The sequence below is a fragment of the Amia ocellicauda genome, chromosome 4 (assembly GCF_036373705.1).
Source record: "Amia ocellicauda isolate fAmiCal2 chromosome 4, fAmiCal2.hap1, whole genome shotgun sequence".
Lineage (NCBI taxonomy): Eukaryota > Metazoa > Chordata > Actinopteri > Amiiformes > Amiidae > Amia > Amia ocellicauda.
Window position 1 is genome coordinate 1,633,971 of NC_089853.1, and position 103,335 is coordinate 1,737,305.

The following is a 103,335-nucleotide window of genomic DNA, read 5'->3' on the forward strand; positions in this document are numbered from 1 at the left end:
AAGGGGACAGGACAACTGCACCGCATCAAAGGGACGATGGACGGGGCCATGTACCGTCAAATCTTGGGTGAGAACCTCCTTCCCTCAGCCAGGGCATTGAAAATGGGTCATGGATGGGTATTCCAGCGTGACAATGACCCAAAACACACAGCCAAGGCAACAAAGGAGTGGCTCAAGAAGAAGCACATTAAGGTCCTGGAGTGGCCTAGCCAGTCTCCAGACCTTAATCCCATAGAAAATCTGTGGAGGGAGCTGAAGGTTCGAGTTGCCAAACGTCAGCCTCAAAACCTTAATGACTTGGAGAGGATCTGCAAAGAGGAGTGGGACAAAATCCCTCCTGAGATGTGTGCAAACCTGGTGGCCAACTACAAGAAACGTCTGACCTCTGTGATTGCCAACAAGGGTTTTGCCAACAAGTACTAAGTCGAAGGGGTCAAATACTTATTTCCCTCATTTACATGCAAATCAGTTTATAACTTTTTTTGAAATGTGTTTTTCTGGATTTTTTTGTTGTTATTCTGTCTCTCACTGTTAAAATACACCTACCATTAAAATTATAGACTGATCATTTCTTTGTCAGTGGGCAAACGTACAAAATCAGCAGGGGATCAAATACTTTTTTCCCTCACTGTATATATATATAATATTGTTGCTTTATTTGTAGCAGCTTTGCTCTTTTCTTAAAAAAATCGATATCTTCACACTGTGGAGGTGACCTTGGACCGGTGATTGTTCAATCTCGGGCAAAGAAAAACTGCAAATGAAATTAGTCGGATTGTTATAAATCAGGCACAAGTGTCTGGACTGCGTGAGCCTCTGTGTGTGGATTATCAGACTCTTGGATTTGAGTTGAAAGGTTGTGATGCTGAACCTGACGCCCCGCAGATCCCTATTATCAATAGGTTAACCTTGTGCTTTCATACTATGTTGATAAATCAGTTTGATTTTTGCTGTCTGGCAGCCAACAGCCTGTGAATGAGGCTTCTGTGGGATTTATAAGAGTATAATGTATATCTATTTTTTTTTCGCTCTCTCTTCTTTAATCTATTAGGGTAGTGACCTATTAAGCAGAGGAATGTTGTATATGTACGTGGCTGGCCCTGCAATGACTGGAGCCCTGCAGTTCAAGATCAAAGTGAGGCTGGACGAGCGAAGCACCTTGATAATGTCCTGATAGGAAATGGGTCCCTCTGACCTGTGCACAGGAGGGGCGGTTCAGGCCATTGGGGTAGATTCACTGTGCTCAATCCAGTCATTTCCCAGAACAAAAGCCAACTCCTCGAAGTTAGTGCTCTTCTCTCTCTAAACCATTAACTGAGCCTATTCTGTACACAGATTGTACATTTTGGCAGTCCAGACTGTTGGGGGGAATGGGTTCTGATTCTTAGGACTTGATCTATCTTGTAATGGTGCAGTAAGCTGTGCTCTTTTGATTCGCCTCCTGTAAATTAAAAATTGAGTTGCTTATTAAAATGTATGACTTCTTTCCAAGTCAGAAATGTAAGACTTGTACATCCATACAATGCACATCTGAAAATGTATTTCACTAACAAACTCTGGAAGGAAATGCTTTTATTTATTAATTTTAAATTAATTCTAAAAGTCTTCCTTCGGTCTGTATAATGATATAGAAAACTAACTGTTGAAGGGTATAGTCTAATATAATTACTGAAATTAAACTAGGTATTAAAGCAAACATTTTCGTGTTTCTACAAATTTATATTAATTAATTCTAATTTCTTTAATCACACCTTTTTATGGAAAAGTCTAAATGTAGGTTATTCTGGGTTGTAGCTGCATTAAAAGCTTAATTTGTATAATTAAAACCAAAGGTGCAAATTAGATGGTCTAATAAATAACCAGTTGTCAGCTGAATTCTGTCGTAAGTTTCCAAATTATGTTTTTTGTTTATTTTGGGGAGCTGCTTTCTCTATCTGCTCCTGTGAGGGTAATACAAATATATTTTCGTTATAAAAAGGGAGATAAAAACCACTAGATTAGTACTGCTGCACAACCTAAACATATATTCTATAAAAATGAATGACCTGAACACAATGTTAGTCAAGCCCGTCACTTTGCTTTTATTCTTTTTCTTTATATATATATTTGAGTGTGTATAATATAATTTCATAACCTTAACCCTAAGATCTGTACCGTTACTTTACCTTTTATTTTATTTTTATTGTTTTTGATTTCATCACATTAGAAAGCTGGCATTGAGAGAATCTTCCTTTGCATCTGCAATGTAGATTTCTTACAATAAAGGACATCCTTTAAGACAGACGTGAATGGGCACCTGAAAATTAGTTTTGTAATCTTTCCTGCCATAAACAAAGAAAACTATCTGTAGATGAAATGTGGGCAGGATTTTTTTTATATCTACATCACCGAATTTGACTGTGCGAAGCTGACTTTTCCCAGGCAGTAATCGTTACAGAGTCAAGCTGCTGTTGATGTTGTCTCTCATTAGGCCCTGCTGTCTCTCACACTCAGAGTCCTGAGAAAGGATAAAACGCTTCACCAAAGACAGATAAACAATAATTCTCCCACAGCAGCGTTGCAGAGTCTCATGACATTAAGTTTGTGTTATTGCAGGACTGAGGGAAAACTTCACAAATCCCTTTTTCTTACAGGTCCTAGGCCTTTGGGGAAAGAATTACAAAGAGGGGGGGAATGTAAGTTGAAAATACATATTTCTAATCTTTCGATTACATGTTCAGAAACATCAGTCTTGATTGGAAATGGATAAGTCACATCTTAAGCATTAGAGAAACAAGTGTCTGTAACTGTTCTTTTAAGAAAATGAAATCGTGTTGAACAGTTGCCCTGCAACTAAACTCCCAACCACACATTTTCACAATAGTCCCATTTTTCCTACCCGAGCTGGTTTTATTAACAGACACACATGCAGGACACACAATCACGCAGTCCTGATCAATTCCGAGTTGACAGATTTAGGTCGTCTTTGGTGGGTCCAAATCCCATAATGTCTCAAAAGATTTGACTGCCTGAATGGTGTTTGTGGGGCGCAGCCAAAGACTTACGCTTTATGTATAGTTCAGATTAGAGACCTGTTAAAATAAGTGTCAGAGAGACACTCAGCTAAGCCCTTCTCACATTTACAGCTATTAGGAAATGATGGACAACTGTATTAGTCAATTTCACTTTCATGTGCAGACTGAGGAATAAAGCATGAACATGAATCTATTGACCTGTTCCTGCAGGAAGGACACCTTAGTGCAGAGGCACGCCTCAAATATTACCACATCTGATACCCTCTATGAAGTGAGCTTGAACAGCTGATATTAAGGGCTTGAAGACTTTACCTCTGCAGGAGAGTGGTAAGCTTTTCATTTCTAATTTATATTAATGATCTGCACTCTGGGATAGTTAGCAAACTTCTCAAATTTGCAGATGATACTAAAATAGGTGGCTCAGCAGATACAATCTCGGCAGCACAGGCTATTCAGAGGGACTTAGATAATATTCAGTTGTGGGCGACACCTGGCAGATTAAATTCAATGTGGACAAGTGCAAGGTATTACATGCAGGTAACAAAAATGTCCACTATAATTACACTATGGGAGGAATAGAACTAGATGAAGTATCGCATGAGAAAGACCTAGGAGTCTATGTGGACTCCTCACTTTATCCATCCAAGCAATGTGGGGAAGCAATTAAAAAGGCAAACACAATGCAAGGGTATATTGTCAAAAGTGTAGAATTGAGAACAAGGGCAGTGCTGTTCAGACTGTACAATGCACTAGTTAGAGCTCATCTGGATAGTGTGGACAGTTCTGGGCTCCACACTTCAAGAAAGATATCGCTGCTCTAGAGGCAGTTCAGAGGAGATCAACCAGACTTATTCCAGGTCTGAAGGGAATGTCCTACTGAGAGACTGAGGACCTGAACCTTTTCACCCTAGAACAGAGGAGACTACGTGGGGACTTGATCCAAGTCTTCAAAATCATGAAGGGCATCGACCACATCAAACCAGAGGAGGCACTTCTTCACTTCTTCACAATCTGGAACAAACTCCCCAGCGATGAAGTTGAAAATTTGGGAACATTCACAAATAGATTGGATAGGATCCTTGGATCACTTCCTTATTAATGGACACCAAACGAGCACGATGGGCTGAATGGCCTCCTCTCGATTGGACACTTTCTTATGTTCTTCTTATGTTGTTATAAACAGCAGTGTCTGCTCGTCGCAATTTTCCTCTAACTGGTAATTCACAGTTCACACAGTGTGTGCTGCTGTCTTTTCTCAGAGGGATTTGGAGAGCAGTGGAAGATGGTGATGCACATGGCACACAGTCCGTTTGTAATCCCCCCGCTTCTGGCCGCGAGGGTGCCAGTTCAGAGCAATAAAAGTCCTGTGCATCTGTTAATCTTTTTTGACAGACAGGCACAGGAACGGAGAGATAGCCCTGAGGTTGCAGTACTTTGTTGGTGAAGTAATCATCTTTCATTAATTCGTGGGAATGGTTGTCAGGAAACGGATGGAGAACATCTGCTTCCTGAGATTCAGAGAGTACAACTGAGTTGGATGTTTGTGAAGATGAGTATCCCGCAGCACTGATGAAAAACCAAACAACAAAATCATCACCCCTTTATTTCCAGAGTAATTTTAATCCACTTCTGCTTCAGATCTGAATGCGTGTCTTCCTGCCTTTCCCTCAAGTGGAGGAGGCAAACAATTTGCCAAAGTGGTTCGGTTTAGAATCTATTGAAAATGAATAAGGACCTAAACTTTCCTCAGTTAATATCTCCCATGTGAGATAATCCACATCTGACAGCCCAGGTAGTGAGATTAGATGGGTTAATGCAGCACCTAGCAAATATCTGAAATTCGCTCTTCCAGACCCACAGATTTGAATATTGGTCAGGGCCATGAGAGCTGTTCCTCTGGGCGGGTATTAATTGTGGTCAGCTGTATGCTTGGTTTTCACTGTTAGGATTCGGTCAGTTGTGCATGCAAGTTAAGTACACTTTGCATAATGTTACCAGCTCACAGCCCTCAGTAATCCTTAAATTCATGTGTATGCCTTGAGAGGGGGAAGCAAAGCTCAAGAGAGCAGCTATACACTAGTACTAGCTAGTGACATCTTTCAGTCATCATCTTTTGTAAATCTGCTCTGTGCCATGCAGGGCCTGCGCTTGAGCCAGTACATGACGTGGGGTTTGGCTCGGACTTGGATCAACACAGTTGTCCAGGCGAGGCAGGCCTATTGTTCTGCCCAGACTGGATCATTGTTTCGAGGTTTATCGGCTTTGTCTTGGAAGAGAATGATGCTTCAGAGGGCTTGTTCACATCAGCAGGACATTTTGTTTGGCCTCTAATTTGATCTGGACATGATCTGTGTATTCCTCATTCGCTTCCTCACTGATAACTGGTCCACTTTCACTTGTTTCATTGGAATAATTCCATTCTCAGACCATAATAATAATAAATGAATTAAGATTACACCTCTTCTTCTTGGTATAATATTGCAGATGTCACTAAAGACTTCCCCTTACTGTGTGCAGTAGATGCAGTATGTTGTCTTCAGTTTGTCTCTCCTTGTCACCTTTGTTTTTGGCAAAGTCAAGTAGTTTTGTTTTTGTTTGGTTTTGCCATATCCCAATTGCAACCCTTGAAGTGGAACTTAATCCAAAATTATAACCATTGGAGCATTCAATCCAATTCAAAGTGTAGTCTTGTGGATTTCATAAAAGTAAAAACCCTTTCTGTTCAGTGTGACTTTCATTACCACTAACACCTCCGTTGGAAATGAAACCATGCCTACATAAGATGTCCTGTTAGCTTTACGTCCTCGGTGGCTGCTGATGTACAGGGCTATTTGAGAAGGATACATACAAAAAGCTGTATAAATGTTTTTCTAATGGCTAAACAAATACGGCCTAATCTGCAGAGACCAGCGAGTTAGATTTTTTTCTCAAGGTAAACATGCCAAACCACCTAACAGTTCAGGGACAGTCAGTGTGGAGATGTATTTTACCTCCAATCTGTCATTTCATGTCAAGACTGACAGTAAGCTTTTAATCTTATAAAGATAAAAATCAGATCTCAGATCCCATGGTGCCTGTACGCTGCTGATATATGGGAGGAGCAGATGCCACCATTGGTAGATGGTTTCAGAAATCTATCAAAACTTCATAATCAAGAATATTTTATACTCTTTTCCCTGCTTTGCTTAATAGCAGTTTCCACATTAAAGACCTGCTCTGTATCACATTGTTACATAGCAGGAAAGTTGCCTTCACTAAATCCTATTGCATACTATAGTCATTATTGGGAACTCTAGTATTTAATGCTGTTATATGTGGTACTGCAGTTACTGAAAAAGTGTCGGATACTCTTTTTAATAGTTGCCAGGGATCACAAACTAATGAAACTTGCATAAATGTTAGTTTAAGAAATAATGAAATACACTTCCATTTAAGTGCACTAGATTTGCTTGATATATTAAATTATAGACATTTTAATTTTAGCACAGCGGTGCTAATGGATGCATTTTAGATCCAAATGAAGCTTTTGTATAAGTCTTATGAGTATGCTATTGTAACATATACCATCAAAATATTTCAAATTTTAATGTTCATGCCAGTATTTATTTTTTTCAGTGTTTCTAAGCCAAGGCCTAGAAAACCTATGATTCACAATCGAAGTGAACTACATCCTGAGATGACAGAAATACTGTGACCGGAATGTAAAATGCACTTTCACAGACCCTGTCTTTCATCATGAAAATATCTACAAACACTAAAGATAGTGTCTTTTATGTCCGGTGTATTAGAAATAATCGAGCCTCTGAATTTCTGTCTTCTTTTGCTTCAGCTTCCTGTCTTCATAGGTACATGTATGGAATCCAAAACCCCTATCATTCATTTTGCTGGCTGTTTCCCTTAAATCCAAACTTAAATTCTTGTTTCTGCTGGGAAAATGTCTTTTCATTTCAGTTTTACTTTGCATTCATTCTATTCATTCCTGGTTACAGGAGAAGGACTGTCTCTCTATAAAGGTGTCTAAAGAACTCCGTGATAACGACTAGCAGCTGCCACCAGAATAACAACCTAACCTAGTGCATTTAAAATATAGCACTGCAAATACACTCACCTAAAGGATTATTAGGAACACCTGTTCAATTTCTCATTAATGCAATTATCTAACCAACCAATCACATGGCAGTTGCTTCAATGCATTTAGGGGTGTGGTCCTGGTCAAGACAATCTCCTGAACTCCAAACTGAATGTCTGAATGGGAAAGAAAGGTGATTTAAACAATTTTGAGCGTGGCATGGTTGTTGGTGCCAGACATGCCGGTCTGAGTACTTCACAATCTGCTCAGTTACTGGGATTTTCATGCACAACCATTTCTAGGGTTTACAAAGAATGGTGTGAAAAGGGAAAAACATCCAGTATGCGGCAGTCCTGTGGGCGAAAATGCCTTGTTGATGCTAGAGGTCAGAGGAGAATGGGCCGACTGATTCAAGCTGATAGAAGAGCAACTTTGACTGAAATAACCACTCGTTACAACCGAGGTATGCAGCAAAACATTTGTGAAGCCACAACACGTACAACCTTGAGGCGGATGGGCTACAACAGCAGAAGACCCCACCGGGTACCACTCATCTCCACTACAAATAGGAAAAAGAGGCTACAATTTGCACAAGCTCACCAAAATTGGACAGTTGAAGACTGGAAAAATGTTGCCTGGTCTGATGAGTCTCGATTTCTGTTGAGACATTCAGATGGTAGAGTCAGAATTTGGCGTAAACAGAATGAGAACATGGATCCATCATGCCTTGTTACCACTGTGCAGGCTGGTGGTGGTGGTGTAATGGTGTGGGGGATGTTTTCTTGGCACACTTTAGGCCCCTTAGTGCCAATTGGGCATCGTTTAAATGCCACAGCCTACCTGAGCATTGTTTCTGACCATGTCCATCCCTTTATGACCACCATGTACCCATCCTCTGATGGCTACTTCCAGCAGGATAATGCACCATATCACAAAGGTCGAATCATTTCAAATTGGTTTCTTGAACATGACAATGAGTTCACTGTACTAAACTGGCCCCCACAGTCACCAGATCTCAACCCAATAGAGCATCTTTGGGATGTGGTGGAACGGGAGCTTCGTGCCCTGGATGTGCATCCCACAAATCTCCATCAACTGCAAGATGCTATCCTATCAATATGGGCCAACATTTCTAAAGAATGCTTTCAGCACCTTGTTGAATCAATGCCACGTAGAATTAAAGCAGTTCTGAAGGCGAAAGGGGGTCAAACACAGTATTAGTATGGTGTTCCTAATAATCCTTTAGGTGAGTGTATAATCATATATCTTTTTATTCATATTATTTGATATAATCATTATTTTGTAAGTCACCCTGGACAAGGGCGTCTGCTAATAAATAAATGATGATAATAATAATATCAACAGTAAGCATTGCTGATTTTATATATATCCTATAGGTATGTATTAGTCATCCCCTATTATTTTTGTAAACCCATTTATTGTGATGCTAGTGGACTCCATTCTGGTATTGGTTTGACTTTCTTCAACTAATGTAGCCACACACAGACTTGTTTGAATGTGCAGAAAAAAGCAAAAGGCAAGTAGTGCGACATGGCTGGAGATCGGAATGTACGGCTACACGATTGTATTTGCCTTTGATGAAATCGCAGGTCATGCGTCTCTCACAGATACATTTACCCAGGTAAATATTTAATCAGCAAGTTATTTTGAAACCCGATGGATCTCTCTCTCCTTACAGAATTAAATTATTTTAAATTCCTATCCACAATTACTCATCAGTGCAGAACATACTTTTTTATTTATTTATTAAACAATAAATCTGAAATGTGTCTGAAAGTGTTGGCAATTCGAAAGCCATGGTTTTACAAACATTCAAACTTTTGTTATTCATGTCAATGACAGTTATTTGGGTAACACTGGAAAGTTTTCACAGGCAGTATGTTGGCAGTTTGCCATCATCATCCTGAACAGATACATGAATAGTGCACAGACAAGCCAGCAGCAGTTTGAAAGCAGAAAAACAGTGTGCAAACTGATGAGCAAGAGCAGAATAGTTTGGGTGGTTCTTCTGTGCACTTCAGGAATTATGAATACCTTCATATTTGAACAGATAACTGACTTTGACTACATACTATAGACACTGCTGATCAAGTTGACCCAGAATTGTGTGAGTTTTCTCCTCTCACTAGGAAAGCTGAACAACAGGGGAAGTTGTGAGTCTTGCCTAACAAACCAGCTCAGGGTGCTTAGGTTTAAATGTCTTGGTTTTCTTAGGTGAGATGAGGAAAGTGTAAAATAACAAACACAGGAGGGGAATCGGCCATAAAGATTGCTCAATAAAATAATTAAAAAAAAGTTTATTCTTATTTACTCTTTTCTTTAATATTTCAGTAAGATTTCCCAGGTGATACATTTCTGCAGTGTGTCTTGTGGTACATCCTTTTTAATTGTCCATCATATATTGTGTCTATTTTTACCATAAATTCCCAGACCGAGAGACATTCCTGACAGCGATGCCACCTCGCTCTCATTTCGGGGGTCACTGACTCGTTAGTTACTCATTTAGTTCACAAACATTTAACTTATGATAGGAGTTCAACAGCGTGTTCTTTCGAGCTAGAGTTCAGTTGGGGGGGGAGAAAAATGATTCGGTGGAGCAAATCAGTACTAGGTTCTAGGTTCTTGGTTTGATCTTACTCCAGACGAAAAGCCTCTTATTAGATCTTTGATGATACATATTTATTTTTCTTGGAAATTACTACAGTGTGACTAATGTTCCAAAGGAATTCGAGTGGATGGGGTATATTATGTCATGAGTAAATGCTTGTATGATAATGAGTCCGATAATGGGTGCCAGATATTAATTTCAGTTAATAGGCACGGCTATCTCACACCTTTATTATTACCGTTATTATTTTATGTTTCAGTTAGCCACAAGAACAGCACCTTTTGTGATTTGCTTCATTAAAGCTTTGTAAAGAAATTAGATCTAAAATTATTATTCTTAGCACTATTGGAGCTCATCTATGTGTACCATTCTGATTTTAATGCAGCAGATCCTGCCAAGTCAACACCCACATTTGAGAAATTGCCAACCCTGCTTTGATCTGTAATTGTTTAATCAACTTTATCTCCCTGTAATTTAACAACCAAGTACAAATAATGAAGGGAATTATGGCTTATTTTATATAGTTAATCACTGCAGAAACCTTAGATTTCAGATATCACATTATTATTTTTGAACCTTGGTAAACAGAAGCGAGGATTACTAATTTCCTTAAACAAACATTGCCTTTGTAAACATTACGCAGAAAGCCAAGACGGGCCCAGCCAAATGTGACTACAAATGAATTGGTGCTATTCCAGGCAAACAATTACTCAATTATATTATTTAATACCATTTTATTTATCATAAGACTTTCGTAAGACATGACGTGTCTGTTCAGCACGCTCTATGTTCATTCTCTATTGACAGACTCGGGCAGCAATGGTGACACAATGATGGCTGATCCTTGGATAAAATGCGGCTAATGGAGTCTTTATGAAATTCCCTTTTCTGAGTGATATGTATTGATACCTTTTATTAACGATGTTAAGGTGATTGTGCATGAGGAAATCAGAAGGGCAGGGACTCATTAGAGGCCATTGATGTCGCATTTGTATGTGCATGGAAGTGGAAGAGACTCTGTGAAGGATCAAAGGAAGCACAAGTAATTACTGTTCATACCAAGGAGTCCCATTAATTGTTAGAAAAATAAACGATTCTTTGACAAAAATGGACTAGCACCTTTCTCACCCATAAAGCAATGCATGGCCAATTTAGAATAAAGTCTGATAATGTTTCCATGGTTTATATAGATTATAATGAGTGATCTAGAAAATCTCTGTGAATGTCAATATCAACATGTAGTGTTAGCGCTTCATTGTTATACATGCGTTCAGTGGCAGGCAACATTTCTGCATCACCATCAGGAAGAACTGATTAATGTAATGTTTACATTGGACAGTGGGGATACGCATGGCCTACATGAGTCGAGAGCACCAAAACACCGAACAGAGTCGCAATCCCTTTTAATGAAAAACAGAATGGAGGTAGATTAGGGCAAACTTTCATCTTGGGAAACTGGAATGTAGTTTGGAATTAGGTGCATTAGAAAAAAATGTTGAGGCCTTTTTCAAACAACTTCAGGAAGCAGATCACCTGACCCTGCAATCAATTATGAACTAAATCCATTTCATGGGGATTTGCTTTACATTGAGTTGATTTCCGAACTTCACTTTCAAAGGCCGTTCGATTAGTTTTCCTTTCTGCTGTTGACATCCTGATGCTGCTCACAAGGAATTTAATCTCAAAGAGCGTAGGCAACTTGAAGTAATTAAACTAAAACCTAATTTCATGCCACACCATAATGCAAGACCCAGCACCACCACCTCCTCACACTTTTGGAATTACCTATTTGAAATGTTTACTCGTGTGATGCATGCGAAGGGGCCAATTATTTTGTTTACATGCATTTTAGATACAATTATGAAGGAGACAGTTAAATCTCCTGTGTATTCCCAGAGACTCTGCAGCAGCTTGAATCGTGACTAGCCAGCAACAGGCAGAGCCGTCTCCTTAGGATAAACCTGAGAGAAAAATAAATACAAAATATCGACATGCCAGCACATGCTGCCAGACACGGAGAAATGCTCTTAATCACACATGCGTGCAGCACTAAAATAATAATAATAAATGTAGTTGATATATAGAAATGTTTGGGCCCTCGTCATTCACATTTATTATAATAGTATTTAGCTGAGATGAATTAGTTGGTTTTGAATGCATTTGTTTTTTCAGCTAATCTGTGCAAGAATGCAGTGTTAACAACAGAATGAAGGTAAAAGGACATATTTAGGAAGATTTTCTTTGTTCCTGTTGACAAGCAGATACTTCCAGATGCTTTGGTGCAAAGTATGTTCTTCTAAAGCCCTCAAGCAGTCTAATTCCCAAAGGTTTTGTGGACAATTGGTAGCCTTGTGTCATTCAAGTTTAATAAAAGCAACACCTGACCTACGGTGCCTGTTGGTGTAAGTCTTTATTCTGCCTGATTGTTCTTTTGTGTCATAACCCTGGACTGACCCAGGCTCTGAAAAACATTCAATTATGACTTGTGCTGTCAGCCATGCACCCTGTTTGTGTTTGTTTGTTAATTAGGAAAGTAAAACTCAGTGCATGACTTCCCTGGTTTGGTTTCTAATTCCTAATTTTGGCCCCCAAACAATAACTTATGCTGGCTTTCTATTCCTGGCCAATAAAATGGTAGTTTTATAATTTATGCCTTGGCAATCTTCAATCAGGGGCCACACCAAAATTAAGAAGTGCTGAATAACTTTGGCTTCGACACGCACTGTAAATATTATATTTTATTTTCAGTTACTCCCCGTTCTCCTGTCTGGATGAGATTTGTTTATTTTACTCACAAATGTATAATATCACCTGTTGCTTTAGGATGTATTATTACTCCATTTGACTGCTAGTGAAACACTTCACAGTGCTTTTAGATATGTAATATCATATTAATTGACTGATGCTCTTAGACTACTCTTGGTTTCCTTTAGAAAAAATATGTTCCCAAGTTCTTGCCATGTGACTTTCAGACTGTCTTTGTCAAATGCATTGTAAAGCCTAGTAAATAGCATAACTTTAAGCAAAGCTGTCAAGGGCTTGTTTTTGTCATTGGTAATTATCTGTGTTAAATGAACCGTTCAATTTCAATACAAGTCTGTGGGGCTTTAAGCAATTTTCAGGGGACGTTTTAGGTTGTTTCTTTTTTTTTTTTTTTTTTTTGCAGTTTTATCAGTTAATATATGAAAGTGTTTTTCTGTCTTTATAGGAAAAAGTTAATTGGCTTGACGATTGTTATAATTAATATAATGGGAGGAAATTATATATATATATATATATATATATATATATATATATATATATATAATTTCCTCCCATTATATTAATTATAACAATAATAACTCAGAAGTACACATCTTTCATGGGTTTCCTGTTGTTTGGTACATACACAATATTATTCTTGCCCTTGAAATTTCATAGAAGTCAGTGTTAAACTTATAATGTTTTTGAAGATATTTAATGACAATGCACACTAACAGGTACTGCAGTATCTTTCTAACAGATGGCATCACCCTGTTGATAAGTAGGTGCTGTTCTGTGTGGGTCTGGAGGGATTTCTTATACCGAGATCACAGAACAATCAGCGCCAGGCGACGCTTGTTTTCTGACACGGCCAGATGTTCCTGTTTTCATCCACAAAATGTGAATTTGCACCTCGGTGAATAAGGGACTATTATCAAAGCAATTTTGTTCAATCCCACTAATATAAATCTCTCTCTCTCTCTCCTCTTATTACATGCTTTCTCTTGTTTTATTGTGTCATTATTATTATCCTTTTTTATGAATTTGCATTTTATTATTCTAAATTACATTCCTAAATCAATGGATCACCGCACTATGTGATCTGAATTTCCTAAGTCTCAGACTCCATGTACAACAGTTAATTGATGTCTTAATGGATTAAGACCTTTATAACTTGAGATTTTAAGATGGTAATAATGTATATTTTGGAGAGGGGAATAACACAAAACACAGAAATCGACAATTTACACATCCCTTGACAAACCTGACAAGTGTTAACCCTCAAAATTAAACAATGCCATCTTGACTTCTGGTTTATATATTGGTTTGTATTTTCTAAAGTATAAGTGACAAAACATGACATATCGTACTACATTCAGCACATACACAGTGTAATGGGATGTACAATCAGGGATTAAGTCAAATAAAAAGGTTGAACTTAAAAAGGCTCAAATCCACAAAGTGTATCATGTTCAGCTAAAACATATGGATGTTTACAGACAGTTACAATACATAGCATTAGGATTACGCATCCGAACTGAAAACATGTAAACAGGATAATATGTTGTGCAAGCTAGTATTTTAAACAGGTTTGCTGGCATTTTGAAATAATAGCTCGAGAGGATTCTGACTGTCTCGAACTATGGTTGAGCAATGCCACTCTGTCCTATTGAAATTAACCGCTCACACACAATAGTTTGCAGGATATTTTCGTGTCCATTCCTATTGTGACTCGATAGAGGGCCACTCTTATACAGTCCTCAATAAGCAGCTGGGGAAGTGGCCGTCTGCCAAATAAACAAATCCAAGCAGATGTGAAGTAATTGTATGTGAGTCTGTGCAGGGACTCTGGTAACTCACAGGACTGGTTGGTAACATGTACGAAACTGTCAGAATAACAGAATGGAGGTCCTCTGAGGTATATGGCAAGCCAAATTGACCTCCTGTCCTATTTCAGATATCTTAAAATACACAGGAAGTTCATACAAAACATACAACATTTTCACAGGAAGTCATTTTGAGATATCTTGAAATGGAGCTAGTCTGAGATATCTGCAATTCAGTTTAAGATATCTTGAATTGTATTTGAAATATCTCTAAATGACAATTTGGCTTGCCATAGAGGTATCTCTCAGTGCCCCCTAGAACAGATATGGAGGGGAGGGAGGTTTCTGGCTATTAATCTCACATCTGTGATGATAATGAATGCAAACATCCCGAACACATGTGTGACAGGGAACACGATCAGTGGGGCATGTCTTACAACATTTAGAACTTGTTTTAAATTACAGTTTCCATAGGAATAACGTACTGAAAATATGTGTTGCCCTGGCAGGCTATACTTAAGCAGGGGACATTTTTTTGTTTGTTACCTGGAGTATTACATTCACATCTTAGCATTCATCAATCATTCCAGGTGTCATTTTCAGTTGTTTTCAATCATTCTTTGCCACCAATTCCAGTGGGTTGAATGGCTTTGTGCTTTCTTAAATCATCCTGCTATTTATGCAACTTTACACACAGTACACCCATTTATTTATTCTGCCCTATGTCAATCAACTTCTTATATGGTGGTGTAGCAATATGGACCATTACTCATTTTATCAGGTGGTCTATTTTAGTTTCTGTTTGTTTTGTAGAATCCCATTTAAATGTTTTGTCTTCCGGAAGGGTTCTGACATTTCACCTGTTATACATGGCCACCTGCAATTATTGTCCTGTTATTACTACAGATGTTATCCATTTCTGTTGGTCAAATCATTCATTTAACATGACTGCCATTCCTATGCAATTGTCTGTGCTTTCAATGGCTTTTCTGACTGTTTTACTAGAGTGAGTCTTTGACTTGTTTTCAGGGCAGATCCATGGCTAAATATTCAGTAAAGAATGTGCTATGTACAATCTGATAGTCTTAGCTGGCTATTTGCCACAGACTGTGGCTCTTTGCTTAAATCTGTGCTGAAGCCTTCATTTCTTACCTCATAATCCCTTTCTTAATCTGAGCATATTACAGTGTTTATGATCTCATTACTGACTGAGACAGACTATCAGAGAATTCTGTAAAATGTTTTAGCTTTCACAATCCCTTAAAAATAATCTACTAGTTCACCCCAAGGGTTACATTCAATATGGGCTACACGTGCCAAACGCAGGCCTATTTATCTGTGTGCTTATTTGAAAACTGCAAATACTGTATGCACAGTCTATCAAATTTTTCAGTATATTTTACCAATATAACCTCTTCAAATCTTTATTTGATATTCTTACTTTTTTTTTGTAAATCTATTTTCATATACTGTACCTTTTACCCCCCATCAATCCATTGCTTTATTCTGTTTATTTTCCTCCTTAACAGCAAATACCCAAATAAAGTCAACATTTTCCTTTCAATGTTCTGAGGTAAGAGGAGGTAATTGGAGCCTATATCAGCTGTGTTTGCCCATGCTCTTTTGTAGCGTCTTGTTTGCTGCATAAACTGTATAGCGATAAACGTTTGAGAACAACTTTAAATTCAGACTTTCCCCATGTTTATCTTTTGCATAACTTTTTAAAGTCTGACTTCCTTCCCTGTTGTATACCTATATAAGGTGAGACATCTACTCAGTCTAAAATGTACATGTTGTCCATACCTACAGGAAGTTTAATACTTTTTTTCACAAAAACCTCAGTTACCATACAAATGTAGTATTGGCATAGTATTTTAATGATGTCAGGTATGATAGGACAACAGGTATTCCTGCTAACAAAAGTTATCCACAGTTGTTCTGTTCTTAGGCTGCAAATGTGGCTGGTCAGGGAACCTGGATACAAATTATTGCTGTATTGAATCCCATAATCATAAATAATACAACAGTCTTAACGCATCAGTAATTTGAAGTCATGACTGTAATTAGACTAACACAAGGAGGCATGATGTCCTGGGTTCATAGAAAATCAGTACAAAAGCAAACTGGATCTCTAGGCAAGGAATGCAAAACAAACCAAAAAAGTTAAAAAAAAAAATTATATATATATATATATATATATATATATATATATATATATATATATATATATAATAAACGTAACAAGTTACATCCAGTAACTAAACGGTGACACATCTTAGACTAGTTTGGTTTCCATTAACTGATGTATTCCATAGCTATATACAGAGTTTGCAGGACATCCACATTAATTCAGATTTTGCAGTATCACATGTTAAATCCATGCACGTTGTTGTAACATTCTTGTTGTACATGCTTTTGTGCGTAGGTTATTTTACCAGCAACCACTAACTCGGGGTTATGGTTTTATTTTACAATATGAGTATTTTTTTAACACAACTAAAGGTATGCCACTACCATAGTATTTTTGTTTTCTGCAGTTACAATGCAGTCGTTTAATAGTTTCCTGTATTCTACACATTTGCAATGAATAACACCTGTCTGCAACATACAATGAAATGCATATGGAACAAATGAGCACGTTTTTAAATGTATAACTCGACTCTAACCTCTTTGTCAGCACTTTATACCTCATAGATTGCAGGTGGTTGGAACGGGATCAAATTAGCCTTTCATAACTACGTGATAATATGGGCGCATATTTCAATGACAGCATATTCTGAGACATTCAGTTTTAACAATACTATCGGCAACATCATCTAGTTAATAAATTACACAGTAGCAACATGTTTATAGTGTTTTAGAGCAGTGGTTCTCAACCCTGGTCTTGAGCTCTCGATTACTTAATTGAACCCTTAATTGAAATAATAATTTGCATACATTTGACTTTTTAAACTGTGCAGCTGATAAGTTGGTTCCTTAATTAAAAAAAAGCTATATATACAATTTTATTCCTAGCTTACTGTTAAAATAAAAAAGGCTCTGATTTAGAAAATGATTGGTTCAATTTAGGGTTCAGTTAAGTATTTGAGAGCTCTGTGGAACAGAAACCAGCAGTGTAGGGGTCCTCCAGGGCCAGGCTTAGATCCACTGTTTTAGTCCACTATTCCCTGAGCAATTGGGTAACAGTTTCAGAGTTTGTTTGTTTCAAATCTTTATACCAAAGACTCGCAGACAGGTGTGGTGTCTGAATCCTGACTGTGCATTGAACTTAACCCTGTGTCTGAGTCCTCGTCGTTGGTGTTGCAAGTCTTTGAAAGTCCCCTAGCCTGTTCCACCCACCCACAAGTAGGCAAGATTTCAGTCTCTGTCATTATTGGGCTGCTTTCATAACTGTCTCTCACTTTGTCCGATGCTTTGGCCACCTCTTCTATGTCCAAACAGTCCACTTTCTCCAGCAAAACCCTCAACTCTTCCTCCTTAGCGTCCCATAACTCCTGGCTCAGGTCCAGATCACTTTTAATAGCTTCCAGATCTGTGTTCAACCGAAGCCCGATATACAAACTGGTGTCCAGCTGCGTTTTGACTCTCTCCTGCTCCAAAAGACACTCGTGTGCAGACTCACTCTGTTCCCCGGGCGCAGGCGAGTCTGTCCCGGTGTCCGGGCTCAGGGCTGCGGCTGGCTCTGTTCCCGGCGCGTCGGTGTCAGTCCTGTTTTCCGTCTCCTTGTTGGAGATCTCCTCTTGTCGCCTCTTCATCCACCTCTGATTCAGCTCCTCCTGGATCTCCGCGGTGATCGTGTCCATCAGAGCCTCCTGCTCTGTCAGCTGCTCCTGCAGCCGGATCACTTCCTCGCATTGCCTCGCATACTCCTCAAACTGCTCAAAAGCCACAGCAGAGTCAATCTGGTCGCCTTCTGCCTTAGAGTCGCCCTCCTGGATGGCATCGACCAAATACGTGTCCTGCACGTAATTGATGCCATGCCGTTTCATTCTGTCAAAGTGCACTTTAGCCTCGTACCTGTCGATCTCCCGGTCCAGCTCTTTAATCCTCTGGATCTGCTGGCGGATGGTGTGATCTTGCGACAAAACCAGGTGCACTAAAGTCTCCATCTTTTCCACAGAAGAGGTGTCCTTGGAATGAGCCTCTTGCCGCTTCTTGTTGATTTTATCCAGTTTCCTAAACGCTTTCCTGACAATGCGGCGCTGCTTCTCCTGGGAGAAAGCCATGGTGGCCCTGGTCGGTCCCTTAAAGACGCAGGGGCTCTCCTTGCTGGGCACCACCCGGGCTTCTGCGCTCCTCGGGCCGCTGTTGGGCAAAGACGCCTCGTTCTTCACCAGCACAAAGCGCACGTTTTCCTGCTCCTCTCCCCAGGCGCTCCAGAGGCGCAGGATCTTGGTCTTATTGGGCAAAATCCTCTCAAACCCTCTCCATTTCTCCACGACGCAGTACGACTGTGGAGTACCGGACAGCATGGACGCAGATGCGCCTTGCTGCAAGTTCTGGTCCTCCAGAAGCACTTTGACCACATCGGCACAGGTAGTGCGCCTGGACAGTCCCGAAACCAGCTTCTCCTCTCGGCAAACCCACACTGATATTTTGCATTCCTCCAGATCCATTTTAAAAAGACACAAAAGTTAATCCAGATATCGCTGAACCCTTTTCCTCCGCTCGCAGAATACTGTAGTACAAAAAGAGCACTTGTTAATGTCCGATTGAATATACAAAAAACAATCTCTAAATCGAGATGTTTTCAAGTAGTTTACTTATTGTTGCGGATTTTGCGTCATATTGTGTTCCAGTTAAACATGCAGTCTGCGCTGGTATATTTCCATTCAGTGCGTAAAGGCGCAGTTGCTCCAGTCAGGGTATGTGCGCTACTGGAGCGCATCGCAGAGCTCTTCGGAGATCCTTTTCAAATCCTGAGCGTCTCTGTGCGTCCGCCCTCGCTGTCAAGGCCTCTGGAGGATTCAAATCCAGCTCCCTGCCCACCCGAGCTGAGGGCTGAGGGGGTTTTCGATCACATGACCCTCTTCAACAATAAGTTCCCAAACTCCTGACACCGCCCATCTCGCTCACAGGAATCGTCATTTCCCAGCACATTCTGCTATTCTGAAGTATAGATCAGTCTGTCAGACAGACAAGGATTTGTGTATACTGGGTTAGGTGTGCAATAGATTTTATGAGGATTGGCTGTATTATAAATATATGAAATATATAAATGTATTACGCTATTATTATTATTATTATTATTATTATTATTATACATTTCTTATCAGGCACTGTATTCAAATATATATCCATAGAAGAAATTCTTTATCTCTGGTCCTAAAAATGGAAACATTGGGAAGACTCCTAAAGACTGTTTTCAAAATCTAAATGGAGAGGGCTCTCAAGCAAAACAGCTTGTTGTGCCCCAGTCTGCACTCCTTTTCAAACTCTCTATGCCCCATGTCCTAAAGTGGAGATCCCATGGCAGTCATAGAGGCTCCCTGGCTTTGTTGGGAAGAGGGCTGTGCTGATTCATTTGCCTGGAGAAGGAGAAAGGTGTTTGCTGGAGGAGAGTGTGGTTTGAGTTTGCATTTCCTTTCAAACTGATGTCAATCCCCAACAGCAATGCAGAACTCTGCCACCAGATTATACTTTTTTCTCCCCAAACAAATCTGTAAATGCTGTATTAACAAATCTGTAATCAGTTGATACTTTCATCATGCCAGACACACACTTTGTAGCTTTGAAACTTAGTTGTCGGCTGACCTTAAAATAAGTTTAAAGAGCCCTGAGGGAAATGCAAGAAAATGTACAAAGCAATAAATGGAGCAAACAGAGGAATGTTGAATTGTCATATACAAAAATATTTTTTAAGTGAATTCCAATAATGCATGAAACATGCATTTAAGGACATGAGACAAGAGAGTGTCTTGCATATTTCCCAGGATTCAATCTCCCTTTGTGGAGAACATAAAGACAAGGTCCTTCCTTTCACAAAAGCAGCGCTCTGGTCTCAGTAAACGATTTCTGTCGGACAAGTGGACCTCAGGCAGGTGCTGGCCCATCGAAAAAAAGCCATTCTTCTAATTTTATTATTCAGTTCACTGGAAGTCAGGTAGCACACAGTAGCTTGGCATGTTTCCCTGACCAAAAATAGATTCATTTATCATACAGTGTTGCAGGAATATCTGATGTAATCTTTGATGATTAATAGCGGTTGAGAACAGGGTGACTGACTACACTCTGTTATCTCTCGATATGGTTTATTTACTATTCATAGTAGCTTGACAAAGAATGCTGCAACCAAAGGTTTTTGGTGACAAATTTCCATAACTTTATGCATAAAACTTTCATAGACTCTGAAGACAAGTGAATACTGATGTGTGAGGGTGCATTCTGCCCGTCTTAACCAAAAGATTGCCAATTTTTCATAAAAAGAGGAGTTAGTATTAAAACAGTACTTCATTTAGTTGCATTCGCAGTGGGGTTGAAGAACCATGATTTAGTCTTTGACAGAGTGGCATGTTAGTCACCTGCTTCATTCCTTCTGTCCATGTTGTATTTGATTTAATTTGTGGGAGGCAGACCAAACTCCAGTGATTACCAGAGTGATAGACTTACCTTTTAGGAAAAAGATAAAGGATAATGTTCACCCTTCCCACAGACTCAAGTGTGCACTCAAGTAAAGCATAAGAGTTCTCAGTGATTCTTCCAGTTGTAGGATGCTATTAACAAATGTGTGGAAATAATAAAGCATACTTAGTCCATCTAAGGTGTAATCATACAGTACTGGAGAATCATGTAACACGTGTCAATTTGCGTTTTCTTAAGAAAAGCATGTAACAGCAACGTTAATGGGTTTAACCTGAGAAGTGACAATGAAAACTGCACCTATAGATTTTACCTCGGTATGCTGCCTTACTATTTCATGGCCAGCCATACAATGTGCTACGATCTCTATTCTTTTAATGCAAGTAGAAACATGCTGGAGCCCTTTGTCTCTAATGAAGCCGTCTTATCAACAGTCATCACCTGTATTTTCCCGTGGTATTCATCCTGAACCTTGCAGGGCCATACTGTTTATAGTACACACACACAGGAGTGAATCAATTCACAAGGAGATGTAGGGACCAATTCATCAAACATCAGCATGTGTTTATTTCATTTTTTTAATAAATTAAACAATAAACAAGTACATTTTCAGCTTTGTGTGCTTACCATTCTTTATGGGCAACTAAAACATTTATGCATTTGTAACCTTATTTTTTATTCCATTTTCAAATTATGACACCCTTTTTAAGGGTGCTTTATGAATATGGTCGATTTGAAGGTTTCATAAGAACATCTCTTGGCAATGCTAATTGAACCACAGACGTCCTTTCATGTGATTCACATTAAAAATGGTTCAGGATAATTTACAACAAGTGAGTGTGCTAACAAGAGCTAAAAGACAGCTGGGCTCAGAAACTACAGCTAATTGTAGGTCAACATATTTAACAAAAAAAATGCTTATAGTGAATTCCATGGAGGTAGTCAGTCTTTTGCATTTGATAAGGTACTAACATGCATTCATGTTCAAATTACAACTGCATCATCCAAATTGTTGTGAAATCAAATTATTTTCAAAAAATCTTTTCCATTTTAGAAACCTTACTGTTCTTTTTAACATTAAAACAAAAGCAAAATCACTGAGTGAAAGACATTGCGAGAAGCTGAGGAATAAATCATAAGAGAAGCAAACACTTTTCTCTACCATTATGAAATCTGATTAGCTGTCTTTGATTAGGCATCATCTGATTTTGCTGTGTGGCTGCTGTTCATGGAATAACAACAAAGCTGTTCCTGGGCCTAACCCTCGCCTAACCTTACTCAGCTATGTTTTTTCAGGAACTAATGCCAAATAGAAAAAGTAAGTTTTTGTGAATTCTGTAGCCTACATTTTATTGTGCATGGTGCCCTCTTGTGGATATATTAATTACCACACCCTTATGCCGCCGCAAAACAAATACTTCAGTAATGTAAAAAATGTCACAATATAAATCTATGTATATATAGATATAGATAGATAGATAGGTATAATGTCTTCATAATACAGTTCTTTTACATTTAGTAATACAATTATAGATACTTTTCAGAACACCAGAATAACCAATGTGTATTGTGGCCTTTCATAAATCTTGTTGAAATAAAAATGCATTTTATTTTATAATAAAATCTATGATATGTGCCCACAGACTAATAAATACATTGATTGAGGTTTTACACACTATAAGAAAGTTAATTCCTGAAGTCTTTTTCTTTGTAAGAAATGTAAATACACAGATCTGGCCATGCTGGTAGGGTGAGAGTGTAATAACATTTGTTGTGTATTTACTTCACTTTGACTTACTTTACATTGACTGTAGATATTCCTAATGAAAGGTATTCTAAGGTAGTTAAATATGTTTTGTAATCAGTGATAAATATAATTTAAATGACACATTTGGCTTATGATCCTCGAGCTGTGAAGGGAGACTTTTGAAGAATACAATCATTAATTTATTTGTAATTTGTATTGACTGACTGATTAAAACATGCTGTTACTCTGTTGGGAATCAAAATAATAAAACAATCATGTGGTATTATGTACATTAAAGGACACTTTTTTATTTGTGATTGTGAGCATTTCAGTCTGTGTCCCAGTCATGAAGGCCCTGAAGGTGAATGACTGAAAGTGATGACTGATCACCATTTCATGATCAATTGCAGCTCCTATATTTTATAATGAAGAAACACATTACACAGTGGGCATCGCTAGGAGGGAATACAGAAAGCATGTTGGAATGCTTCCATATTTCTAAATGGACACGGAGCAGAAACTAATGAGCCCAAGGTGTGTGTGTGTTCATTGCCATTTGAGAAGCAGACGAGGGAAATAAGTCAACAGGCGTTCTGTAACGAAAAGTGCCCCAATAGGATGAGACTTGATCAATAATTGACCTGCTCTTATTCCACAAGTCTATTCATCTTATGTTCTTATTTAACAGGGCAAGGGAAGAGAAACCAGGGTTGTGGAACAGCTCCACATCAGAGCCGCTTGTGTTAGGGCAGTCTGCAAAGCCCCCGGGGAAGGAAGATCTGTAATTCCAGAGCATTCACAGGTAGGTCTATCTGGAGCAAAAGCAAAGACGCACCTAGAACCACATATTTTCATGAACCCATGTCATACTTTTATCAGGTCTTTAAGTATCACTGGGATAATATCCTTCGTTTTGGCGATTAATTTGGTTTAAAAGTGATGTGATTGGAACATTAAAAGGAGTTTAACGTTTGACTAAGTCACGGGCTTCCAAAATGCTGCCTGCCTGCCCCAGGGTGCAGCCCGCCCAACACTTTTAGCTTTTAAAAAAACAATCTTTACCTAATTAGTTCACACACAGGAACTAGTAGGTCAGTAGGGCCTAACCACCTGCCCACCACTACCGCTGTGTAACTGACTGCCACCAGGTGTCATTCTAGCAGGTTACACTTCACCATTGTTATCAGTCAAGAACTGTTTTGTCCCACATATGGATTTCTGATTATGTGCCCCACTACTGAAACAACTGGACACTGGACTAAGCCCTAAAATGGAACATCAATACAATTTAGTTATGGAGCGTTCAGTGACTTTTTACTCTGTTCCTTCACCTTATTGCATAAAAGAAAATGTTTTCATGTGATCCTGCTGACTTTTTTTGTGTCAATTCCTGGGCGGATAGCATTATCTATGCAAGACCAAACAACCAAACTATGTCCCACACAACCAAGGAAAAATCATCTCCAGAAAAAAGTTTCCATAAGACACCACAGGGGGGACCCCTTCTCCACTCTTTCCATTTGGTCTTCCTTGCTTTCATTAGTGGGTCAAATATGTGCATATTCACTTGCAGAAAGCATGAGGCATGGGGGTTTGATCTACTGCAGGGGTGGCCAACCCTGGTGCTGGAGAGCCACAGATCCTACAGGTTCTTGTTTTATCCAGATCATTAACTGCTTAATTGAGTCAATTGTGGGTCTTAATTAGGCAAATTGTCCGTGTTCATGGTATCCAGTGATTGGTGATTTGCAGAGACCTGTAAAACTGGCAGGATTTCAGCTCTCCAAGAACAGGTTTTGGCCTCCGATGGTCTACTGGAAAACAAATTGTTAGATGCTGGTTTCCTGCTCCTATATTGGAGATCAAAATGGACATGCTGGATGTTACTACAAAGTTGTATTTCTGATCACTGATGTTTCATTTAAATGTTCAGATTGCAACGGATATACACCAATCAGCCATAACATTATGACCACCTGCCTAATATTGTGTAGGTCCCCCTTTTGCCACCCTAACAGCCCTGACCTGTTGAGGCATGGACTCCACTAGACCTCTGAAGGTGTGCTGTGGTATCTGGCACCAAGACGTTAGCAGCAGATCCTTTAAGTCCTGCAAGTTGTGAGGTGGGGCCTCCATGGATCGGACTTGTTTGTCCAGCACATCCCACAGATGCTCGAATGGATTGAGATCTGGGGAATTTGGAGGCCAAGTCAACTTTGAACTCATGATTCATCAGACCAGGACACCTTCTTCCATTGCTCTGTGGTCCAGTTCTGATGCTCACGTGCCCATTGTAGGCACTTTCAGTGGACAGGGGTCAGCATGGGCACCCTGACTGGTCTGTGGCTACGCAGCCCCATACACAACAAACTGCGATGCACTGTGTGTTCTGACACCTTTCTATCAGAACCAGCATTCACTTTTTCAGCAATTTGAGCTACAGTAGCTTGTCTGTTGGATCGGACCACACGGGCCAGCCTTCGCTCCTCACGTGCATCAATGAGCCTTGGCCGCCCATGACCCTGTCGCCGGTTCACCGCATTTCCCTCCTTGGACCACTTTTGATAGGTACTGACCACTGCAGACCGGGAACATCCCACAAGAGCTGCAGTTTTGGAGATGCTCTGACCCAGTCGTCTAGCCATCACAATTTGGCCCTTGCCAAAGTCGCTCAGATCCTTATGCTGCCCATTTTTCCTGCTTCTAACACATCAACTTTGAGGACAAAATGTCCACTTGCTGCCTAATATATCCCACCCACTGACAGGTGCCATGATAACGAGATTATCAGTGTTATTCACTTCACCTGTCAGTGGTCATAATGTTATGGCTGATCGGTGTATAAAATAACACAAATGCAGGTTGTGTTTGTTCAACAATGCTCTTGGCTATTATTTGCTAATTAAATATTTTAAAGAAAAATATCAAAAAAAGTTTCCAAGTTAAATGTTTGCTCTGCTTTCCCTAGCTATAAATAACTTTAAAAAGATGGACTATTCACTGATCTATTAGGCTGATCAGAATGTTTTCAGGACTGAAAGTGCTTAATAAGTCCAGGTCTTAGTCAAATAAAAATCACGATTAATCAGAATGATCAGAATTCATTAGATATGTTATAGTTAACTGCATGTCATTCCTCAGCATGTCAGTACAATGCATGGAAACCATTAAGAAGAAACAGAGGGACCAACACATTTTTATTATTATTTATTGTCAATTGATATTGTATGCATACAAAGTTCCTAGAAAGCTACAAAATATCTACCACTTTATCAAGAAGGCATCAAAATGTTACCGAGCAAAGACGAGACCATCTGCAGTAAAGACACACGTGTAGCAGGTGTTTTTTTTTTCTGTTACTTTTTTCCTGCACTTTACTGTCATGTATATTAAAGATATCACACATTTGTACCGAGAAAAGCCAGGATACAGTTTTTTTTTTTCTTTTTTTATACAAAGCACCTTTTAAAAAAATTCTCTGCACACAAACCCTACAGTTCTCATGATACTATCCAAACTAAAGAAAAGTTCACTTTAAAGCCAACATTTAAAATGGTTATTAACAAAAGGTACCAGTACCTACACATAGACAAAATACAAACAGAAAAAAACAAGAACTGTACTGCCGATATGTTTGCCAAAATTCCTTTTGATGTCTTTATATAGTGTCCATTATATTAAAATAATATTCTTAAAACATTCATAGACTTTAAAGATGAGAAACAATCTTAGTATCCAAATTTTAACAAGAGGTATTATCAGGTGGTTCAAATCGGAATTTACATATCAAAGCTACCAGCAGTGGGGTAGTAACAGTTTCACCACTGACCGAATTCTGAATATGCGGAAATCATCACAAAAACCATTTTATACACATAGCACAATAAAACATGAACTGAGTTAATTTCATTAAGTTATTTATAAATGTGGAACACGTACACAGGGCAAAACAGCCGTCAAACACGAAACAAAACCTGAAGATCAAACGAGCAAAGGCTATTTGTTTGGAAATTATACAAAACTCCATAGTCTACTTCAGGCACATAGCGATATAATGGGCAATCTTACCAAGTTAGTGTTTGTTTGTGTATTTGTTTTATTTATATTATTTTTACAGTGGTGCTTTAGAGAGCTGTTGCCATTGTATGAAACTTAATGCATTATTTTAAAAGAAAACATAATTTGGGGACTGGCTTTTACATCAGTATAGATTTATGGAGTTATACATTAAAAAAAAAAAAAAAAAAAAAAAAAAGTCAACCTATTAGGTTATATTCTGGCACAAAGGCTATAAAGGAGCACCCTCTCCAAAGTGAATTTTAACTGTAATTGATATGAAGCAGATTCCTTCATTTTGACATTTTGAAGATTGGTGAAATGAAGTTACGTGACACCTAACATCTACAGTACATTCTGACGTCTCATTCCTTGGCCTACTCACTAGTGTTATAATCTCGTATCATTCCTCTCTGTAGTGCAGGTATCAAGAGTTGTTTTCAGCAGTGTCTATAGCAGGCAATGTCTTGAATCGAGCTGAAATAGGAAGATGCATATTTCAGTGTGATCATTCTGGTGGCTATATAAGTTTGTAGAAGAGTATGCAGCGTTAAAAACATGATAACAGCCTTCAAACAGAGAAAATATACCTTTATATACAAGAATAAATAAATGAGATTGTGAAATTGACGTGTTAACTTGGAGCTGATTTGTGCAGTCACTACAGATGTGGCTTGAGACTTCCCAAGCCTAAATGCACTGAAATATGCTCTTACAATAATCCGCTGCATTGAGGATATGATAAGGAATATAATTACAAACTTTAACTAGTCCACCACAGGACTGATTCTAACAACTTAAAACAGAGTTAAAAATCACTTTGGCGCAACTCCTTTTCTTATTACGAATTCTAGTTAACATCACCAGACACCGAACGCATAGGTGCTTTTTGAAATGATCTTTTTCCGCTCCCAGATATCATAGAAGTCATTTTGCACCCTCTCTCAGTACAGCAAATTGTTATATTCATAATTATGAATAATCGGTTTATTTTTCTACTTGGAAAAACTTGCTGTGACTCATTGTTTTAATTCAATACTTAACAAAAAAAAAAAAAGGCATTGTGGTGATCAGTTTTCTCTTTTTTTTGGTCTTGCTACAATTAGTAATACTTTATATTGAATCAGTCTTTTCTAAGCTGGAAATCCCAAACCAAAGGCACTTTCATGCTACAGTGCAGGAAATTGCTAGAGATCAGATGCATCTCCATATATTTTTGGTCATTTAGATTAGAAAAGGCAAAGTTTGTTTAGTATATATTGTCCTACCCTGTGGAAAATAATCACGTCAAAGTGTTTGTATGAATAGATCTTGCAGTATTTTTTTTTGCACATTCTATGAAATCACAGTTAATTTTGATAAGGTGAGTTAAGAGTTGGCTTCTGTGAATGTAAGAGAATGGCAGCGACTCGCAGATACTCCAGTTATTCTCACAGCACGCTGCCACGTCTTAGCGGTCTAGACCCCAAACAGACAATTTATTACAAGTAAACAAAGTTCAGTATTACAACATACACTAAGGCACTGTATACTGTTATACTTTGGCAGTTCTGTATGATAAAAGTCCTACAAAGTTTGACGATAACAAAGTCTTCCAGCTTAGGAAAGAGCTCACAGTTTTAGTGGCATCTTTTGGATTTCACACCACCACATTTAAGGCTTGGAGTAATATAAAATGAATATTGTAGGCCACAAATTCATAGGACTTGATGTGTATGTAAAGGCAGCAACCAACTGATACTGGATAAGGAAAAAAAATAATAAAAAAAATAAAAAAATAATATATAATATATAGCCTGTTCAGGAATAATGACCCATAACAAAGTAAATGCCATGGGAACATGTTAACTTTACCTGGTATTCCAACACGATTGATATTTTAAAAAGTGATCCTGTATTTTGTGTTGCACAAAATAATTTCCACGGTCAATCTTAAAAAGGCAAAGAAAACAGGCAACCTCAATAAGGCGTGTCCTACGTGAAGAACCAAGTGCTTAGGACAAGGCGACAATCCACTTTGTAAAGAATGTAGTGCTTATTTTATTTTACTTTTCTCTTCAGTTCAAATAGTTTATACGAGGGAGAAACTTGCAGCTCTGGGACAGAAATGAGGGTTCAGATCTGCAACGCTTTTATTGCAATAGGAGTTCTGTCATGGCCAAGAAAAAACAAAACTAAAAGTATATATAGGCCTTATTATCACAGTGCATGTGTTTTTCTGTTAGTCACCCGCCTTCTGATTCAATTAAGCACGGTCTCTAACAGAATAGCAGTGTTTGTGGTTTCATTGAAAGCTGCAATTAGTCGGACAATGTAGTGTATTTGTAGTTACGTTGGCCATCTTTAATGTCATCAAAATAGTTTTTTTTTTTTTTTTTTTTTTTTTTTAACTTGTAAATGTATTTATCCAAAATTATATCTTTGAAATACTTTTTCTTTGGAAAAAACATCAATATATATATATAGATATATATTTTACAGTCTACATAACTCATGATAAAATGGCTAGTGTCTTTGAAAACTCTTCTTAATTGACACCACAGAAGAAAATAAAATAAAAATATCTATTGATCAAATGCAACCCAACCAACAGATAATTTGTGTCATACTTTACGAACTGCCACTTTATATATACATCTTCCTAAGAACAGGTGTTGATTAATCATCCATTAAAATGAAGAACTATTTCAGTATCAAAACATTTTACAACTGTACCGCAATGCACAGCTGTAGTCATACACATATACATTAAAAAAAAAGACAAAAAATACACCCCCCTCCCCGCCAAAAAACAAACAAAAAAACAGACTTCACCCAAACTGGTTTAAAATAAATCTGGGTATGATTTAGATTAGAGGCACTGCCACTTGTATTGAGGTTATCAGTCTATATTTAAGGTTTTCAGTAAATCCCTCGGCCCTCATTCCTTCACAAGCCTGTAGATGTGATGCTGGGCCCCGTGCTCGCTGTTTGACACTTCAAAAACACACGCCATACACAGCAACGTTTCCTGTGTGTCCCTGTTCGATACCACCTGAAACAAAACCAGGGACAGGATTACACAGTCATACAACACGGACAGTGGTGACACAGTGGTGACGTGCAATGGCTAACATTTATTTATCAGTTTGGATGAGAAGGATGCAAATAAATAAATACATGAAATCAAATTTAGGGCTTTATATTGCAGGGTTTTTGTTTTCATCTTTCACTTCCAGGTTACACTGTTAAGACTATCATTCCATTTGGATGAGAGGAGAACAAACCGTCCTTTTCATATTTCAAATGTAAGGTTTTTGCTTTGTTTGTTTTTGAAATCACGCATTTCTTTTCTCCACAAATCTATATGATCCAAGTCCTGAATGCCAAATAATCCTGTAATGCTATTGAAAAGTAGCTGGGTAAAGCAGAGCCAAATCTGAGTGTAAAAGCACAGGCTGAATTGAATCTATAGAAATGGGCCTTGAATCTTAAACCTCTTCCTTTGTTTTGTATATCCTGTTATCTTTCTGCAATCCTTTGCATTTAATGATCGACAATAAGATTGCGGTGACCCCCGTCCCTTGTCCTGTGATACACAGTTAGGGGCAGGAATGTAAAAAATGCCAGTCCTTCAGATACTTTTGGTCAGTTTTGGGGATGCCGTCCAATTTCAGGCTCATTCAAGCTCCCCTTCTCTCTCTGAAGAGCACCGTCACATAATTCCTTCACATCGATACAAAGGCTTTGTAATGAGCATGATGGGTCGGATGGCCTCCATTTGTAAACTTTCTGATAATGTATAGGTATTGGAGGATTTGTTTGGCTTTGCACGTGAACATCAATATACCACTCATGATTTATTTACAGCTGCAGAGGTTCTTCTCATTTCAATTTCAGCATCAATTATTTTGCCGTAGCCGTGTTTTGAATGCTGTGGTTAATTGTCTCTTCTGGGTGCAGTTCCCTTGTGCATTTCCTCACAGGAACCAGTTAGTGTTTGAATCTTTGTTGTCTTTGTTGCTTTAAACATGAAAACGATGATTAAATAATTTCACTTACCAATAAAATCGTGAAGTTCTCCAATACACTGTTCATCATGTATTTTTCTGGCAAATGTTTGAGCTTGTGAATAAAGTTGATCATATATTCACACATGGGCGAGCGGCTTATCCTATATACAAAGCGTCCGTTCTCAAACCTCGCATATTCAGTCTGGGACCAAACAAACAAAAACAAAAAACAACATTAAATTGTGTAGGAATGCAATTCACCAAAGTTATGGAACTTCTATTTCTGTTCAGAACAGAGCTCCGTGTATAATGTGATAAGTTTAAATATACACACACACACACACACACACACACATACATATATACATACACATACCTTACATTTGTCTGTGCATACATATTGCAAATACACTTCACTTAATAGTTTATTCATTTTCATAAAAGCAGTTTTAATATGAATCATGACACTGGTTATAACATTACAGCCACCTCAGATGAGGCTAAATACAGTCTAATCCTCTAGCAAATGGTGCAGAGTATAAAGTATCACTTGAGTATCATCTATATTTTGAATACCTGGTTGTACAAGTTATACATTATAATGTTCCCAAATATATAAAACACTTCGAAGAAGGAAGCTCACTAGAGTCAAAGGGATATTTAATGTATGGCCATGCGTACAAAATGTATAATGTAACTGAAAACTGCAGTATATTTATAACACGACTCACCTCTACTTTTTCTACCACTTGTTTGCCGAAGGAGCACACCTTGGTGGAGCAGGTGATTGTCATGTTTTCAGAGCTCTCGTACTGACTCGTGACACCGTAGAAAGCCCCGGCATCGTCTTGAATGTTGCAGTTCAAGTCAGCCTGTAAATACAGCAAAATGAATATCGATCTCCTATTCAAGAAAATATATAATTAAAAGAAGAAATATAATTTTAAATAACGTGACTGTACTCCGACGTTCTTATACATCAATTTAGTTTTAAAAAACTGAACAATAAAAGGTGAAATTTACTTAAACTGTACATAAAGTAAAGATTTGTTGCCCTCAAGTGGCAAGTTTGATAATTTCTTCTCCCTTTTGTTTTCAGCTTCCAACTAATTTCTTCACAAATTTGCCGTGAGATTTTATTATTTATAGGCATAGGAAACGTGTGTGTTAATACAGTCCCACTAAGGCAATACAGCACAATGGACAGACTGAGCTCTTGGGAACATTGATGCTGTAGTACAGCATTTCTCCATTGAAATCTATTTAGTGTTTCCACGTTGCTCTGTGAAATATACTGCTGACAGCATCAAAAAATGATAAGATAGTGCTTATAAAACGTGATTTTTATTCACTGCCAGTCAACGTGTCTTCATCCTTCCATCATAAAGATTATAGATGCTCGCTGCTCTTAGTTTAGACTGTTGCTGTATAAAAGCTTTACAAATCTCTTACTAACACCACACACTTTAGACTGATATGAGAAAAATGTCACAATTTCACGCTGCCATAGTCTCTGGTCTCCAAGATATTTGGTTTAATTTCTCACAATTAGACAATGAACATTTCCAGTACAACCCAAATATTTGTCATGGGAGGAAAATATGACTGATGTAACCACAAGCAAGCAGGGGGGCTTAGCATGTATGCTAAACAATAATCATACTGTGTTTAAGTGTCAAAGAGTATCTATAAAATTGTTTCTGAGACTAAAACCTGGTGTCTGTTACTGCTGTAACATATTCTTGCAAGCATTTCCCTCGTTCATTAGGAGAAGCAGTTATTTTTAGAGATAATATTCAGGAGAGCATTATTGTGCAGATTCTGCAATTCATTTGAAATTCAGATCTGTCCAGTACTTCAAAAAGAATATGAAAAGGCTTGTTCTGATGATGATATGCATTACTTTGTATGAAGCTGCTGGTTTGCATTTTGTATTTCAGTAAATACATGCAATGTTTAAACAGCTATTAAGAGCACAGTAGGTCACTTCATTGTTTTAAAAATACTGTAGAACAGACTTATTTTGGGCTTTGATCTCACTCTTTAGTGCTGCATTTAACCAAATATAAGAAGCTGCATTTCATAGATACCTATTAAATTGCATTGAGCATTCTTGAATGCTTTGTATCTTCCCTGATCAATCTGCATGTAAAGATCACCACCTATACAAGTAGGGCAGCTCCTCTTCTAATACATTATAGAGGGGGCTTTATGTTACTAATTAATGAATGCAAACCAACGAAAATGCTTAGATTATATTATATAAATGAATCACATTGAAAACAATTAACTAGTCCTTCTGTGCAAGTGTTTTTTTCAAATCTACATTTGACTATCTACAAATCTAGATTTTCACTGATGATAAAACATTAAAAATATTTTTTAGTATCTGATTAAAGCCTTCCTTTTTAGAAAATTATGCATCTCAATTCACTGTACAAGCAGATAAACTGCAGAACCAATAATTGTTGGATGGTTACTGAACACCCATCTTCAGAAAAGTGTATATAGACTTTACACTACGACTTGAAAAGCAGCAAGTCTGACATGTTAGAATGGATGTGAAATGTCCTATGCAAATGCAAGGCTTAACAAGAACCAGGCCTTAGACGGGAAACTTGAGAAAACTGACCTTAACTTCACTCTACCCATAAAGAGCCCGTGACAGATGTTGTATTTACAGGAGATGTTGCTCAGTTGTTCAGTCATACATTAGAGTAAACATTTAAATGGGGAGGGGGCACCTTGGAAGTGCAATACATTTCACTCAGCAGAGGGCAGCAGTTGTGTGTCAGTTATATGGCGTCCTCAGCACCTGTCGCACTGTAGGCAGGTGTTCAAACAAAGCAACAATAATGCCCTCTAAAAGATACTGACTGAAACACGCTGTGTGACGCAAGACGTGGGATCTATTCACAAGTAACAATGTCTGTCTCCAAACAAACAGCTGAAGCACACTAAACATTTAGTTTTGTCTTAAGCAGCCTTACAGAGTACAGAATGAAAAACAAATTCCACAAATCCCAGCTCGAGCATCATAAAACTCACCCAAAATTTCACAAGGAAGAAAGAATTCTGAGGACCCTTGCCAAAAAGCTCCTTCAGACCTCCTTTCTTTTCAGGGAATTTGTCATAAATCTGACGAATGTCTACAGATTCGAGCAGGGCATCGCTGTAGGAATGATTGGTTTGTCCAATATGCACAAAGAGATGCTTGTTGTACTAGAAAAGAAGAAAGATAACGGTGTCAGGAAAAAACAGAGCTGAAAACTGAAAAAGAAAATGACTGGTAGAAAACAATGGATTATCAAGTGGGTTCCGTACTGTATAAATCAATTGAATGGTTATAAATATTCGACTATACATATAAAAGGATGAATACATATACAATACATAAGAATATAGTTTAAAAGTATGATCTCTCAGAGATGGACATGGAGTCAGAACTCTAATCCCTCTTGGAGTAAAATTACATGACCTGTGGCCAATATCACACCACTGCAAGACCAGCAAAACACTTATTTTGGCCAGTCCCTGGACTCCACTGAACACAGTGGGCTGTCCTCGACCGATCCCTGTAACAACCTCCCAGAAGGCGGCCTTTCCAGGATTTCCTCGTATGGATTGTCAGAAATGGGCTGCATTTCGCAGACAAGTATATATTATATACATTTCTGCCTCAACACATACATTCTCACTGTGTCGAGGGTCATCTGTACATAACCTCGTGTTGAAGTCTTTCTGAGGGGAAGTCTCTGGAGTTCTCTGTGGAACACTGTATTGAGTTAAAGATTGCTAACCTAATAAATACAATTTTGAAAAGATTTCAAGTATTCTCAGAAAACCTGTTGGGGTTTCTTGGAATACATCAATTTAGAGAGGCATTTATGTTATTTGATTTTATGAAGGTTGTTTCAAAGACATTGTTAGCCTTCAGTTCAATAACTGTTTCTACGAACCAACAACTCCACAACCATCTGAAATATTTTAGCGAAAATAAGATAAATGGCTGTTGTCATATAATATCAATTGAAAAATAAAATTCATTTAGGAATGCAGACTAACCATGACAAATCACCCATGCAGAGTGCAAATAAAATATTTGATTGTAACAGAATGAAGGAAAATCATATTTTTAGAACAGCGAGCTCAGCGTGAAATGTTTTTAAATGTTTTAACGCCTTTGACTCATCTTTGGTTCTGGAACAAAGTTCAGCTTAAAGTACTGGCTCCATCGAAGTAAAATGGTTTAATTAAATACACATATATGTATATTCTTCTTTAAAAATTATGAGTATTATTAATTTTGTACACAAAAAGTGGATATGTTCACCACAATGCTCCAAATTCTCCAGATGAGGAGGTAATGAAGGTAGTTCATGAAATGCCATCGGATTTTTTGTTTTTCTTCTCTCAACAAAAGGAGTGGATACTATGACATGACAAAGCTCTCTGAATAGAGGCCTTTGTGTCAAAAAGCATTTCCTCTTTCAAAATGTTCAGATCAACCATTAAAACCACTTGTTTATGGGATCGTGACATCTATAAAATACACAGGAACTCAGTTTTGATACAAGCAGAGGTTTAGATATCGGAGAGTAAACTGCTTGTGACTGAAGTCCTCTATCATGCGGGTGATGCCTGGGAGTAAATTTCTCACTGATTCTGGGTCTCTCTGTTGCTCCAGGAAGGCAGAGAACTCCACCAGCCGCAGCTTGGAGGTCCCGATGGAGCGGCCCTGCCATGCGGGGACGGTGGGTGCTGGTGCTGCCGCCGGCTCGTATGCTGAATATGAAACAAAAACAGACCCCATTAGCAAATCTCCACTGCCAACCATCGCTCACATTACTGGACCAAACCTCTCCACTGATAGATGTCATCCAGCAGATGCAAATCAAACCCTATACCCATAACTCCATGCAGGGCCTCTACTGGGCAGGAGCAGAAAAGCCCCTGACAATGCAACCCACCAGCAAGAACAGGGATTGTGCTTTTGTGATTGACCGCAGGGTCAGAGTTTTGATTTAATCCAGGCCTAGGACAGCAATTGAATGTCCTTTTCCTTTCTTTTTTTTAAAATGAGAATAAAAAGGGAAAGGACAGCATAATATTCGGAGAATGTAAGTACCGCAGTGTGTCTGCACAATGCCAGGACTGTTCTCTAAACATTCAGTAGTAACTCAAACAGTCACAGTAAGTGCAGTTATTAATACCAGGACTGGGGGGCACATGTGAAGAGGCCTGGCTAGGTCAGGGCTGCATGGAGTCTGGGAAATTAAATAGAAGGCAAGTTTCATATCAGACACGAGGAAGTAGGTGATATTGTAAAAACTCGGCACAAATACAGATTTCCACCTCAGCTGAGTTCATGCACAAGAAAGGAAGAGCAATGTAAACTTTTGGAGGGTTGATTCGTGCAGCAGGCGGTATTATTCCACAAAAAGAGCTGATTGTATGGAATGGGTTACCACTGTGAAAACTAACTCTCTCTCATTAGGACAGTGTGGCTGGACCCTCTGCCGCTGGCTTTACTCAGACATGAACAGGCAGGCAGGGCTTAAAACTTTCATTCTTATTCTCAACTTCTCTTGAATTATAGCCTTCTATGGCCACACTTATATATTGGTTAATTTATTTACTTATTTAATTTATCTTGCAGTAACAGTAGATTTAGAAAAGGAAAGAAAGAATACAGTTATCACCAAATCCTCAGCCACCTACAGCCCACACTGGTCACCTACAGCTTAATGGATGTTTATCAATAGGGTGCCTTCCATTGCAGATAATAGCCCAGGTAGCCGCTGCCATTTCAAAGTACTGCCCCCCCCTTTTCTTTTCTTTTCTTTTCTTTCAAAAGAAATGTGTTTTTGTGTACATTTCCCCAGCTCACAGAAATTCAGCCCATGGACACGAATCATTTAATCAAACTCCCTTCTTGGTCAATAACTTTAGAAGGGGGAAGAAAAAAAAGTTAAACTTAAACCGAAGAGAATTATATTTAATAATATTCCTGACTGAAAATGTGAGTGGTTTTATTAGACCCAAATTACAGCACTGCTAGAATCAGTTTGTTCTGTTCACATGAGAAAAGCAGCTTGATATGATGGCCACACTTCCATACAGCCAAATCAGGTACTGCTGAGAGACTTAAGAACAGGGGAATGAACATGATTAAGGCAACTAAATAAGAGGGAATGCAACTCTATTATCTGAGAAGAGTGGACTGCATCTTACCTGAAATAGGTGTTGTTACTGCTGGCTGGATAGGATAGGCTTGCTGAGCAAATGGCTTTATGCTAAAGCAGGAAGGAAAATAATAATTAAAGAAGCTCCTCACAGATTTGAAAGTGTATTCTGCAAGAAATGCCCGGTGTTACTTGGTATACAGCCGGCATACAAAATGCTTAGAATATAATGGCTAATAACATGCAGAACCGCATTCTGTTGCTGGATTTTTGTGCTCAGTGCAGTACAGGCTTACAGATGTAATCCATCACTACCATTCACACAAGCAAGTGATTAGAGGCCGGGGCCTCAAAAACAAAGACACTACAGACACCACTCAAGAACACCTTCCATTAGAGATATTTACTTACTCTTGCGATGATCCCGGCTGTCCTGTCGATATCATACCCTGCCAGAACTAGAAAACAAGTAAATGAATGCCTCACCAAGACAGCTGCCTCCCTACAACTGCATGGGTTATTCGTTTACCAAAATGTTTCAACCAGAATGAGAATTAAAACACACATTTCTTATTCCACTCTTGTAACAATATGCATGGAACAATTTCTCATCGCTTACATACAAACATGACAGTAGAAAAAAATAAAACAATCTATTAATCTTGAGATTAATCTTGCCTACATACATTGTTAGACTTAAGCCAAAGCTCCCTAGAACTACTTGTATGATTAGAGCCCAGAAACACATTTCCTCAAATCGGCAGTGTGGCTTTGGCCGTCTCTTACCCCAGGCGTTCCAGGAAAGGTTGGGCGCGGGATGCCAGGCAGACCCAGTTTGTTGTGGATGGCAGTGGCGGAGACAATCTGTGCCGATGACATGGAGGCCATACTTTGCAGTGCTTTGTCCTTCACTGTTTGATCCTTCAACAGCAGTCACACAAAAGACTTAACATTACAGGAAAGGGCTAGATGCTCAGGAGCAGCAGCAACAACAAAACAAAAGCTACACACACATAAGCCTTGTTCAATGCCAAACAGCAAGCACAGGGTTGTATTTTATGTTTTAATATTTCTAGATAACCACATCTAAAGATAGCCAGGTTTTGCATCTGTAAGGCATTCGATATTCACCGTAGCTACAGATTGTACTTGAATTCCACTAAAGTGCCGTATGCACGTCGTGTTGTTTTCAGTATGCCGTGAATGCCCATTTGTCCTCTGGTCAAATATTGCCAGTATACTTAAATAATTTAAGATAAGTAGATTTAATGAATTAAACATTATACCCTGTCAATAGGCTCTCTTTTTTGGACTTGCATTTTCAGGAATAAAGGCAAACTAAGCAAAACATATATTGCTTTCTCTAGAGTATTAGATTTCTCCTTTTCCTCCCCAGCACTGAGATTTGTAAAACATCTCGTGTTCAATAAACCTCACTTTGTTTGAAACAGCCCTGCTAGCCAGAGGAGCTGTCTAATAAGTTAGTGGGGAGGACATGGTTTTTAGTTAGGAGTTGCTTTTGTTTCTTTATCAGTAGCCTTGGAGGATAACCTATGTGTATTACTCTATAGAATCTGCTACAATTCCAATTCCGTGGGTTTCACTGCAATAGAGGGCCTTAAATGAAGAGAGTTGCTTTTTATGCAAGTCAATTATGTGAAGTCCCCAGCATTTTACTGAGCAGGGTCAAAGTTGACAATGTCACGCACCAAATACGTATTTTGTTTCTGAGACACAGTTATTAAATCTAAATGGTAAACACTTTAGATTCACTAAATCTAGTGATATATGAGCTGAAAGTTCTACTGAATTACTGTTAGAAAACACTATTTAATCATGCAGGAAATTTTTTGCGGGGTGGTTCTCTTTTTGCCAATGTTTAGTTAGTACAGCAAAATCGGAAAAATGTTGCCAGGTTTTTCCTTTGAATACAAAGAGAGCAAGCAGGAAGTTTAAAATGTTTTATAAACATTTAGGTGAAATGTCAGTAAACCACTAGAAACAGGAGACGAGTGTACAAAAAGTAATATGCAGGTAAGTTTAAACAAGCAAACATTCTGGGTGAGCATGCTGGCAAGAAAGGCACCGAGGAGCAACAGCACTGTCTTTCAACGATGAAAACCTCAACATTAGAGACCAAACGAGAAGCAGGTGTTCTTGAGGGGATGCCATCTATACTAACAGCAGAGATACTGTAAAAGCTAGCCTAGAGATGGGCCAAGCAGAGCTAAAGTACAAACAGATACTTACCATGCTTGTGACCTGAATGCAAACAGATAAAATTCATTGTAACATTACAAGCTTCCTGCCAATTGACGATACGAACTGCACATCACACGATACACATTTGAAATGGAGGAATATAGTCAATATTGATAAGTAAAAGTAATCCATGAAACGGCAATGGAAGCGTTTGGCTAATTCACCCATTTAAATGATATGCGTCAGTCTGCCAGATCACATATTCACAACTTTTTCTACATACAATGCAGACTAAATCCATTGGTTGTCCATAGTCTCTGGATTGAAATGTTGTAATTCATGTTAGATTAAAACTTCTATGAAAATTCTATTGAGCACATGTTCTGTAACTGCATCATTTTATGTTTATAGTATTCAAAATGCATTGTAATAATCACAGCAAAAAAACACTCCTTGCCAGCATCATCTCATATTTATGAAATATCAGGTGCAACTCATTCAGATGCAACGTGAATTGAAATTCCATTCATGGCAGGATTATTTGCACACTCTGTCATCTGAAACAGTATCTGATGCTCATTTAACAAAGAACTAACAAATGTACTGAAGAATTCTGTACCATAAATATGTAGAAAATGCACAGCAGACAACTCTTCCCCAGTGTCCAAAATGCACTGGATTTAAAGAGTCTGTTTTTGAAAACGTTTCATATCACCACTGCCTAGATTTCATTTTGGTCTACCCATAGAGTACAGTAATATAATGACAGTAATTTCACTTAACACAGAGCAGATAAGAAAAGAGGATGTGGATTTACAATGCGCCGCTCAGAAAATGGAAGGACTGCGCTTGAATTCTTTTCTACCCTGATCTCTAATTTGCTTTTGATTAAGGTAGACAGTAACACATACAAAAGCTGGCTATTTTATACTCAGGCAACAGCCACTGTCCATGAAAGAACGTGCATTCATAGCTGCCCCAACACGCTGCCTAATGAGCAGCAATTAATCCATCTTATTGTGTTGGGAAATGCTGAAAACTGTGCACATCAAAGAAGATTTTAAGCTATCTTTCAAGTTCTTTGTTCTTCTTTTCAAAACCCACTGAGAAACCTTTGGATATATATTTCCCCCCCAAAATATATGAAGATACAATTAGCAGGACTCAGGGAAAATATTTATTATGCATAATTAAATAATGTCAATGTATACATTTTTCCATTATTCTGGTTGGAATTAATCGTGACCGGGACATCTGTCTGAAAAGACCAGGTGATTTTCAATATCTTTATTAATGCAGCACAAGGGAAGCAGCTGTGGCAGCCAAAGTGAATACAAGATAAGTCTTTAAAATTAGACAAGGAGAGAGAGGGAAGAATACACAGAAAGCTGTAAATGGACTAAAGCCTGATTTCTTGCTCTAAACTAAGGCAGTTTGTTTTAGCAAGAAAAGCCAAAAAAGAAGAAAGCAATAACAGAGTCTGAACCTACAGGTATTTGCTACTGCGTCTGATTAAAATAAACCCAAAAGCCAAGGCATTGAACCCCTGCCCTTTCAACCCCAGTGCTCAGCAAGGATAGCTTACAGCCACTCACTAACAGCCAATGCATCTTGCCAGCATGCTGCCCATTTTAAACTGCAGAACTAAACACTACATTTCTGTTTATATGCTTGTTATAAACAGTATAATGTGTGACACCATCAGCTCTATGGTAAGCAATTATTTTAAATAACCACGTGTTATTTGTTTTGAGCATTGCATTGTCTCTGTAGATACTGCTGATTAAGCCTGTGTTGAAGATCTCACTTTAGTAGGATGCTATAGGCAAAGCTGCCCCTGTTCAAGAAATAGTGAAGTTACAATGAATGCTTCTAAACACTACATTTGATTCTAATTTGTATTAGAATGCAAAAGTAAGATGGATATGTAATATGCCTATTTATAGTTGAATAATTAAATCTCTTTTCAGCAGTATATTAATTTCTTAACTTCAGAAATGTATTTCATAAATTAATGATTCTTTCGTTCAAGAATAAAAATTATTGCACTTGCAAACAATTTTATTCTGTGACCTAGGGCTGGATTAAATCAAATCTTTGACCCACCTGCTAATAGAAAACTACACAACTGTACTCAGTTGCACCTTCATTATTAGTTAGACAGCACTTTCCTCTAATCAGAAATGTAACTGCTACTATGGACAGATTTGTAGTTTTCTATTAGCAGGTGGGTCAAAGCTTTGATTTAATCCGGCCCCTAGTAGATATAACAGACAGAAAATGAAAGTAGCAATCAGTCGGCTCCAATTTAACATTTTCTAAGATTCATGTTTTTCTGGTAATCAGATTTGTTTTATTTTGTATATATACATATAAAGGTTTGGAAGAGTTCGGAAATCTTTAAGACGTACAGGTTTGCTCAAAGCAAATGCACATATTCCTTAAAACAAATCCTTCCCACAGGCTGAAGAGGTGCTCCTTGACTAGAGGTTTGTATTATCAATGCTAAACAGACCGTCGCATGCGAGAAATCTAGGTTACAGGAATCACAGGCATTCACCCATCACCATGGAAAACAGGAAGTGATACGCTTAGCAACCACAAGCCCATAAGCAGAAAAGCGCATACCTTTAGCTTGGAATGAAACTCACGAGATTTCCTTCTGGCAAGAACCTGAATGTGACTAGACACCTGCAGGGTAGGGGAAGGGAGGAAAACAAAGGAAAAGCCTGTAACCATGGAGATGAAAAGCCCCCTGCAACTGGGCAAGCCAGACGTACCTTGATGGCGGCTTGGATTTCTCGAACTTTCTTTCTTGCTAAGACCTGTATGTGACTAGACACCTACATTGTTCAAATTTATAAAACAAAAAAAAGAAACAAAAAAGGGAAACCAATTGTAAAAAAAAAAATACATATCTATTTGTTAATATACTTAGGGAAATGATGTGTCTCATCAGCCAGCTAAGCTAGTAGGTATTCTGCATTCTCAGCCACGCACCAAGCTTCTAAGCAACCAAAGCATTGTTATATAGGTCATCATCACTTAAGTGAGTTGATTAAGGAAGACAGACTCATTTACCACATTTAGTCATGAGCAGATGTCAAATGTCCACTGTGTGGCAAATGAAAGAATTCCGGAAATGTGGCATATTTTTTAAGAAGGGTAAAAATGAAGTTAGTTCCATTCATCTTGTATGTTTAAACACTTGAAGAGATCGAATTATTGTCTTTTCTGAGCTTAATTTCACCACGGGGCAAATACGCGGAAGATTTCAAAGTATTCTCACACAACCGGCAAGTCAAGTCCAGTGAGGCAATAAATCTGTACATTTTTTTTTCCCATTTGTAACACTTTACATTTTTATCTTTTCAGTCTAAAAACCTGTAGGTTGTGATTTCCCCACTGAGAATTAAAACATTTTATTAATGTCTGACCAAAACCTGATTATGAAAATAATAAATAATCTGGTGCTATTATACCCTTTGGGGATATTAGGACAAGAAATATTAAAAACCTCTTATTGGGAGGATAATCTCCAATGAAATAAAATGCTGTTTAAATAATCTGCAGGTCAAAGCTTATCACTGGTTCCATATGAGGGATCGTTTTAAATGGAAAAAACATATGACTTTTCTTTTTCTCCATGGGTTATATCACTGTTGGCCATCCTCTCTAAAGAAGAATTACTAGTGACAGGTAACATAATTTGACTGTGATACACAGCGATGGTCGTGTTTCCAAAGCAGTTCTGTTTTGTGTAACATGATAAGCAGCTAATGAATACAAATTTAAGCCAAACATATATATACTTCATTACAGCATAATTATACTACATTTACAAATAATTTACTTATATCATGAACTTGGCGGTAACAGCAAAATATTGTTGCAGTCTCATCTAAATCTGCTTGATTGCTGCTTTTACATTTTCTATACCTTAATGCATAAATAGCTATATTCATTTTCAAAACCGCTTATCCTGGTGAGGGTTGCGGGGAAAGCCAGAGACGAACCCGGCAGGCATAGGGCGCAAGGCAGGAATACACCCAGGACGGGACGCCAGTCCATCACTGGGCAAATAAATAGCTATATATATATATAAAAACTTAGAGAATTATTAGCATTAATAATTTTACATATACAGTCTAAATTACTTCAATATTCTATAAAAGTATTTAAATTTAGTGTAACAAACCCAATGCTGTAAGTAAAGTAAAATGCAAAAGACCTCTCAGTGTAAATGAACCAGATTGACCTACAGATGAAAGAAAAGGAACGGTTATCGGTCAATACAAGTGACCCATCTTAAGGAATTGATTGAATTCTTTGTAAGATTGCTGTAAGTGTTCCATTTGACATACAAGCATTTATCATGGACTCCAGCCACCGGCCTCGAGCAGGAATCCTGGTTGAAGAGGATCACAGTTTCGGTCTGTTTATCTGGCACTGCTTATTGCACACACTTTTCAATACTGTGTTCAAAACAACAATCTTTGAACACTTATCTGTCTGATATGTAACTTCCTAAACCACACACATATAGGTAGGGCCACTAATTTGTTCAGTTTTTAGCTCATTTTACTGCTAATTTCAAGTTTTTTTAAGCAACCATTTTTAAATTATCAATTGCAAATGAGGATTAAAAAGTAAAATGTTACATTATTTATTACAACACTGGGACAATACTTTAAAATTAATTCAGGCTTTAATATTACATAGACATTTTTAATATTGACCTGCTTTTGTTAAACCAGCATTCTAAGCATGCTTTTATATATAAATAAATTATATATATATATAGGGCTGCAACGATTAGTCGTCTTAGTCGACTTATTCGACTAGTAAAATACGTCGACTTCTATTTCAGACGTCGAATAGTCATTCTTAACCGTTCTTATGAATATCCTCGGCCCGTATTCCTGCTCTGTGTGAGAACAACGGTTTCATTCCAGGCAGCAGTAGGTGGCAGTGATGTATAACCACCTGTGCGCCTCACTGGAAAAATGTCTGAACCTGCACGTCGCAGCCAGCCACCGCGCGAAACAAAACTCGGGCGAAAGCATCGAAACTGTGGGAGTAATTATAAGAGAGAACGGATTATAACTGTACGGTGCTTTGTGGGACTGTGTGAATCGGAATTAGCTTTCCAAAAAAACACATCCGACAAGCTTCAGCTTAATTAACGATGAATTGCCAATATCAGCGCAACTGTGGTGTTAATTATGAAATTGCGCTGAAGAAAGTGTTGCATTTACTGTGCTTGCCTCTGACGTAAGCTTTTCTCTCATGCTAATTTATGCAAAAGTCTATATCCAAAATTAGACATCGAATTTGACATACCTAAACATGCATGCAATCCTACACCTATCTTCAATCGTGGCACACGTAGACGGTATGGCCTCATGTAAATAACTTAAAAGTGACTTGAATACAAGCACACCAGAATTTCCCCGTTAAAATCAATTGGCTCTCGTCAATGCTTGTGCAGCGAAAGACACAGCATTGAACACATTAATCGACTTAAGCGGAGAAACTCAGGTTTACATGTAAAGTCATTTTTAAGTTATGCTGTAGACATGTGGGATATTGCGCATACGTGTGCCGCGATGGAGGACACATGGATTATGTGCATGTTTCAAGCATGTCAAATTCTACATAAAAGTTTAGATATAGACTTTTGAAACGTAGACTCTGGGCGCTATGGAGGACAACAGGGCTGAGCATTTAACCACTTCAATACCATGATGTATGCACATATGTCACATGACAACCCTCAGTACCATGTAGTTTCATGTCATCCCAAAGCCAGTGTTGTAGAAGGTGAATTGAAAGCCTGGGACGGCGATCATGCCATGTTGTTTAGAGCCTCCATGTACCTGGGCATGTGTAGAAGTCTTCTGTCTATTGCGGCAATCCATTCAAGTATATCAGTATAGTTTTATATCATTATTGCTAGTTTTATTAATAGTTGTACTTGTTTAATTGTAGTTTATTTAGTTTTTAGCAAAGCTATACAGTACTGTGGTGAGATGCGTTAAAAAAACAGTGCTGAAAAGAAGGCAATGCAGCAGCGTTTGCGGCAACCAGATCCGTCACAATGCTGCACGGAGCCTGTAGCGCATCTGTAGCGCTGTCTTCCAAGCTTATTGTATTGATCATTTCAATACATTGCACAGAACAAGCCGCTCATGGCACAGGTGTTGATAGAGATTGAGTTTTCATTGATAAATACAGTTCATTGTTTATTATAGCCGTTTCAGTGTAGTTTATTATTTTCATATGAGTTCCAGTGTATTGCATATTATTAGTGTGTCAGTGTATTGTTTAATACATTTATTTTCATTTTAGTGTATTTTGTATTACAAAAGTTTGTTATTTATTATAAAGTATAATATAAAAATGCATTTGCATAGTTTTCTTTGTTCAAACATAAGAAAACAACCTTGTACTTATCTCTTTACTGAACATGAATATGTAGTACACAGCAGCATAAAGAGGTAATGAAAAACACCATTTGGTAATTTATTTTGTATTTCATTAATCATACATTTACATTTTAAAGCATTTTCAGGCATTAAATCATTATCATTATTTTCAAAATGTGGTACCCTGGGAAGGGTTTTTGTTTTTTCATCTGGAGTTGAAGTGGTTAAATGTAATGTAAAATGTCTTGTCCTCCTTCGGTAATCAGAACCCTGTATTTACAGAGTTCGGTGAAGTCGAGAATAGGATGCCATGTTGGCACCAGGACCCCATAAGAAAGCATTGATAATTTATTGTTGTGATTATTTGAATAATATATATATATATATTATATATATTACACACACACATATTGACAGTATGATTTAGGTTAAGGTAATTTGATGCACAGTTTTCTTTCTTTTCTTGGTGTGTCTGCTGTATTTGCTTCCATTGCTTAAACAGTGAAAAGTGTGTAAGCATTGACAATACATCTCCGCAGCACTATGTTCACATGCAGCACACGGTAAAAGCAGGCTAGCGTAACAAGACTTTCACATAAACCAGAACCACTTACCACACTGCTCACCATAGCAAGTGCCAGGTTTGTTGATTTTCCTGGGAAGATAAATCGCTATGATCTGAAGCCACTCTTGGCAAACTGACAGGACATGCGAGCGCAATAAATGCATGCATGTGTACATGTGTTCAGGTCACTTAAGTGATGACAGCATCGCACTAGAGATGCAAACAATATACTTAAGCAAACAAGTTATAATAAAAATGCCAGTGATGTTCACGATAGCTCCGCGGAGCTGAAGCAGGGCAGCCCGTACAGCCAAACATGGTTGTGTTTCTTCATTACGGAGCATGCAAGAGTTCACGTTGGTCTCTATTACCTGCTTCCTTGTCCTCGTCTTCCCTGTTCTTAGCTTGATGTATCTGGCTATCAATTCATTCCGACCTTTAAAAAGAGAGAGAGAGAGGGGGAGAGAACAGGCATATTAAAACACAAGGGTTTCAAAGTAATGTTTTTAAATGGTTTCACTGCTGCCAAGCATCATTCCCTGTTCAGGGCAGTTTTCATTTATGCATTGGTTGGTTTGATTTTTTTTTATTATAGTACACGTCCAACACATAACATTGTGTCCCATAACGCTTTGAATATGTAAGATAAATCAGAGCCCAGTAAATAAATACATACATACATATTTTGCTAAATGTTTATTACCCATTTGTGCATTTTTAATAGTTAAGCGTAATATAATTACATACTCAACAGATGCTACTACATTAAGCACTTAAAGGAAATCTTTCCTAATGAACATTGTGACCTTTATGTCTGGAAGGCAGAGCAATGTCTCTAAACAGCTAAGCATTTACTCATTCAATTGTTCCAAGTAAAAACGTCACTTCCCGATAATAAATCATATATTGTAGTAACAAAATTATAAAAGAGGTGTCAAATAAATATATTACCATTATGTTTACAGCATGATATATAAATGCAATGTTATTTACAAAATAATTAATATTCAGTCTGCTAAGCCAGTGCTATGCCCAGAACTTTCCACTAATTGCCAAGGCAGTGCATAATTGACCCCCTAGTTAGCCTCGTCATATGTTAATTACATACCACTACCCCAAAACTATTAGGCAAATTATAGGCAGAGGTTGTGAATTGTGAAGCCAGCTGTAACTAAAGGCTGAAGTGTGTATGTGTGTATATTATATATATGTTGTATTCTTCCTGTATAATCTAATAGCTTTTTAAACAATTTAACTTTATGAATAAATATTATTAAACGGTCATTCCTTTATAGATATGAAACCTTTATGAAGAGATGGCATTTGATCACAGGTGAACGCCAAATCTGTTCTGCATCAAGACTAAGGAAGGAGTGCATAAAGCAAGGGACACAAACCAGTTGAATACTTCATTTGCATTGCATGATACAGACTGCAAAAGGGTAGCCCATATAAGAGCCATTGAGAAGTTTACATTTTTCTATAGGATATCACAGGTAGCTTTAAATGAAACTTGTGAAAAGATATGTTGCATTTAAGAAACTGAGCCCAGAGTAAAATTGTAATTCTCCTTTATGACTTATTGTGTCCGTCACATTTGTTTATTTTACTATAAACATTTAAGTTTGAAATTCTAAACTGTATTTTTCATGCATTAAATGACAGATATCCAGTACCAATACTCAATTTACATTGAACAGTGATAAGTCCAGTACCTACATGTCAGTTCTATTTCCAGCTTTCACTGTGTAGATTGAGTGACTCGCCCTGTACAGAGTCAGTGAAGCGTACGATTCCACCTGCTGGTTTTCTGTTGTTGTTGTTGCGGGGCTTTTGTTTTTTTTACATCCTCATACCAGGTGTGGCAGATGAAAGGCTAATCTGCCTCTGAAGTGTAAGAGCACATCTTCAGTTACTCCCATTAACCACACCTGCCTGACGGAGGGAGCGGGAGCTGATAGGGACACAGCCTCTCTCAACTTCTCAAATTGCCATCACCTTAATTAAGCTTCTTCAGAGTGCACCTAGTGGGAGCTTTGTAAAAACAGACATTAACTTTTCTCCAGCAATGTATTTTTGTACTACTATTAAAAATCTTAGGAATCTCAAAACATCCCCCTTGTAGATAGTAAAGTCGAGAAAAATGCATCGAGTCAAATTATGAATGGTAAAGGTATATTACATGACACTAGGCACCCCTGTGTGCATCTCGGTTTGTACCAGCACCTTCTGAAAGGGGGACACATCAGCCGGACAGGTGTTTTAGTGTTCTGTGCCGTCAGTTGCTAAACGACAAGAGCTATGGACGGAAGATGGGCCTTGCTTTCTTAGCGGGTATCGTTTTGTTAAGGCCACGCCAACTGCAGGAGATCATGTGACCCCGGCCAAATAAACAGCATCTGGGGATTTTCAATTACAGCCCTTCACCCAGCATGCCTGCACTGTAATCTCTACCAGATGAGGCTAGGGCCTCGCTATTTTCAATAATTCACACACTGTGTACACATAACATGACAATAAGGGCATTCATGCAGACGCCTGATTCGTAGATCAAAGCTCCCAAATGGCCAGCTGTAAGCATGCTTACTGCTGAATAATTCATTCTTTTCACAAGCTTGAAAAAACGCTCAGCGGGACTTGGCAAGCCGGCTTTCTTTCCTGTGTGGTGTGCAAAACAACATTTTGAAAAAGGGGGAGTCCACTTTTAAGAACTGAAATCCCCAAAACAAAAACAAAAAAAGCCTCCTTCTCCTCTTTATTTAGAAGTGGACTGACTAGTCAATATAATCGGTTGATTCTGAGCAAGACAAAATTGCTGAAATAAGCAAACTTTCAATCTTTAGGCCACATTAATACATTAAACTGAAAAGGCAATGAGTTCAAACTTCACTTTTTTATGTGGTTCATCACAGCCAACAGCTTCAAACTATAAATTAAGTAAAATCTCACTAAACCAAGGTCGTTGTGTATCTTTGCATTGTTGTTGATTTTTGTGGTATGGAATATCTCAATGAATTAAGAACCTGGCCCATCTTAAGCACGAGCATAAAAAAGCCTTCATATGCACTGTGGGAGTTCCCAGTGAAGTCCAAAATCCATTAAACACAAACACCTCTGTAAAATAAACATTGCAGCATATATTACAAAGTGCTAAAATTACCTCAGTGAGTGCATTTGACAAAAAACGATAAATATGAATACAAAGCCCTGGAAAAGTCCAGGACAGCAGTCAACTGTGATGTCATATAGGACATATAATCTATAATTAGACTCAGCACCACCTCTAATGGTAAAAAAGAAAAGAGAGAACAATGTGATGTAAAGGCCACCCTTAACTATTACTTCCACATGTACACTTTAAATAGATCAGGACTGCCTCTGTTATCACACATGCTTATTTAAACTTGGTGGGAGGTATGTGATCTGAAACAGCCAGGAGTTGTTAATCTTGTTCGCAAGAACTGTGATCAGCGATAAATTATTGCCCCTTAAGACATTTATACTTCTGCTATTGACCTTTTCACCCCTCTTTTTATGTCACCGTCTGTCAACACTTCCATAGCACCCCCTGCTGGGGGGGGGCGGAGGGGGCACTAAGAGGTTTTGGAGATCAACCTGCCATCCAGACCTGGGGTGGCAGCACTGGCTGGCTCGACTCCATCCTCACCGCCTGCCCCCGCCCCCTCCCCAGTCCCCAGGAGTCACGTGACGCCTCTACATCACACCGGATGACAGCCTATCTGGCAATATGAGAGGAATGAGTCACAGGCACTGGAATCAGCGGGTCATCATGCCAAAGCACTGCCAGATCAATTTTTAAGAGTTCGCATTTACTCGTGAACTTTTACTGGAGACAGCCAGGCTCAGGCAAATCCTCCCCCCTGCCCATGACTTTCCTTTTCCTTAGGTGGCTCATACTTGCACAGTGGGGGGGGGGGGGTAAGTGCTGTGCTATGCTGGGAAACTGTCAAGTATCTTTCACAGCATGGAATTAGTATAAATCATCACTTTACAAAGTTTAATCCAAAGTAAGGACAGTAATTGAACTCTTGTCATAGAACATTAGATAAAAAAATAGGCAAACTTTTCTAATTTAATTTTGTTTTGACAATTTGAAAAATACAGCATTAAAAACCCTCCGCTGTTTTCTTAGTCCTTAGCAGTCTGGTGTAAAATCATCATGCAAACTGGTCCACTTTCTAACAGCATAAAACAATGTGCTCTGCTCTGATGGAGTTCAGTCTCAATTGAGAGAGAGAAAGTTTGAACTCTTTAAAGAGTATTAAAGAGTTCTCTTGTTGTCAGTCAAAGCAGCAGGAAAAGGATTAGATATTTATGACCTGACCCCCATAGTAGTCACATGCTGCTCGGCAGCTGTGAGACCATGTATTTCTTCCATTCTTTTCTCTGACGTTAAGAATGGCTTCCTCTGAATCTCAATGACCCCAAGAGGTCCTAAAGCATATCAATTGCACTCAAATGGTTGCCTACAAAGAGCCAGCAGCCCGGCGTTCCCGGGATTGTCCTGCAGCAGCTGATTCCTCATTCAATAATAAATCCAATTTAGCAGTTACACAGGGTTTCACATTTTTCCCCTCCCTAAATGAGGCCCTAGTAGTTCTACCTTTTTTTCTGTAATTATTACTCAATGGCATTTCACTTGACAAAAATATCCGTTTTATAGGTCTGATGAGAAGAAAAAGCTCAGGCACTACTGCAGACGCCCTTAAAGGGTTTTCTTTTAAACTTTCAATTCTGGTTTTGGGCTCAGTGCAAATCTCACACATGAAGGTATTCGAACCACGAAATGTGGAAACTCTGAGCTGTCATGAAGTAAAGCTGGTCTATAATTGTGTGTTATCCTGGATTAACCTGTACAACAAATTGTTTGTCTTTCCAGTCTCCATTTACAATTCTTCTTAACATAAGGCATGCATTCCTGAAAGGCAAAGATTTCTTTGAAAGCAATACTGTTCAAAACAGTGACCATGTGGTTTATATGTAACCCAGCTTTACATCAGCTGACACCTGTTCAGAGCTGCTTCCATTCTGGGCAAACAGCACCCCATCAGGCAAGAAGATTTTCCTTTTTATTGGTTAGTTTTTTTAAGTCATGGTCTGCTTTCTCTCTCATCCAGGATTGTTCATATTCCTGTGGATGTGGTACTGTTACTTTTAGGAAACTGTACGTCTTATGCTTTTGAAAGAGACAGAGAGATTTTGAATTTTGATATAAATCACTAAAAAACACTTATCCTATTTGACTATTCCTATCAATTGGTTTCTCAAACATTATTATATTAATATGCATCACAAAACTGAGACAGGTGGCGTTGCGGCTTAGCACGCTCCGGGTCTACTTGTGGGCCAAGTGCCGGCATCAGATGCTTGGGTGAGATGGGATCTCATTCCTGCCAGGAAGCCAGGGCTGGGAGCTGACCGGAGTTGTGACAGCCATGCTTGATCATGAGCAACAAATGGCATCTCATTCTTGGAGTCAGCTCTTTCCCAAGGGTGGAGATGGAGCCAATGGTGATGGATGGCCATTTTAATTCTCCCTGTCTCTCCCTACATGGTCCTCCCCCACTGCTGCCAGAGGAGGTGTGTTATCTGGATAATCTTACAGGAGTTGCTGAGCTGGGACACACAGGGGGAACCCTCTTCGTCAAAATCTTACAGACAACATTTAATGGGAATTGTTTTTACTGGGGAAGGAAGTATAATCTGTATAGTCTGATTCTGCTTTCTTACTAAAAACACAACAATGAATACACAGCAATGTTACTTCCTATTCATAATTATCCATACACATCATTAATTTCCCCTACTTAATGAAAAGTTAAGGTGCATTGAATTAAAAGTTAAAACCGCTTACTTTGCAGAGTTATATTGTTCATGATGCAGCACTGAGATCAAGTTTTTGGAAATCAGTCTCTTTCCTGTAGCAGCACTTTTTTTTAACCCAAAATAACCACACTCACATCTGGCATGATGGTCCACCACGATGTAAATGAATTGCAGTGCGCTCGCGTTGGCACGTTTTCAAACCGTGGAATATTCACACACGCAAGGTTCACTTCATGTGGCTTTTCTTGCTTTATTCTTTTTCTTCTTTGGTTTTAATAGCGGAGTAAAAGCAATTTCAAAAGCCTAAGAAGCAAAGACATGCCCCCCCTCTCTAAGAGAAATCTATCATTAATTCTCATTAGGTCATAATTCCTTGGTGTCATTTGTCACAACAAAAAAGAACCACAAAGATAATTTAACCCCCTGCTTGAATGTAATTAAATATGTGAAAGTGTGACATGACTGCATATAATTTCAGTCATTCTCTTTTAATTACATATATTTATCATTCTTAAGTTACTGCATATTAACAAAACTACTACTGTGAACAGGGTCTTGCACTGAAATTAAATAAACGTGTCAGTCACCAAAAAAAAAAAGTTTTAAACAGATCTGAAGGAAATATCCACCTTATATTAAAGCTATTGCAGTCAACCATATATACAGCAAATTCCCTGTCTGAAATTAAAGTGATATACAAGTAACAAAATGCAGAAATCCCTCCTTTAACTGTAAAAGGATACTAAAGAGCATTAAAAACATAATGTGCGGATAGTTACTAAACATCACAATCGGTTGCTTTTTGTTTTCATTAAGATACAATCCTTAAGTCTTTAAATCAGTTAAAAGCTTGATTTTATGACAATCCTGATTGCTTACATGCTTTTCAGCTGTCCAGTTGGTATCTCTATACAACCCTATTGTTTTTGCCTGATTATGCTATATTTACATAGCAACAGCAGGCCTAATCCTTTCCGTTCTTTTTCCTCTCCCAGAATCCAACAGCTTAGGCCCCTGGTAGAGAGTCTAGTTTAAACACAAATCCGCCGAAGGAGCGGACAATAGCCTGGCTGTCCTGTCATGTGTGATGGATGACTCAAGGGTCTCAAGCTCAGATTTGCATTACAATAGACAAAATCAACAATATGGAGCTTTTCACTAGGAGGTCCAGCGCTCTGCCTGTGCCCAAGGGAAGCAGGAAACCTTTTACTTACAGGAACAACCCCGGGCTGGGAACACAGACGCCGCGGGCTTCTACACCCGGAGCCTTGCCTTAAAGTTCAATGAGAAAAACAGTGAAACCCTGAAGGACTGCTGGTAAACAAAACTGACAGATATGGCGTTTCAAAACAGAAGAGGTATAGCTTGGAATTGAGGTATAAATCTAACAAAGTAACCAGTAACAACCATAAAGCCATTTCAAGCTTATTTATCTTCATTACTTTTTTTTTAAATATTCAAATATTTAAAAGATAGTATTTTCCGTAAACCTGCATTGCAAAGCTGAATCTGCCCGAGGTGGCAATTAAGGTCAAAGAGAGTTGGGTGAAGCTCCTTCTGCAAAAAAAGAAAATCCATTTAAAAAGACACAGGATAACGTCTGGTGATCCCACATCTGACTCCAGCCAACCAGCTGCCTATTGTCGGCGATTTAAATCCCTGTATTGTGGCCTCACGGATTTAAAAAGCACGTCTAAGAAAGACTTCAAGGCCAAAGTCAGAACGTCTGCAGCATTTCCTTGTGCTAGATGATTGGACAGTCTCGGGCCATTCTTAATGTCATAATAGTACACACCCTGTGGTTTTTACATGGTGACAGTTCAAGACCATAGATCTTCCACAAGCACAAGCTGCTGCTGCTATTCTCTTTGACTGATCTGCGCACTTTCACTCCATTTCAGCTTGTCCTGCTTAACTCCTCCCCAGTGAATCCACAGAGCGATGCAGCATGCAGGGTCATACACAGCAACCTAGTCTTTTTCAACATTTATCTGTTAAAACTTTTAAAATCAACTAAAAATGCATTTTCAAACTCAGGGTTAATAAACGCAAATTAATGATTCATCTGTTTTACGTATCCAAGATGCTGCCGTTAAAAAATATTATTGCATATCTTGTTATTTCACCACAATATAACCTATAATATTCAACAATATGTCAAACACTGTTTGAAACTACACCCTAATATCATCACCATCACCATCAGCCTATAGTGATCCACTGATGGATGGAGCACATTACTGTTGCTGCAGTTTTCATATGTGTAGTTGATTTATCCTCAGCCAAGGAGACATCAAAACTTCTAAAAAGGACTGTAGGCCTTATAACAGTACAGCTTTGGCCCAGTCGCTAATGAACATCAGTATGCATTAGGAAGCCACAAACCACACAAAACTGGCACTAATTTGGCAAAAGGCAACAGTAATTTAAGTTTCTGAAATTAAAAGGGCTGTGTACATACAGCAGGAAACTAGAAAAGAGGCAGGCGTGCCATCAAAGTGGTTCAGTTCCTTTCTCTTGTTTAACTCGGTAAGGGTTTTGCCAAAATAAGTCATTAACAGTAAATCAAGTTATTTTTAAGACAATGAGTTTAATATGCTTAATTAGCCATGGTTCCTGTAAACCTACCAGTTCCAGTACACAGTTAAGTGACGAGTGTTTGATTTTTAACCCAAAAACACAGACGAACCTCTAGGGACCCCCTTCTTCTGACCTGCTCACAATACAAACCCGACTTACAAAACAACAACTCAAATACTGCAAGTTCGTGATAAAATAAAGGCAAAGCTTTAATTATTACACAATGAGAAAAAATCAGGTTGTAAAACAATGCAAATATGATGAGGGATATTTAAAAACAGGGGGGGTGTGCCTCGGATGGCCATCTGCTCTGATCTTATCAGAACTAACACATTTTGTGTTATCCATATCCATAAGCCAATGTATCAATGGCTGTATTTTCATGCCCCAATTGATGTAGATGTTTATTTTTTAGATGCAAATGATACTGCTCAGTAATATAAAAAAGGTCTCCCAGGTTACACATGAAACGCTCCAGATACACAAGACAGGCTGCCGTCACGATGTTTACAGAGACAAAATCCGTACATGGCTGCATCACAGTGGACTGAAAAGGTTCACAACCCCCACTGAAGGTAGACATCTTAAGTCTGTAAGAGACTGCAAAAGAAAATATCACAAATTAGGTACAGTGCTCTCTAGTGAAGGATAGAGAGAATTGGGAACTACTCTGTCAGAACAAGTAGTTCGAAGACGACCTAATGAAAGAGGACTTTTAGGATGTAAAAAGTGAGAAATAAACCTTGGTCAGCCGAAATCTACAACACACACATTAGCTGGGGGCTGCAACCCAGGATCACCGAAAACTAGGGAAAACAAATGCAATTATGAGGGTATTTAATACAGCTTCCATATGAAGAATAATCACTTCAATGGTTATAAAGGTACACACGCACCCACACGGTCACAACTTGCAGTACACAACTGCAGGAGCTGGAGAGTGTTTTCTGTGTGTGAAGGTCAGAGTTCCAGACCCCATGCAAACAGGCCGAGAACTGCTTTGAAGTCTCATTGATATATCCCCCCCTAATTCCTTGACATTTATTATGACAAGATAATCTTCCATGCCATGAGTTAAAACAATAGGTAAACCTCATCTGGATTCTCATTTCCTAAACCCTTTCACAGTCGTGCAGCTTTAGATGAAAGTGTGAGGAGATATATATATATATATAACTATTAATCCACTAAGGAATGGAAGAAGATTGGAGATTCAAACTTGAGGGTATTAATAGATTTCTCAAAATAATTTCCCTTAATTTATATCCATTTAATTTGTTGGCAGAAAACAATTCTATCACCTTAGTGGTCTGTCTGAGGGTGTACATTTGATCAGCTCTCAGACTATTCTTCCCTTTTCCAAGACTACTTTTCCACAGATAGACAGGTATTCTGCTCCTCAAAGGAGACATGCAATGAATTTAAATTGACACATATACATGCACACAATGCCTTTATTCATTTGCTCATATTACTAGACTTCACAAGGTGTTACCTGATTACAGTAATTAACTTCCAATAATGAACTGACACATCAAGGGTTTAAAATTGCTTTGGGAAAATGTAGACATATCAGCTGCTTTTATTTCTTCCCTGTAACACACATGCATTTTTTGTGTGCATAACTGGAATGTATTACAGAACAGAAACACTTGTTTGAGGTTTTTCTTTTTTATGTACCTATTGTATTAATGATATGTTAATTGTTTAAATAAAAAGCTTAACAGCGTACTGTGGAAAAATACTCCTAAACCCAGGACAATATCATCCCAACATCTTCGTATAATTTGCAGAACTGTCTGCATTGGTATGGTAGACAAATATAATTTCTTCAAGATGCAGAAACAAATGTATACATTGTGATGTAGCTTCTTGAAGAGAATTATATTTCTGGTTCCACACTAACAAAAAATAAATACTGCAGCATGAACACAGAAGACCATTTTGAAACATGTTTTATATGCCCCAGTGATAGCAGTATAAGTTATTTAATCATTGTCTTCTGATATTCTGTCATTCCACAGCAAGTAATAATATGGACTGCACTAAGAATTTCTATAATAATATATAATATAATAATAATGAGAAAAAAAATATTAAGCATGTGTTTGGCGTGTCTTTATATTCCAAATAATGCAAAACACCCAAGTTAAATCATAAGCTATTATCTTGAATGACTTTTAACACACTGTTCTTATAACAAAAGTGTAAAGCAAAAAAGATTGTTTCTTTCCCTTTTTATCACAGACAATCAAAACCAAACAGCTGTGAGGAGACTGCAATTTTGTTGGAAGTACTTTAATAGATTTCCTTAAAAAAATGACAGGTATTTGTTTCTCAAGGGGTGGGGGGGACACTTTAATGAATAACAGCACAATACCTTTTTTCACCTGTTAATAATTCCAACCTAGGTTACTTAAAGCACGATGGAAGACCCTGTCAATTTTCAGTTCAAGCTGTGTTTGTCTCCTCTCAGCACCGCCTATTCTTGAGAGGCTAATACGGCCTACTGCTCCTGGTACATTCGTCTGTGGCCACTGGGGACCAATTAATATTGTTCACCAATGCCTGAATCACTCTATCAATTAGGTACAACTAACTATATCATCACATATATTACTGGTGAGCAAAGTCTATTGGGCTGCAATATGTCTTACAGGAGTGGGATCAAATGAATCGACTGACTCAGACAACTGCTAGAATAATTTCAGAGGATGGGAAGACAAATGCAGTAGTTATTACGAGTCCCCTGAGGAATTACGAGCAAGCAATTGTAATGTGCTAAGACTGTGCTGGCAGGCGCCCGGGCTTCTAGTCAGACACAGGGTTAAATCAATATTTTCAATTTCTCAGGATCAATCTAGTATTTGAACAAGAAGAAAAACTTGTTAGCAGTGGCCACAACGTGTAAATGAAAAGTCAAACTTCACTGTACGTTTTTTTTTCCTTCTTGACAAGGAACTAATACTACAATTTCCTCCCGTAACTGCACAGAAGGGCAGGTCTTTTTTTTTTTTTTTTTTTTAATTTCTTCCTTTTCCAAAAATTGACCTTTGCAGTAAAACAGTCACACAGAGTATTGGGTGTCTCTCATGGTGCCAGAGAGGATCATCTCATTATACTCTTGGAAAGTCTTTTGTAGATTGTAGAGTAACACATACCTAACTACACTGAAGGATACTATATATATAAGCACAAAATAGCACACCAACATTGTGCACAATTTTAGTGTGATCACCACAACCAATCAGACTGATAATGCAGGAGGTCTGATTTGGTATCTATAATGAAGTAAACAAAAACAAAAAAAAACAGCTGTGCCTTCACTCAGTTCAACCTTCACTTTTATCAACTCAGCATCAGGAAAGAAGCAGAGAATTACACAGAAGGTCCCTTTTTATTTTGATCCCCTTAAATGCTGATCAATAATTTGATACTAGTGGAAATTATGCTATGGCTTATGACCGGTTTCAAATCATCAGGCAAGGCTTCATGCAGTTATTTGCAACATTATTCCTTGCACTGAGAACACTTAAAGCCAACAGTAGCCACTTTATAGAACTACATTACTAAATGTCTGTGGCATACTGGTGGATGAAATTAGTGTTATTCAATTACTCGTCACAGTGATTTTATTCAAGCAAAATGGCTAGAAGAAATAGGTTGCCCGAGAAAAAAGCTGTAAAATGACCTTTGTTTAGCAGAAAAAAAGGTAGGAGAGAGAAACTGGAATGTCAGCAATAGATTTAAATAAATTATAATAACAATCTGAAAACCTTATGTGATTTATCCTGTCAAAATATGTTCTTGTACAATGTCCACTTCCCACTTCAATTGTTGTAACAATCTAATATTCTTACAAAGAATAAAAACAAGTCCTCAGTTGAGGCAGCATTTCCTAAAGTAAGCTGGACATTTAGAAGAACTGCTACAGTGTTTTAAAAATCCACAATGAACAGAAGTGGATTCTTAACTGATCTAACTATGCACAGCGCACATTTCTTAAATTCTTCTATAATGGTGATATTGCGGTGTCTCTCTAATATATCAGATTTAATGGATGCTGCATCTTTAAGATGTTAGGCCAAATGCACATTTAACTAGTACAAGGACCAATCAAGTTGCTGAAACCTGAAACCAGCCCACGCACGGCACTGGGAGAAATGTACAGCTTGTTTCACTCCCTGACACACCCTAATAACTTGACTGGAGACCAGAGTACTTCTTCAAAATGATATACCAAACTATTATGAGCATTTGTTGTTTTAAATGATTTCCTGAATTTGGAGTGTAATGATAACTTTGTGAAAAAAACAAAACAAAAAAAAACAGCAGCAGCAGCAGCAGAACATCGAGGAAACCCTAGACCTCCAAACTTCGGAAGAAAAAGTGAACTGACACCACCTAGACAGCAGCCAGACATATAACTGAGGGAAGTCCAAAAGGGAGGGCCGGTCATAATTATACTCTTTAATAGCTTCTTTCCTGAAATATGTGAGACTTTCTGTGAATGAAGATTCCTGTTTTTCTACAGACCGATCCAGAACAGATGTGAGACTATAAAATGGTAAAATTTGAAATCCTTCTGACTAGTATCACCATATCACCATTAAATCATCATCATCATAATTATTCTTTCAACCCTTAAGGTTTAAGAATTTAGATATAATATATTGATATTTTCAAGTAGTTTATATGGGGGAGAGAGAGAAAAACAACAAGCTATCCCCTCACATTTTTAAGTTTATCCTGTTTTGTGTCAGCTAAACGATATTCATCACCTGAAGCTTTTCATTGCACTCAGACGGACACAGAAAAATAGAGGCATGCTTAGTTCACAGTTGTGGAGGCAATCGTTTCAGACAAGCAGTAACATGTCAATTGTGGTGGCTGCTTTAGGGGTTTCTCACTGGATGAATCCACACGGGTGTAGTAATGTTACTAGCAGTACACTGTGCCCGGCAGGCCTGATTGCATTTATTTATACCAATGTATTGCAACTCCAATGCACATTTCCACAGAGTTCCTAGTGAAGCTCTCCTTGCAATTAATTAAATGTTCATGCTCTCTTTCTAGGTTGCAAACTTGATCATAGTTATATATTTGAATCTATTTAGCATTTCTCTGGAGCAGATTGTGATTATATTTAATAGCTGTGATTAACAGGAATATCAATATTAGTATAGCATAAGTATAAATAAGGAACATTGAGATATTATTTTAAATACCTTTAAGAGTACATTCATTACAAACATGTAATGTACACATACTCCTTAGTTAAAGTATGCCACCCTTTCAGTTTTTGCATTTCTTTAGGTACATCTTTGGTCTGCAGACCTGTCTCCAAATATACAGGGGAAAGCGAAGTCATAGTTAAACAAAGATTTATTTTATTGTTCTAACAACCAAGTGCAGACAGAGTCGACTACACTCTCAACACTGAGCACTGTGAAAACAACACCATGAAACTGAGAGGTGGGGAAATCACCTTTTCAGGCTGTAAAAGATAAATCATCAGGTTCTTTTAAGACAATTGTGTCTCTAACAAATTAAAACAAATCTGGGTCTCTGAGAATTGACAGCCAATTGGAAGCTTTGTTTGGTGCCATCTTAATACAGTGAATGGATCAGACATATCTACACTTTAAATCCACAGAAAAAAGCCTGTACTATGAGGAAAGAAAAAAAAAAAAAAAAAAAAAAAAGTAATAATCTGACTTTTCTCAATGTAATAATACTACTCTCTCCCATCTGTGTTCTCAAGACTGGACATTAGATATGAAGACTTCAATATACAAAATGAAATAATTCAATATACAGGCAAAAAAAAAACTGAGGTACATTTATTGCAAAACGGAAATACAGCTCCATTTCCTCAGCCATATACCTCCAGCTTTGGTTTGCGTCTGCTCCAAATGAATACTGTTGATCTTTTATCCAGAGCGAAACTAGAGAGTAAGTCCAAACATGTGATGTGGTTGGCTGTTTGGTACATCTGAACAGAAGGTGCTGTATACAGATAAATGTGAATAAACAGTGGGCTTTGGGCAGCTGTCATGTATCCAAGGACTCCAGAGAGGGTTACCTATGAAGTGAAATTCCAAATACCCGCCCGCTGCCTCCAACCACCCTCCGACACAAATTAACCAGATTAATTTATTTAACAGGTGTATAGCTGTGGTTATCAATAGAATCTCTGAGGGTAATTCTTGAAATCCCAAGCTGTGCTGAGATGGTAAGTATGTTATTTTTGACCATGCCTATGAGAGTGCTTTCTCCTCACTGTTCTATGCAGTGAAGTATTTTTTGGCGACCTGATGTGGAAATGCATCTGGGCTATAATAATATTACTTCACTAATAATGTGGTTTTTTTTGTTCCCAAAATGTATTTAGTAGTTAATGAAACATGTGACACAAACATATGGAATGGACTTCAGCTGTGGCTGTTACGGACACATTATTACAGGACACCATTGTGCACCCACTAGCTTATTTTATTTAATTACTTAAGTTCACCTCTGCATGTTAGCAGAGTAACTGCACTGCAAATACATCCAGCTAAGTGACCTTATGCCAGCCCCGCAAAGCAAAGATGATTCAGGTCACAGCTTCACAAAGCCAACTTATCCAATCTGTTAAATACACCCACAAACAGCAGAATTACTTCCTTGAAAAAACAAAACAAAAAACATTACTATTAGGAAGGACAGGATACAGTTGGAACATTTCATATTTTTTTAAGTTAATTTCAGCCTCATAAATCTTAGTGTTATAGTGTTATATATATATATGTCATTGTAAGTCCTGTACTATGAACAAAAGACAGAAGGTAGGATAACCTTCTGGTTTAATTATTTCATTTTAAGGTTATGGGTGAATGTACAAAGGGTACAGTAATAATAACTCAATTACTGAAGCTATGTAATGTGTCTTATTTTCACATAGGTCATGGAAATAGCAAAATGACATGTGAGAAATGGTTGACATTTAACCATTAGTATGTGACCCAAAAAGGAAAACAGAGCCTGCTGCGTTTCCACAGACCTATACATTTCTATTGATAGAGTGTCCCTGATGGCGGACTTGAATGGCATATAATTACTAAGGGTATAAAACACCAGCTATTTGCACTTCTTTCAGGTTATGATTAAGTTAAGGTGTATATATTTTCTTAATAGAATCCTTCATATGAATGTAGCGTTCTTTATCCTACATACACTCTACACTCTATTCATGCTATATAAGCAGTAAATAGGTCTATAGATACTGAAAGAGAGGTCTTTATTTGTTACCTGCCAGATGGTCAAATAGGTACAGATTAATGGAATTACAACAAAGCAAAAAACGATCGGTTAACATATCGGTACTTCATATTCAACCAAAAAAGAAAAAAGGGGCTTTTGATTAAATGTGACTGTCAGACTTAACTGTCCCTATTGATGTACCACCAGCTTTCAGACCTTTACAAACATTTCGTTAGGGAAGTATGACACAGTTAAGCACAGATATATTTGAATAAACACAGTTCATTTCCAACGTATAGAATTTCAAATGCGTATTGCCAAATAAATAATAATATAAAAACAACTTCAGCAAGAAATGTGTAAAAACAACAACAGCGATGCCATTCTCTAAAGCTGCAATACAAACCAAATAAGGTGATTATACTTGAAATCTGTGGTGCTTCTCCAAACCTAACTCCAGATCATTCTTTCTGCACTAATTCAGATGACTTCAGGTTTGAACAGACCTGTAAATTCCTATTTATCTACACAGCGGGCAGTATTCAGGCAGATTCTTTATGTGCATTCGCCACTGACAATACCGGCCCCAGAGGAATGGATTCAGGGACAGCGAAGGCGAGGCTCAGACATTATGCCTAACTGATCCGTGGCATCCCTGCAAACAAAGTACCACTTAGTGCCAACACTGACGCTAGCTGTAAGACCCAAACCTGTCTAGGTGCTAAAGTGGCACCAGGTACACCGCTGTTGGGCAAAGCAGTCTCGAAGTTGCACTTGCATATATAAATTAAAAGACCGACAGCGGGAGATTAAAGCGAGTTAAATGTGCAACTGCAAAAAAAAAAAAAAAGGGCCAAGCTGATCATGTATGAAAATTGGACTACATCAAGCTGTAGCAGCTGACACTGTTACAATGCAACCTATACAGGAAACGCTCCTGTGTGTGGTTTGTTTGTCTACAGATGAGGTGCTGTAGCAGTTTAAATTAGTTTAAATTTACTCAGTTGACACCTTTCAGGAAGGTGACTCACAATACAAAATAAATTAGGAAAAGTAACTGTGCAACATAATACAATATCGTTCAGCAATACAAAGCACAAGATATAATTTACTTGGCCGACTGATTTTTTTTTTTTTTGCCAGAAAGCTTTACTCAAAAATAGAAAGCATTATTTTCATGTCTTATGAAGGCAAAAGTTAAATAAACTCAAATGACAATTTTATAGGCACAGGCTTACTAGTTTTGGACAAACTGCATGAGTGGCATGGTTCACAGGTCATTACAATCATGCCTTTTCAGAAAAACATTCAGGAATAAGACAAACTATTAAAACAATACGTTTTACCGTACTAGCAAAATTATATAAAACTTCAAATATGTAGTTTTGACAGATAAAAAAAAATCCTGTCTCTATTTTTGGGACTGCGGTAACTTCTGTGGTTTGAATACTGAGCCTTTCACAAAACTTGTTAAGTATGAGGTATGTATTATGACATTTTGACTTGCTGTTGTAAGATTTTCTTGATTAAAAAATATGCTTATAAATATTTCTCACTTCTAAATCAAACTGATATCAAAGAAACCTAGCATAGACCAACAGACCAACTGACAGAAACCAAACAGTCTCTAAAAGCCATTCAACAGATGGCTGTTTCACACATAATAAATATTATTGACTGCTTTGCCTGGTCTGACTATTTGAAAAAGGCAGCAGGATTAAAGCTTGTTTGTGTGAACAATTTAATGCATCATAGGATACATTTACATATCAACATCATAAAAGTGTATACAATTCCACAGAGCAAGTGTAGTAGGCTAGCCTATATTTCCCTGTAGAAATGCCTTTTTTTATTTTTCCTGCGTGTGTGTGGCGGTGGGTGGGTCAAAAACCAAAAGCTAAAGGTAAATGTAAACAAACGCAGAGAGTTTTGTTTTATTACAGAGATGCTTGGCCTTAACCAGAATCTCCCCTCAAGAGTGTGCAAATTCTCCGTATATTAGTTTCTGAAAATCAGCACCACTGAGCAGTGTTTACAATGCAGCTGTCATGGTGTTTTTGCCGTCTTCACAATTAACCTCTAAAGCTAGGCATGGAGCCAGTTCAAATGAGACTCAAAGCAGCAAAAAGCCCTTCAGGTAAACAGTATGATAAGCTTAGCTGCAAAAATTAGACATTGTTTTGAACTAAGAGGCAGTTGCTATAGAGACAGTTGCTAATTAACTGCATTCAGCCAAGAGAACAAAGGGCTTAAGGGCACTCAGGACCCTGTTTCTCATAGTGAGCAATGCATAACATCTTATGCAATCCACGAGTCTCCCATAGCTAAAATACCTGAGCCTTTGCTTTACTTGCAGATGCCATAAGAACAATGCTGTCGACGAATCAAAACACTGAACTGGGAATGAATAGGAATAAACTGGATAATGTCTAGTGCGATTTTTAGTTTCAACACATATCTTAAAATTTTACCCTACTGAAGTGGAGAGCACCACTTAAAAGGTTTCTCATTAGCTCTACAACCAGCATCGTTTCGTCCTAAATGAACTACCAAGTATTTTTTCTCTTTTCCTTTTCTTTTTTTTTTTATTTAAGACATCTGCATTCTACATGTTGATTTTTTCCATGCCTTTGATATATGGCTAAAACTGCTTTGCTTATGTGGAATCACTGATCAGAAAGAAGGGAACACTATATGGCAAACAATGCTTCTCTCACGCAAGACAGACAGTAATTAAAGTAAACATGAAATGTGCAATACATTATTCATCTTCAGGAGATAAGTCTTGAACAAAATGCTTGTTTCCTTGTTGATACAAAACAATAATAAAACCCATAATAAAAACCAGCTGATCTCAATTGTGTATTCAGTTTATAAATCTCTAACCAACTGCAGTTTTACTACTGCTTGCAAGTAATTGTCTTTAATTACATGTAAATCTAATGCATTAGGTTTACACACAGCATTTAAAAATGCATTTAAAAAACTATGTCTAGCTATAATTAGGCAGAGCATGCCACAGTGAGATTTAGAGCTATGCCCATACACAGACAAAAACTGCTAATCTGCAGAAATCTGCTAATTTAAATTCATTATTGAACTAAATTGTTGGGCACTAGGACCCAGAAACAGAGTCTGTGTGACATAAAAGCCCTCCCTTCACAATGTGTGTGTAAGCAGTCCTGGGCTGCAGTGCACAGCACCGCTCTCCTGGATCCTGGGGAATTTTACTGGAGTACTGGAAGAAGGCAACGATACACAGACCTTCGGCTAGAAAGTGGTTCAAACTGCAAGTATGGCACTTAAAAGTGTTCGCTTTCTTGTGACCACTTGTACTTAACCTCAAAGTCATGAGAAAGACTGCTTCCGAAGTCTTGTCCTTTGCCCGTTTTGCAGGAGTATATTGTTTTGAGCTGCATAACAAAAGGAAAAGTAACTACTTACTCTTGTGTGAAACACCAAGGCCTATTTGTTGTGGCCCACAGAAGCAACGTTGCCAAAGCAATACCCCTCTTTACACCATGAGTTGAACTCAAGACACACGACCCCCACAAACTTGACCAGAAACACGATATTTTGCATAAGGATGCAAGAGAGTCCAATAGTTTTCTATACACCTGCAGAGCCAATTAAGTATTTCAATAAGTACATACATTACATTTAACTTACTGTATTGCTTTCAAGTAATGTATAGTGCTGAATTTGTACTTTTCAGCACTTTATAATGAGATTCCCTTCTCAAGACTGTGATTGCTATACCAGTTGAATCAACATACAATCTGATCTCACACATCTGGTGGGACTGACCTCCAATCATTTCAATTGCATTCAAATCAGTCACTGAAATTGTAATACTGCACTAAAAACTGGACAAATGGTTGACAAACATTACACTTGATTTTTGCAAACACAGATGTAAACAACTTCTATTTTGAAGAACACATTAAAGAACACACTGGCCAACTTTCACTTTGCAAGGGGCTGTCATTTAAAAGTGCATTGAATTGTTCATCTGATTTTAAAGTGTGCAGTATTTGCAGCCTTTTACTGATCATGAATATAAAATGTTATATGAATTCATAGGCATACATATTGACCTCACTGAGGGTTATGACAATGTAATGTAAGCTGAAGTAATACTGCAGTTCAGTGTGACTCATCCCTAACTTGAACAGTTAACAGTTAACTTGAATTTGAATTTGAAAAAAAAGCATGTGTGTGTGGGTGGTGGGGTTGCTTTAGTGCAAAAGAAGAATACATTTGTTACAGTAGTTTCTTTGCATTGCCATTTTTTTTTGTATAGGGGATTTGACAGCTTAAAATTGATAGTAAAACTACAAAAATAACCTTGCTGTAAATAAACAATCCAAAAACATTTAATACTCTTTGACGAGCACAGACACCAAGCTGAACTTCCCCACGGCAGCCTAGAGGCTCGACCACGGCCCTTCATAATTATATTAAGAAGAAAAAAAAAGTGTTCACATAACTGATCTACAGGAGGTCTAGTTTTTAAATGCGATTGAAGACTAATGAAACAGTTGGGGCTCCAATAAGGGGATCCTGAAATGTCAAATTTATTTTTAAACTTGTGATCTGGTGTTGTAACTGAAAGAGGGATTTTGTTTCCACCTGTGACCTGGAAAGGACCGCACTCCCCATGACTTAAAGAGACAAACCTCATGGTTACATTTTAAATGTATATGACACCTTTGAAAAAATGATACTGCTTCACACAAATAATTATGTTAATAGATAATAACACTTAGTAGAATGTATTTATGTTTTTGTTTTTAATAAATACATCTACTTTCCTTTTCTCTCAAACAACTAATTTAAATATAAAGCTTTTCTTCTAAATCTGAGCTAGCTGATCATTTTACTTCTTTCTTGTGTCTATTACGAAATAAATGTAATTCAACTTACTCAATACCAGCTTAAAAAAAATGGCGGTTAATGTGGACTGGGAGTCTGAATTGTTCCAGTGTTTAAAAATCCTTCGGTTCCTTCACAAAGTCCAGCAGTTCATCAAACTTTTTTTTTTTTTTCTTTTAACCCCAATTATGGAAACAGCATGTTTTCAATCATAAGACTGTTTGCATCTGATCTGAAGATCTCCAGCAAATTATGGTGCTGCATATTTAAAGCTAATCATTTAAAACTTACAAAGCAAACGTATTTATTTTACTTTAATCCTGTGCAGAGTGAGCATATTTTTTGGCAAACACAATGCACAGGGGATCTGTGGTCTGAAATCTCTTTGTACCAGCAGCTGAGAAGCTTCATTACAACTCCCTGTTTTCCAGACTTTACATTTCATTTGGCCAAAGGGGTCACATGACAGCTGCAAACTAATGCCCTGAGGGTTCTTTCTGCTTTCATTTGACACTGACAGCCTGTGAGAGACTCCAACACCACAGAAAGAAAATATTCCTTCTTTCCATTACATCACCCAGCCAGGAATGGGGGAGGGGGGCACAGCTGGTGGCAACCGCAGTACCATCTGCTCTCGACTAATAGTTCATGCTGGTTTACTTATAGACTCCTACTTCTGCAGCTCAAGACATTAATATGTGGTTGCCACTGGTGGGTAAAGACAGGACTCCTGTCTTAGTCATGAATTCTTGATTGACAATTTCAGTCTGATTACCAGTATTAACTTCCATTTTTGTTTTGTTGTTGTTGCTGCACGTTTCTATCCCTTCTCAAAACACACAAAAAAACAAAACTGACTCATATAGAGCTCTGTAATGCATAGTGCTGTGAGTCATTCATTTTATAGCCATGTCATGATCATTTATAATTAAAAAAAAATGAACAAGTAAACAAAATAGGTGGTTTGATTTAAACTTGGTCCATGAAGGGAATGGCATGCAATGCAAGGCTCCACACTGTGTACCAAAACCAAAAACAACTCCCTGGCCAGGACACTCTCAGCATTGTTCGGGATTGTCAGCCCAGCTTGGAGTAACCATAAACCTTGAGTCCTTACCGTACATTTTTCCTTCATCAGATAAGATGATTTTCCTCCTTCCACATGGAGGATAGATGGCCAGTGCTTCTTGGAAACTCTGCTCAATGTCAGGGCTCCAGACACCTTCTGCGTCGTTGTCAATAGGCTTGTCTGCCGAGTCACTCATCCTCTCGATGTCTTCGGCAGGGCTTTCGCTGCCGCTCCAGCTGCTGGGATCAATGGTGATGGCTGGCTTCTCCAAGCCTCTGCCTGGAGCCGACTACGGAGAAACCTGGACATCAAAACAAACAAACAATGGAACACTAACATCTGGTTTCAGGAATGGATTGCCATGCAAGCTGTATCACTCAATGAAAGAGAGGGAAAAACAACCTTCTGCAAGGTTTAATTAATTTTCAGATATTACATTTATAAGATGTTTTTTTCCCCCCAATTGTCAGACAGATACAGTACTGTAGATAAGGACAAGAGCAGGTCTGGAAATTACACGTTTTTTTTTTTTTTGCTTTGTAGATTGTATTTTTAAGCAGCAAGTTAATTTTATTCCAAGGTCTTCCATATTCATATCTAACTAATTATTTTGTGACCCAGTCTCATAGTAATGTTTCAATTATTCTAACCAAACACCCATTAACATACAAAAATACTTAGACATCTACAAAATGTGTATAAATTACATAAACAGACAACATAAAATGGGACATATCTGAAGTGAGTATAAATGGCAATAAATAATTAATCCAAACCAGCTGGTATGTACTACAGTAACAATACAGTATAGCAGTGAATGCCTTTATCAATATCCAATCCAAACTAGACTGTCAAGGTTGTCAGTCTCTTAAAATCTGCTTTCAATTAATATTATAAAACGGTTGTACAAAGCTTTATGGAATACAATGAAGCATGATCACAATCCAAAATATCCAATCGAAATATTTTGATTGTTTTATAGTCCAGACCAATAAGAATCTCCACATATTTGTCAAGGAAATCTGGGCCCCATGTTTTGTAAAAAGTGCCACATCATATTCTGTGTTTACATTCATGTTTATTAAAATGTCCATGACATTTATAATTTTTATGACATCTGTGTTACATTTGAGACCATGTTATGTTTAAAAATAGAGACATTGTAAGTAAGTAAAACAAACCAATAATTAAAAAAAGGAGGAAAGTAGAATATCCATTCAATAAAAACTAAGATAAAACTCACTAGCAAAACAATGTTTCTTATTACCGTAAACTCCAATTTGTTTACTTTTGAAAAAAGCAGCTTCCCAGAAAAGGCCTACATTTTTATTTTATCAACAGCCAGTGGTGCTGACCATTTAGAAACAAACTGTCAATCGCTTAGATGCATTGCAAAGTTTTAAGACCGCAAAACAATATTAGCATTGTAAAATCAATGCCCTCAAACAGGTACCTCTGGAGACACTAGCATAGTGGATGTGCTGTTTAAGATCCTATTCATACACCACAAGCTGTTGTAAAGTGGGCCTGGGAGCATATGTTTCTTCTAGAATGTCAGTTCATGAGGGGGGATGGGAGCAAGCTGTTGGAAAAAGCTCACACTGAGTGGAGGGAGCTTTTACTGAATTCCGTTTTTGTGTGCTGAATGCTGACACTGCAGATCTGGCTTGTAGACTGATGAGGGGGGAAAAAACTGAGAGAGAGAGGGAGAGAGAAGAAAAAAAAAACTTCCATTCCAACCACTAAATGGCTCAGTTCTTTTTCTTTTTTTTCCTAACTGAATAATGAACTACACAGTTAATCACTTCCAGCATGGCGACGTATATAATGTGGTTGTTTGGCTTAATTCTGTATCTTGAAGCACAATGTTTTTTCTTCAGTAACTCGAACCATTTTGGGTTGTAAAGACTTAAAATGATAAACATTTTTTTTCTTCTCTGTAGCATTTTTTAAAATGGTATCTCTTCAGATTAAGCAACTAGTTCCTAAAATGTAATTATTAGTCATTCCTTGAGGTCATTACCTTGGAAACACCTATGCTATGGCCTGCACTCGTTCCCTTGTTTTCCGAGAGCAGATGGCTCCACTGCCGAGAACAACAATGACACTCGAGAGTGTTTTGGTGAGGTTTAGCTCCACACTTCCCAACGGACCAAATAAATATCTGAAGTCCCATTTATTTCAACAGGTGGTTTCCCCGCAGATCATACCAGGAAATGGGACACTATACCGGAGGGCAGATTCTGAATTAAGAGCCGTTTTGACAGCAAAATTGTCTAAAGCAATTCAGTTTATCATTACAAATGTACTCTGAATTGGACAAAATAAACTCGCATAAAATATATGACACATACTGTATGTATTTAAAAAAAATATATGTGCAATAAATGACTATATATATATTTACAATGTAAGTGTGCAACCTCTATGCAGCAAGACATATATCAAAATCATCTTATTCTTGTATTCATTCATTCCAGGGATTATACACTACTGGTCTGAACCACTAAATTAGTTTTCTTTCCATAAAAATATTAATCTTCAGGATGTACCTTATTGACAGATCCAATAAATAAATAAAATTGTATAAACCTTTCCGGTCACAACAAAACTCGGATGCTTACATAAAATGCTAGCAAGACACGGGGCGGGGGGGGAACACAGTTTCAAAAAGTAGTTATGCCTTTTCCCCTCCCTCTTTAATTAAGTTGTGTTTTATTCAAGCAGGGGAGGATGAATAGAAAGCTCATACTTAATCTCCGAGACGCAGCGCTAATGACTCCGTCCTGTCATTACACTGACATCAAAAGACAGGTGAAAACTTCAGATCACAAGCCTCTGCTAATACAGTATTCTCACCTCTGGTACAGGCATTCCCTTAACACAGATTCAAACGAGCCCTCGACAAGATCATATATCACTTATATTGAAATATCGCATGAAAGATGACTGACAATTCCTTTTAAATCTCTTTCTCTGCGATACCGAAGAGACTCTCATTTGCACATTCAGACACATGCGATATCAGGCTTACTTGGGTGTTTTTTCACCTACATACGTTTGACTGGTCTGATCTAATTAACTTCATATTCTACAGACAAAGCATATCATACAGTTTTCTTGATTACAGGGTTGGGGCAAAAAGACAGAGGGCTAAGTTGATGGAGGCGAACTGTGTACGTGTTTTTCATGATCAGTCCTTTGCCTTATGTGTTTTGTTTTTTAAGAATAATATAAGTCACCCAGGGTTACTGGGTAAAAAGTGAAAGGAATGCAGAAGAGAGTCTTTGTTGTCTTCCTGGAATGATGAGCACAATGTGGCACAGCAACCCAGCCATGCGGTGTGCAATTTATTAACCCGTACATATGTTAAAGAACATCTGAAAAATCAATACTCAACAAACCTCTTAATCACTGTACATGGCTAAAGTCACTCTGGGGTAATTTACTCCAGAATGAATCACCTTAAATAATTGACTTCTGTCACTATTTTATATGCATCGTTCCTCGGGAGGGCAGTCCTTTAAACCCACATCAATGCTACCTTAAAGACTATTATGATGATGATTTCCTAATAAATTATTGTTGCTGCAAGAAATGAATTTCCATTAGCACATCCTGCCAGGGTATAAGGACTTTTTGCTTTGTGGTTTCAATTAACTTTAACCTTCTTTCTCTAAGCCCAGAAATCTCTCCAACATCTCTTGACACACTGAACCGTTATCCAGGCAGTAAATAGAGTTGAAATTGTTGGACTGATTGAAGCACTTAATACAGCTTTGTTGTAAAAGCGGCCCTTGTGCCTTATTGGTAATACATTCAGGAGAAAATTATATAAATGGTAAGCCTTTATTGAGAACAATGTAAATATTTTATTTAATTCCACGAGTCTCTGATGTTGAGGACAGTTACATTTGAAAAATACTAACTCTGCCTCCTTGTGATTCTATGTCCTCTTTGTGAAAGCATAACCTTTGATTTTTAAATGAAAGCAGTTCTGTTATTTAACTCAGACTGTCAGTTAACCCGAGAAGCCACCCTGAGCCCGGCTAGACTGAAAGAAGGAAAAGCTTTGCTGTTATTCAGGTGAGTAAGTCACGTTGGTTGAACTTCTTTCCATTGAATTAAGCCATTTCCAGCTCCATAACCAAAGTATGGGTCATTTTCATTTTTATGATCTATTTAACTCCAATATCTGGCACACACACCAGTCCAAATAATTGAGTACATAGCCCGTGTAGAAAGGAGAATTAACATCCACATACGTAACTAATTAACACATCATTATTAGGTTTTGGAGGTCATGGAAAAATTTGAGGGGTTGCCGCTGGTACAAACCCTCAAGAAAAAAAACATCTCCCACATAAATGAAGGAGTAATCAGAAAATACATGTTTGCACAGAAAACTTTAGTCTAATGAGTCACTGAGAGAGGCTTCTGAACAATGTCATTTCAAAGCACTGGAGGCTTGACTTCATAATCACACTATGAGGGTTAAACCAACAGATACAAAAATATTTATGAAAATATGCCAGCTTATTTTTCCATTTACATGCAAGATGATGCATTACAATCTCCTTACAATCGTTGATCAAATTTTCTTTCAGACATCGAAATCCAGCTGGGATAACAGGTACATTTGCCAGAAATACTCCCCCGATTCCAACGATTTGCGTTATAAAAAACTCTATTGGGGGCAAAAATAATTTTAATGAAAAATCACAAAGTGATCAGAGTGGTGTTAAATTGAAATGCCATTCTTATGATGAAAAGATGGCTAATTTACAGTATTATTTGGGATCTTTCAAGTACAAACACACAGTTTTGGACCCTATTTCATATATGTGGACAAACTGCAGAAGACATTGCTCAGTCAGTGCTATGCATGCTTTGATTATCCAATTGAAAATGTTGCAGTGCTTTAGCCATATCAGTAGGCTTGCTTGCATAGTTTTGGGATATCCACACAATTTATATAAAAAAAAGGCTGTGATTTCTGCAATATGGCTACAGATGAAACTGAAGAGGAGCTGTTTGTCTAAACCTCAGTGGCAGATGGAAATAAGAGATTAGTCATGCAACAATATATTGTGGCAACTGTTAGCTTACACTGTAGCCTCAAGGCGAGAATAACATTCTAAACATCATCAAAACGCAGTCTCATAGAAATGATGCTATCGCCACAGTGAGTGGCGTCCTTTACTTACGCCAACATTCAAGGATTACCTTGTACCTAAAACACAGAAACAAAAAAGGGGCCTGTTTAAGAGAATGATAAGTAGTACATGGCCATACAATCAGTGTGAAGCCACTTTTCTTATGTCATTTTGTTTTATTGGGCACTGTTTTGTGATCCCAGATCCCAGCACATGGGACCTATTCAGGAAATGGGCAGTTTTCTTTTTCAAACAAGACATGGCCTCCGTGCATGAAACACGTCCAAGCAAAGCAAGCTGCACCAAATGAGAAAATGATTCTGGTTCTATGTCTGATTTGCGAAAACATTTTAAGTGTCTACAGGGAATGAGTCACATAGTAAATACTATCTGTTTGCCAGAAACCTGCCCTTCTTCATTACAAATATGAAGATAAAAGCTCTTGCACTACATTAGCTGACATACGCCTACATGGGCTGTGCAGCTAAATTAATTGTGCCTCGGCACAAACCTATAAAGAGGTGTAGTAGGAAGTCACTCCATCTTGTTTCATTAACAAATTAAACTGTAATAGAACAAACCGTGCTCTTATGTACACAAACCTGGCAGGTTTACAGAAAATGTTTTGACACTGCTTTATAAAAGCCATCAAGTAATGTACATCCTGGCCTTGCAAGAATATTATGGGAAGTTTGCATATTTAAATCAAACAAATATACTTTTTCCACTATAACGTAAGTCAAAGCTTGACTTACTAACTTTAACTTATGCATAACTGAGCAGGGAGGTGGATAAAGGCCCCCAGAATAATTTGGTTCTTTTAATATTTAAATTATTTAATCATTTATATATATTGTTTCCTACATGTAGGAAATGAACACTATGGTAAGGTAAATTAAGTAAATAAATAACTTCTTCTAAATAATTAATATCTTCTGAATCCTAAAATTAACATTGTTTTCTATAACATTAAGAATGATTCTAAATATGTCCTACTTTATCAAAAAGATTAGACATGATCTCTAAGCAAGTCTTTATTAAGTGAACAGATTTCCTCAGATGATCAGCTCCATGTTTGTCATGCTACCCTGACTGCAATCAGAGGTAATGTCAGCCAAGATTTTCATGCCGAGATTTTCAACCAAAAAGGTATTTTAAGGCTTTTCTGACTGAAACATCACATTGCAGAAATATCAGTTGTCTTAAATCCAATCTGAATTCTAATCCCCTTATGTCAAAGTACAATTATTTATTGTAATGAAAAATAGAGATGTATGAAAACACACACAGCCATAATGTTCTCAGCTTGTCAAACTACATTTTTTGGCATCTTAAGAATGTTTGAGCTTTTGGTTTGGTTTGGATATCCTGGTTGATTCTACCTGTTGATTCTACCCTTGCAGGCATTACTTTGATTCCTTTGGTGTTTAGCTTTATAGCACGCAGATGGCAAACCATTAAACCCTCATTATCTCACAGAACTGCAAAATTCAAACTAGGATCCAGTGTCGTACCCAGGTAGAGATAGTTTAGCAGAGAGGAAACCCGCCGTACTGAAGCAGATTTCCTCTCAGCCAATTAGGAGATGATCTTGAAAGGGTGACAAATAGAAGAGCGGTGCAGGGGTGAGGTCAAAGGAGGATCGAGGTCAACTACTTATTTATCCCATTTAATAGTGGCTTCTTAATGGTATTCCATTCTTCTCTTGAAGAATGCACATAATCCCCACGGAGAACATCTTCCAAGATAAACAAGAAAAACCTGTCTTGCACTGACGTGTACAGTCCGTGTCAGCCACTGTAGGTGCGCTCCTTCGATGCACATCTCTTCTCCCCAAGTGTTTACTCAAACGCCCGAGGTCTGAGTCACCTGCCTCGGCTGCTCCACGAGCCTACCTGCTAGCCTCGGAAAATATGCGTGCTGCATCTGTGTCAATATTTGTTGTAACATGCCTCTTTCACTTCAGCTCATCGTAACAATCTATATAATTTGCATTCAATCATTGTCCTGTACCGTGACTACTTTCAGAACCCATCTTAGGCCCTTACTCAGGCAATACAGAACAGCGACTGTACAGGGATGAGTACAAAGTGTCCCATCACAGCAACGGTCCATTCTTTTAATTATTATTAATGCTAATCATACACTTGCCATTTGTATACGAATATGAGACAAAGAAACAAAACCACAACAAAAAGAAATTACACACAATATAAACGTCACAGTAGCAATAAAGGCCCCTATTCAGCTGAAACGTTTGTAAGCTTCCCCCTATATAGGCATACAGTCAATTGACATCAATTGATATTAGCTTAGCGACACCAGGAAACAATAACACACTGCATTTTTGTGGTAATACATACAAAATGTTATTTAGATTATCCCCATGTCACACTTCTGTGCTAGAATTTAACAGCTTGTTTGGCAAAAAGTCACTTCTTATAAAAGTACTCAGATAGATTATTATCTATGAAAAGGTTAATTAATTATTGTGTATTAAATCTTGAAATGCCAGAAATGTCATTAAACTGCAAAAAGGAGATTTCAAACAAACAAACAAGCAAGCAAACAAGCAAACACACCGTGATGCAAATGTTATATTCATCTTAATGCACTTTTCACTATTTAGAATAATACATGTTGAAAATGTTGAGGGGTGGGACAGCATTATCAGATTGGCTTTTATAACAGAATGAGTATATACATGTCACTATAACTAGCAGACGCAAGATAAGTTTACTGAATGGCATTTTCACAGCTTGAGCCTTGAAGCTGACAGTGTCACTACTCAAGAGAGAAACCAGCCATCACCCTCCGTAATAAACAGCTGACCCCCTAGGGTGACGGCGACAGGGCCTCGCACCTATCTCCTGAGTGGGGGTGTTGTCTAGGGGGTTCTTTAAACCTGGTGGTTACGAAGGGTTCAGCAGGGATTTCAAGAGGGATTCTTTTAAACAGTTGGGCAAAGAATAGTTTGACTAGCAGATCACATTACTGTGTCTCATTCTCAGAGAGCTGGTGAATTAAGAGAGTTTATAGTTTTCTGTAGATTGTCTTCCTTGGAGTTTAATTAAGTCTTTAGTAGTAGAACGCAGTGCCATATTTGACAAGACCCTTAATTTGATTTCAGATCATTAAAAAAAAAGGTTAAATATCAAAGGGCAATGGTTTCCAATACTTTAGAATTATGGAGGGAATAACTAACAATGAATACTGGCAATACTTCTTACTATATGCATTTTTTAAAGATTGTTAGACAATTAAATCATACGTCATTTATGTAAACTCAATCCTCAATAAAGTGACTCATACAACCTATTTATATTTGTGTTTAATTTTCATTCGGGACATTTGTATATGTATACACACAATTTTATTGAGGTGGACTATTTAATTTCAATGAAGCAAACTAGTTGAAGGTGAAAATCCAGAAAGGCAGTAAAAGAAAAACTGCCGCTCACACAACAGATCTGGGTCTTTGTGTGAGTGTGTGTGTATTTAAAATATTTACCAAACTCTAATATATTAATCTATCATCAGACAGAATTAAATTAATGATGACCTGAAAATGTTTCCTTTCATGCTTTTATTTCAAAGCCACTTTGCATCTCAATTGAATACGTTTCTATTTAGCAGACTGTGCAGCATTGGCAGTGGAGTCGACTACGCTGAGCTATGTAGGATGCGATTCTTTTCTTTACTGTAAGTGGCCTTCACTGCAGAGGGAATGATTATTGAATCAAAGTGAGGCTTATTTACTTGTTTATTCACATTATTACTTTTTATTTCTATGGGAACAAAAAAGGTGCATGGATGTCTTAATTCCATGTATTCATCATTACTGAGTTATTGCTACATTAACATTGTGGTGTTTTTTTCTCCTTTTGGAAATTAAAAACATTTATAGTCGTTTATTTTTTCTCCTACATATTGTCGTAATTATTATTATTTTTTTCAAAACTATAAAACTAAAATATGAATTCTCAATCTATACTACAAATTGTTGAAAATTATTCCATTAACCACTAGTGAAGAAGTCAATAGTAAAACAAACAAAAAAGTGTCTTATTAAATGGATAAATGCTGTGAAAAACAACTGTTTAGACAACCTGAATAAGTATAAAAATGGTGTCCTTGAAGATTCATGCATTTACACATTCACATCCCTACATTTGTCGCCATTTGTAACTGACACCACTCTCCTTACACATTGGAGGGATGTGGTCCCACATTCGTACAGCACAAACTCCTTACTTCAGTTCTGTGGATTGAGCAGCCTGTTATGGACCTAGTGATTCTACTTCTGTTTAATTAGTATTTCAACTGCAGAAGAATTGCTGAAATTTATATCGGTTACCCCTCCTGGACCAAAGTCGAGAAGAACTATGTAACCTCACCCTGTGAAAAGACGTTATGACTTACAACGCTGCTCATCAACCTTTAATAAGTATTACAAAATGTCTAAGTCACGCACCTTATTTTCCCCTAGTTAAATGGTGAACATTATTTTACCAAATATTAATTTAAACCTTGCTTTACATGTGTGACCTTCTCTACCAAAACCAAGCTCCCCTAAACCAACATCCAAGCGTAAGCTGTTCCAAATGCTGAAAACCTCTAATAGGCAGATTTAACGGAACCATGGCCAACACTTTTATCTGTATTAGTTTTCCAGATATGGGCTCAGAAAGACAGGATGTTTGCAAGAACACACTTGCCAGAATCAAAACCTTTTTGAAAAAGTCTCGAAAAAGGCCTGTTTTTCAGAAAGCAGGTCACATAGACGACTGAGATGGTCAGGAAGCAATCAACTGACTCTGACTCTGTAAAATGGTTCGATATTTGAGCTTCTACCAAAACAATTAATGGACAACTGCAGCCCTACCAGACCTGCTTCTGTAAAACTTGGCAAAACCTAGATAAAAGGTAAGAATGGTTATCGGAAATTATCCAAAATCACTTTCAGGATTGGAAAGCTACAACTTCGGCAATGTGTTCCACTGATCTGACATCATTCCAATTTGAGGCAGAACGGATGCAAACCGATTTCAGAACTCTGCCAGCCGCTGTTGGGTTCTGTAAGACATCCCTGGCTGCATTTTTTTTAATGACAAGACCACAAATGCCAACCCCTATGTGACACGTACATAAGAAGCCTAATTATAGCTGACTGTGAAAGCCAGGAATGTCACCTGTACAGCAGTTACTGCAGTCTTAACAGATAATTACATACTACTGCCCAACGCACTGAGCACCATGGAAATGTTCTTATTAACAAGATAAAGGAGAAACCAACCAACAAGTGAATATCAAGGCAGGAGTGGGCTTTAACTGTGACATCCCATTAAAAAAGCTGACACTTACCGACACATTACATAAACTGGGCTCATTTGTGCAGAGCAAGAATCCGGTCCTTAAATTAAGATAACCAATTTCACAGAGCTTGCAGGACAAGGGTAATGAAACAGCAGATGAGGAGACTAAAATGTAATTTTCTGTGTGGAGTCCTTTGTACTGTTATCTTAGAATGTGCCATAATGATTTTGTGAATGGCTTTTGTGATTTCATAATGACCCAAGTAGTTAAGGTCTGGCTGTCAAGTATAGTCTTATAATTATGCTATAATCATAAAACACAATGTACACGGTATGCTTTAAATGTGTAACATCATTTGTGGCTAATTATTTTAGTAGCGCTTAAAGTATTTCAAAGCCCACGTGGATGAAAAAAAAGTTCAATACATTTATATATACCATTTACTGCAAAAGAACATTGCTGAAATTCCATCTGCAGTTTGTCAAGCTTATTATCAAAAACAGTGGAATGTCATGTCTACTGAAACAAAGGGGTAAAATCTATAGATGTACATATACAAGGACTTTAAAAGTTGATTTTCATTGTACATGCAAAAACGTTTTAAATGGACTTTTAACGAAGGAATTATGAGCATATAATAGTTTGAATATTTAAACATAATTGTAAGAGGCAACATGAAAGCAGAAGGTCTATACAGCAACATAATAATAATAATAATAATAATAATAATAATAATAATAATAATAATAATAATGAAATCCAACAAAATATATTCTATAATAATATAATTGCTCTTATTGCAGTGTTTCCCTCGCCAGGGCTAAATCCATTATTTAATTTGAAAATTAACATTCAGTACTGAAAGGTGCTTATCTTTACTAAATAATGAATTATAATTAAGTAATGAACTTCAAAAGAAAAAAAAGATTCAAATTAGAAAGTACAGGGAAACAGAGTGTACATTACACCTAAAATATTGTTTCCAGTGTGCTAACAATTTAATGTCATTTTAATTCAATGAAATACATTGGGGATTTCTAGTGCCATGTTAATGCAAACATATTACATATAGGCCTGCTTCAATATACTACCAAATTCCCTACATTTTTCTATTAACTTTAAGGGATTGTACATTTATCTAGGCTGCCAAGAGTGGAGGTAAATAAATGAGCTTTTCTATACCAATGTCTAATTATAGTGTGCAGATCTACAGCAAAGCAAGCCTCTCTTATTGGCAATAGCAAATCATTCATTTCATGCTACTTTAAACCAGCAGGAATGGGCACAGTGAATCTGTCTAATCAGAAGAAATTCAAACCTGGCATCTTGTTTGAACACTGGAGCGATAGACTCTTTAGTGATCAATTTTCTTTCAGTTGAGAATCATATTGATTTACAAGGGGTGTCACACCGACTCCACAGCACCAGAACTTGATGGATCAGGATATAGAACCCAGTTCATAATAGAGCATTAAGATGGGGGGGATTAACCCCCTTCCCACCCCCTTAACTCTAACACTAAAATACCTCATTATGTTGCTGTTACTAGTTGTTAATCAAGTATTTCCTATTAACTACAGGAGTTTAGTAAACACAACATGGTTTGTGCTGCCTAATGCCTTCATTATTAACACATATGAAAAGTACTGAAAGTATCTGAGGTTGAAGGTCAGTAATGAGAAACAATGTCAGCTCAAGAGAATTAATAATAAAAGGAATAAAAAGAAGTAATCACAATATTCCTGGACTACAGACAAAAACATGAAATGTTAGTCACTGTTCAATTAAATGAAAACATGAAATTCAAATATGAATAACAGAATAGTTATTAAAAGTCTTAGATGAATATTCTGTGCCTTCCTACATATATACATGCATGCCGAGCGAAGGCATCCATTTTAAGGCAAGGAATAAAGTGCAGGAAATTAAAAGCTGTAAATATCTATCTGTGTATAGAGATGACCTCTCAACAGTTATGATCCGTGCGAAATGCTTGGGTTACTTATATGCTAGAGGATGTGAAAAAACAAATCCATCAATGAAGTAATAAACCTGAAGTCTGTCCAGCTCTTAACCGCCTCTATGTGGTATACAAGTTCCCGAACATCAACCACAGCAACTGTTTTTTCGACACTTATACCAACATCAGCTTCTGCCACCACAGTATAAATTATACAAGGTGAAATGTAATTTTATGGAAACTATTTTGTATGATGTCCGTCAGCTGTCATCTTGTTTACGAAGTCTTCTGACGGAGCATATTTTAATGAGGGCCATCACACTACATAACTGAAATTGAAAATTCTCAAGAACAAAAATGAAAAAACTCAACATACTGCTGTACATAACATGCATAATACTGTAGAACTGAATATGGCAATATGTGAATAAATGTGTAAAATTATTGTTTAGGAATTAGATAAGCCAATTGACAAAACAAGTCTGTTATTTATTCAAATCATATTTTGACTACCCAATTATTTGAAGTGCATAAGCATGGAAAGATTTAATTTATTATATTCCTCAAGATGAAAAAAATACTAGCATCCCAGAAAAGCTAATCCTGACACACTCCTCTTAAGACATATTTTGGTGCATTTTAAGTTTGGAGAAGGTCTGAAAATAAAGCTTAAATAAGCATCACTCTACATTTTTTAAAAGCTCCCAGTAAGTGAATAAGAGATTGCAGATTGTGTTTGTTAAACACACCGGACTACGGCTTTGGTCAGTAAAACCCGGTCTGCGGAGGAAGAGCATGAAGTGCGCAAACCAGATTTCCTCCAGGTATTGTGTTTCTAAATCCTAACAAGGCATGTCAGCCCTCATTCTTTTCATTTCAGCGTTTGAGCTGAGTCAGCCACAACAATTATCTGACATTTTCAAGGAGTTCAGGTTTCCGTCTTGATTTTCTGTCAAAATGCCATCTCTGGATATGTGGACAAGACCAAAAGTTTAGTACGTTGAAGCAAAAAAAAGAAAATGTAGAATGTTTTCAAGGCATTCAAAATACGTTAATGTACATTTCCAGCATAAGCCTGTCTTGAAATTAAAGAAATAATAAAGCTTTTCATGCTGTTACCTTCATAACAGGCCAAAAATATAAGAAAATACATTTGAATCGAAGCAGCCAACTCAATTATTCATTCATAAAAGGCTCATACTCGGCCAGTGAAGAACACAATCGGCAGTTAAAACAGGACGAGGAACCTCTACTACTGAAAACTCAAAACTGAATTTGTTTTATATTATGTTTTTTCGAGTCACATTCAAAAACACAAAGACACCATTCATGTTAACGAAGGAACACAGCTGCATTTCCAGTTAAGCAGACTGAAAAACTCCTTGTTTGATATACAGCAGTATGTTCATGGTCACTGCAATAGAGAACATTCATATAATTATTCCTAATAACCGAGATACTATTCCTGCTGCAGTTCAAATAAATCAATGCACCAATAAATATACAAATTAAAAACACCTGAAAAGGTAGGCAGTTTCTATATATTTTTCTACGATATATTCCCAGTATTTCATATGATCAACTCTGGTTCAAAGCCTGCTAATAACCAAATATTTCTTGCCCAGATTATCTTGATCTTGTTCAGTGACCTTTCTCCTGTGTTTATGAGAGCTCAAGACCTCCTTTAAGCTAATTCGATTTTCTTCTAAAGTGCAATATGTAAAGTGAAATGTATACTTGTACATAATTGGTTTAGCAAGATGGATTTTCAATTGAGGGTGCATGTAAACAGTTTATGTGGTATAATTATTTTACAATCATATGGTTTTTCGAGTTTACCAAAAACTAGAGTTACACATGCAATTGTGATGATATGCCACCGTAATTTTGGTTCTGTGCTTTTGAGCTCAGTCACTTAAAGAAGACTCGGCGTAGTTGCTGGGAACTTATTGTGCATACTAATGCACAACTTTGTGCATATTATCTCTAAGCCGACCGCTTGTAGAAAAGTCCAAAGCAGCGCCAAAAAGAAATTTACCATTACATTTGAAAAGCCTGTACCAGGTCCACCAGACATGATAACAAAGCAATATGCATTAATTTTCTTACTGTTGGAGAGAATGGGACACAGAACCAGAGAGCCAGTACAACTGACATATGAATACAGACCACAAATTATAAACAGTTTCAGTAAATTAAGTGACTGAGTGCCTTTGTTCCACAGACATACATCTTCCTATTGCTTGCAAAAAGCAGCATATACTAACCACTAATACTGCCATAGCCAGCAATGGGAAAGGAAGTTATTGAAGCCTGGATTTCCTGCTTTTGGCTGTGGCCAAGAACTCTGAGGTTTATAGTGGTTTCAGAAACTGACTCATCTAATGATTCATGGATTAGATATTGGTTTTCGTGTGTCTCGTCATGGGACTGTTGAGCCCAAACAACTGTTTGTAAAAACTCTGAAGAAAAACTAAAATCTATACACATCTATCAAGAGTGCTCCAACACCATATCATTGCTGGTCTAAAGGAAGCTCATTACAATGTGATTTGTTTCTGTATTATTAAAAAACAAAATAGATTAAGACTGACATATGGTTTATATTATAATCCCATTACTGTAAAGTGCTGAACCAGTGGTTTAGTTTACTATATGAGATTTACAGTAACAATGAACAAAAAAGCCTGTATTAAACCAAATTATTTTCTTCCTCTGAACTGATACTAACTATACTGCAGCATGTATTTTTTTTGCCATTTCTACTTATTGGTTTGGGTTTTAAACAAAATTTGGTTGTACATCCCAGCTTCTCAGACACCTATTCAAAACTTTCTTAACAATTTATTACATTCATACAAACACAGACTGCTTGCCAAACATGTACACTCTCATCTAACAGGTAAGGCTTTGTGCCGATTCAAGGTTAAATTACTATAACATATGCTGAACAATGTTCAAATCAGACATTAATCAAGATGAACACAATCAGAAATATGGTGTTTATTCAGAAATAAACAACGTAAACATTTATAAACCTCTCTCAGGAAAAATAAAATCTCTTGACCCAACCAAAAGGTGGTGACAGCCTCTCTCTATAATTTAGCGTTGCACTGTAAAAGACTCTCGGCACGGTTAACTCGCACACGTGCCTTAGTCTGCATTAGGTTTCTTTGCCATGCTTTGATTCGGCACTAAATGTTCTTTTCATGGCAAAAATAATTAATGAACTTCACCACACAGATCTTATTATTTCCTGGTCTACATTACACAGCCATACATGCACACACCTACCCAGGACTATGCACATTTATAAAAAATACAGGTTTTAAAAACATAAACTTCATGTGTGTATGGCACTCACAAAGGCAGCTGACGAGGCCAAAGTGCACTCGGTAGCTGGCAGTCATTTTATTGCTATTGTCCTAAAGCAGATTTACTTAGATGACGTCAGTGGCTTCATGCCAGTTTTTCCTTTTGGTGGCACTCACCGTTTGCCTCTTGAAGCTTTCACTAAACTGCAGTGCAGCAGACCATAATAAAAAATTCCCTTTGTGACACAGAGTTTACCTCAGGGCGTTGAGGCCTAGATAACAGAAAGGCAACCCCTCTACCCAGTTTACTACAGCTAAAAAAGAAACTGATGTTTTTGTTTTGGTGCTTAACAACAAAGCGTCCTCCACGCCTTATTACACCATAACCCATTAAGCCATTGTTGCACCAAGAATCCTTTCTGAAAAAATAAATAATTATGTATCACCTTTTGTTTTCTTTTTGCTTTGTTTTAGGTTCTTCCTTTTGAGAAACTTTGCATGTCTGATAAAGGAGTGCCTGGTGCAACTTAAATTCCCCAAAGGACACAGAACATTTCATCTATTGATGGTAGAAATTATATCAAGAAAGTTACAGACATACCTGACTGAAATCAGAGTCTGAAACTAATGAAAATACATCAATTATACAAGGGTTATTGATCTTTTAATTATTATTGTGTCATTTCATCTACCATTTATACCGTACTTACAAGAATCGGAATGAGACATGGAAATAAAGTAATTTCTCGAAGGAAAAACATATCACTAACATTAATGGACTGCATTTAAGCAAACGTTCACGTCTGTTCTTTAACTAGGTGAAAGCAAAGACATTTCAATAATTATTTTCCTATAAATCCCTTTAAACTAAATATCTGACATATGAAAGACACCAGAGAAATTACACACATAAAAACATGAAAAAAAACGTCAGGTTACAAATATGAATAAATAGTATATCATAATAATTTCACAAAGGCTGTAGCCTGTGCAGTAAGATTGCAAATAGTTATCCAAATAAACACACCACCAAACAATTTAAACCAATAATGCCGAAATACATTTCTGAAAACAGCGATAGCGTACGTTTCTTAAATTGCCACTCCATGAAAGAGATGTTAACCTCATAGTATTACACCACACGTACAAATCAGAACAAATACAGATTCACTCCAAGTGCAGTGTACATGTATAAACCTCCCATTATAAGAAACATGTAACGTGTTTAGTTTTAAAGTCAGGATCACAATAATTTTTTAATGTAACAGTATGAAAGCAAAAGAAAATGTATTAAGGAGAACCACTTCAAACAGACAGAGTTTACATCCTTTCCAAATGGAACCACAAAAAAAAGTTGCCATGGAAGAGTTAATGTTTGCTTGTGCCCACAAAATGGAAATTCAAGTGCATGAAGATCAATTTTTTTGGCTGCTCTGTAGCTCATATTTGATTTGGCATATGGAGGTGGAAGTCCTTGTATCATTTATATTGCTAGAATGTCATTTAGGCTCCATTACTAAAGGATATGCTTCTATTAAAAAAAAAAAAACACTAAAGAAATGTGCACGCTGTACATATGTGTTCTGTTGTATGAAGGCTTACGATGTGATTAAGAACTCTAATGTAGTTTAAAGAAATAAATGAACATGATTCTGGTAACTTCCATTTGTGTACACAAAACCGAAATCTAAATATTAGTTCTGTGATTATTATCAAACCAAGCCCCCAACTCTCAGAGTTGCTTCACAATTTGCTTTAGATTTTAACAACCTTAGAAAGACTGAGATCCCACCAGCATTACAATGTCTACCATTTTATGCAAAATAAAAAACTAAAATAACCAGAGATTCCTGTGTAGGATAAAAAAGGGCTTTATCTTCAACAGAAAACAAGCTAAAACAGTTGGTGACTCAAATATGAAGCATATTAAAATGCTATTGATAAGCTAAATTAACAGATAGCTTATCTGAAGCATACACTAGCCATATGGTGCCACGACCACTACCGCCTGTTGCTGGCATAACAATAGGCTGCTCCAGACAGACACTGGAAGGCCCTGTTTGACAAATGGTCGTTAGCATGAATGTTCAGGGCAGGGAGAGCGAGGGTAAACGTGCCTATTTGCATTTTTCTTTTTTTTTTTTTTTTTTTTTACAGGTGCATAAAAGGCTAAACCAGATGTCAACTTCAGAATTGGGCTGTTTGGCTTCTGTGATTGTACGGCATCACACATACTGCTACAACTATGGCAAAAAAAAACAATTTGCCTTTTTTTTGTCCCTCCCCCACGCCCCACAACCCCCTGCCCCCTCCCCCAAGTAGCAACCCATTCAACAGTGCCTCCTATAAAAACACCTGGTTTCTTTGTGCCTCATCACTAAAGTAATGCATCCTAGCATTTGTTGGTGACACTCAAAACTCAAAGATAAATATAGACACTTATGCATAGTATAGTTTTTCCCAAGATCTTTCCATCACAATATTTTCTTGGTTTCAAAGTCATCAGCACTATAAGTGAACGCATCATGTTTAAAAGTAAAGTTTGCAACCAGGATTATGGAACAGTAAGAAAAAATATATAAAATGAGTTTCGGAGTTAAAACTAATTTATCGAAGTGACAGAGGTTCAAAACAATGTGTTTTTTTTTTAAATACCCAGATGTAAACAACACATTTCTACGGACGTATGGAACTTTTTATACATGAATGTTGCCGGTAGAAACCAATCAGATAAAAAGGCCATACAGATATAACAGACCTTTTTTTAAGATCAATGAACATTGTGACCATAAATTATATAATATATTTACCATTTAATGTTTATTCTAAATTAAATTCAGGTTAATAGAAAATGAATGCAAGATCTATTATGTTTCTTGCTGTTCAGAGAATAATACAAAATACAATGAAATCATTCCATAATAAATGCAGCTCCTATTAGTTTTCTCAGTCGCTTTCTCAATTGGAGGTCGCAGTGACCCTATTGCAGAATTTAATATCCATGGCACAAACCTGCATTAGTCTCCACATTGAAAACCTCAGTAGCCCCTATAACCCTGACACAAATATCTTCCCCAGTGGAATGGGGATTTTCTTACACTAGTCCTCAGGGACTGAAAAGGACCCCCCCCCTTTACTTTCATAAACTGTTATGGTTAACACTGCAAACCAACAAAAACCTAAGCATTTCCTATAAAATGCAAAGTCTAATGACCCCTTAGACATTGTTGTTTTACTCTGTGAAGTCCAAGATAAAAATCAAATTGTATTTTTGCATGTCAAAGATTTTACTTGAACGCTTTCCAAATTCAAAAGCTGCAGTGAATTATTTTAATTAAAACCCGTGCACATAAAAATATATCTGTTCTAGCATTAAGATAACAAACATTGCCAAAAATTATAAACTCAATATGTTCTCACATAATTAACATTTCCCACTATTAGCTTACAAAACCTACAAAAAGAAGAGTATATAACCCAGGTTTTTTTAAATGGGTTTCCTTTGGCATTTCTGGTTCACAACAAAGAACTGTCAATTTTATGTCTATTTTATTTTTGTTTGTTTTTTTAATAGTTATTTAAACACTGCTGGAGGGGTGTTTTAACTTTTTCATCCTCAGATGAGTGTATATCTACAGCAGACACTCATAGCAACACACAACATATCTGACAAAACACATCCATTTTCTTTAATATAAGAGTCTGCATTTTTATAAACTTCAGATATTTAGACTCTTCTATTTCTCCACTACGGTGAATCAATATCTTCAAATAAAATCATAAAATCATCCAATGATCTACAAAGATTATATAAACATACAAACAAAAGCAGACAATTAAATTACAGCAATACATTACATTAAAAAAACAGTGCAAAAAAACTAAAACATCCAGAAACACTAAGATTTAGATTTTTGAATTCTAGTGTGAAAAGATGTAAACTCCACACATATTGAATCAATACATTTAAACAGAAATCAATAACAAAACATCTATATAGATTTTGTTTAAGATTACTGCGGATTCTCCAAGGGCAATAATATAGTAACTTAGTTTTGTTTTATTCTATTCTAAGATTCTCTTTATTTTATTTATTTGTGGCTTTTAATAATATACACCCTATCATATGCATATAAAATGGGATAGCCAGACTCTTGGGCCTGTAGGAGACAATGCTCTATTCTTCCACTTCTAAATGTGATGCAGGCTGGTGTCCAACAGGTCCAGCAGTTGCATAAGCTGAAACAAAGCAACTATTGCTATCCATGGTATTTTTTCTCAGCAAACAGATTTACTTCTCACCATCGTGTCATGTCAAGGGTTAAGTCTGTTAGAAGTCAATCTGTTTACTGTAGTAAATGATAATGGCCCAGTTAGAGACATCAACAAACAACACATTGTATCTAGTCTGTCGTTTTATTGAAAAGAGCTACAGTGAAATATAAGACAATAATTAACTGCAAGAAATAAGGTCTTTTCCCAAATCACACAATAGTGCAAGTTGTTCCCCCCCCCCAAAATTATTCTACTCCTATACTGTGAAAGGACAAGACTACTGGACTCTAGTATCATATTATCATATTAGTAGTGAGATCAAGTGGGATTTTCTGTACATATGATGATTTTTGTTGGTGTAGTGTTGTACACAGCAACTCACTGCGGATTGGTTTGAACTGATGTGCATTAACAGGTGGTATCTGGAAGACTAGGCCATATCCTCGCTACACACAAGTAAACTGTATAAAATGAAGTCTGCTCGGTGTAGAGGAAATCCCAGAACAAATCTCAGCCGCTGTGTTTAGTGTAGCTCGACCCTGGTACCGTTTTACATGCGTGTGAAGTGGCTACATAGCAGACATATTTTCTGCTGTTCATATTTTTAAAGCACTTCTTCGTGGCTTTGAAATACTTACATGTTATACTGTTTTCAAACAAAGACGAGTAATAAACTAGAAATGCCCATTTTCATAGTTGTGTTTTTTATTTAAAACAAACCAACAACAAAAAGACGTTGTTACTGTCGGTTTTATTAAACTATTCAGTGCCTTGATGTGCAATGATGAATCCTAAAAGATACTGGACATACTGTATTCACCCGAAAAGAAGAGGAAAAAGGCCAGGCCGCCGTCCGTCCGTCTGTCTATTTTGCAATAACGCGTTTAGAAATCAAATAAATATTTCAAGAAGCACAAACTACAACCACATGGCAGACTAAGCCAAGTACTCCGCATTTAGTTATTTTGGAACAGGATAAGGCCTCGATTACAAAATATAAAACCTGATCCTTCACTTTCAAATAAATACAGGGCTTGGAAGCGAAAAAATGAAGGTAAAAAAACGGAAAAGTCGATCAGAATAATGCCGGTGATTTTCTGTTTGTTCTTCAAGCCTAAACTGTAAATGACAAAGGGCGAGGACTTTCTGTGCATTTCTCCACACATTAAAGTTTCCCAAAATAAATACACACATTCATCACTTCAAAAAGAAGGAAAAACTAACAAACTCTGCAAACTTTCTGTCTTTATGGCTCTCGATGCGTTTTAATTATTGACAGAGTCACAGAAGGGACTTTTGTTAAAGAGCTCCCAGCAGCCGTTGTGCCCAATAAATGATTTACAAAAGCCTCCCTCCAAAAATGGACTTTCTCCTGCTCCCGTCAACACAACCTCGCTTTTGTCTTCGTGTGGACACGAGGTTTCCCTAACTGTGTTTACGGTTACAATCTGTATTGCTGACGAGCTGTTATTTTATTCATTATTCATAATAATAACAGCAACACGAGTAGTCTGCTATATGGCACCAAAGATCGCCAAATATGGTTTAATTATTTCATTCTGAAATGATATTAAAGCACACTACACAAATCTCGTTTTATTCCAACCAAAGATTATCATCTCAAAAAGCCTTTTCCACATCGGGCAACAAGTAGGCTTTCGCCTGAACAGTAAGTTTGATCGAATTCAGCACGAATGTTAATGGAATGCAAAGAATTTAATAAGAGTATCGTGGGAAAATGTAACAAGAAATAAATGGATACTTACGGTGCAGAAAAGAAACAATAAAGCAGGAAAACGCGGCTTATCCTGGAGGTGCAACAAGTCTCCCTTTGGACACAGTGTTTTCTGCCGAGTTCAGAAAATGTTTCCACTTCGATCTGCAAACTCCCAGCAGAAGCGACTCTGAGAACAAAACATGGACAATGTGATCCTTCATCCTGCTCAAATCGCCCATTCCTGCCCAAACCCGGGTCTCACTGCTCGGACCCGCGGCCAGGGGCTCTGCGCGAGAGAGCAGGCGACGCAGCTCCGCAAAAAATGTGAAAAATGTCAAAGATTTTGTGTGCGATGTCAGACTACAACAACACACAGGGAGTCGGTGGCCAAAGTGAAAGCACCCTGCCTCGCCAGAGACACCGTGCAAAGCCCTGGCCACCAACCCCCTCTCGGTCACACGGACAGCCACTGCTTTTCAGAGTGCATTTCTAGTGTTCAATCAAATGCATTCATCCAAATAGCCAACTTTATTCCCCAAGTGCCCAGCTGCAACCATTTTGCATACCATGAAATGCAAACTTACCTCAACCACCCCTCTCTGCTATTGTGATTAGTTTTTTAATTTGAATGGTTTGGTTCCTTTGTGTGTGCTGGTTGTAGTTTTTGTTTTAAGTGTGTTTAAAGTTATTCTGGTGGTGTGGGCCAGCGGGGCTGTGTACGTGAACCGCCAGCGCAGCGCCAGGGATGTGAAGAATGCGCGGAATGAGAGCAGGAATGAAATGAACGCCAGGACCGAGCGGCGAGCGGGGGCGGAGCGAGGTGACGTCACCCCAAACCCGCACCAGCCCGGGTGGGCGGGCCCAGGGCCGCGGGTGACGTCACGGGAGACGCCACTCTGCTTTCAAAACTCGGCCCGAAAAAAGAAGGCGGGAACTTTCAGCTGCACGTCAGCAGTGCGACCCCCGTCAGCGGAGACATGGGGTGCTGGCTCATTATCATTAGAACCCGCTTTTGGCAGGGGGGCTCATTTGTGTGTTTGAATATATGGGATGGTTAGTTCAAGTCAAACAGTACCTGATGTGTCAGCCCTTGCAGAGAGAACTGTTTCCCTCTGGCTTTTACTTCTTATGAAAACAAAGCATGAAGTGTTTGTGCTTTAACCTCTGATTTGAGTTTATAAAGTGTGTTTTCCAGTTTTAAGTAAAACTAGTTTTTGCATTAGAACTGGGTTATATGGTGATATAGCCACTGGTGTGCTGTTAGCCTTTCCTTTAATAATTGTGGACATTTAAGAGAAAAATACTGTTGATCTCTTAGTCATTGGCTTTTTTATGCGTTATTATTTATTTATTTATTAGCAGACACCCTTGTCCAGGGCGACTTACAAAATATCAGAGCAATACAAAGTGCAATAATACCATGCAATACAGTACAATACAATAATAAGGTCTTACATCCTAATTTGTAAAAGGTGATGAGTGCACACAAGATGTTAAGTCAAAGGGGAAATCACAATAAACAATACAAGTGCAATTAATGCAAAGGCAAGAGTATGCATGCTGCAGGTTTCTGTTTTACATCTCAACTTACACTTAACTGAGATATTCTTATAATTTAAGAAGATGATACAGTTTACTGAAAGACAACACTGAAAAACTTGGACCAACTAAGAATATTGATTACGTGCATGTATAATATGAAACTGTTGAGTTTATATGATGTGCCTGAAGTATACCAATTAAAGCTCCATTGCTTACGTCTGTGAAAACCAGATATACTACACAACCTAAGTATTCCCTTTGCGAAACAGGTTTAACTGGGTGAAAGAATGATAACATCTGTTTATAAAGGTGATTATATATTTGGTATGAAATACTTAATGCCACCTACACATATTCTTGTTAAATGCATATAACTTGTGTTCCCAAAAGTGACTGAGAGTAAATACAAAAGCAAAATCCTCATATTCTTTCATGAATCCTTCTTCAGAAATCTTTTTTTCCTGTCCAAGGTGTCCTATTGGGTCTCCCTTATGGTATACCTAAGGCTAATAGGAATCCATAAGGAGTTTGTAATTCTGTAGGCCATACAGATTCACCATTGGACTACAGAACTGATCACTTTTCTATTCTATTCATGCATTTTTTTAGACATGCTGTCTGCTGCAGTAGTAGGCAAGTAAGAATAGTCTTACATAAGCAAAAAAGAGGTACACATACTTGGTCCCATCAGATAAACGTGCATATGCAGCAAATACATAAAATAACATAGTGTAAATGGTTGAAATGAACCTAGAATTTGAATATAACAAACCACAGGAGCAACTGCTCTCATGTTTCCTGAGTAACCCCCTTGTGCCTTCCTGCAAGTCAGGGCGGATGAGTGAACATGCCACTACATGATAGGAGTGAAAAAAGACCCAGAAACAATATATAAAAATTTGATGGTAGGCAATTTCTAAACCTGAATACCAAGTTAGGGACTAGAGGGCATGTGCTCATATCCCCCATAATGCCTCAGTTAGGCTTTGCAGAGGAAATGTCTCTGGTCCTGTTTGAGCATGCCTGCTTTAAGGAGACTATTCTTACGCGATTGCCTTTTCATACAGAGGTCACAATCCACAGCTTGCTTTCTGGAAAAAAATCTATCACCAGTTGTGTTATGTGTTGGCACAAGTAATTTGTACGACACAGCTATGGAACAGCCGCGTTGGATGCTGTCAAGGAAATTCACAAATCTGCCTCCTGTGAAGTGTCATATACATTTTGGAATCCCCAACACACAAGTGAACTCCCATTTCTGTATAAAGAATTTTGCATCCATCTGTTTTCACATTATAGTTTCAAGAAATAGTGTTACCTGAACATTTACTTATATTCAAACAAATCTTAATACCACTCACATTTCATATAAAATATTAAGACAGCAATGGAAACTGTGACATTGTCAGAATGTTTTTTTCCTCAATATTCTATGTTTTGAGCTGCAGTATCCCCTTTAAATTTGATAATTATTTTGCTTAATACTTATCTGCATGAAAATGTCTTCATATACTGGTAAGATTCTCTGCAGTATATATTGTAGTGATCTGGGACTGGGTGGGTGGTGCATGTCTATGTGTGTGTGTTTGGGGCTTGTTGATGGAGGGAGTGCATGCTTGGTGGGTCACGTGGGATTTGCATGTGTGTGGTGTGTGTTAGCTAGGGGTTACAGGTTAGCCCTACATGGTAACAAGGGAGGCGCCGTGACTGGGGGAGCCAGTCATGGGGCCAGAGGACATAAAAAGGGGTGCCCGGTTCCCGTGTCAGGAGTCGGGGAGTAGTTCAGTGTGTGGAGTGTCAGTGTGCAGAGCGTGAGAGAGAGAGTTAGTGAAGTCACCTGAGATAAGCCTGTGTTCTCGATTAAAGTTCCTGTTTGTGGTTAACCCTGCGTCCTCTCCGTCATTACTGCCGTTAGTAGTGAAGTCGAACAACGATGGCAAACAAAAAGCCCCTAGTGTTACAATATTATAAAGTAGTAATAAAATCTTTAAAAAAAGGTCACTAAATAGGTTAGTAGACCTACTTCAAAGGAAAAAAATCCATGCGACACAAACTTTTGTATTATACAAAGATCGTTTACTATTTGTATCATTGTAGGTAGCGACTTCTCATATTGACTGTATTCAGTTTGATCCTATGTAACCACTGTCTTCTACAGTACGCTTGACAATAATGTTGAAAGTCTCTGCCACGCACTCCATCCTTAGTTTCTCCCTTGATTTGCCTATCAGGTATTTAAACAAATAATGCTAATTACAAAGCTGCTTTCTAACATCAGTTAAGCTTTATTTTCTTTGTTCTCCTGGGCGGTGTCAATCCCTACAATAGCATACTGTTAGGTACCAAAAGGTATGTTTATTTATGCAAAAGAGGCCTGGCAGAGCTTTTTCATCCCAATCTGCCCTGTGTTGGGACATCATTGAAGCAAACTATGGGCAATGAGGTAGTAAAGCAAGTGCTTTATTCAAGTCTACAGGTCACCTACTGAAACAGTTGCACAAGCACTTAGTTAACCATTATCTCTGTGTAACCAGGAAGCATTCACATAGATACCTGCGTAATGCCAGATTGTAAATTGCTTCATAACCTTATACCTGAAAGAGCTTCCTGGGGCTGTATTTCAAAATGCGCTCTCACATTACCAAGGAAATGCATTTAGATAATGTCAGATATATGGAAAAAAATTAATAGCTTTTTTATGTGTGATCCAGAATTTTGCATTTGTTTGTTTGTTTGTTTGTTTATTTTTTTCTTGAGAGACAATTAAGAGAAAATCAAGTCACACAAAAAACATAAGAAAGTGTCCAATCGAGAGGAGGCCATTCGACCCATCATGCTCGTTTGGTGTCCATTAATAACTAAGTGATCCAAGGATCCTATCCAGTCTGTTTTTGAATGTTCCCAAATTTTCATCATCTACTACATCGCTGGGGAGTTTATTCCAGATTGTGACGCCTCTCTGTGTGAAGAAGTGTCTCCTGTTTTCTGTCTTGAATGCCTTGAGGCCCAATTTCCTTTTGTGTCCCCGGGTGCGTGTGTCCCTGCTAATCTGGAAAAGCTCCTCTGGTTTGATGTGGTCGATGCCTTTCATGATTTTGAAGACTTGAATAAAGTCCCCACGAAGTCTCCTCTGTTCCAGGGTGAAAAGGTTCAGGTCCTCAGTCTCTCAGTAGGACATTCCCTTCAGACCTGGAATAAGTCTGGTTGCTCTCCTCTGAACTGCCTCTAGAGCAGCGATATCTTTCTTGAAGTGTGGAGCCCAGAACTGTCCACAGTATCCAGATGAGCTCTAACTAGTGCATTGTACAGTCTGAACATCACTGCCCTTGTTCTCAATTCTACACTTTTGACAAAATACCCTAGCATTGTGTTTGCCTTTTTTCTAATAAATCAGTAAGACATGATCTGCCTCGTCTAAACCCATGTTGACTATCTCCAAGAATATGGTTTTCAAGATGCTCCTCTATTTTCTGTCTAATCATTTTTTCCAACATTTTACAGGTGATGCAGGTGAGACTGATTGGTCTGTAATTTCCTGGCTCAGTTTTGTCCCCTTTCTTGTGGATTGGTATGACATTTGCTGTCTTCCAGTCAGTTGGCACATCCCGTTCTGAGTGTCATTTGGAATAATTGAGTTTGCGGCCTATAAATAATTTCCCTAATTTCTTTAAGTACTGTTGGAAATATCCCATCTGGCCCAGGTGATTTGATTGTTTTTAATTCTGCTAGTCCCTTTAGTACCTCCTCCTCATTTATCCCAATCTCTCTTAGGGTTTGACTGGACTGATTGTTAACCTGTGGCATGTTATCTGTTTTTTCTTTTGTAAAAACCTCGGTAAAATATTAATTTAGAACATTTGTCACATCTTGTTCGTTTTCCAAGACACTTCCATTTTTGTCCTTTATCCGTTTCACTTCCTCCTTTATTGACCTCTTGCTGTTGTAGTATTGAAAAAAGCGTTTTGCATTAGTTTTAGCTCCAAGAGCTATGTTTCTTTCTATTTCCCTGTTTGCTTTCCTGATCCCTTTCTTAAGGTCTCTTTGCAGCTCAACATATTCTTTGTATTTTGTTTAATCTCCGTCCCTTTTGTATGCGCTATATAACATTTTCTCTCTTGATATTTTTTTGCATACCTCTATTAAACCAGTGTTTTTGGCCAGTGTTTTTTGGTCCTCAATTTGCTAAGTTTTGGTACAAATTGCTCCTGAGCCTCAAGTAGTATATTCTTAAAATATACCCATCCATTTTCAACTGAATCTGTATCCAGTGTGCTCCAGTCTAACTCTTCAAAGTGCTGCCTCATACCTTCAAGGTTTGCTTTTCTAAAATTGTAGACCATTGTTTTACTTGGTCCTAGTTTTTTTAAAGAATGCCTCAAAGCTAACCATATTGTGATCACAGTTTGCCATTGGTTCTCTAACTAGTGTCCCTCTGACTCTATCTTGGTCATTTGAAAAGATCAATTCAATGTATGTGCTCTCCCTGGTTGGTTCCCCGACAAATTGATTTAGAAAGCAGTCATTTACCATCTGAACCATTTCTAGTTCTGCTTCTGTAGTCCCAGCTGGGCTCCCTGCCCCCCTGGTCCCTAGTTTAAAAGATTCTCAATTTCTCTGCACATACGCTCTCCCAATGCATTAGCCCCCCTTCTGTTTAGATGTAGACCGTCCGGTTTATACAGGTCCCATCTATCCCAGAAGAAAAACCCATGCTCCATAAACCTAAACCCCTCTTCCCTACACCAAGATTTCAACCACATGTTAAACTTTCTAATCTCAGCCTGTCTTCATGGCCTGGCATGTGATACCAGAAGTATTTCAGAGAAAACTACCGTGGAGGTTCTGCTCTTTAGTTTCTTTCCTAACTCTTTAAATTTGTCTTGCAGAACCTCTGTCCTACCTATTCCTATGTCATTGTTTCCAATGTGGACCATGACCAGTGGATTCCCCCTGGCTTTGGCCAGTAGCCAGTCTACTAGTTTAGGGAGATCTGCAACCTGAGCACCAGGCAGGCAAGATACCATGCGGGTCTCCTTGTCACTAGAACACACTGTGTGATCTACGCCTCTAAGAATTAAATCTCCTACTATAACTACCTCCCTCTTCTGGGGGGAGTGGGTACCATGGTGCTCTGGTGCTCAACTGCCCCCCCCATCACCCTCTGAGCTGTCACTGTCCAACTCGGTGTCCAGCAGTTTCCAGCACTTGAGATGTCTCTATGGGTTGTGCGCGCCCTTTTCTGCGGTTACGACCTACTGTAACCCAGCAGTTCTGTCCACTGTCCTGCTCTAAGGTCTCAACTCTCCTAGGTTTTGGCTGCACACCATCTCTCTCATGGGCTGATTGACCAATTCTTCTATATCACTAATACAGTGCAGATCAACAAGCTGAGCCTCAAGATCACAAAACTTGATCTCTAGGATTTCAACCTGCTGACAACGTTCACAAATGAAATCTTCTTGGATGAGTTCATCCAGGAAGGCAATCATTCGGCAAACCTGACACTGTAGTGGCCACATGCTTCTAAATGTTACAGTTTTTCATTCTCTTGGTGCATGTCCCCTAGTCAACTGCTTAACTTTTTGTGATATATGTAAGCTCCATACATTTCTATTCACAATTTGTATATATTTGTTTTATGTTTGTGAACTCTGCATTTATGGATTTATAGGTGTTAAAACACCTTAAAACCTGGCAACAAATGTAAAGGTCTCAGTTATGCAAAAAAGTATTTTTCTGTTGAGAAAAAAATAAGATGACATCAGTTCGTGTGGGCAGCAATTGGGGATCCCTGTATGGTATTGGAGAGCAGTTTCAGACACCCTGCTCCTGTAACTCGGAGCTGGTGGGTGTGAAAGGAGGCAGGGTGATCAGGTCTGTCAACAAATTTACATTTGACAGACACTCACACCACAAATGTGCAGACTAGTTTAAACTAGGGGTGTCAAACAACATTCTCCAAGAGCCCCAGGGTCTTTCTTTCAACTTAAACTCTGGGTTCCTTTATTGGTCAAATTACTTTCCCAAATAGGAGATATTTAACGTGTTGAAAACAGGTTTACAGCTGAAAGATTAATCTAATAACTTAATCCAACATATAGATAGGCAGAACACACATGGAAAAAAGTCGAGGTGACCAGATAATCAAAAAGAAAATGAAGTATTTCAGAGCACTGTTGAAACACCCATCAAATTCACTCACAATCTTGACAGTCCTAACAATGGAGTCTCTAAAATATAATTCAGGATTGTGTACTTTAACAAATAATTAACAAATAAGTAATTGAACATTTCCTGAATAAGTTAATTCTTCAAGGTTGAAGCAAAAGGAAATATGTTTTTGTTGTTTTTTTAAATCTTGTCAGTTTAAAACCATACATTAGAATTATATATCTGACATTTATTTTGTGTTTTGATCTGTTCTGTTCTTTTCTATTTTATGAAATGGTGATATTTGACATTTGTTTTGGCTAGCTGCTCCGAGGACTGATTGGATTAACTATGCATGAGGTCCTCAAGCATTAATGGCATGAAAGACCCTGGAGGCCATACTGGTGCTGAGCGAGCACTTCACTTGTCTTGCCCACCCAACTTTTGTCTTCCCTACAGTGACAAGATCTGTTAAGACCTGTAACAAGCTTATGATGGTGTGGGTGAGGTGGACTGGTGTGAAATGTGAGATTGAAACTACAAAGCTCCCATTCCAGATCACCTCTAACCTTTTCATTTAAATATATAATAATTGTAATGTTTTGAAACAGTCCAGTCTTGCCAAAAGCTCCCTCTCCTGAGCACAATATTATTTCACTCTTTGAAAGTACAACCAGAACAGGAGAATAACACTAGCCTTCATAACATCATTATGCCCCATTACATATTATTATTTTTATGATTATTATTATATCTCTTAGCAGACACCCCTGTCCAGGGTGACTTACAATTGTTACATGTTAAGATAAGAACATATTTCAAGTTAATGCTTTATAAATTGTTCCCTCCAGATTCCATTGGCTTGCTGTAAATGTCAGAATACCTATTACAGATTTTAAAATGATCCTCCTAATGCAACGGACAATATTACAGCATATTTCTATAACACTCAGGGATGTGTGATTAGCCTTTTCTAAAAGCTAAATATAATATGAATATATTAATCAGGCAAACCAGTCTTGCTCTTACAGTGTTGCTGGACTTCACACTAGTGATATTAAGAGAACAAAGATGATTGAAGGATTGATTACAGAAGTGCAGTATTTGCATATTTATAGGCAAAGTGATGGATAAAACAAACAAACAAGCACAGTTACAATATATATATATATATACACACACACTGCACCGTACTGCATCGTTATTGTTTCTAAATCACACACGTATTTGATTTATAAAAAGTGACAATGCAGTATGGTGCTGTTCCTACTTGACAGTAAATCACAGTCATGATGTCCCTTCATAATGGACCAATTTTATATTTTCCTGTTTAAAAGACAAACTCTAAATTACAAGCTGCAAAGGCAGCACTCATAAAAACTCACGGCTTATACACTGTTTACCCCAAAACAGCCCTCCTCGAGTTTCAGAGCCCATTTACGGTTGTGCTGTCCTGCTTTAAAACTGTTTTACAGCTGGGTGGGGCTGCAGCACAAAGCAGAGAAAAGCCCCGGGGTCACTCAGTTAATCACCAGCAAGCTTGAAATCTGAAACCTGGATGTCTCGGCTTCCCCTGCCGCTGAACCGAGCTGCAGGCTGCACTGCCTCCCTCAGGTGATGTGAAAACTCCCCGTCCTGGACTCCAGTGATTTCACGTCATATCACAAATCACACAGCTGATCCCCTTCAGGGCTGTGCTGCAGTTGATGTGAAAACAGCCTGAGGACAACAGAACTGAGGTGCGAATGAGGTTGTGCTTAACCTTCCGAAACAATAGCTTTGAATCTCACAGTGAACAGATGTAGGGTTAGGCTCTGTATCTAGTACACTGGTACACTGAATCTCGAGGTGCACCGATGTTCCTCTCGGGCACCTTTTGAGCTGCTGTTCTTACAAATACATCCCAGAGGAATATCATGTTGGCATGGAAATCCCAAATTCACATCCTGCAAGAGTTGACAATCCAGCCACAGATGTACTGCATTTGCTCCCTCTCTTTTTTAATCTGTTATAGTAAACATGCAGGACAACATAAAATATAAAACAGGAAGAATGTTTTCCCACAATGCAGAGCTAGTACCTAAAGACTAGAAGCTACCACTGAAGTGGTCTCCTCTGTCTGGTTGGAGAGGAGTGTGGAGCAGATGTTCATGCAGAGAAAGCAGTTAATGCAATTTGGGGTCATCTGAGGATTCGGGTCATTGGAAACACATCGATCAGCTGAAATCTCCCAGGCTGAACAGCACAGTAAATAAATAAACACATACATACATACATTCCAACAATGACACTATTGTCATCACCACCAGTAATATCCTGAATAATAATTATACCAAAGCAACAACATCCTAAGACACACAATTTTCTAACTCAGACAGACATATCAGCGGTTCATCGAGGATCACACGATGAAGAGGCTTTTTGCAGTTGTGTAATTAAGAATGTTGGTGGTTAAACTGCTGGAAGTGCTGAGTTGCTGATCTCTGAAGACCTTTGACCTTTCCACTCCTGGGGGCTGGGAAGGTAAATTGGCCGGGTTCAGTTCACCTCGTTGCTTTACACTGACTCCGACCACTCTGAGGCCTGGCTGAAACAAAGGCTGTCCTCTGCGATTCAGTCTCCACTGGATTACCAGCTCTTTCCGGAAAGATGGTGATGGAAACTAGACTTCAATAGCACGATATCGACATGTGAAATAAAAGACTGGGAAACGAAATGGGATTCACACCTGTGTTTATCTGTAACCATGCATCGACCCATCTGTGGGTTAAATAATTACACAGCAATCTTCGCTGCGTTTCTACCAGGTCAGGAATGCAATGTATGCACAGTGCCCTGGTTAATGAGGCTGAGTTCACCTGGTAATGAGTGAACATTGTAAGACTTTCTCAACTTAGTATCTCCATTATCTGTCTTTATTAGCAGGAGTTCTGCATCATACTTGCTCCAGATGTCTGTAGAGCATTGAATGACTAACGCCAACAGTTAGGACCTGGCCCAAGCCTGAACACTTCGGAATTCCCTTTAAAGGCTGACTTAATGGTCTTCATGTACCAAACGTGAGCATCAGCATAAATACACAACAATACGGCCGATTATACTCAAATTATTCGATAAAGGAAACCTGCTCATGACACTAATAGAATAAACTAATAACCAAATATTTTTTAAAGTACCCTTGCAGCCATTTAATGCTATTCTAACTTTATCTTGCAAGTCATTTGCCTCTGAGTGAATTACTGAGAGCTTAATCAAAATGTAATAGCGTGTAATTGATTTGAACTAGATTCGATAAAGGTACAGCTCTCACAAATGGAAGCTAAGCATGTCAGTGATTGCCACCTAGTGCTCAGATACAAGTAGTGTTGTCAGCATGAGGTAAAGATAGTCGGGCAACAAAATGGTCTAACCTACAGGAAGCAGTGCATTTTGGGGGTATTGTCTGCATTTCTGTTTAGCCATTGCTGCTTATGTAAAAGAAGTCAATTTTAAAGTGAATTAACCAAAAGGTAGTTGGAAGAAAAAAAGTATAAATACCTGTCTCTGATAAACTTACACATACTTACACAAACTTAAACACTTTGTATTGCACTTATGTTGTAAGTCGCCTTGGATAAGGGCGTCTGCCAAGAAATAAAATATTATTATTATTATTATTATTATTATTATTATCACCTGGAGAGTCTGAATACTAATGGAAAAAGGAGTGAACTTGTTATATTTAATTGCAAATTGACACCCATGGAGAGTTACACATCAGTTTCAGCTTGTGTCTTTTTGAATTCAGATGTAGATGGGTGGTAAAAATGCTTTATTCATATATAGGACTTTTCTAAAACTTCATTCTAACTCCATCATTTTGTTTTCCCGCATGTCTTTTACATACAAATCAGTAATACCAAAAATACAACATAAAACTGTATTCCATTAGCACATGTAGCACAGGTTTAATACAACCCATTACAGTAATAATTAAATAGACACATACATAAATACAGAAAGAAAGATCAGCTCCAATTGCATTAGAGGCTGAATGATATGTCAAGGCTGTAAAATAAAGCAAACAAACCCCTGGATTTAATGGAGGAGAAAAAATAGAACACAAATGAGAAAAAACAAAGCATTGTGGGGGTTTATGTTTTTTCATGTTGAGGGGGTGAACTTAATTCAGCATGAGGTGTCACAGATAAGTAGCTTCAAACTGTGCATTCATAAAACTGGAAAGGATTCTGTGCAAGCAGTTCTGTTGCTTTATTGAAATAAAACGAGCCTTTAAAAAGAACAACGATATGGATTTAGGGGCCAAAACACTTAACTATAGCGGAAATATTAAATTTGCACAATGATCATTTTGAATCTGCAGAAGGCATTGTATTCAAGACCCTTGTTTTGTTTCCATCAATGTGAAAGAAGCATTTGATGCAGTTAAGCATTCGTTATCACTAATAAAAAGAAAGATTTTATTCCACTTACCCGGAGATGGTTTGAAGATGATCTAATAAAAAAAAGCAGAGTTTCATAATACCAGATCTCAGACCTGCTAATAAGATTGCTTCCCTGGTAACAACCCAAAGACTGTCTACTAATGCTGCTTTCCATCAGTCATTACCTATATTGGATCAGAAATGTAGGAAATACATAAAGTGATGAAATTCAATGTGGACAAGTACAAGGTAATACACGCAGGTAACAAAAATGTCCACTAGATAAAGTAACGCACGAGAAAGACCTAGGAGTCTACGTGGACTCCTCACTTTCTCCATCCAAACAATGTGGGGAAGCAATAAAAAAGGCAAACAGAATATTAGGGTATATTGTCGTAAGTGTAGAATTGAGAACAAGGGCAGTGATGTTCAGACTGTACAATGCACTAGTTAGAGCTCATCTGGATACTGTGGACAGTTCTGGGCTCCACACTTCAAGAAAGATATCGCTGCTCTAGAGGCAGTTCAGAGGAGAGCAAACAGACTTATTCCAGGTCTGAAGGGAATGTCCTACTGAGAGACTGAGGACCTGAACCTTTTCACCCTGGAACAGAGGAGGCTACGTGGGGACTTGATCCAAGTCTTCAACATCATGAAAGGCATCGACCACATCAACCAGAGGAGCTTTTCCAGATCAGCAGGGACACACGGACCCGGGGACACAAATGGAAATTGGGCTTCAAGGCATTCAAGACAGAAAACAGGAGACACTTCTTCACACAGAGAGGCATCACAATCTGAACAAACTCCCCAGCGATGTGGTAGATGCTGAAAATTTGGGAACATTCAGAAACAGACTGGATAGGATCCTTGGATCACTTAGTTATTAATGGACACCAAACGAGCATGATGGGTCGAATGGCCTCCTCTCGATTGGACACTTTCTTATGTTCTTCTGATAATGGAAGGTAAACTGAAATGTATCTTGGGTTAGTGTTGGCTAGTCAATGTGCATCATCAATGTGGTTTTTGTCAAAAGAAACTACGTCCTTATACAGTTGAAACCACAATGGAAAAACAGAGTGTGGAAATAGCTACATTAGGAATGATACAGCACTGTTGATGACACTATATGAATAGACAAATTAATTGTTATGCCCGGGAAAAGCTACTGTTCAATTGTGTCGTAATAAGCATCAGCGGGTTAAAGCTACATGTCGACCAGATTCAGTCTACGTAAAACTTACTAATGGATTGTTTCATCTATTTAGTGTGTAGGTTGGGTAAATCGGCATGAGAACACAATTCATTATCACCATGTACCAAGAACCCGGTTTAAGATTCCCCAGCACTCTGAAGTTTCCTCATGCCGTTAAAAAGTATTGGCCTGAATTTATTTCCTAAACACAATTTGCTTTATTGAATCAAACCAACAGAAAGCAACTTCAGTAGACAAATGTTTTCCACTGGATGCCTTTGTTGGGTTTTTGATGTTAAAATGTTTGTGTGCTAAACTCTTGTCTCTTTAATTTAATTCTATAATGCAGTGTTTGAAGTTATGGATGAATGCTCTGCTCCTTTGATGTCCTCCTGTGTTCTTAGTAGCATGTTGCTGTTAAAAATGCCATATTTAGAAGGATAAAAGGCCGACCACATCATGGAGCTGAAAATGCCTTACAAGGGACTAGCCTTCACAAAGGAACAGGCTCCTTGTTTATAGCAGCATTCTTTTCTGGTAGTGAAACTACATGAGAACTACGACTACAGAGTACTTGATGAGGAATAAAAAAGGAAAGATTTAATATACACACATTTATATATAATGTTTATT

At 37.9% G+C, this 103,335-nt stretch overlaps 2 protein-coding genes across 2 annotated transcripts; both read right to left on the minus strand.

Annotated features, from left to right (window-relative positions):
- Positions 1 to 13,761: 13,761 nt before the first annotated feature.
- On the minus strand, positions 13,762 to 19,264 carry LOC136747543 (ras association domain-containing protein 10). The gene has a single exon (XM_066700428.1). It carries the CDS (start codon positions 18,894 to 18,896, stop codon positions 17,493 to 17,495), a length of 1,404 nt encoding a protein of 467 aa, XP_066556525.1. The 5' UTR covers positions 18,897 to 19,264; the 3' UTR covers positions 13,762 to 17,492.
- A 6,534-nt stretch (positions 19,265 to 25,798) lies between these two features.
- LOC136747544 (transcriptional enhancer factor TEF-1-like) lies at positions 25,799 to 90,158 on the minus strand. The gene is given in 15 exon segments (XM_066700429.1): positions 25,799 to 29,696; positions 30,704 to 30,856; positions 31,386 to 31,526; positions 33,703 to 33,876; positions 35,315 to 35,439; positions 36,889 to 36,950; positions 37,251 to 37,297; positions 37,626 to 37,760; positions 39,090 to 39,101; positions 41,670 to 41,812; positions 41,815 to 41,884; positions 46,406 to 46,470; positions 67,699 to 67,951; positions 89,438 to 89,575; positions 89,973 to 90,158. Coding segments are annotated over 13 exon segments (1,389 nt in total). The 5' UTR covers positions 67,847 to 67,951; positions 89,438 to 89,575; positions 89,973 to 90,158; the 3' UTR covers positions 25,799 to 29,582.
- Between the last annotated feature and the right edge of the window lie 13,177 nt (positions 90,159 to 103,335).

What these genes read in the sequence shown, in the direction of transcription:
- LOC136747543 (XM_066700428.1), bottom strand. Translation starts at nt 18,896, where the DNA reads ATGGATCTGGAGGAATGCAAAATATCAGTGTGGGTTTGCCGAGAGGAG.